Raw genomic sequence first — 144,179 nt, 5'->3', positions numbered from 1 at the left:
TCATTCCATTTTAAATCACTCCTAATGCGTACTCCCAGATAATTTATGGAATTAACTGCTTCCAGTTGCTGACCTGCTATATTGTAGCTAAATGATAAGGGATCTTTCTTTCTATGTATTCGCAGCACATTACACTTGTCTGTATTGAGATTCAATTGCCATTCCCTGCACCATGCGTCAATTTGCTGCAGATCCTCCTGCATTTCAGTAAAATTTTCCATTGTTACAACCTCTCGGTATACCACAGCATCATCCGCAAAAAGCCTCAGTGAACTTCCGATGTCATCCACAAGGTCATTTATGTATATTGTGAATAGCAACGGTCCTACGACACTCCCCTGTGGCACACCTGATATCACTCTTACTTCGGAAGACTTCTCTCCATTGAGAATGACATGCTGCGTTCTGTTATCTAGGAACTCTTCCATCCAATCATACAATTGGTCTGATAGTCCATATGCTCTTACTTTGTTCATTAAACGACTGTGGGGAACTGTATTGAATGCCTTGCGGAAGTCAAGAAACATGGCATGTACCTGGGAACCTGTGTCTATGGCCCTCTGAGTCTCGTGGATGAATAGCGCGAGCTGGGTTTCACACAATTGTCTTTTTCGCAACCCATGCTGATTCCTACAGAGTAGATTTCTAGTCTCCAGACAAGTCATTATACTCGAACATAATACGTGTTCCAAAATTCTACAACTGATAGACGTTAGAGATATAGGTCTATAGTTCTGCACATCTGTTCAATGTCCCTTCTTGAAAATGGGGATGACCTATGCCCTTTTCCAATCCTTTGGAATGCTACGCTATTCTAGGGACCTACGGTACACCACTGCAAGAAGGGGGACAAGTTTCTTCGCGTACTCTGTGTAAAATCAAACTGGTATCCCATCAGGTCCAGCGGCCTTTCCTCTTTAGAGCGATTTTGATTGTTTCTCTATCCCTCTGTCGTCTATTTCGATATCTACCATTTTGTTATCTGTGCGACAATCTAGAGAAGGAACTACAGTGCAGTCATCCTCTGTGAAACAGCTTTGGAAAAAGACGTTTAGTATTTCGGCCTTAAGTCTGTCATCCTCTGTTTCAGTACCATTTTGGTCACAGAGTGTCTGGACATTTTGTTTTGATCCACCTACCGCTTTGACATAAGACCAAAATTTCTTAGGACTTTCTGCCAAGTCAGTACATAGAACTTTACTTTCAAATTTATTGAACGCCTCTCGCATAGCCCTCCTCACACTACATTTCGCTTCGTGTAATGTTTGTTTGTCTTCAAGGCTTTGGCTATGTTTATGTTTGCTGTGAAGTTCCCTTTGCTTCCGCAGCAGTTTTCTAACTTGGTTGTTGTACCACAGTGGCCCTTTTCCATCTCTTACGATCTTGCTTGGCACATACTCATCTAACACATATTGTATGATGGTTTTGAACTTTGTCCACTGATCCTCAACACTATCTGTACTTGAGACAAAACTTTTGTGTTGAGCCATCAGGTACTCTGAAATCTGCTTTTTGTCACTTTTGCTAAACAGAAAAATCTTCCTACCTTTTTTAATATTTCTATTTACGGCTGAAATCATCGATGCAGTAACCGCTTTATGATCGCTGATTTCCTGTTCTGCGTTAACTGTTTCAAATGGTTTGGGTCTGTTTGTCACCAGAAGGTCTAATATGTTATCGCCATGAATCAGTTCTCTGTTTAACTGCTCAAGGTAGTTTTCGGATAAAGCACTTAAAAAAAATTACACTGGATTTTTTGTCCCTGCCACCCGTTATGAGCGTTTGAGTCTCACAGTCTACATCCAGCAAATTAAAATCTCCACCCAGAACTATAACATGGTGGGGAAATCTACTCGAAATATTTTCCAAATTATACTTCAGGTGCTCAGCCACAACAGCTGCTGAGTCAGGGGGCCTATAGAGTCATCCAATTACCATGTCTGAGCCTGCTTCAACCTTGACCTTCACCCAAATTATTTCACATTTCAGATCTCCGTCAATTTCCTTCGATACTATTGCACTTCTTATCGCTATAAACACGCCTCCCCATTCACTGTCCAGCCTGTCTCTGCGGTATACATTCCAATGTGAGTTTAGAATTTCATTACTGTTTACATCTGGTTTCAGCCAACTTTCTGTCCCTAGTACTATGTGGGCATTGTGACCATTTATTAATGAGAGCAGTTCTGGGACCTTTCTATAGACGCTCCTGCAGTTTACTATTAGCAGATTAACATTGTTATTCCCTGTTGAATTTTGCCTACTCCTACCTCGCCATGTCTCAGGAGGCATCTTGTCGGGCCTAGGGAGGGAATTCTCTAACCTAAAAAACCCACATGTGTACTCCACATGTACTTCGCTACCCTTGTAGCCGCTTCCTGCGTGTAGTGCATGCCTGACCTATTCAGGGGGCCCTACATTTCTCCACCCGATAGCGGAGGTCGAGAAATTTGCATCCCAGATCTCCGCAGAATCGTCTGAGCCTCCACTCGGCTCCAAACCAGAGGACCGCAATTGGTTCTGGGAACGATACTACAAATAGTTAGCTCAGATTCCACACCGTGAGCAAGGCTTTCCGCCTTCACCAACTCCACCAACCACCTGTACGAACTAAGGATGACCTCTGAAACCAGACGGTGGGAGTCATTGGTGCCGACATGAGCAACAATTTGCAGTCGGGTGCACCCAGTGCTCTCTATCGCTGCCGGCAGGGCCTCCTCCACATCTCGAATGAGATCCCCCGGCAAGCAGACAGAGTGAACACTTGCCTTCTTCCCTGGCCTTTCCGCTATTTCCCTAAGGGGCTCCATCACCCGCCTAACGCTGGAGCTCCCAATCACTAATAAACCCTTCCCGCCGTGTGCCTGCTCGGACCTTTCTGAAGGAGCGGCCACATGTCCACTCACAGGCAGAGCGGGCGATGCCACACGGCCAGCCTCCACATTTTGTATGGAGGCATGTATATCTACAGACATTGTTTCCTTATAGTTTCCCCATAGGGACACCGGATTTGCCAAGTTGCACATTGTAATAAGTATAGCGAATAAGGGTCTCATTTGCTGGGGCATGGCAACATCATTGGCATCACACAAATAATACGCCCAGTGCTGGTTACCCTCCAGTAATCCCCAAGTATAACACACAGCCCTGAACATGGCACATTCCACTCTATTGATAGTGCAGATGTCTCTGTAGTTAAGCATACTGTGAGCCAAATGCAATGTGTAGGAGTAAAATTCCAGTTGGTTAATGTGTTCTGGGTACACTTTCCCTAACACATCACTTCTCACTACATTAGTACCCAGAACATGCTGGTCAACCACCTATGGACAAAATATTTTCCTCTGAGCATCCCAGATGTGATGCGCGCAAATTGGTCTGTACGGCATAAGATGGAGAACGCCGTTAAAGTTGTGTGTGGTGGATTGGCAGCCACGGCCTGGGCTGTACCTCTGGAGAAGTAGACACGTTGACCATACTCTAAGTGGACTCTTAGATGTGTCAAGAGGGGTAATGCTCATGAATGGGAGATCCCAGTATTTGCCCTCCAGCTCCATTACTGTTTCCTTATATGCCAATCTTGTACTGCATGGTCTCATCTTACTGCTGCACATTCCCATACTGAAGATTGCTTTGTCTTTACCCTATTTATGCACTTACACAAAAACTATACAGCTTTGATGCTACTGCACAATTTCATATTGTGGTGTGGATGTGGAACATTGATAACAGTAAAGGTGAGTATGAAACGATCCATTGATTGTCTGTTCTGATGGTGCCAGACATGCATGTACAGCTTACAGTAGTGAAACCATCGTCTTCAGGCCTGCAACATATGTAAAGAGGATAACCATCATGTCCGGTAGTAATATCTGCGAGTAGTGGTCTTGGATATTTCTTAGCACATTGTCTCGCATGCAGGGTGAATTTATGTACCCACACAGTCCTTGAATCATATGTTATGTGACCAGTTTGTATGTATGGTCCGGTACTTCAGAGGAAATGATGTCACAAATACTGGACGGGTAGATTCTGTTTACTAACCATTGTAGGTTATGGGAGTGTGGTAGTCCATTAGTCCATGTTTTTGCCACTCAATGGTGTATACCCAACAGTGCACTGGGCCAAATATGTTATCCCTTATTATAATTTAATTCATGTTCAACTGCTTTTGATGGAATACCCATGCTACAACATCATGGCAATCACTGGAAATTTGGCTGTGTGTAAGCAACGGCATGATCCTGGGCCACTGGCAGTTGCAAGTAAATGTGATAAACAGCTCTTCATCAAGGCATCCTGTGTATGTTCATACATCTGGCACGGCTACCAGTGAACAAAGCTGGCAGAATTACTGTTGCACCAACATTGTCAGTATTTCCATCTTTTACAGTGTATCCTTAAGGTATACATAGTGTTCAACCATGCAAATGGCACTGATGCTGGCATACGCATCCACCAGAAATTGTTCCAATAATTGGTGTCAGTTTAATAATTAGTTGCAGACATCAGAGTGAAACATAACATGATATGAATAAAATTTCACTGCAGTCATCTTCTTTGGCCTGGTCTCACTAGACAGTAAGTCAACGGGCAAGGAGCCAGAATGGTATCAATCAACTCATCGGGGTAAAATGAGGGGGTTATGCAGACTGCCACAGAATCGGTGCAATTCGGATATTTGTGTAACCTCTGCACTATGTTGGTGCAGAACAATGTCCAAAATGTTAGTGTCATGTGCGAATATGATGACTGCAATATTGGGCAACTGGGATTGAAATGGCGTTTGTGCTCCCCTTGTGGTCAATTTTTGTATCATGTAACTAATCTGTACTCAACACTCGACATATGTTCTAAGGCAGTTTTAAATTGTGAAATTATTCTGTTATGTGTGTACAGCATTTTTTGTAATATAATGAAAATCTCTTGATGTATACAAGGGTTCCATCTGCACCGACTGTATGCCTCGAGGATCTCATTACCTGACAAATACAGTTGTAGGTGTTTGGGTGCATTGCCTACAGGCAGCAACATCTGCCCTATCTGGTGAGTTATCTGCCTCTGAATTTTGAAAGTGGTGCTCATTGTGGTGTGCATACACGGTGCTGCTGTACTGAATGACATCATCTGGAACACTGCAGTACATTTTAGCATCTGCCATAAGAAATGTCTCAACTGCAGCATGTCCCTTCAAGTCAATACATGTAATTCAGCTGGTGGTGGAATGAGATTTGACAATTTAACTTGGCCATTCCTACAGCAACTGAGAGATGTTTGGGCAGAAAACCATTTTGAGATGCAATGTGCATTTAATGCTGACCTATTACCCATACAAATAGCTGGTATCTCTGCATATGTCTCACAAGGTACATAATGATAGGCTGGCATAGAGTGGAGACATATGTATGCGATGGTGTCTTGTGTTTCTGAGGCATGTCTCATGCTATGTGGAGCCCCATTAGCTTGTTTGTGGGGAGTGTACTGTCTTAACCGCTGAAGCCTCACAGCACAATCATCAACAGGCTAGAACACTCTGCATGTTTCTGCAGATGTTCACTTCTGTGGATGACCTTGTTCCATGTCCTCAGGTCACTCCTGCACATGTCAAGGAGCACACTCTGGCTGTGTAACAGCAGTGGATGTAATGCACTTGCAGTGATGTACTGATGGTCATCACTTCAGAATCAACACATTCTAGTCTGTGAAGGACAGGAATGATGGGCATATGCTGGGGAGGGAGGCAATACCTCTGCATATGGCGTGATGCCTACCTGATTGCCCATAAAGGCCCTGATGTGTATGCTGTCCTGCAGAGCATGTGGATAACATTCCTACAACACACCTGTTAAAAGAGAGCAGCCTATATACCAGGGGCTTAAAGTATGCTGCATGTTTGTTTCTCTGTAAATATTAGAGCTAGAGCATTATAAGTCCTCTTACATTGGTTCTCTCAGGGAAAAGTGTTTGTGTGCCTAATTTGGTCCACTTAGGTCCAGGGTCCTGCAAGGAGTTCTCGAACATACATATATACATACATATTCTCAGCTTTATATGTATTAAGACTAACATTTCCCCCATCGCTTTGCACATGTGCAAGTTTGATACATATATTGCATATATCACATCCTCCCCCTCTCTTAGTCTATCTCCTCCGCACCTCTGCCCATCTCCTCTTTGCCTTCTTCCTGAATATCTCCTCCTTCCCCCCAACCCTTGTACTCACTGTCCATCTCCTTGCTCACATCTCTGCCAATATCCTCATCATCCCACTCTCTGCACTTGACCTCCCCTCCTCTCAGCCCATCTATCCTCTTATCCTCTCTTGCCCCTTCCCAGTCCATCTCGTCCTCCCCCTCTCTCTGTCCATCTCTTCTTCCCATCTCTCTCTCTTTGTCCATCTCCTCCTCTCATTTAGCTCAGACCATCTCTTCCTGTCTCTATCTCTCTACACACCCTCCTTTCCCACTTCACCCTATTCATCTCCTTCTACCCCTCTCCCTATCCATCTACTTCTGACTCCTCTCTCTGTCCCCTTCTCCTTCCCCCTCCCCCTCCCCCCCTGTCAATCCAGTCCTACCCTCTCTCTCTGTCTATACCCTGCTGCTCCCTCTCTTTGTCCATCCCTGCTGTTCCCCCCTCTGTGTCCATTCTTTCCTGCCCACTTCTGTCTGTTCATCCTCTTCTCTATTCATTTCAATCTTCCGCCAGTCATGATCATCTGCACGTGTAGCCCATGCACAACAGGCTGCTGAAACCAACTGATACTAATCCCACAAGATGTCTGCTATATTGGAAAGAATACACTTCAGGCACTTGAAAACTGTTTTTCGCTTCTGGTCTGTAGGCTGCCCTGCAAAGCAGGTCGAGAAAGCAACCTGGCGGTACTCCCACAACGCAACTCTTAAGAAGCACAACCTATACATTGGGGCTGGAAAAACATTTTTGCTCCCAACACATAGGCTGCCTGCAGAGCAGGTTGATAAGGTTGGTCGATTCTATTCCCACACAGTTGTGTGGGGCAGCCTTTACAGCAGGGGCTGCATAAACACGTTTCCTGTATATCCAAACCCCACTGTACTGACTGATAATTATATATATTGGAAAATCCAGGATGGAATGTAACAATATTGGAAAAGGATGGTTGCTACTCACCATACAGGGTTGCTACTCACCATACGGTGGAGATGTTGACTGGCTGATAGGCACAACAAAATAAGCTTTCGGCCAACCAGGCCTTTGACAAAAATAGGCAACAGGCACAAACACACACTCATGCAAATGTAACTCACACACACATGATCACAGTCTTTGGCATCTGAAGCCAGACTGGCTGCAGTTGCCAGAGACTGTGGTCATGTGTGTGTGTGTGTGTGTCTTGTCTATTTTTCAGAAAAGCTTCATTGGCGTGTGTGTGTGTGTGTGTCTTGTCTATTTTCCACAAAGGCTTCATTGGCCAAAAGCGTTTTGTGACAGTCTTTTCGTTGTGCCTATCTGTGACTCAGCATCTCCACTATATGGTGAGCAGCAACATCCTTTCTCTGTTCATCACCTCTCACCTCCTCTAGCCACTTCTTCACCTTACACATTTCCTTCTCCCCTCTCTCTTTCCACCCCTTTCTTCCACAGTCTCTCCTCCATTCCCTAATGCCCCTGTCTCTCCCTATCCATCCCATTCTACCCTCTCTCTCTCTCTCTGTCCATCCCCTCTTAGCCTTCCCCCAGCTTTAATGCCCCTCTCTCTCTCTGTCCATCCCCTCTTTTATCCCTCTCAGCCTTCCCCCAGCTTTGTCCATCCACATGTGTAGGACCTGCAAAGCTGGTCAATAATCACGGCCAATACTACTACAAGACAACATGCATATCGTGCAGGGGCTGAAAAAACATGTATTTGCCCATATCTCCATACCTATTGGAGCTATGAGGTTATAAATTCACACAATACTGTATTCGTCAAGTTTGGTGTTTGTATGCCAAATTTGGTTGATATCGATCCAGTGGTTTGAGAGGATATGTATGTATGAGATGGATGGATTATCAGTATGCCAGAAGAGTCACAAGGTTATTCATGCAAAGCCCAAGCAGGTTGCTAGTACCCTTTAAATGTCAGCCCCAAGTCATAGAAAAAATGTCCGTTCGAACTACTTTCAAAGAATTTCTGGCATTTATGGGAAAAACGAACTTTTATTCTCATTTCATACAAAATGTTCTACTCTTTTCAGGTTCATTAAACATGCTTTAATGGGAAGTTGTCCATGTACAAGTGGCCTGCAGATCGTTAACAGTTTTTAAATAAAAAATTGCGCTATTTTGTTCCATACAGTCCTGCCAAATCCTTGTATTAGCAACTCACACTTCAAAATAAAGCATCAAGGCACTTCTTGCTCTTGGGGAACCAGATAGAACGAAGCATACTGTATAATTTAGATGTCTAAAACATTAAATGTGGCTCAGCACAATTACTCACAGATTCAGTAAAAGGGATCAGCAAATATTTACGTGATTTCCAAATTCAAGTTACACATCTATGGAACGCATTTCCACCTGGTAAGTGACTATAAGTCTTTCTTCATCCTTCAGTCGACACAGTACTCTTCCATACAAAAAGGCAAACACCTGCATTGTTACACACTCTTTCCTTACAAAGACCAACATCAAATAGCCTCACTTATACACTGGCCTGCTTTATAGAAATCCAGAATTACGGGATTCACCTGTCTGAGCACCACATGTCTCTATTCTCCCTCCACCTAAACAATGTTTGGCATAAGACAGGTTTGGATGTGTTTTATGCAGAATCATTTTATCCACGGAGCTAGCTTGACTGATAGATTCTAACTATGTCATCCAAATGAAACACAACTGATACATTTGCATCAAACAAGAAAAGAAAATCATTATCTTTGTGATTTAAACTTAATGTTATCAAAGAATTCAATGCAAAAATTAAAATTTGTGAATTTACAAAGAAGTTTGATTTACTGGAATCAACAGTCAGAATAGTTATAAAAAGCTCAAGAAAAAATTCCTTAAGCTGTGAAAAACACTCAGCCTTTGGAGTCAAATATCATCCATAAACGTCATGATATCATTGCTCCGATGAAAACAACGGTAAATTATGGTGTGATAATCACATAAAAGTGAAAAATTGTTCAGTGTGTGTTCTGATGACGCTCGGCTGATTTTTCAGAGCCTGAAAGAAGAAGCTGGGGAGGTGACATAATATAAAATGTTTAAAGCCAGTAACAGTTCGTTTAACCAATTCAAAAGATGTTGAAATTAACATATGTTTGCAGAAAACAGAGAGGTGGCAAAGGCTGATAAAGAGACGGCGTCACTCTATTCAGAAAAGGTTCAAGGCAATGATAGAAGAAGGTGGTTATACCAGTCAAAACGTATTCAGTGCAGATGAAAATGTCTGCGCCGGAAGAAGGTGCCTCAAAAACCTTTCACAACGCGCGAAGAGGAAACCTTTCCAAGTGGAAAAGCCACTAAAGATCGATTGACAGTGATGGTTGGCGTGATGGCAGCTGGTTATTGTAAATTAAAACCTATTGGAAAATTTAAGGGCTATAAAAAATACGTCCAAAGCTAAGTTGCCTGTGATCTGGAAGTCGAATACTAAAGCTCGGGTGATAGCTTCCCTTTTTGAGGACTGGTTTGATCATAGTTGAAGTCGGATGCTGTTGCCAATTAAAGCACATCCCATATAAAGTGATGCTATTTATTCGTCAATGCAACAGGTCTTCCTCACGTAAATCTAATTAATTTTGACCTGCTTGTGAAAGTTATATTTTTGCCACCGAATCTGCCTGCCTCAACTGATAGACCAGAAAGTCACAGAAACACTTAACCCTGCGGCGGGTCTGTGGCGGTGTACAGTGTCGCCAATTCAGGTTTCTTTTCCTAATTAAGTTATTGTGCCAAGCACACAACAATGGTACTACATATGCTTCGTTGACACTGTCAGGCGACAAGTTTCGCTATTGTCGCATTATAAGACCCTTCATAATAGCCGGGACTGAACAGCAAATTGTACAACTACACCGAGACCCCACTGCGTACTAAACGCGCCCGGTGATGTAAGTAAATGTGACGTAATCTCTGCTGAATGTTTTGAAGATCAGAAGCTATATTTTACAAAAACACTTCGAGTGAATGATTGTTTAGTTACTGTAAATTAGTATTATACTTTTCCTATTGTTTTGAAGGTTCGCACAAAGAAAAGGATTGACATCAGATGAAATTGAGCACCTTCTTCTGCAAGAAGAATTATGCTGATTTCTTTGACAGCGATTATGAAGCAGATATAATCGAGGCTGCAGATTATTTCAGCGAATCTGAACAATCGTTGGATGGCGGGAATGAAGTGATTGAATTACCAAGTGATGAGTGCTATTTACATTGATAAGGAACAGGAAACTTTATGGATAAATAATCCGTTAGTGGTGCTGGGCAAAACAAAATGTAAGAATCAAGGTCTTACCTGGCCCGAAACACAATGCTACACAAACTTACATTGAAAGTTTTCTCAAATTTTTGGTGCCTTAGGTTACTGATTGTGTTGTTGCGAACACCAATAAACATAAAAATAACAAGAGATCATCTGTGAATTACGTGAGGGACACAGACTGCAGAAATATTTCGGCTTCTGAAATAATGGCTCTCTTAGGGGCACTGTTTCTCATTGTCGTACAAATAGGAGGACGCACAAGCATGTTAGAGCTGTGGACATCAAATGGCACAGGATTGATTACTCTCAAGGCAGCACCTAGACGCTTCAACGAGGAAAGAGCGACTTGCAATTGACGAAATTGCTGCCATCCGCAGTCCCCCCCCCGGCATTTCTGAACAACTGCAGAAAAACTAAAGCCCACCTAACCATAGACGAAATCCTTGTTCGTTTTCGTGGACGTTGCGGTTATGTGCAGTACATGCCCCATAAGTATGATTTGAAGTTGTATGCATCGTGCGATAGCATGACGTTTTACACTTGTAAATTTGAAATATAATACAGCAGACAGAATCCTGGACTGTATCCTGCATCTAACAAGCCTATGGACATTGTGAAGAGATTAGTTGAACCAATCAAGGGCACTCACAGGAATGTAACTACGGACAACTATTAAAAGTAGTAGAAAATGGGCTAACCTTCATAGGGACACTGAAAACGAACAAGAAGGAAATTCCTCTGGAATTTTTGCTAAACAGGTCGGGAGAAACTGGAAACTGTCTTTCCAGTTTTCGAGATGACTTCTGTCTTGTTTGATGCCAACGAAAAGAAACAAGGCTGTGCTTTTACTGTCGTCAGTGCATGAAACTGATGTAATAGACACTTCTATGGAAAGTCTGTGGTAAATCTGGACTAAAATGCAACCACAGGTAGCGTAGATACTGTTGATTACGTGTACATCTTACTCCAACTCGGAGGACAAGAAGAAGATGGCCCAAGGCTTGTTTTCTGGTATCTGGATATTGCTGGAATTAATTCCCAAGTACTGTTTTTTCGCAAATAATCCAGATAAAAGGTTCAGAAGAAGAATGTACCTCACAAACCTGGGCTTGGCTCTAACAGAGAGCCAGTTGAAAAAAAGGAGTAAACTCTTTACTTCACCAAGTGACATCCAAGGTTTTCCATCCCCCTATCGTTCAATACGCGTAAGTAGCGAAGATTATGTTATAAGGTGTGCAGCTGCTATCTTTGTTGTGGAGAAAAAAAAAAAACCCAACAACAACAACAACAATATTTTTTCTTAATTGGATGTCTTGTTCTTTATTATGACTCTACAGTATTTCAGTTTCTCTTCACTATACATTTTTGTAAGACTCGCTTTAATAAAGCCCTCCAGTAGCACTGAAATCTGTGGTTATAACAATAACTCAAAACCCCTTCCATAAATTCAAATAGAAAACTAAAAACAATGTCAATCAAATGGTATTTGATAATAGGCGCCACTGAGTGGCTCCGCTGGTGTAATTATACAGTGCGCATGCCGCAAGGTTAAAGCTTACTACATGCAATGATCATTTGCATGCATACATGAAGCTGTAAGACGAAACAACGACTTCTCTGTTTGAGACTTTTGGACGCAGTTCAGTGTTTTAGATGTCATGAAATTAATGGACAATCTTGGAATCAAATTTACAAAAAACTTTAAATGTAGTCAGTAAAGAAGTATGTCCAATTTTTTCACCTCTGAAACCCAGCGAGCATCAGCACTACATTGTGATCAAATTGATAATGTGATTTAACAAGTGGTCAGTCTTGCCGGACAAATAAATTTAGAGGTGAATGGTGGACGTTCAAAAACAACTGGATTAGAAGTCAGCAGCTGACAATAACTGAGCCTACAGAAATGCGCGAGCAAAAGTAAAACATTGAACAACCTGACTTTTAGACCAATTTCAATCAGAAGATCAAATGATGGTTGCAAACTTTACAGAAGGCCTTAGTTCAGCTGAAAAAGGGGTACAAATTTTGGAAAAAAAGGACTCCAACAAAATGTTCATTTCTGATACAAAATGGGGAATAAAAAATTTATTAGTGTGCCACAAGGAAATTTTATATGGGGAAACCGAATTTGACTCGTCAGATAACATTGCTAGATTTTATAAAGCCTTCTATGCCACACTAACATCAGTTTACACTGTTACAATGCATAATACTGTACTGTAATATTTGTTGCATTGTTGAACATTTTTTTCTAAATTACACGTTTGCTTTAGTCTCTGGTCCCAACTGAACATAATTTATATGTATTTATACGCAAAATTGGACACAAACTTATGCAAATTCCCACCTATCGTGTAAGTCTGTGGTGTTATTGCATATTACAAATTAAAGTCAAAGCTCTCTCTCTCTCTCTCTCTCTCTTGATTTCCTGTGGAGAATTTAAACCCGCCTTTGATCAGAAATTAGCAGTCTGTTTACACATAACATTTGTTCTGCTATCTACTCTTTCCCAGTAATTCCATCTGTTGTACCCTCTGAGATTGTCAAAGATCTGATATTGTGCAAAATGGCTCACTGAAAGAGGAAATACTGGTCTGAACGAATGTTACATTTTGCAAACATGCTGCTTAGATAATGATTTTCCCTATGTCACTGTCTCAATCAAGAGTTTCTTCCTCTTTGACTCCATCTCTCATCAAGTAGTAATCCCTCCTATGCTACTGCACCAAATCTTATTCCTCTTACACAATGGGCATTGGAGAAAATGTTAACACACTATCTTGTCTACTGATATGCCATGTAATGAGATCTCTAGCAACTGTTTTGGTCGTCGACCTCCAATTAGAAGGCATCTCTAACAGTTTTTTTTCCTCTCTTGGCCACTGCCCACTGCACTGTGGGAATGCATTCATTTAGACACTGTAGACCCCACACGAATCACATGTGGCTCATTATTATTCATGCTTAAGTCTCATTTTCTACACATATACAGGACAGTCACTACAGCCTCACACCCAGCTGCTCTTTCCCCAAGTTTTCGCCAATGAAAGCCTTCCCAAACTTGGGGTGATGAATAATGGTCCACAATTCACTTCAGAGACTTGCATAAAAAGTTCTACGTTTACTTGACACATCAAATGCGGATAAAATTCCAAGCTTTCGATGACTGCCTCCATAATCATTGTCACGGGTTACAACTGACTGTCGCAAATTGGTGAGGCTCCCATTTATATACCCATGGGATATCCCTGTGGGTATAAAAGTGGGAGCCTCGCCAGTTCACAAGTCAGTTTTAGCCCCTGATGAAGATGATGATGGAGGCAATCATCACAAGCTTGGAATTTTATCTGAATTTGAATTGGCAAGTAAACTGAGATCTTTTTATGTAAGGTCTCTGTCGCGAAAAACTTTGTACCCATCTCAGAGACTTTTCACACATTTTGCAAGCAGCAAGGGATCACAAACCTTTTTAACCTCAGAGTTCAACCGTGAAACTGAGCACATGATGTACATTTAAAACTAGTACGCAGAAGTACTGTTTGAGGCTTTCCTAATGTAATAACTTCTTGAAAGATTCTCAGGCATAGCATCAAACTGCACAGTATTTAGACGAGGCATATCATCTTAAAGTGCAGCTGTGGCTACCTGTTGTGGTTCACTAATTTATATTCTGGTTTGTTAGAACAGTGCAAGTGCCAAAAGGTGAGGCTATACGGTTATCCCAAGGGACATATCCAAAGCCCCCTATTGGAGAAGTAAGGTGTGGAACACGCATTTGTGGTGTGGAGACATTTGGCTACAAGCTGGGGATCCCAGCAAATGTGCATGGGCAAGATGTTGGTGCTTGGCTTTACTGTCCTGATTTTGACTCCCCACAGATTTTATCTGACTGAATGCATCTGTCTGAGGCCATCAATTCCTTAGTGCTGCCAGTCCTGGTCCCTATGTCTTGCCAAGTTGAAAACTGGTGTCCCTGTTAATTAAGTTTGCTATATGAATTACAATTGCTTTTTTAATGATGTAGATCCAATATGTAGAGGTAGACAAGAGGAATTTTTTTTTTCTTCAATTCATGCCGTGTTCCATATCAAGATAGTGTTTAGCAACAGCAGATTTTTCTTGCTGACCTAGTGTTGAGTGACATCTGTCTTTAACAGTGACATGCCTGGCTAATATATGGTTTCACACACAGACAGACTCCTGATCACCTTAGAACTATGTTGTCTTTTACAGAACTCAGCATCCTTTGCACTCCTCTAGAGGATGGGAGACATTTTATTCGGTGTTTCTTGAAAAGCCTGAAAGTCTTGATGGACACCTCACCAGCATAAGGGAGGAAAACCACCCTAGTTGAGTCCTCCTTTTCTTCTAGTTGCCCTCTACGTCTAATGTGTGCTGGCCGAAATACGACTAGCTAGCAACTTAATTAGCAGAGAAACAGCTTTTCAGCTTAGCACGGCATAGGAACCAAAACTGGTGGCCTCAGGCAACGAATTCAGCGAGATGTCAGCAATGGAAATCAAAGCCACACAGCTAAACCGAAGAATGACACCTTGTACATGCGCATTCGCTGTGATAGGTAGCTCACTTCTGCAACTGGTGTCTGTGGATGTCAGCAAACCTGTGATGGCTTACAGTCCCACTTATTGGCAACTGTATTTTACGAGACAGCCGGTAAATAAATTGGTGCGCCAGTGCCTACATGTATGAGCCACAGCTGCTAGAGACAGTTTCACTTTGAAGGGATGACTGGCACCTGCCTTATGGAAATATTGTGCAGTTTAGGCAATACAATATGATGCTTTGTCCGAGAACCAATCAAATAGGGTAAGAAGTTTTTGAGCTCTTGTATCACTTCCCCCAATGAAGTGTTCATCACATTTCTCAGTCTTGTGGTTGTGGGGCAAATATGGCAGAACTATTAGATGGATCTCAACTGCACACCCTGCTGCACCTTTTAGTGTCTACCTCATCAGCACCACTGGCTCCACAAACTGGGCACCCTGGTCGAGCTTTGCGACTATACTCAGTGAATGTCCAGACAGCCCACAGATGCCACCTAGACTTCCTTTCTGATGCAAAGCGAGCCTAGAGGTTGTACCAAAACCATCTCGAGACATAGTTCTAGCTCAGCAATGCTAGGTGCCAATAATGCAGTAAAACTTATGCCCCAGGCTGGAGGTTTTGATGGTTCCTGTGCCTTGCCACTGTTATCAGTCAGGTTGCTCATAGAGTGGGCACTCCAACCTTTTTCTCCTTCCTGTCAGTTAGAATATTTCAACCAATGATGTAGATTTTTTGGAGCTCTCAGCACTCTGGATGAGGTCATCCTTACCCTCTCCCACTAGGAACAATACAACAATTCTGCTTCCCTCACCATACACACGGTCACTCTGCCCATAAGCATTGATGTGGAAAACATTAATACTGTGAAACCCAACTCACACTTTTACTTTTGTCACATACTGAAAGCTTTGGATCAATACAATACGGTAGATGCAGTATTTCTTGAGATCCATAAAGCATTTGACTCAGTATGACACCTATGCTTATTGTCAAACATATAATCACATGGGGTGTCAACTGAAATTTGTGACTGGACTGAGCACTTTTTTGTAGTCAGGACACAACATGTTATCTTGGGTGGAGTCATTGTTAGACGTAGAAACAACTTCGGGTGTGCCCCAGGGAAGTGTGTTGGGACCCTTGCTGTTCATGTTGTATAGTAATGACCTTGCAGACAATATTAATAGTAAAATCAGGCTTTTTGCAGAGGATGCAGTTATCCTTAATGAAGCACTATCTGAAAGAAGCTGCATAAATTTTCAGTCAGATCTTTATAAGATTTCAAAATGGTGCAGAGATGGGCAACTTGCTTTAAATGTTGAGAAATGTAAAATATTGTACTTCACATAACAAAAAAACATAGTATCATGTATTATAATATTGATGACTCAGTGTTGGAATCCAATAACTCATACAAACTTCTGGGTATAACACTTTGTACTGATACGAAATGGAATGATCGCTAGGTTCAGCCGTGAGTAAAGCAGATGGTAGACTTTGGTTTATTGGTAGAATACTGGGGAAGGCAATCAATCTATAAAGGAGATTGCTTACAAATCACTTATGATACCAGTTCTAGAATATTGCTCAAGTGTGTTGGACCCACGCTAGATAAGACTAAAAGGGAGTATTGAATGTAAACAGAGAACAGCACAAATGGTCATTGTTTAATTTGTGGCAGAGTGTCACAGAGGTACTGAAGGAACTGAACTGGAAGACTCTTGAGAACAGATGTAAACTATGCTGAGAAAGTCTGTTAACAAAGTATCAATAACTGGCTTTAAATGATTACTCTAGGAATATATTATGAGAGGTCAGCACTAGTGAAACGAGTTGTTCAAGTGATATTCATTGGACTGTTGCCTGTGAACATGTGCCACATCAGTGCTCTTGGTAGAGAGCTGTGGTTGTGACGTGGCTTTGTTGTTTCTCCCGCATAGTGATTTGCGAAGATTGGAAAAATCGAGATCCGAGCACTGATTAAGTGCTTCGTAAAGAAGAAGGAACTAGACATTGATTCTAACTATACTTCTTCAGTATTGTTCAAATGTGTGTGAAATATTATGGGACTTAAACTGCTAAGGTCATCAGTCCCTAAGCTTACACACTATTTAACCTACATTTTCCTAAGGACAAACACACATACCCATGCCCAAGGGAGGACTCGAACCTTTGCTGGGACCAGCCATCTTCAGTATTATGTTGACACTTTCGTAATTCTACAGTTGGCAGTGTATATACACTTTTCATCAATGATTCAAGTGCTTTTTGCTGTGTTTAATAAATTGCATTATGCTTACACCACACCACTTCAACACATGGTGTGCTCCAAACTCTTTTCTCCCTTTTGAGCTACTAGCACACAGTACAAAGCATCTGTCATGCATTTATTTCTGTGGTTACAACCTTTTCGCAAATATTTAGTCGATGAGCCATCAAAATTAATTGGAGCTTCCTCCCTGCTTTTCATGTTTTCATTCAATTTTTTTATCTAGTCACTTCTCCATCTCCAACACTCCAGTGCATTTGTGTCTCATTAGTTTAAATTTAATGTCACATGAGTGATATGTTCTCTTATGAGCTATCTGTCTCAGTCTGAATTTCTTTCCTATGGCATGATAGAGAACAAATAGAGAAATAAATGAACCACCACCTTACTGCACTCTGTTTCTTTGTATACATGTTTTGTATTTGTATGAGGATAGATCATTACTCACAAAGTAGAAGAGATACTCAGCAGCAGATAGACACATATAAAAAGAAATATCATGTTAAGATTTAGGACAAAGTTTTTAGACCTAATGTACTTATTCAGAACTTAGCTTTGTTAAAAAAAAGTTAGTCTGAAACCTTACCAGTACATCTTTCTTGCTGGGTTCCTGTCTGTTGTTCATCACCTGTTTTATTTGGTGATTATTACTCTAATTTCATGTGCAAAGTTATTTTCAGTACTGAATTTTCTTCAATTTAATTTTTTTGGCTGAATATCGTTTTCACTATTTCACTGACAAAGTTAAGAAATCCCTTTTTAATTCTGAGAATACCAGATTGCTACAATGCTGAGTTTTTCTACATTCAGTCTTTAAAGCTCTATTGTTGTTGTTGTTGTGGTCTTCAGTCCTGAGACTGGTTTGATGCAGCTCTCCATGCTACTCTATCCTGTGCAAGCTTTTTCATCTCCCAGTACCTACTGCAACCTACATCCTTCTGAATCTGCTTAGTGTATTCATCTCTTGGTCTCTCTCTACGATTTTTACCCTCCACGCTCCCCTCCAATACTAAATTGGTGATCCCTTGATGCCTCAGAACATGTCCTACCAACCGATCCCTTCTTCTGGTCAAGTTGTGCCACAAACTTCTCTTCTCCCCAATCCTATTCAATACCTCCTCATTAGTTATGTGATCTACCCATCTAATCTTCAGCATTCTTCTGTAGCACCACATTTCGAAAGCTTCTATTCTCTTCTTGTCCAAACTATTTATCGTCCATGTTTCACTTCCATACACGGCTACACTCCATACAAATACTTTCAGAAATGACTTCCTGACACTTAAATCAATACTGGATGTTAACAAATTTCTCTTCTTCAGAAACGCTTTCCTTGCCATTGCCAGCCTACATTTTATATCCTCTCTACTTCGACCATCATCAGTTATTTTGCTCCCCAAATAGCAGAGCTCCTTTACTACTTTAAGTGCCTCATTTCCTAATCTAATTCCCTCAGCATCACCTGACTTAATTAGACTACAGTCCATTATCCTTGTTTTGCTTTTGTTGATGTTCATCTTATATCCTCCTTTCAAGACACTGTCCATTCCATTCAACTGCTCTTCCAAGTCCTTTGCTGTCTCTGACAGAATTACAATGTCATCGGCGAACCTCAAAGTTTTTATTTCTACTCCATGACTTTTAATACCTACTCCGAATTTTTCTTTTGTTTCCTTTACTGCTTGTTCAATATACAGATTGAACAACATCGGGGAGAGGCTACAACCCTGTCTTACTCCCTTCCCAACCACTGCTTCCCTTTCATGTCCCTCGACTCTTATAACTGCCATCTGGTTTCTGTACAAATTGTAAATAGCCTTTCGCTCCCTGTATTTTACCCCTGCCACCTTTAGAATTTGAAAGAGAGTATTCCAGTCAACATTGTCAAAAGCTTTCTCTAAGTCTACAAATGCTAGAAACGTAGGTTTGCCTTTCCTTAATCTTACTTCTAAGATAAGTCGTAAGGTCAGTATTGCCTCACGTGTTCCCGTGTTTCTACGGAATCCAAACTGATCTTCCCCGAGGTTGGCTTCTACTAGTTTTTCCATTCGTCTGTAAAGAATTCGTGTTAGTATTTTGCAGCTGTGACTTATTAAGCTGATAGTTCGGTAATTTTCACATCTGTCAACACCTGCTTTCTTTGGGATTGGAATTATTATATTCTTCTTGAAGTCTGTGGGTATTTCGCCTGTTTCATACATCTTGCTCACCAGATGGTAGAGTTTTGTCAGGACTGGCTCTCCCACGGCCGTCAGTAGCTCCAATGGAATATTGTCTACTCCGGGGGCCTTGTTTCGACTCAGGTCTTTCAGTGCTCTGTCAAACTCTTCACGCAGTATCATATCTCCCATTTCATCTTCATCTACATCCTCTTTCATTTCCATAATATTGTCCTCAAATACATCGCCCTTGTATAGACCCTCTATATACTCCTTCCACCTTTCTGCTTTCCCTTCTTTGCTTAGAACTGGATTTCCATCTGAGCTCTTGATATTCATACAAGTCGTTCTCTTATCTCCAAAGGTCTCTTTAATTTTCCTGTAGGCGGTATCTATCTTACCCCTAGTGAGATAGGCCTCTACATCCTTACATTTGTCCTCTAGCCATCCCTGCTTAGCCATTTTGCACTTCCTGTCGATCTCATTTTTGAGACATCTGTATTCCTTTTTGCCTGTTTCACTTACTGCATTTTTATATTTTCTCCTTTCATCAATTAAATTCAATATTTCTTCTGTTACCCAAGGATTTCTACTAGCCCTCGTCTTTTTACCTACTTGATCCACTGCTGCCTTCACTACTTCATCCCTCAAAGTTACCCATTCTTCTTCTACTGTATTTATTTCCCCCATTCCTGTCAATTGCTCCCTTATGCTCTCCCTGAATCTCTGTACAACCTCTGGTTCTTTTAGTTTATCCAGGTCCCATCTCCTTAAATTCCCACCTTTTTGCAGTTTCTTCAGTTTTAATCTACAGGTCATAACCAATAGATTGTGGTCAGAGTCCACATCTGCCCCTGGAAATGTCTTACAATTTAAAACCTGGTTCCTAAATCTCTGTCTTACCATTATATAATCTATCTGATACCTTTTAGTATCTCCAGGGTTCTTCCATGTATACAACCTTCTTTCATGATTCTTAAACCAAGTGTTAGTTATGATTATGTTGTGCTCTGTGCAAAATTCTACCAGGCGGCTTCCTCTTTCATTTCTGTCCCCCAATCCATATTCACCTACTATGTTTCCTTCTCTCCCTTTTCCTACACTCGAATTCCAGTCACCCATGACTATTAAATTTTCGTCTCCCTTCACAATCTGAATAATTTCTTTTATTTCATCATACATTTCTTCAATTTCTTCGTCATCTGCAGAGCTAGTTGGCATATAAACTTGTACTACTGTAGTAGGTGTGGGCTTCGTATCTATCTTGGCCACAATAATGCGTTCACTATGCTGTTTGTAGTAGCTTACCCGCATTCCTATTTTCCTATTCATTATTAAACCTACTCCTGCATTACCCCTATTTGATTTGGTGTTTACAACCCTGTAGTCACCTGACCAGAAGTCTTGTTCCTCCTGCCACCGAACTTCACTAATTCCCACTATATCTAACTTCAACCTATCAATTTCCCTTTTTAAATTTTCTAACCTACCTGCCCGATTAAGGGATCTGACATTCCACGCTCCGATCCGTAGAACGCCAGTTTTCTTTCTCCTGATAACGACATCCTCTTGAGTAGTCTCCGCCCGGAGATCCGAATGGGGGACTATTTTACCTCCGGAATATTTTACCCAAGAGGACGCCATCATCATGTAATCATACAGTAAAGCTGCATGCCCTCGGGAAAAATTACGGCTGTAGTTTCCCCTTGCTTTCAGCCGTTCGCAGTACCAGCACAGCAAGGCCGTTTTGGTTAATGTTACAAGGCCAGATCAGTCAATTATCCAGACTGTTGCCCTTGCAACTACTGAAAAGGCTGCTGCCCCTCTTCAGGAACCACACGTTTGTCTGGCCTCTCAACAGATACCCCTCCGTTGTGGTTGCACCTACGGTACGGCTATCTGTATCGCTGAGGCACGCAAGCCTCCCCACCAACGGCAAGGTCCATGGTTCATGGGGGCTCTATTAATATTATTAATAGACCGTTAGTTCTCTTGAGATTTCACAATCACTGCCCTGTCATTCATTCTTCTTCAATATTTATGGCTCTTGTTTTTCTTTTTTGTGACTTTATAATAAATATTTTACAACTACGCTATCGGTACCACAAGCCTACTGGATATATTTTCTTGACCTAAACTACAGTCATCTTAAGTTTCCTAAAAGTGTTTGCTCAGCCAACATTCAAAGAAAGTGTTACAGGCAGTGCAAGGGACCATGACAAATCTATACAGTTCTTGATCAATAGTGATGAAGTCCAATGATCTGCACCTGAAACACAGTTAATCACTTGGATAGCAAAGTAGCTTTGATGTAAATTTCAAATGCAAAGGGCAATATTTTCCCAGTTTTACTCTGAAATTGGTAGATGAAAGCATAACATTCCATTCATTTCACTTCATGGGGACATACAATAAAACAAATGAAGAATGACTCTTTTATTAGATTTGATAACATATTTTTGCAACACTCTGGAATTTAATATAAAATATCAGAAAATATTATAATTAAGTTTTCATTTCTATATGTTCTTTACATAGTAAACTGCAGTTAACAAATTATTTACACACACATACATATGCTGTATTTGTAAAATACATAGACAGACAATGCATAGCATTGATAATTTACATCTTTACTAATAAGAAAGATGGGAAAAAAAGATAACACATCTTGTATCAGATCGGTATGGAAAATAATCCTGATTCGTCAGGGTTTTTCTTTTTTACAGCTGCACAGACCAGTAATTCAAAATAAAGTTTATGCTATTGTGATTGACTGAAAAATAGGAAATAATATTACACACTAACACATAGTATTTTTCACAGAATCCACTTTCATTACAGATGACTTGCATACACAGTTTTAAGTGCAGCAATATATTATTTGTAAAAATATTCATGACATGAATGAGGTAAAGGTTATGTGAAAAAAGAAACTCCAAGAAGAGCCTGTAATTTATTTGTCTGTTAAAATCAAATAAACTTAATCTGTATAGGCTTCATATTTTGGAATACCTAATAAACAAGTACACCTTGGTGATATCAATTAGGGCAAAGGAACAATAAATCATCACTTCAGTGGAACTTTTATATCGAGTCGCGTTTACAATGAGTTTGTAACATGTTCTGCAACAATGTTTGCAACATGTTGCAAATGAAAAAAGTGTGTTATACTGGCCATGTCACTACAGATCAAAGGAAACACTATTTCTGGTCTGCTACCGCTAAATGCCACTATACAGTGCTAGTCTTTGTTTATGTTCTGTACTATTTTGTGTAGTGTTGCACGTTTCCTTGGACTGTGTAGCATGTCATGTCGCATTTTGAAAATGGAGAAGACAAGAAACAAGATACACAAACATGTCAAACACGATGAGGCAGCCACTGGAATGCATATAGGGCCCGTTATAAAAATACTAAAATGAAACGGGACATACTACAGAAAATCACAGTTTCACTTAGCAACAGCAGCAATGATGTGGAAAAAAACTGAAGTCTCTTGTAGCTCAGTACAGATACAAGGAAAGAAAAATTGAAGAGACCAAGAAATCTGACAGTGGTACAGAATCTTGGTATAAACTAAAGTGGTTTGTTTCCAATTATTTATGGTCCCTGGATGATATTCAGGAACCAAATGAAACAAGAGACACAACTGAAAAAAGAGTCCAGACAAACTGGCACGTATGAGCCTCCACAAAAATGGGTGAGAGAGTGGAGGTGTGGTAACAGGAATATTGCAGGATGTTCTGCAGCCACAGAACAGCGGGAGCGCTATACAGTCAGTCACTCTGGGAAGTCTGTTGCCAGAAATTTACATGGGCTACACCACCAACCACACACACACACACACACACACACACACACACACACACACACACACACACACAAAACAATAATTTAAAAAAGTATATGACATAGTAACCAAGGCACAAGTGAATTTGTGCAGAAGGGAGGAGTCAGTAGTGAACGTGGATAAGTTAGGGGACTCATCAACTACAGACTCCTGTCATATTTGTTGGGACAGCCAGTGACAACAGAATGGAAGAAATTCTGTTTGTTGAAAATGATAATGATTTGGAATAATTTTAATCTAAATGTTTAAAAATAAATCTATTATCAATGAAACATATGTTTCAGTGCTATTACATAACTGAATTATGTTTACATAATCCTTCAACCACAGCTTGACAAATTCCAGGAACTATTTAAGATATGACATTTTGGTCTGAATACTGGAGTTGACCAGCAAGTGTGTGTGAAGTGTGCCTGATTGTGTGAATGTGTGTCTTCTTTTGTGAAGACGGTTTTGGCCAAAAGCTAAATCTGTAACAGACTTCTTGTTGTGTTTGTCTGCAACTCAACGAGTCATCTTTACAGTGAGTAGCAATCTATCTTTTTCTTAATATTGTGATATTCCAGCCTTGAGAACCCATTGATTGAGGTATGGCAGGGTTTTAAATGGGAATAAATATGCAAGGTTTTGATAGGACTTTATTGCTGCCAAAAAGGAAGAGTAGCAGCAAATCTTTGTTTCACAGGAGTTGCTTTTCAGACATTGTGTCTTCCTTTGAAAGAAGTGGCCCTATAATATTCATTAGAATTTCAAAATCAGATGTCAACATCCTAGTTAAGTTATGAAAAGCAGATCTGTCCTCCAAATTCAGCTTGTGCATGCCATCCCTGTCCCCGCCTTCTACAATGCTTCTGCCCACCAATCATGTGTTTTTCCGTCATCCGCTTATTTTGCTGAGTGTTAGCTACACAACACCACATACGAGGGTTGGAACATTAATAGTGGAAACTATTTATTTATAGCTCATATGAAATCGATATGTTTTTCAAAGTTTTACTGACCTTCAAAGTAGTCACCAGCATTGTGTATAACCCGTTGCCAGCAATGTGGAAGTTGTACAATACTCTTAGCAGTGCCAGTTGTGTTGACAGTTCGAGCGGCACGGTCTATTGCCCGACGAATTTGTAGTAGTTCTGAAGCAAATGCCGTGAAGTGTTTCCTGCAGTTTAGAAATCGAGTTGAACTTACAAGGGCTTAAGTCAGGGGAGTGCAGTAGGTGGTATAGCACTTAGCAGCCTCATCAGTCAAACAAATCAGTAACAGTTTGCACTGTATGTGCTTGAGCACTGTCCTGCAAAATGATGGTCAGGTCTTGCAGAAAGTGTCATCACTTCTCTATGCTGTTCATTTTTGGAACACAACCTACAACCAGTTTAGAGACAGAAGTGATGACACTTTCTGCAGGACCTGACCATCATTTTGCAGGGCACTGCTAAGAGTATCCTACAACTTCCACATCGCTGGCAATGGGTTATACACAATGCTGGGGACTACTTTGAAGGTCAGTAAAACTTTGAAATACATATCTATTTTGTACGAGCTGTAAATAAATAGTTACTACTATTAAAGTTCCAACCCTTGTATCATTTATTCACTCTCTTCACTTTGCAACAGCATAGCTCTTGGTGTGAATACACGATGTGGAATGTTGCTGCCAGTTCAGAATAGCAGATGACATGAACACATATGTAAAAATGTTTGTCACTAGTGTAGATGGGGATACAAGCAACAAACATTGTTGCCAACATGTTGCAGACCTTGGTGAAACGATGTTGCACACAGAAACATATTTTTTTTTAATTTTTTTTTTTTTAATCTCAGAGTAAACGTGGCTGTAGAGGTTTAAGCAAAACTACATAATTTCCCCTTCGTTTTACCTAAATATGTATATTTATTTTTGTTAATAAGTTTCATTTCCTCTTGGTCCTAGAGAGAGAGAGAGAGAGAGAGAGAGAGAGAGAGAGAGAGAGGAGGGGGTAGGAGAAGGGATTAGAGAGAGATGAAACATTGCTGCCTAGTTTCCCAATGTTCTCCTGTTTCAGGGTAAACTTTATCAATTGATGAACACCACTCAGTGTCGCTGAAGCAAGTTACACGTATGGAGTTTTTCATCATTTTGAAAATATGCTGAAGTGCTTCCAATATTTATAGTTTTTCAATTTTTGAGTCAAGGTGCATATCTATTACAATTTCAACAAAGAATATTATGGCTGAATGCACTACTGACATCATTCTTTTGAATAAGCACTTCTCGTGAATGTCACAAAAGCTCAACATCCCAGGTACTGTTGTGTGATAACTGATCTCTTAAAACCGTTTATGCTTATTCTGAATTGGGACAGAAATACTACGTGGGAAAATGCACTTCCATTTAACGGTTCTTAGTTCTTATAACATCTCCACATGTAAATGTTAAAAGTTTATAACTTAGGCTACACAGCATAAGGAGAAAGATGCTCCCTTAATATATTTGTAAGATACAGTTAAAAACTGAAAGAGATACACAACAGAGGAAGAAAGAACAAAAACAATAAGTAGTAAAGACTCTTTAGTCTTTTTCTTAAATATACTATCAATTAAATATTTTTTCCTTAAAAAAAAAAAGAGAGAGGGTCAAGAGGACAAAAATACAGACAATGCTAAATGAAGGAAGTTCTAAAAGGTCAAGAAATAGGCATAACAACATTTTAATAATTGTAAGATAACAGGACAGTAGTGCGAGTGTTTTAATGGTGCAAAATAGCTTAGTTCTTGTTAATCAAATTCCTAAACCAGATTCTCCTTCATGTGCAATTAACCATCTATTTTGCTCATCTTCTGCTTGTTTTACACCTGTTATCCATTATTCATATCTGTCACATTTCTCAAGCAGTTTGCCTTTTTTTTCTTCTTTTTGGGGCGGGAGGGGGAGGGGGGGGGGGGGGGGGGGGAGGAATATCAAAAGCTCACAGTGTTCTGTAGTGCAAACAGTACATAACAATAGAAAATGATATTGCCGCACAAATCCAGTCCTCAATGCGGAGTGCCTTATCCAGTCTTTGATAATTTTCAGACTCAAAAATCTTCACATCATCACTTTACTTCAACCACTGTGGCTGACCTTTCCATGGTTAATCTTCTGTCGAGAAAAGTGTTTCATGCTTATGTAACGTACAATGATGATTGTACATAAACAGCCTTTTGCATCACCTGAAAAAATGAGAAAGAGGAAAGAAAATCACTTAGGTCACACATCTCAACCTCAAACTTTATTTTTGGTTGCTTTTACATTTCTGAGACAGCTTAATGCTAATGACTGTGTGCATCAATTAAAAAGCTCGTAAAACTTCCCATGGGATACAATTATATTTTTAATATATCGTGTGATGGATATTGGAGAACCTTGTGAACAAATATAAATCTGAATATCACTAAAACTAACTTTTTTTGATAAAGAGAACAGAAAAAGTGGGAAATGCATTCTGGTGTTCATGACAGAACTGTTTTCAGGGTGAATGCTGAAATATGAAGAGCTTGTACAGAATGGGTTAGAAATTATTCACATTACAAGGGTAAGCCATTCAAGAAAGAGACTGCTGGAGCTTGCATGTGTACCTGGTATACAATATAAATGGAAGCACATACATGCACATGGTTGAGTGTTCTAACAATCTGCCTTAACAAATGTTGCTGTACTGCACTTTAATGCGGACCTGGATGTAGTGCCAATAACCGCCAACTGGGTGCACAGTGCAGGTTGGGAATATCGGCGTGCACTCAATAGAGCTGCACGGTAAGGTTGGTGATGCTAATTCATAAGAGTACAGAGATGTGGATGGGGACACACCTTCCAATACCTGTGTTATATGAAAGAGAATGATCCGAGAATTAAGCCTTTTTTGTTTTGTTTTTAAAGGACAGATCATGACGATTGGTCCCCCTGCCTAAAAAGTGTCTTAGGCTTTTGTCGTCACTCGTCAAAGTACTGTCGGCCGGCATATGTCTCAGAATCTTTGGCTGATGTTTTTTTAGCAATTTTTCTGATGTTTTGACACCACAAGTGGCTGGTATTGTTGAAGGTTCACTCTCTGTTGTTGTGACAGACTGAAGTCTAGCCCACGGCCGGAGATTTTGCGTATCTGTTGCACCAACATTGATGTCTTGTCCCTTGTCATTACTGCTGTAGTTCTCCCCTCGCTATCTGCAACAAGTTTGCTGAAGCATGAAAATTCATCATCCATTTACCTTGAGAATTTCTTCTTTCTTCCTGAATCCATTGTTGTATTTGTGCATTACCACAGTTTCCCGAACAAACGGCCACAGTAGCTCTTCTCCACAGTGAGAACCTCTGTGTCAGTGTATTTTATTATGTGGTCAGTTTCACAAACGTGACAGTATCTTCTACAAGAAAGAAGAAAGCCTCAAGGTAAACAGATCCTGGATTCCCATACGCAAATCCCCATTAAAGGAAGCAATGGCAGAACCACAGCAATAATGAGCACCGAAAAGTCGTCAGATGTTAGTGCAACAGGTACATATAGTCTCTGGCTGTGGGCTCGACTCTGGTCCGCTAACAGCAATGGAGGGTGAACTTTGATCATGCCAGCCATCTGTGCTGGCAAAACATCAAGTAAATCGTTAAACAAATATTGGCTGAAGATCCCAAAACAGAAACCCATGGAATTACAGTCTTTGAGCAGTTTTCTGATAGGCATTGCAGAGCACTGGTGTAAACACACAGAAATGCAGCATCTAGTGGTCTCATTATATGAAAGGGTAAGGTGTTATTGGGGAACTGCCATAATGGGTGGGAGTCAGCATTTTTATCAGGAATGGGACACTGTCAAGTTTTTTAGATATGTCATAAAGATTTTGAAATGTCAGCCACTGAACTGACAAAGCTTCAACATCCATCAAACATTAATTATTTTATGTGCAAGGCACTCACCTTTTGGTAATAGGGTAATACGACCACATTTTACAGTTAATTAACTGCAGTCTTGGATGCAGCCTCAGCCCCCAAAATTAACATAATCTTTACTTGAGTGGGGACATGAGTATGAACACAAGTGTTAAGGATAAAATTACTCACAATGTTGTTAAATGTTTTGAGTTTCTTTGGCATGGCAAAATTAATAAGCAGTGCTATGAGGGTAAACCATGTCTTAAACAGTGAAATTACAGGTTTCAGCAGTGGAAGTTGCAGTACAAGGTAAAGCCTCTTTTTTACAAGTTTCTGGAGACCCAAATACATTTTCCTTAACTGTAAAATTTCTTTATATGGGGATTTAGTTCCAGTATATGATAAAGTGAACCATAATCAGAATTTGAGGTTTCTTGGCACTCTTTAAACACTATCTTAAACTTCGCTCTCAGAAACCCTAAATTACATACTGGTGTGCAAAACTTATGGACAAATGTAAATTTTCCACGACGAGTCACTGCACGTAATACAGGTCAGTGAAACTTAGACCACACACAAAAAGAACTGCTACAGTAAAGTATAAAAGGTAACATATGTAATGTAGCAAACATAAATGACAGTTCTGTTTGAAGACAGTAGTAACACTGAATTTTTCATGGTTTCCTGGACATTACAAAAGGTGGGTCACAGTTTTTAATATGGCATGTAATCATTGTGGGCAACATGCTCTGCAACATATTCCCATGGTGGCTGCAAGGTTGGTAAGGAGCTCTTGTGGTAGGGTGTTCCATTCCTCCACTAGCTCAATTGACAACTCCTGGTTGGCTGTTGGTACATATGAACATGCTCCAGTACGTCTCCTCAAAGCATTCCACATAATCTCAAAGGGAAAACAAACACGCCAGTCCATTCACTGAATCATGTACTCTCATGTGATGAAAGGTGTGAATATGTATGTGATTGAAAATGATCATTCTGGCAGCCCAGGTGTTATAGTGCAGAAAAGCACAATGCTGCATGGGCTTACTGACCTCCAAATCTTTGAACATGGAACACTTGCCAGTCAATGTTCTTGTGACACTATATTCCTTCTCCACCTGCATCTTTTCAGGGGTGCATTTGCTAGATTCCATTTTTACGGTCGACAATGTGAGAAAGCATTGAACGGCGCAGGAGCAGCAGCTCTTGGAACATGAAGATATTTGGCAAATGGACTGGCCTGCCCATTCCACCAACTTAAATCCTAATGAGCATGTATAGCAAGCATTGGAGAGGCATATTTCAGCACACCCACATGCACCAATGACCATCCAATAACCTTGCTGGTGGAGGAATAAAACTCCCTCCCACAGTAACTCCACACCAACCTTGAGGCCAGCATGGTAACATGTTGCAGAGCACACATTGCTGTCCACGGTGATCACACACCCTATTAAGAACCATGTCTCACCTTTTCTAATGTCCGGTGGACCATCATAAATTGCACTGTAGTTACTGTGTTTGAATAAAAGTGTTATCTCAGTTGATCTCATTGTCTATTTCTATCACTTACCTTCTGTACTATACTGTAGCAGTTGTTTCTATATAAGTCCAAGTTTCAGCAAGCTATATTACTGGGCAGTGACACATCACACAATTGTCCTAAAGTTTTGCATGCTAGAGTATGCAGTGAGGTGAAAAAAGTCATGGGATACCTCCTAACATTGTGTCAGACATTCTTCTGCCCAGCATAATGCAACAACTCAACATGGCATGGACTCAACAAATTGTTGGAAGTCCCCTGGAGAAACACTGAGTCATGCTGTCTCTATAGCCATCCATAATTGTGAAAGTGTTCCCAGTGCAGGATTTTGTGCACAAACTGGCCTCTCAGTTATGTCCCATACATGTTCGATGGGACTCTCGTCAGGTGATCTGGATACGCATACCATTTGCTCGAATTGTCCACAACGTTCTTGAAACCAAATGTGAACAACTGTGGCCTGGTGATATGGTGTATTGTCATCCATAAAAATGCCACTGTTGTTTGGGAATTCTAAGTCAAGAATGGTTACAAATGTGAGCGTAATCATGTGCCGTCATTGATTGATTCAACTGTACCAGAGGACCCAGTCCATTCCATGGAAACACAGCCCCCCATCGTTTTGGAGCCACCACCAGCTTGCTCAGTGCCTTGTTGACAACTTGGGTCCATGACTTCATGGGGTCTGCACTGCACTTGATCCCTACCATCAGCTCTCACCAGCTGAAATTGGTACCCATCTGACAAGGCCATAGTTTTCCATTTGTCTAGGGTCCAATCAGAAGAGGCACTGCAGAGGATGTCCTGCTGTTGGCAAAGGCATCAGTTGTGTTCTGCCACAGCTCATTAATGCCGAATTTTGCTGCACGGTCCTAACGGAAATTCATCATATGTTCCACAATGAATTCTGCAGTTATTTCATGCAATGCTGCTTGCCTATTAGTGCTGACATCTCTACACAAACACCATTGCTCATGGTCAGTAAGTGAAGACTGTTGGCCTCGGCATTGTCCACGGTGAGAGATAATGCCTGAAAGCTGGTATTCTCGGCGCACTCTTGACACTGTGGATCTCGGAATACTTAATTCCCCAACAATTTCTGTAATGGAATGTCCCAAGCATCTACCTCCAACGATCATTATGCGTTCAAAGTCTGTTAATAGCTGTCGTGCAGCCATAATTGTGTCAGAAATCCTTTGACATGAATGACCCGAGTACTATGACAGTTCTGCCAATGCACTGCTCTTTTATACCTTGTGTATGCAATACTAACCCCATCTGCATATGTGCATATCGTTACCCCATGACTTCTGTCACCTCAGTGTATTATTGCCACACACTTTTCATTAACTCAATAGGCATTATTTTAAAGTCCCATGTAAAATCATCAGTTGGTGCCTCAGTTTAAAGGCAGCATTCTGGAAGAAGAAGAAATTGTTTATTAACTAATGGAATAAACAATATGATTACATGGGATGGAAAAATCCTTAATTATTGTCCTTTATTTCCCTTTGAGGGAAACATTCCACGTGGGAAAAATATATCTAAAAACACAGATGATGTGACTTACCGAACGAAAGTGCTGGCAGGTCGATAGAAACACAAACATACACACGAAATTCAAGCTTTCGCAACAAATGGTTGCTTCATCAGGAAAGAGAGAAGGAGAGGGAAAGACGAAAGGATGTGGGTTTTAAGGGAGAGGATAAGGAGTCATTCCAATCTCGGGAGCGGAAAGACTTACCTTAGGGGGAAAAAAGGACAGGTATACACTTGCACACACACACATATCCATCTGCACATACGCAGACACAAGCAGACATTTGTAAAGGCAAAGAGTATGGGCAGAGATGTCAGTCGAGGCGGAAGTAAAGAAGCAAAGATGTTGTTGAAAGACAGGTGAGGTATGAGTGGCGGCAACTTGAAATTAGCGGAGGTTGAGGCCTGGCGGATAACGAGAAGAGAGGATATACTGAAGGGCAAGTTCCCATCTCCAGAGTTCTGACAGGTTGGTGTTAGTGGGAAGTACCCAGAGAACCCGGACGGTGTAACACTGTGCCAAGATGTGCTGGCCGTGCACCAAGGCATGTTTAGCCACAGGGTGATCCTCATTATCAACAAACACTGTCTGCCTGTGAACACTGTCTGCCTGTGTCCATTCATGCGAATGGACAGTTTGTTGCTGGTCATTCCCACACAGAAAGCTTCACAGTGTAGGCAGGTCAGTTGGTAAATCACATGGGTGCTTTCACACGTGGCTCTGCCTTTGATCGTGTACACCTTCCGGGTTACAGAACTGGAGTAGGTGGTGGTGGGAGGGTGCATGGGGCACGTTTTACACCGGGGGCGGTTAAAGGGTAGGAGCCAGAGGGTAGGGAAGGTGGTTTGGAGATTTCATAGGGATGAACTAAGAGGTTACGAAGGTTAGGTGGACGGCGGAAAGACACTCTTGATGAATGGATACAGGCAGACAGTGTTTGTTGGTAATGAGGATCACCCTGTGGCTAAACATGCCTTGGTGCACGGCCAGCACATCTTGGCACAGTGTTACACCATCCAGGTTATCTGGGTACTTCCCACTAACACCAACCTGTCAGAACTGCGGAGATGCGAACTTGCCCTTCAGTATATCCTCTCTTCTCGTTATCCGCCAGGCCTCAACCTCCGCTAATTTCAATTTGCCGCCACTCATACCTCACCTGTCTTTCAACATCTTTGCCTCTTTACTTCCGCCTCGACTGACATCTCTGCCCATACTCTTTGCCTTTACAAATGTCTGCTTGTGTCTGTGTATGTGCGGATGGATATGTGTGTGTGTGCGCGAGTGTATACCTGTCCTTTTTTCCCCCTAAGGTAAGTCTTTCCGCTCCCGCGATTGGAATGACTCCTTACCCTCTCCCTTCAAACCCACATCCTATCGTCTTTCCCTCTCCTTCCCTCTTTTCTGATGAAGCACCCATTTGTTGCGAAAGCTTGAATTTCGTGTGTATGTTTTGTGTTTGTTTGTGTGTGTCTGTCGACCTGCCAACACTTTCGTTCGGTGCTGGCAGGTCGATAGACACACAAACAAACACAAACATACACATGAAATTCAAGCTTTCGCAACAAACTGTTGCCTCATCAAAGTGGAATGTTTCCCTCTCTCTATATATATACATATATATATAGAGGGAAACATTCCATATACATTATATAAATATATAAACAAAGATGATGTGACTTACAAAATGAAAGTGCTGGCAGGTCAACAGACACACACAAACAAACACAAACATACACACAAAATTCAAGCTTTCGCAACAAACTGTTGCCTCATCAGGAAAGAGGGAAGGAGAGGGAAAGACGAAAGGATGTGGGTTTTAAGGGAGAGGATAAGGAGTCATTCCAATCCCGGGAGCGGAAAGACTTACCTTAGGGGAAAAGAGGACGGGTATACACTCGCACACACACACATATCCATCCACACATATACAGACACAAGCAGACATCTTTAAATATGTCTGCTTGTGTCTGTATATGTGTGGATGGATGTGTGTGTCATCTTCTTCTTCTTCTTCTTCTTCTTCTTCACAATTCTCATCCTTCTCATCCCCTAAACCTTCATCCAGTCCTGCTCGGTTCTTTACAAAAATTGTCACACAATCATGTACATCTATCTGATGGGCAAAAGTCAGGATGCCACAATCAAACAAAGCCCTGATATGCACACTTGCTGGAATATCAGTGATAGCACTCCATTCTTCTTGATGGAAATTACTATCTCCTTTTCCAGCAACTGATGCTAACCAAAAGCCAGCATCTGCTAAACAGTTCAACACAGTCCGTTGGGTTCCAGCATTTCAGGCAGGAACACACAAATTTACAGTTCGTAAAATGTTCACTCTCATTACATCCTTTATTTCAAGTAATGAAATTGTTCTTTCTACAGCTTCTACACTGTATTGAGGTTTCACAGGATGAAGTATGCCCAGATCTAGAGGTTTTAGACGACTTGTGCATTCAGCATAAACAAACCAAACATCAGTATTTCTCAGCAACACCATTAAATATGGGTGTGGGGAGCACCTATCAATAATAAGAATGGTCTTTCTTTCTGCAACACCCATCTTGGTATCAAAGCTCCTATGACTGGATTAGAATGACAAAGTGATTGACAGCGAAGCACAATTGAGCATGGAAGAGGCGATGTTGCCGGTTTGCAAGTGCATGCGCATGCATTATGTCTGTAGCAGCGACAGCTGTGTGGTTTCTTTCTAGATTACCTTCTCACGCCTTATTTTAATAAGCGGTATTGACTTCCTATCCTTGTGGCTTAACAAATGTGCTCCTTTGTATAAAATGATACCATGGTCCTATTATTGGCATATCTCAACAACAGCAACAGGAAGAGCACTGTTTTCAATATAATCAGAACGAATCATGTTCAGTTGTCATATTCATTACATAAGGGGTGTTAAAATGGATCTGAATCGTTTACATACATAAAATAACTAACAACATTAAAATAAAACAAACTGCTTGAGTACTTATCAAACACTGTAGTGTGCATGCAGAGTGTCATACTTGTGCAGATGTGCATGCAGAGTGTCATACTTGTGCAGAGGAGTATTCCTTAGTAATGAGAGGAGATTTGTTGTGCAACAGTAGTACACACCATTCAGTCAAAAATATGAAATGCAAACACAAAAATAAAAAAAGATTAACCCAAAGGGTAAATGCCACTTAGTTCAGAATCACTTTCTTCCTTGATACTGTCATTATCTGAGCTCTGGTCCGTAGACGAGCCACTGAAATTGCTCAAGGACGTAATTATATTTTCTACGTTATTCTGAGCACTCGCTTCACTTTTACAGGCTTCTTTAACAACCATTTCTGTGTGGCATACAATATTTCTTCACTTCTCTGGCATTATTCGTGCCACTACTCCCCGTCTAAGTCTTTGAATTTCTGCCACAGTTATTTGCTGCCACGTAATTTTTAATTTGTGATTAAATCAATTTGATGGCATTAAAGCGGCAGTAGTGCCCTGTAGCCACATTCTTTAGCTACTTGTCCACATCATACGGTTGAAACTATGACTTATTTTTCTTTACTATTTCCATGAGCCTCGCTTACATAAATCGTCCTGAATTTTCACGTTGTCGCATTTGACCACTCAACAGTGTCGGCTTTTTTTGTTGGCATCACTGGAGCTTTATCTTTAATAACTGAGTGGTATGAGACATTATCCATTACAATGACAGGTGGCCAATTTAAGTTTTCCAGTAGTTGCCCCTTGTACTAATCCAGAAAACTATCATGTTTCATCTTCTTGTGGCAGTCATTTGTTTTCCTTGATTTGTAAACGAGGAGACAGTTAGATATGAAACCAGATGCAGTTCCAGCAGCCAAGACAATAATTCTTGTGCCCTTTCCAACCAGAACAGCAGAACTTCCACATATACTATCATCTGTCCATCTGTCCAGTCTTCTCTAATAGAATGACCAGCATGGGGGTGGTCTCCTGGCAAGCAGCAAGCTTAACCAAACAAACCAATTCAAAAACATTTTTAGAATGACCAGCATGGGAGTGGTCTCCTGGCAAGCAGCAAGCTTAACCAAACAAACCAATTCAAAAACATTTTTAGAATGACCAGCATGGGACTGGTCTCGGCAAGCAGCAAGCTTAACCAAACAAACCAATTCAAAAACATTTTTAGAATGACCAGCATGGGGGTGGTATCCTGCCAAGCAGCAAGCTTAACCAAACAAACCAATTCAAAAACATTTTTAGAATGACCAGCATGGGAGTGGTCTCCTGGCAAGCAGCAAGCTTAACCAAACAAACCAATTCAAAAACATTTTTAGAATGACCAGCATGGGACTGGTCTCAGCAAGCAGCAAGCTTAACCAAACAAACCAATTCAAAAACATTTTTAGAATGACCAGCATGGGGGTGGTCTCCTGGCAAGCAGCAAGCTTAACCAAACAAACCAATTCAAAAACATTTTTAGAATGACCAGCATGGGAGTGGTCTCCTGGCAAGCAGCAAGCGTAACCAAACAAACCAATTCAAAAACATTTTTAGTAGATCCACATTCCATCGAGCCACACAATGCCTTCAAATGGCACTTTAATTGTAGTTCTTAAAAACCGACAACACGACAATATGATGTCGACTCTCTCCATTATAATTTTCCATCCATTAATTTTTTATAGCAAAAACCAAGGGCTCTGACAATTAACAAAGAGATTTTGCTACCACTGAATAACTTTGCCTCGCAACGAGTAACACAGTTTTTTAATAGTTGGATGTTCTTTTCTCTTGTAATACCCATATACATGGTGATGAACAGCATCTTGTTGAAAAGAATCCAAGTTTGTTACACGTGATTCTGTCCTCGTATTTCATGTGTCCGCAGTTTGGACGAACCAGGCTCTTACCTGTCTGCACAGTATTTCTCCTTACAAATTTTGACGACAGTATTTTCATGCATCTTCAAGGTGTCTGCATTTCTTTTGACTACCTACCTTCATTAGAGGCAATAGAGTTGCACCATTGTCTCTCTCTTACTCGAAATATTCTCGCACCAAACGCACAAACTCACCTTCCTGACCACGCAAAATACGAGTAGATCGCAGCCACACTTTCTAGCTCACTTCCACTACAAGCTTCAGACATTCTGGAGTGCAAAATAAACTCGCCGGCAGAGGAACAAAGCATGCAATGAAATGAACCACAGTTGTTTACGTTATCAGCCACAAGCTTTGTCTACAACTGGCCATAGTAGTCACTATGTGTAGTAGCAGAGAGATTTGACAATGGTGAACAGAACAGGAGGTGCGACCAACTGTGTCCAGTGATTGGCTGTTGCTATGGTAGCAGCCCTGTGAACAGCTGGACATCAATCACTTTATTATTCCGATCCGGGTGTAGAAAACTTCATACATATTTAATCAGTCATCCAGGTATTATTATTAAAATTAAAAGTGCACTGTAGTGATTTTAAAACACCTGGGAGTTTCAAATTTTCATGTATTTAAAGGTAGCAATTTTTCATTGCTGCAACTATTAACATACAACAAGGCTATCACTCTTTCTTTGCTTTTTTTACTTTCTCGACTTTTTTCCTCTCTAAACTGACTATGCTTTTTAGTGAAGTAAATTATAAAAGACATTAGTATCAACATAATTGAAAATGTTTCTAGCTCCACATCTCTTATAAGCTGTGGCAAAATAGTCTTCTTCCAATGTTCAATATGTCACTTTATCATCACAACCACTGCATGGAACATAAGAATTACAAAAATTGAGAAAGGAAAATTAAATGCAGCTTGCAAACCTTCAGTTCAAATAACTGTACATTGAACAGATAACTGCATGGTGAATCCAAATTTGTGTTAAACCTCTTTAATCAGTGAAGCACAAATGTTCTCCCTTTTTAATGCAGGACTGAGAGTTTCATCATAAGGAGGGTATCCTTATTTTTCAGTACTAGTACATACCATACAAAGAAGACTGCATAAAATTGTAAACACAGAGTTTAACATTATGTTTGTCTTCAACGTCACATATAATTGTCAGCTTCTGCTTCCCTACCATCTCACAACCCAGTGACGTTTCCCTTTGCACAGGATGGGAGGTATCAGGATGATGATTGGGCAGCATCCAGGGGGGATATGTTTTAAAGAAGAACACAGAAATCTATTAGATACAGTGTAAAATTTATTGCTTGTTTAGGAATACATAAGGTGCCCCCCCCCCCCCCAGAGTAGACACCAAATGTCTGAAGGAGCCTTTTCAACTAAAGTGTCAAGTGGAATGTAAGAGAGTAGGGAAAAGACATGTTGTCACGCTGGGAGCCAGCTATGGAGAGGGTGAGCTCATTTGGGCCCGGCACTCTGTTTCCAGCTACCGAGGCCTCACGTGATCAAATTCCTATTGCATTAGTCGAGGACGACATTTATGAGGGTTCTCTTGATCAGCAATCCATAACCATCAGAACGATGGCATGCAAACAACACAGGCTGGTACTATGAGAGAGTAGTGGGAGTGGTCTCCTGGCAAGCAGCAAGCTTAACCAAACAAACCAATTCAAAAACATTTTTAGTAGATCATCCCAATTCCCTCCAAATGGGTGCCCACCTGCACAACTTCTCCCAGGCCCTACAATGAAAACACGTTTTTGCCACTAAACATACCAATTATATTCAATTCAAAACCAATTTTGAACTCTGCCTGACTCAGTTTACTCCTACATCCAACTGTGATCCACCCCCTACCGCCCCAATATCAGCCCTGTTTAACATACCAGAATTTCCTAACCCCAAATCTTGCCTCACCACCATTGCCCAAATCCCTCAACATGCAAACTAACCTCACATCTGTAGAAAGAAAAGCAATCCACCACCTAAAAACTGATACCCACCTTATGATCCAAACTGTTGACAAAGGCTTCACCATTGTGGTTGTGATTCACAGGGATAACCTAGCTGAGAGACTCCACCAGCTGCCAGATATGTCCCTTACAAGTCCTGTCACAGTGACCCCTCTCAAGAAATCCATCAGGATCTCCAGACCCTCCTCAAATCCCTACATTCATCCCAGAACCTCTTCCTTGTCTGTCTGTCCGTCTACTCACCTTCACCACTCCCTCAGTCCTACCTTCTACAAGCTCCCGAAAATTCATAAGCCCAACCACCTACAACACCCTCTGTGTTACTATCCCAAATTCCCATGGCCTTGCTACTATAGAACTCTACCTTTTCCAATGTCTGACTGACTCCGAACCTACAACTCCTTCCCGATCACCATGACAAACTATATCCCTACCTGCAGTTACTTCTCCTTTGAAGGCTTCATCTACAAACAGTTTGTGGTACAGCAATGGGCACGTACATGGCACCATACTCTGTTAACCTATTACTGACCACCTAGAGCAGGAATGGCCAAGAACTCTGTAGGCATGGTGAGCTCTAGTTCATATGTGGATCTCTCTTGCATGAGTGCATGCCTCCGCCACAACCATGCCCAGCTGTCTGAGCAGGAATAGGGGGAAACTGTAAATGCATCACAGCCACAACCATGCCCAGCTGTCTGAGCAGGAATAGGGGGAAACTGTAAATGCATCACATTAGATGTCAATGAAGTCGCTCTTGAAGCATGGAACACCTTGTATGTGGCTTGGTTTCCAATTTCTCAACAACACAGATCACAAATAAAACCAGTTTCCGCTATTATTTAATTATTTTTGTTTGCTGAAGACATAATAAAATTTATGTCTGCAAAAATAAACAGCACAAGGACAGACAAAAACAGTTTAGAAGATTTTTGTCATTCAGGTTGGCACATAATTGCTTCTAATTTAGTTTCATTGTCGATAAAAGATATTACACATACATATGTTTATTGAACCGCTTATATCACTTTTGCAATCTCATTGTGTAGATGTGGAAACTCTTTCCCACAAAAACTTTGTAGAACACCTGGACAGTTTTAAAGTAAAAGAATTTTTCCTTTCAACTGGAATTACACTGCAGACTGATCAGTTTCATCAATACAAGCACAAAGGTACATTCAACTGATGACATCCCTGTACTCATCATTCAAATCTTTTTTTTTTTTTTTTTAAAAAAAAGGAAGATTTTGGTTTAACATCCTGTTGACATCCACGTCGGTGGAGCAAAACCTCAGATAGTTTCATGGGTTGGGAAGGATATCGGCTGTGCCCTTTGAAAGAAACCATCTTGGGATTTCCCTCGAGCAATTTAGGGAAATCATGGAAAACCTAAATTTAGATGGCCGGACACGGATTTGAACCACTGTCCTTTTGAATGCAAGTCCAGTATGCTAACTACTGTGCCACCTCATTCGATCTCTATCAGAAACTTTTGAAACTAATGGTGTAATAGTGCAAATGACTTCAGAAAATTTGCCATTTCTAGTGCCAATTTCATCACATGCCCCATGTGTGCAAATTTAGCATGAAGTTCACAAAACAATTTATTTCATACAAATCATCTGTTGATCATTATAATATTTTTGCCCTCTCATTGTCAACTAAATATTTAAATTCTTTGTGGATGGTGTTGTAATGGCATCCCATAGTAAACTTGTGGGCCCGTTAAATGTGCAATTTGGTGATAGATATTGAGAATTCTGAATCTTCTGTTCAAAAAAAATTCTGCGATTTCTATTCACTTTTAAAGGCTAGTGATGATAGATCACTAGACTGCCTCTTTTTGACCAGCAACCACTGAACCTTTGAACTTCTTTTATAGCATTAGTGAACAGCTAGGGATAAGCAACACTAATGCTAAGGTTCAGCCAAACTGAAGAAAGTCATGCCATGCGAAAAATGCGACACCAAGTGCTGGAACAAAAAGTGTCACATCACACAGCTAAATCAATTGTCACGCCGTACCTGGTAGTTCCAAGAAGACACAAAAACATAATGAAGCCGAGATGTATTGAATTCTATCAACATGTGTTGCATTCTGGACTGCACGCGTGTGACACAATATGCATGCATGAGGTTTTGTATGCTGTTGCTAACCCTGATCTATCCTTCATAACCATCAAAAATCCCAAACCCCTAACCTGGTTCAGATACACTTATGACATTATAATCTGGACTGAGGGTGAGGGCATCTTATCCACATCCCTCTATTGTGGAAACGATACTCATAACTCCAGAAAGTACCACACCACCATTGACAAGCCATGCTCGAAACACATGTAGCACAGCAGCTTCATGGATTAGTAGTACTAACTACACTGAGGTCTGCCAGGAGCCACAACTTCCTACCCATGGGAGTCATGTGTGTGGACAGTGATTGGTCAATGCCTTGTTAAATACCAGAACAATGAACTATGGAAGAGTTCTCTTCAGTGCACCTAGTCATGTACAGTCTCCAGTTACCATCGAGTCTACAAGATACAGAGTCTGTCCGTCGTCTCAGAAACTCTGGCTGTATAGGCATTGTAAGACAAGCTTTAGACTCTACGTAGGTATCACTCAGAGGCACTGTGAGAGGACAAGAAGAAGCAATACTTAAGTATTTCTTCATTTTTAATAAATTCATTTTATTATAGATTGTTGGGAATTTTTCTGACTGAAGATAACCTACACCATCCTCCTACATTCCCAACAAAGTGGTGCAGGTGGCAATTTTTGTTTGATACCTCATTTCCTCTACAGTGTCCAGCAGACTGGGGGAGAGGGGGGGGGGGGGTTGTAGTGCTTGTGTGAAATAATTTACTGTGCATGAGGGCAATTTTCTGCTTTGGAAAGGCAAACAGAACTTAATTTAACAGTATTTCTTATTTATCATATATATTTGTGTAATTCGTTAATTATCTCGATGCCTAACAAAAATTGGCTGCTCATCAAACACTGCTGCTTAGACAAGAGGGACAAGGCAATAAAATCACCATGCCACCCTTCATAGTTATGACTAGAAGGTAGAAGACTGGAAAATTTACCTTCAGCAACTACAGCAGCACTTTGCAGCCTACATTATCAAAGGTGAGGATTGTCGATCACTTTATCTAAGCTGGGTTGCAAGAAGACCTTCAGTCTCCTTGTCAAACTTTTTCCTGAGTCTGACCTGGAGAAGTGCACTTAAGAGCAGATTATTACATCTCTGACGGATTACTACGACAGCAAATTCATGTTGCTGTCACTCAATTCCAATTCTTTTGATCTATCAAACGACCACACCAAATATACAAGAATTGGCTTACTGAGCTATGAGGTCTTACTAGAAATTTCAAATTTGACTGTTCATGTGGAAAATCATTTGCTGATGAAATTCTCTGTGACATAATTACTCAGAACATTCCTAATGAAAGAATCCATTCTAAAATACTGCAGCAGCGGAATCTAATCCTGTCAGATGTTGTGCAAATTCTCGAATCATGGGCGACTTGTGATTCAGCAAATACTGACATCACAAATGTCAGTATTTGCTGAATGGCAATTTCCTGTAATTGCTGCTGTCGACAAAGTGCCACTGCAAACAAGGTGCCAGCAAGTGTGGCCAACCATGCTCCTGGGGGCTGGCACAGTAATGGTGTTTTTGTAAATAAGAGATGCGCTTACTCAAGCACGAACAGTCATTACATGCATGTGCAGGAAATAAATTAAAATCAGCCCCTCAATGCTTTGTCTGCCATGAATGTAAACTTTGTCCTCATACAGTCACTGTTAAGTTTTTTCTGTAACAAACCTGGTCATGTATAGCAAGTTTGTTCTCAAAAGCTAAGTTTGCAAAGGGCTTCAGCATGTAGACAGCAAGTTGAACGCATAGATATAATGTTATTTGTGCCACCAAAATGTAAAGTCAATGCAGACATCATAAATCAGCACCTGTATCTGCTACTGCTAATAAAGCAAAACCTGCTCAGACCCGATCAAAAGTTACTGGAAGTTCAAATAAGTTGTTCACTTCCCTGAAGATTGGTCAGCACAATGTGTAATTTCAACTGAACACAGGTGAATCTGTTACATTACTGAATCAAAATATTTACTAATTGCTTGGCAGTCCGCATTGCTTCCTTCAAATACCTGTGTGACGACTTACAATGGTGCTAAACTTGACATTTTAGGAACTTGTGTCTTAAATGCTATTTATAACACCATCAAACAATTGGTGCCATTTACTGTCCTTCGTGCGGCTTTGAGCCGGAACATTTTTTGGTTTGGAGCCTTTTGAACTCTTTGGACTGAAAATACACAGTAAAATGTGCCACACCTGGCTTCTCATACATCTTTTACTGGTGTTAACACCTTCTGTGATGAATTTCAAATTTGTTTGTTGGGGTGCGCAAAAGATTATGCTGTACATATTACTCTTCACCCAGACGCATGTCCAAAGTTTTGTAGGGCACGCCCTGTGCCTCATGCACTTCATTACAAAGTTGCAACAGAGCTACATTGCTTACAAAGCACTGGTGTGTTGCAGCCTATTACATGAAGTCAGTGGGCGTCATCTTTCATCATAATAACCAAATCTAATAGGGACATTAGAATTTTAGTGGATTTCAAATCCACTGGAAAGGCCCAGACCACACCTGACACTTTTCCTTTGCCTTTACCTGAAGATCTCATTGATAAAACTCAATCTGGCACATATTTATCCAATACTGATCTCTAAGATGCTTACCTCCAGATAGCACAGCCTCTTTCATTATCAACATTTACCGTTCAGCAGCTTTTCTGCTCCTGCATTATTTCAAAACTACTTAGAACAACTACTGTGTTATGTTCCATGTTGTGCCACATATCTGGATGCAATTTTAGTTACAGGAACATCATCTGAGGCTTACTTGAACAACCTCAGAAATGTTTTTACTGTTTTAGTTTTGTCAAGGCAGCAGGATGTTATTCTGGTTCACTCACCAAACAGACATACCCAAGTCCTAGTTCTTTGTGAGTGTCAAGCTTCTGTTTTATGCCAACTCCACATGGGACATTGGTGTTTGGTCAAGACCAAACAGTTTGCTCATCAACATTGTACTTGGTTTGGACCTGATAAGCAGATTGAATGCATCACTGCACACTGTTGCACGTATTCTGAGAATCATGCAGTGCCTCGGCAACAGTATTTCAGTTGGCCCCATCCTACTGTCCATGGGAACATATTCATATTGACTTTTGTGACCATTCTGGAATACAAGGTCGTTGATTGTAGTGGATGGATACAGTAGATTTCGATTCTGTGTCCTTAAGCCCCCAATAACATCGAGCACCATTCGGGTGTTGTGGACCACTTTCTGTTTAGAGGGATTCACAAATGTGATTGTTTCCAATGATGGACCTCAATTTGTTTCTGCGGAATTTCATCATTCTGTTCCCTCAATGGAATCAAGTATTTGACAATGGTGCCTTTTCACCATAAAACAATAGGGAAGCCAAACCCCTCATAAGAACGTTTCAGATGCAGATGATAACGCTCCGACAAGAGCATTGTTCTCAGTATTTATCACTCTCTGCCTTCTAGTGGAAAGCCTCCGGCAGAACTTCTACATGGACTTCCTCATGGTACTATTTTGAGCTTATGGCATCCTCAAACAGTGCCATCTCCTGAACTATTTCGCACAAAATTCACAGTGTCTCACAATGTATACTTCCGAAAATACACTCAACAACATGCCTGGAAGCCGGGGACTGTGGTCACCGTTCATGGTCGAGCATATTACAATGGCACGTCAGATTCTGGTCGCATCTGTTATCAGCACCAGAACCAATTAAGGTCCCGCTCTTATGATGATTATGGTGATTCTGCCATGAGATTTCCTTTCACTGTTTTCGGGCTACAGCATCTACATCTACTTCTACATACATACTCCGCAATCCACCATACGAAGCGTGGCGGAGGGTATCTCGTACCACAACTAGCATCTTCTTTCCCTGTTCCACTCCCAAACAGAACGAGGGAAAAACGACTGCCTATATGCCTCTGTACGAGCACTAATCTCTCTTATCTTATCTTTGTGGTCTTTCCGCAAAATGTAAGTTGGCGACAGTAAAGTTGTACTGCAGCCAGCCTCAAATGCTGGTTCTCTAAATTTCCTCAGTAGCGACTCATGAAAAAGAATGCCTTCTAGAGACTCCCACCCGAGTTCCTGAAGCATTTTCGTAAAACTTGCGTGATGATCAAACCTACCAGTAACAAATCTAGCAGCCTGCCTCTGAATTGCTTCTATGTCCTCCCTCAATCCGACCTGATAGGGATCCCAAACGCTCGACCAGTACTCAAGAATAGGTCGTATTAGGGTTTTATAAGCGGTCTCCTTTACAGATGAACCACATCTTCCCAAAATTCTACCAATGAACCGAAGACGACTATCTGCCTTCCCCACAACTGCCATTACACGCTTGTCCCAGTTCATATTGCTCTGCAAAGTTATCCCCAAATATTTAATCGATGTGATTGTGTCAAGCGCTACACAACTAATGGAGTATTCAAACATTACGGGATTCTTTTTCCTATTCATCTGCATTAATTTACATTTATCTGTATTTAGAGTTAGCTGCCACTCTTTACACCAATCACAAATCCTGTCCAAGTCATCTTGTATCCTCCTACAGTCACTCAACGATGACACCTTCCCATACACCACAGCATCATCAGCAAACAGCGGCACATTGCTATCCACCCTATCCAAAAGATCATTTATGTAGTTAGAAAACAACAGTGGATCTACCACACTTCCCTGGGGCACTCCAGATGATACCCTCACCTCCGATGAACACTCACCATCGAGGATAACGTACCACTCAGTCGGCCTTCTGACTTCATGGCATCTCCTCTGTTCTGCCCCATCTCTGCCTTTGCATGCCTTCAAGCAGCCTTTGTCAGCGGCACAATATTCCCCAATGCCAGCCCACATGGACGTGGACCCGATTTCACTGGACGACCCAACCCCCAAGGACCTGGATGCACTGATGTCATCTCCGTCGTCGACTACCTGCAAGAACCACCACGGACGCCTTAAGACTTGCCCTGGACATGTGCCCTGCCAAAAGTTTCCCAGCAGATGTTTCCTCATGCTCACAAGGTAAATGTCAGGGTGCAGGCTGGTGGGCACCATCCGCCATAGTTCTGCTGCCCAGTGGCAGTGCCCCCACCCCCTCCCTTCCACCGTTCTCCGTGCAGTTCTCCAACAACGGTGCATTGATTTGGGGAGTGTGGAATGTGGTGATGCTACTCACGACTCCAGAGAGTAGCACACCACAATCTATAAGTCACACTGAAAACACTCATAGCGCAGCAGCTGTATAGGTTGGTGGAACAAACTACACCGAGGTCTGCCAGGGGCCGCACACACAGCTGCCAAACCATGAACATCACATGTGTCTATAGTGATAGGTTGATGCCTCGTTAAATACTGGAGCACTGAGCTACGGTAGAGTTCTCTTCAATGCGTCGAGTCATGTACAGCCTCCAGTTACCGTCAAGTCTACAAGATGCAGTGTTTGTCCATCATATCTGAGACTTACGTTCTCTAGGCACCGTAGGCCAGCCCTCAACACTATGTAGCCATCACTCATGGCACAGTGACAGGACTCTAATATTTCAGAGGACTCGTAATACTTGTGCTGGGCATTTCACAAGAAGAAGAACAACTTAAGTTGAGTATTTTTTCATATTTAATAAATATCATTTTATTACTAATTGTTGGGATTCTCTATCACTGGAAATAACTTACGCTGTCCTCCTGGATTGCCAACATGCAGAACATCTACACCTTCTGCCACATTTGCTTCATCTATTCCTCCTCAGACCAACAAGCCGTCCTTCCCAATGTCGACATTCACTTCAATGATGGCTTCATCAGTACCTCCGTCTATATCAAACTTACCAACAACCAACAATACCTCCACTTCAACAGCTGCCACCCGTTCCACACCAAGTCCTTTCTTCTTCTTGTGAAATGCCCAGCACAAGTCCTTTCTATATAGCCTGGCCACTCCTCATCACGTCTTTAGTGGTGAGCTGTCTCTCTCCAAATATGCCAAATATCTCAGCAAGGCCTTCAAAGATCAGAATCACCCTGCCAACCTAGCCCAGAAACAGATCTCCAGTGTCTTGTCACACCAGCCACATACTCTCCCCCACATTCTCATTGCCCAGCTACAAAAGTGCATTTCTCTTGTGATTCAGTACAACCCAGGAGTGGAGCAAGTGAATCACTTTCTCCACCAGGGTTTCAACAACCTCTCATCATGTCCTAAAATAAGAAATATCTTCCTCCCTCCTCCTCCCACAGTAGTATTCAGCCACCTACCCAACCTATGCAATATCCTTGTCCACCCTTACTTCACCCCTACTCCCAAATCCTGCCTCATAGCTCATACCCCTACAATAGGCATATATGAAAGATCTGTTCCATACATCCAACCAAAACAAGATATAGTGATTAAAGTTTTATCTAAAATCGTCTGCTCAGTTAAGTAGTTCTGACATTTAACCATCACGGCATAGTAAAACAAAGAACCAATAGAGAGCACCATTAGTTTTTTTTTTAATACATCAGTCACAGAAGTATTTTCAGACATTCACATCAGTGACAGAATTAAGTGCTGCTATTTTATCTTTACAGATACAACCCAACGTTTAATTTACTTGGCTAGGATATACAGATTTCCTGATTTTGCTTTGTGTATTAAAGGCTTAAAGACACTGCTTTGCTTCTTCCAATATGTTTTATTTACAATCCTTGCTAGCAAAAATGAGTTTAGTAAGCTTGCTTTGTGATGTGGATGCATAATCATTTCATTTTAATTTTATTTTGTTTATGAATAAAAATGCCTAGAAAACAATAATAAGAATGGCTAAAAGACTGAGGACAGTGCAGTCTCAAGAAACTAATGAAGATCATGAGGTGAGACTTAATGTGGCTTGAGAACGTCAGGTTTTAACTCGGTCCTCAGAAATTCCTTTCAAGAGCGAGGTGCAATGCAACTGCAATTGAGAGCATCATGCATTACTGTGGTTCTAAGAACCTTTCACTTACAGAGGCTTAAAGTTTCTTCTCTCCTCTGTAATGTCACAGAAGTGGAAATTTTTATGGGAAGTGGTGCAGGTGAACGAGTTTGTAAACACTGAATCCCGCTTATACCTAACAATTTACCATATTGCTTTAAGCATGTATGATTCCCAGAGAGTTTATGTGGGGTGTGGCAAAAACGTGAGAGGAGTACAGGCAGCTGGATAATGCAGTGTACAGGCCAAGCAGGAGAGGGGAGGTGGGGGCAAGTGTGCAGGTTAAGGTTCAAATTACAGTATCTACAGAAAACTTATGCACAGTATAATTTTAGAATAATAAAGCACTGAACTATTTGGGAGGGAGGGTGGGGGGGGGGTTGGTTAACGTACCATGGATACTGACACACAGGAACTTGCAGTGTGCAGATCGAGTAGATACCACCAATCTACAAAGTATGTACAGAAACCACGCAGCATAGAATATTAAAGCACTGGGGTATAATTATTCGCAACAGAATGAATGTATTACATAGTGACACTGGTGAAACTAAAAAGAACTGCAATTCAACATGACAAGTATAAATCCACCTTTAGATGCTATCATGTTTTAAGAGACTAAATAACTAACTTTACAATCGGACAGGTAGAAATGAGCCAAAGAATATACTTTTCCATACATAAAATTAAATGTATGTTCTATTAGTTTTATATGGAACATGTTTTGAAAAATGCATAGAGGCATTACTAAATTAGATAACCATGCTTCACAATAACGTCTAAGGAAAGAACGCGGAACACCTAAGTGAGCAAACTCTACATTGTCCATCTGCTGAGTCACTCCACTGCAAGTAGGTTTTAAAATAAAAAAGTCTGGCTCTCAAATTAAAATGTCTCAGTTACACAGTATAAAACAAAAGAAAATTTGCTAAAACACGTCCGTAAAATAATTTTTGAGAGAACATTCATTGAATTCAATTTGGAATAGGGAATATATGCAAAAAATGTTTAGCACAGAAAAAGCATTTTAAGTCAATGAAAAATAATAAACTAGAGAAAATAAACACAACATTCAAAAATCTTTGGGACTTTTACAAAATCATGAGAGAAGAAATGATGCTGTACATAGCATTAATCTAACACTAACTGCTGACCCAACAGCAGTTTGAAGACTTTTAAATGGTGAGGAACTCCTACAATTTTGAGAACTTTACATGGATCATCTTCAAGATAAGTATGGACACATTTAAATACATTTTCACACTCCTTGGTAGCTGATAACGAATAAACCTTTACAAGTTTGCATAAATCTCTGTTGGAAAAAAATAATCTAAAACAAAATATTTTATGATGGGTAAAACCCACATAAACAAAATTATTCTGCAAATCATATTGACACTCAGTATTTATATTGTACAACATGAGGTAACAAAAGAAAACAAATATTCATTGAAATCTCTCTATCAAATCAAGAACTTGCCATTGTACTGATTACTGAAAAGTAATTAGAGAGTCTTCTTATAACCGTAATGCTTACTTGAAATACCAAATTAGAAAGAAATTTTATAGAAAGTGCACTCTTACCTTCAATGGCACAGTATAGCAGATATTCCATGACTGCCCCACTCAGTCCTCTTACCAAATCCACAAATGCATCACACTGCAAAGGAAATAGAAGACATAAGTTAAAGGTGCTTGCAAGAATCATCAAAATCAACAAGAATTGGGTGAGAAGAACAGGAAGAAAAAGATGGCAAGGGAGGGGTTAATAGAAGAGAGAGCACTGGACAGGAGAGTGAGGGGCAGTAAGATTATTGTCATTGTTACAGTTATTATTATTATTATTATTATTATTATTATTCGCGTGATTTAGATGATCATTTAACACGCATGTATAAACGAATAAATATACATAAAGCATACTTAGTATAAAAGCAAACACAACATGAAAAACAAACATTCGAAAATATACCAGTACTGTGAAAAGGAAACTTGGTACTCACCATACAGAAGAGATGGTGAGTCACAGATAGGCACAACAAAGAGACACAAAATGTCTGCTTATGTCTGTGTATGTGCGGATGGATATGTGCGCGTGTGCGAGTGTATACCTGTCCTTTTTTCCCCCTAAGGTAAGTCTTTCCGCTCCCGGGATTGGAATGACTCCTTACCCTCTCCCTTAAAACCCACATCCTTTCGTCTTTCCCTCGCCTTCCCTCTTTCCTGATGAAGCAACCGTTTGTTGCGAAAGCTTGAATTTTGTGTGTATGTTTGTGTTTGTTTGTGTGTCTATCGACCTGCCAGCGCTTTTGTTTGGTAAGTCTCATCATCTTTGTTTTTAGATATATTTTTCCCACGTGGAATGTTTCCCTCTATATATATATATATATATATATATATATATATATATATATATATGTGTGTGTGTGTGTGTGTGTGTGTGTGTGTAGAGAGAGAGAGAGAGAGAGAGAGAGAGAGAGAGAGAGAGAGAGAGAGAGAGAGAGAGAGATCTAATTCTGACGAAAGACTTACAGGCCGAAAGCTATATCTGTGACAGTCTTTTTGTTGCGCCTATCTGTGACTTAGCATCTCTATTGGTGAGTAGCAACTTTCCTTTTCACAATACTGTTACATTCCATCCTGGATTTTCCACTGTTTGATTCGAAAATATACTGAATATCTAGGCCTCTTAACAAGTACACAGATCTAGACATCACCAAATGCAGTTCACTGACTCCACCAGTAAATTTTCGTAATAAACACTGTTCAGTCACATGCTGCATAGTTTGAACAGCAACCCTACAGTCGCACGTCAGGGCACCTTTGAATCTCTAGTCAGACAAACAAGCAGCACACCTTCCATGCCCTGTACAGAATCGATTCAGAGCTGGCCACAGTTTCCTGGGAAGATCAAATCCATTTACATGTTCTGTAGGATCAACAATGAGGTATTTTCTGGAAGGAACTTCTACATCTACATCTACAAACATATTCCACAAGCCAACACATGATCTGTACTGCTACTAGTTATTTGCATTTCAGTTCCACTCACAAACAGAGCAAGAGAAAAATGACTATCTGTATGCCTCCATATGAAACCTAATCTCTCTAGTCTTTTCTTCATGGTCCTTACATGAAATGTATGTTGGTGGTAATAGAATAGTTCTGTAGTCAGCCTCAAATATCAGTTCTCTAAATTTTCTCAGTAGTGCTCCTTGACAAAAAGGTCTCCTTCCCTCCTGTGATTCTCACTTGAGTCCCCGAAGCATCTTCATAATATTTGCACGAATTTCGAACCTACCGGTAACAAATCTAGCAGCCCGCCCTGAATTGCTTCTATGTCTTCCATTAATCTGATCTGGTGCAAATCCCAAACACTAGGACAGTACTCGACAACGGGTCGCACTAGTGTCCTATATTTGGTCTCCTTTATAGGTGAACCACACTTTCCTAGAATCTCCCAATAAACTGAAGTCAATCATTCACATTCCTTACTACAGATCTTCTTACAATCTCATTTCCTTTTCTACCAAATCAATCCCCATTCTTGACACACATCATATACATGAGACGCATTTTGCATTGTCCAGGGTGGTTCTCTGGATTTAAATCTGATGGCAGGAATATTCTGTAGCCCTTTATACAAAAGTGAGTTCTCATAAGTAGCATCCTTTTGGAGCTTTCTTACAGCTGCTGCTTCTTGTCTAGTTGATGGTGGTGCAATATTATATAATACAGGCAGCCATGGAAGTGGTGTTGGTTTAGTAGTGTCACTTATTATTCTCGCCAAATGAATTAGCTTAACATCAACATTGTATGCATGTGCACTGCTTTTCTGTACTGGAGCACAGTACACGACTATAGAGTAAACCAATGCCAATGTTGCAGTACGAAGAGTGTCTGCATTTGTACCCCATCCTGATACAGGTAGTTTCCTAACGATATAAATTCTGGTATTCCCTTTTTTTTCCACAAGGTAATGGGATTGGAATATAGCACCAATGAAACAAGGAAATTGATACTGGTATATATTACGAGTTGTAGGGGTACAAATTTTCGCATATAAATTATATTGCAAATGCCACTATGTATGACATAAGTGTAATGCATAATCAAGTGTGGCTTGAAACAATTATTTTCAGAATTTCTATGAGTAATTAAATTTAGGTTGATTTTATGTCAGAACAGCTACAGCCTCTAGTTTGGATGATGCTTCAGAGGTCCCCTGAGCATTAGCAAAGCAATAGCAGACAGCCAAGGTAGTGGTGGCAGACAGACATACACATCTTGCAGCTCCCTGGTTTTGGGCTGCTGTGGAACCACAACCAGAAGGCCTCAAAATATGCATGCTATACTCACAGAAGATAAGTCGGGGTATATTATTCCATGTAATGACACATCCGGTAAAGCACCACTTCCAGGATGGCGAGATATGCCATTTCCAGATTGAATCTGCCCAACAGATTAATGATGATGATCGGCGTGCCAGCCAGACATGAGAAAACTTGGGTTTCATGGTCGAGTGGCTGTTGGCTGTTCATAAACCACACATCATGCCGGTAAAGGCCGAACAATGCCCACTTGGTGTAAGGAGCATAAACATTGGACCATTGAACAGTGGAAAAATGTTGTGTGGAGTGACAAATCATTGTACACAATGTGGCGATCTAGTGGCACATTGTGGGTATGGCGAATGCCCGGTGAACCTCATCTACCAGCGCGTGTAGTGCCATCAGTAAAATTCGTAGGTGGTGGTGTTATGGTGTGGTCGTGTTTTTCATGGAGGTGGCTTGCACCCCTTGTTGTTCACATGGCACTATCACAGCACAGGCCTACATTGATGTTTTAAGCACCTTCTTGCTTCCCACTGTTGAAGAGCAATTTGGGGATGGTGATTGCATCTTTCAACATGATCGAGCACCCGTCCTGTGGCGGAGAGGTTACATGACAATAACATCCCTGTAATAGACTGGCCTGCACACAGTCCTGACACGAATCCTATAGAACACCTTTGGGATGTTTTGGAATGCTGACCTCTTGCCAGGCCTCACCAACCGACATCGATACCTCTCCTCAGTGCAGCACTCTGTGAAGAATGGGCTGCCATTCCCCAAGAATCCTTCCAGCACCTGACTGAACGTATGCCTGCGAGAGTGGAAGCTGTCATCAAGGCTAAGGGTGGGCCAACACCATAATGAATTCCAACATTACTGATGAAGGTCGCCACGAACTTGTAAGTCATTTTCAACCAGGTGTACAGATACTTTTGATCACATAGTGTACATAGATACACTGCAAGCCACCATATAGTGCACAGCAGAGGGTATCCTGTACCACTACTCGTTACTTCCTTTCCTGTTCTGCTTGCAAATAGAGCAGGGGAAAAACGACTTTCTATATCCTTCCATATGAGACATAAGTTCTCAGCAGTAGAATTGTTCGGCAATCAGCTTCAAATGCCGGTTCTCTAAATTTTCTCAGTAGTGTTTCAAAAGAAAAGAACATTGCCTTCCTTCGAGTGATCCCCATTTGAGTTCTAGAAGCATCTCTGTAATGCTTATGTGTTGTTCGAACCTACTGGTAACAAGCATCTCTGTAATGCTTATGTGTTGTTCGAACCTACTGGTAACAAATCTTGTAACCAGCCTCTGAATTGCTTTGGTGTCTTCCTTTAATCTGATCTGGTATGGATCCCAAAACACTCAAGCAGTACTCAAGAATAGGTCGCAACAACGTCCTACGTGTGGTCTCCTTTACAGGTGAGCCATTCTTTTCTAAAATTCTCCCAATAAACAGAAGTCGGTCATTTGCCTTCCCTACCACAGTTCTCACATGCTCATTCCTCATATTGCCTTGCAACGTCACGCCCACATATTTTAAACAACTCGATTGTGTCAAGCAGGACACTAGCAATACGGTATCCGAATATTACAGGTTTGACCTTCCTACTCATCTACATTAACTTACATTTTTCCACATTTGGTGCTAGCTGCCATTCATCACACCAACTGGAAATTTTGTTTAAGTCATATATTTGGTCTCATATTATGTTTATTTGGAACTTCTATGAGATACTATAATAGCACTTCCTCTTACCTGTCACTAAGGCATTTATCTTTTTGATTCAGTATTAAAAATCGTAAAATTTGCCTCATTCTTCCATTACAAAAACAAGCTGTAGTGAGAAGGTAGTTTTGATTATACTGAGTTTATAATTTATAATACTGGCTTCATTAGAAAATATAGAGTGGGACATTGATCTCTTTTTTACCTTAAAAGGGAGTCTCAGCCCCACAGTAACTACACTTTTTATGGGTCAACAAACTGAAGTTATTAAGTGCAGTGATGGACACGACCATAACACCAGGACACGATATAACTACTTTCCACAAAGAAAAAAAAAATTAAAAATGAAAGATTAAAGCCTAAACATCAAAGGTTTGATTTGGTTTAACAAACTACCCAAATCTCTAAGAACATACAAAGGGAATCATTTTAACACAAAATTAAAATCTTTTATAATAGAAAAATGTTTATATTCCTTCAATGACTTTTAAGATACCTTTTGTAATATAAACCCGTAGCATACAGTTGTAAAACAATAACTGTATAAAATACGTAAGACATGAAGAAGGCAACTGCTCACCTATAGCAGGTTAATACATTGCGCACAATAAAATGTAACAGAAAACACCATTCACACTAGCTTTTGAGCACTGCTGTTTTCCCAGCAATAGTACACATGTTCAATTCACACACACAACCATACAAACACCCAAACACACCCTCCTCAGCCATAGCAAGACTAATTACTTAAAGCAGGTACCTGATCTGGGAAGGTGTGAGGGAAGGGATGCATGGATAAGGGTATAGGGAAGTGGCAGATCTTCGGACAGATGACTTCATGGCCACACAACACAACAAAAAGGCAGATCTTCGGACAGATGACTTCATGGCCACACAACAAGACAAAAAAAAAGAACTTCCTGGCAGATTAAAACTGTGTGCCAGGACCGAGACTCTAGAACTTGGGAACCTTTCCTTTTCACTGGGCCAAGTTTACGCACGGAGCTCCCAACTTCTGTGAAGTTTGGAAGGTAGGAGACAAGGCACTCAGTGCCTTGTCTCCTACCTTCCAAACTTCACAGAAGTTCTCCTGCGAAACTTGCCCATGAAAAGGAAAGGTCCCGATTTCAAGTCTCTGTCCGGCACAGAGTTTTAATCTGCCAGGAAGTTTCAAATCAGCGCACACTCCACTGCAGAGTGAAAATTTCATTCTGAAGACAAAAAAAAGTATGGAGGGTACAACAAAAAGAGATGTAGGAAGAGAGAGAGAGGGGGGGGGGGGGGGGGGGGAACTGTTGGAAGAAAAAGAGAAAGAGGTAAGGAGAGAAAGATGACAATGAAAGAGAAAGGAAGGCAAGAAAAAGGGAGAGGGGTTGAAACGGGGGGGGGGGGGGGAGGGAGGGAGAATACTCACCTGGGAAGGTGGGCAATGGGGGAGAAGAGTAGTGGGAGAAGGCAGTGTGTGATCTGAATGATGAAGGAGTGGTATGGACAGAGGACAAAAGTGAAAAGGCAAGGTGAGACGGTGGGAACAGGTTAGAGGAGGTTCAGGCAAGTGGTACTGCATGAGTGCTGGATGAGTTAGAGACAGAATTCCCATCTGCCTAGTTCTGAGAAACTTATGATAGAATGGAGTATCTAAACGGCCCCTGTAGTGAAGCAGCCGTTGAAGACGTTTACGTTGTGGTGTGCAGCTTGTTTGGCAACTGGATGGTCAAGTTTGGGGTTTGCCACAGCTTAGCAGTGGCCATTCATCCTGGTGAATGGCTGGTTGGAAGTCATACCAATATGACTACGACTACCAACCAGCTGTCCAACAGTATGAATGGCCACTACCAAACTGTGGTCAGGTGCAAAATAGACCATCCAGTGGCACAAAATGCAGCTGAACATAACATGCTTGATTGCAATGGCTGCTTCACAACCTGGCCCATCTGGATCCTCCCCTCCACCACCAGCCACCAACTTTTCTGTACTGCGCAGATGGGGACTTATAAGGATAAGATATTTTCCCCTCCTGAAATTATCCTGGCCTCAACCAATGGTAACCTAATGTCACATGCTCCACCCACCAGTTTATGCACCATCTGTCCTATCATCTCCTCCCTCTTCACATCCCCTTGCCCTCTTTGTGCCACCCCTCTGTCAATGCACCCACCACTCTTTCTCCTTCCCTGCTCATCTCCTTTTACACACCCCTCGCCCCCGCCTCCCTCCCTAATCAACAGCCTCCAGAAGCTGCGCATGTTGGCAGTCTTGCCATGCCTTTTTCTAGTCCCTACATGCTCTGAAAGACAGAGTTCTTTCCTCCCCCTACCCATTCCCTGCTATTCCTTGCCCTTCCCCGCCCCCTCTAGACTGCTGCCTCCGTTCAAGTGACAACTACATTCCAGTCCGAGCTGCTGGAGATGGCTGGTCACTTGAGTGTGAGATATGCTTGCTTGTGTGAATGAATCTATGCATTTCCTTTTCTGGAGAAGGCTTTGGCTGAAAGCTAAATGTGGACCAGTAATTTTGTTGTGCCTGTCTGCAACTCAGAGTGTCATCTTTAAGGTGAGTAGTGATCTATCTCTTCCCTTATACTATTGATATATATAACATGGCTGCTTTCACATGTGGCCCTGCCTTTTATTGGGAACAAAATGCCTGCTACTAAACTGTGGTAGGACCTGTAAGTTGGATGGGTGGCTGAACACTACTATGGGGGATGTGGGTAGGATATCCCTTATCTCAGGGCACAACATGAGGTAGTCAAAAACCTAGTGGAGTATGTGGTTGAGCTTTTCAAGCTCACGGTGAAAAGCTCAACCACATTCCCCACCAGGGGTTCGACTATCTCACGTTGTGCCCTGAGATGAGGTATATCCTATTCAAAATCCTAACCACATCCCCCAAAATAGTGTTCATCCAAAATACAAAATATTCTTGACCATTCATATTCCAATCCTACTCCCAATCTTGCAGCCCATGGGTCATTCATTCCCTTGTTGTCAGGCCACGTGCAAGACCTACCCCATACACTCACCCACCACTTCCTACTGCAGTCCAGTCACAGGAGTTTCCTACCCAATAAAAGGAAGGACCACATGTGAAAGCAGTCATATTATATATCAGCTATGCTGCTACCATTTTACAGTATTCTATGTGGGCACAACAAGTAACAAAATGTTTACTTGAACAAATGGCCACTGCGAAACTGTGGCAAACCGTAAACTTGACCATCCAGTTGCCAAACATGCTGCAGACCACAACACAAATGTCCTCACAGCTGCTTCACTACATGGGCCATTTGGATACTCCCTTCCACCACAAGTTTCTCAGAACTATGCAGATGGGAATTGTCTCTCTAACTCATCCTGCACTCTCGCAATCCCCCTGTGCTAAGCCACTTCTAAACTGCTCCCAATGCCTCACCTTGCCTTTTCCCCTTCTCTCTTCTGTCCAAACCACAGCTACTCTGCCCAGTTCATGCACTGCCTACTCCCACTACTTCCCACCCCCTCAAGCCCTGAATGCAGGGATTCTCCCCCCACCCCCATCCCCCCTTTCTCCCCCTCCCCCTTTCAACCTCTCTCCTTTCTCTCTCCCCTATCAGTTCCCCCACTCCCTCTTCCTACATCTTTTTATGTTGCACCATCTTTACTTTTTTCATCTTGTTGTGCAGCCATGAACTCATCAGTGCAAAGATCTGTCTCTTTCCCAGTACACCTCCTTGCATCCTTCCCTACCACTTTCTCACCTCATTTGCTCAGGTGAACTCTTTCAGAACTCGAGTATCAATTAATTAGTCTTGCTGTGGCCATGGGAGAGTGTGTTTGGGTGCCTGTGTGCATGAATGTGTGTATTATTGCTGAAAAAAAAAGCAGTGCTTGAAAGCTAGTGTGAATGCTGCTTTCATGTTATGTGTTACTGTGTTCCATGCATTGACTCGCTACAGGTGAGTTGTTGCCTTTACCTTATTTTACGTAATGCTCCATCCAGGAATTTCCATAAATTGTACAATAGATATTATTGTGTGACATTTGTTGTATAAAACATATTTTGAATGTATAATTATTGCAAAATTATTATTTCTGTGGTTTTCAAAAGCCATCATTTTGGTGGCTCCATGTAAAGAAAATATAAGTAAATAAATGTGTGGTTTTAAAGTTTCTGTACATTATTACAGAAATGGAAAGTGCACCCCTATCTTTAACTAGCATCTATCTTTTATTGAAATATGACGCCCACTTGTAGACCAACAGACAAATAAATAATGTTCATCACAGTGAATGAATCTTAAAGCTGCATTTAATTTCTCTACCCTGTCCCGTTTTATGTACGCAGTATAAAATATTACAATACGAATGATATAGCTCAAATTTCTGTTACTGCCTAAGACAGATCTTTACTTCCTTTGTGGCACTTTTCCTCCAGCTTCTGTCCACTCTTAGTACTTTCAAATATCAAGTCCTGCTTTTTAGATAGCAACACTCTGTATTTCTGATGTTAGTTTCTAGGCGCTATGATAAGTTGTAATTTTCCTCTATATAAGGTCAATTCTCGTTACTAAATACTATGTCTAGAAACAAATACTTCTTGCGATATGGGCCACTCTTTCCTATGAAAGACCTCTGTCCGCTGAGACTACAGGAGGTGTTCAATGTACTTGTTACTCACTCTCATACAGATAAAACAGAACATAAAACACAGGTAGCAAAGGTCGGAAAACTATGTACATACCCATATCGAAACATGGGATGAAGCATTGCGTCAATAGTAAAACATGGATGGCACAGGAAGAAAGTGGTAGAAGGAGCTAAAACAATATGGATGTGGCTGGACGACTGCAAGGAAAAAAGGGAGGAGCCAGCCACTCTGCAATACACTAAAACCTGCAGCCTAAAAGTTTAGGCCAGAGTCCAGACACATTGGAAAACTTTAAAACCCTAGTTACACTCGTCTCATCATCAGGTAAAATAGAGGGCACAGATACCCACCAATTTTTGCTTCTGCCCTTGCATCACAGTATAAAATGAACTCCATTAAAATGTGGGGGACAGAGATGTGCACACCACAAGCATCAAAAAACAGGGGATTCTCCCGCCATAATAGAAAGCTATGTGTGAGATGACAGTGCCCAATCCGAAGATGCGCGAGGGTCACCTCATCCCGCCTGAGCAACCAGCAGGAGGAACGCCACGGCTGAGTTGCTGACTTCACCAACCGCAGCTAATTGGCTGTCACCGCCATCCATTCTTCCTCCCACAACTGCTTGCACTTCCTGTGGAGTGCAGAAACGACAGCCTGCAAGGGAATACGACTCTGTGTCACATCCTCTTCTCTGCATGCCTCCTTGGCAGCCCGATCAGCCTGTTCATTGCCCAATATTCCGAAATGACCTGGCACCCAACAGAATGACACCTGCTCATCCCCCTCCCCCGTTGAACCAAGTACATTTGGTCATACATCAGATGTACCAACTCCTCAGCTGGGTACAGATTCTGCAATGGTTGTAAGGCACTAAGAGAATCAGAGCAGATGAGAAACTGATTACCCCGAATATGATATGTCTGCTCTAGTGCCTTCAAGATTGCATGGAGCTCCACTGCAAAAATGGCATATTCGTCAGGCAGGCGAATCCTGGTGACATGATCAGGAAACACTGCAGAACAGCTACGGGAATTCCCTTGTTTGGAGCTATCAGCGTAAATTACTGTGAAACTGTGATGCGTATCTAAAATGTTAAAAAACAGAGAGTGGAATGTAACGTGTAATATCTTTCTTAAAATTATTCAAATCTAAAATAAGTCTGGGTCTTTGGAGGGGCCAAGGTGGAAACCTGCTCCAACCACGACATAAAACATTAAGACCAACCATATCCATCTCGAAAAGGCAATCCAGTGCATGAATCCCCTATGGCCTCCTTGCTCGTTGCTGGTTATGAAAAAGCTGTGCCAGTGGAAGCTGAGCAACTGTATGGCATGCAGGTGTGTATGGTGTGGACATAGTTTTATACGCCTGGCGCACCATAAGTAGCTGTTGCCTCATATGATGTGGCGGTTCACCAGCCTCTGCACATAGGCTTGGTATGGGGCTTATTCTGAAAGCCCCAGTGGCCAGCCGAATACCTACATGGTGCATCAGTTCAACATCTTTAAAGACCCATACATCGTGCACCCATAAATGAGCCGAGATTGCATAAATACCCTGTAAAACTGGAGCAGACAAGTCCTGTCTGCTCCCCTTGTACTGTGGCTAAGACATTTTAAAATACTTAAAGCCTTAATTGATAGTTGGTTTGGTTTGGTTGTTTGGAGAAGGAGACCAGACAGCGTGGTCATCGGTCTCATCGGATTAGGGAAGGATGGGGAAGGATGGGGAAGGAAGTCGGCCGTGCCCTTTCAAAGGAACCATTCCGGCATTTACCTGGAGCGATTTAGGGAAATCACAGAAAACCTAAATCAGCATGGCAGGACGTGGGATTGAACCGTCGTCCTCCAGAATGCGAGTCCAGTGTCTAACCACTGCGCCACCTCGCTCGGTCTAATTGATAGTTGTTTCAGGTCTCTATGATATGGTAACTACACTACGTAAGCTTAAGAGTCAAAAATGAGCCCCGGAAATCTCACTGTGTCTTTAAAATTAAGGACAGTGTCCCTCATCCTCAACTCAGGGAAGATTAAAATTGAACGAGATTGCTGAAAAAGAACACACACGGACATCTCGGTGGAAAACTTAAAACCACTCCTCTGCGCCCATTAATTCAAACATCTAAGAGTGAGTTGCAACTGACGTGTGATGCTTGAAGAAGAGCAAAACACAGAGAAATCATCCATAAATAAAAAACGAAGGACAGGACTTTTCACAATGGACGTAATGCTATTAATAGCTATGGCAAAGTCAGCCACACTTAAAATGTTACCTTGAGGGACACCGTTCTCCTGCTCAAAGTGATCAGACAGGACATCACCGACTCGGTACTAAAATATCGTGGAGAGAGGAAGAACTTCATAAAAATGGGAAGACAACCATGAAAACCCCAGTTGTGAAGCTGCTCCAGGATGAGATGCCCCCAAGTAGGTAGGCCTTCTTGGTGTCAAAAAATACACCTAGAAGGCAATGCCTGCATAGGAAAGCTTGTTATATAGCTGCCTCAAGGAGAGCAAGGTTATCAAAGGTGGTGTTATATAGCTGCCTCCAGGAGAGCAAGGTTATCAAAGGTGGAACAAAACCTCCTGAACCCCCACTGAAAGCAACTAAGGAGTTGCCAGGATTCTAAGACCCAGACAAGGCAGTGGTTAACCATCTGCTCCAAGGTCTTTCCCATGCAATTAGTGAGGGCAACACTATGGTAACTACTTGGGCATGTGAGGTCTTTCCCAGGTTTTAAAAAAGGAATTAAAACAGCCTCACTCCACAAGTCAGGAAAGCGACCAGATGCCCAAATGGCATTAAAAAGTGCAAGGAGGATTTCTTTGTTGTGCATTGTGAGGTGCCGTAGCATACTGTAATGGATCCTGTCGTGACCACGGAATGTGTCACGAGCTGCAGACAATGCAGAATCCAGCTCTCACATGGAGAATGGGCAGTTGTAAACTTCATTAGAGGTGGACTGGAAGTCCCAACTACACCACTCAGCAACTGCTCCATGGCACTGGAAACCGGGATCCTGACTGCCTGTTGCAGTAACTGTGGCAAAATACACTGCCATAATCTTGGAAATGTCTTATAGATCCATGTGGAGAGTGCCGTTATTCATTACAGCAGCCATGGGGCACCTCCCTCCTCTCGCACAAATTCGCCCAATGGTCTCCCACACAATGGAACTTTTGGTGGACCAATTAATGGTGAATGGTGTCCAGGAACTGTTGCCATGACCTCTTCTTGCTCTCTTGAATAATTCGGCAACACTTTTCCCTCGCCATCTGAAAGGCTGCAAGATTCTTGGCAGTTTGCTGACACTGGAACCTACACAGAGCCGCACACCTGGTCCTGACTGCAAAGCAGCATTCGGCACTCCACCAAGGCACTGGTTGCCTCTTCTGTTGGCCCATGGACTGTGGAATGGATGCTGCAGCAGTGTGGTGGACCATTTTGGTAATATGATCCACCCACACCTCGACATTCACACAGTGTTCGAACTGGGCCAACTGGCTATAAAGTGTCCATCGGGAAGTGAACACTTCTGAGCAAGTCATTGACCACTTCCTACTGAGCACTGTGGGGAAGAGCTGGAGAGCAAAGCGAGAGATCAATGGCAGAGAACAACCCAGTTGCCGTGCAGGAGTGAGTGCTCTGTCCCGCATTTAGCAAGTATGCACGGGATGACAGGAGAAGCCTCTTAATTGCTCTACCCCTGGGATGGATAATTGCAGAGCCCCAAAGCACAATGTGTGCATTAAAATCACCACATATGATGAACAGGTGGGGGAGCTGTGTAATAAGGTCGATGAGGGCCTCTTCATCAAGTGCATCATGTGGGGGCAAGTAAAGGGAACACATTGTCAATGGATGACACACATGCACGGATACAGCAACAGCTTGTAAAGCCGTAAGTGAGAGAGGCGAGGAGTGGTAGTCCGTCCTGACAAAAATATCCATGCCCCCTCTAGCTCTCTCTCCACGCAGGTTGTCCTTTTTGCGGAGTGCACAGCCTCGTAGCTCAGGGGCATATGATGGATGGAAATAAGTCTCCTGGAGACACAGACTCAGTGGTCTACCCTGAGATAGTAGACGAAGTTCCTCCACATGTGTCCCGAATCCCTGCAAGCTCCAATGAAGTATTGGAGTCATCTATGACAGGTAGCACCTTCATCCTGTCTTTCCGACAGGGTGGGGAGACTGCAGCAGGTGGAGGGGTAGTCGTGGGGCGAGATGATTGCCCCACACATACCTCACACTCCATCAACTCTGGGGAAGAGTCAGACGAAGCATCAGATAAAATTACTTAAACACGGTCAGACTGTTTACCGTGTGATTTTACCTGCTGTTGCTGCTTTATAGGAGCTTTTTGCGGTTTGGTGGAGCCGATGTGGGAGTGGTAACGGCCGTGCTGGGTTTCTGAACAACCTCAGCTGTTGGAGGCACCAGGGGCAGGCTCAAGTTGGCCACTGTACCGTTGTCTGCCGTTCGAGTAGAGGCTACAGGCTCTGAAACCCTTGCTGACTTGCAAGTTCACTGGGATCTGCAGGTGTTAGTGCCAACACTCGCCACCTCCGTCTTGTAGAGGAATCTGCTTTTGGAGTAGGATTCTGAACCACTGACGCAAAAGATGTAGCAAATGTGGAAGGCTGCATGGACTTGATCTTTTTGGCCTCACCATAAGGGATATGCTTGGTTGTTTTTATTTCCTGGACTTTGCATTCCTCTAAAAGATACAGTAGTCCCTCCTCCAAACATGGTGGTTTCCAGAGAAATTGCTACATTTGGCTGGAGACGAGCAACCAACTCCTTCATGAGCAGCCTTACTGCAGTTGCCACAAGTTGCTTCGCCTTTACACCCTAAGGTGGTTGTATGCCCAAAATGCTGGCATTTAAAACAACACATTGGGGTTGGGAAATAAGGCCTCACAATAACGCGAAGGAAGCCAGCCTTAACATGCTCAGGAATTTTCATGCTACTGAAGGTCAGGATAAAGGAGTCAAATTTGATAAGATTGCCATGGACCCTCTTCATGATATGTTGCATGTCAACCACACCTTCTGGAGCCCACTCACGTTGAAATTCCTCCTTGGGAACATCAACTTGATCCCAGCATGTCACAACACCTTTGCTATAATTCAAGGTGCTGTGCAGTTCAGTGTCTATGGCATATTCCCCAAGGCATTTAGCAGTTTGGAGGTTAGCTGCTTGCTGGGAATTGGAAGTTTCCACTAGCAGAATTGGAAGTTTCCACTAGCATGGTCCCACAGCACAAGCACTTCACTTCACCGGTTTTAAGGAGCCACAGATCCCCTCCAGACCCTTTTGTATATAAAAGAGCGAAACCTTCTTAAAATTACCCCCTTCTGTTTCTGCTTCACTATGAGAAACATATTCTGAGGACCAACATGCATTCTGTTACTAGAGACCGCACTTGTCAGAGAAGCTCCAGAATCAGGGGGACTGACTACACTAGCCCTCTTGATAGACTGGGTGTTAGAACCTTCCAGCGGCCCACCCTTTCCGCTGGGAGGAGGAAAGGAAGATTTCGGAGGATCCATTTCGATCCCATGAGCAGCTAGGGAAGTAAGGGTCTACTCAAACAGAGCCCCATGTGCCTGAGGTGCGGCAGGCTCTCCAGAGGTCACCTGTTAATAACTGTTCCATCTCAATGGCAACGCATCTCCTCAGCATGCAGCACACCTTGAGAGTGAGAGTTTTTTTTATATAGGTTTATCGTGTCCTCATGGTCCCCCATTCTCTGAGACACACAACATTCCAGCATCTTGCCACACAGTGGTTGCTGAAGCGTGCCCAGAGCTTACAGTGATTGGAGACTGGCGGTGCTTACCAGTCCCCAGCTCAGGAACCCCGGGGTCGCCAAGCCTGTATTCAGCAAACAAATGCTGAGCCCCTGAGGGCCACAGCAAGAAGTCTAAGAGATCAAGCTCAAATGAAAAGGTAGTTAACATTACTGGATCTCCTTCAGCAATCCATTGTTCATGAAACATCTGTGTTAGGTACTGTCATTTGAGACATATAAAATGAGGTGGATCCCTACCATACTTAAATCATGTTCACTGTCTGTCTGCAAGGATAACCTTCTACTTAGTGTGAGTAATGTCTCGCTTAGAAATCTGTGATAAACAGCCCCTGCTCATTTGTCTGAAAAACATATAGCCCTATGTGTCTCTCACCCTTACTTCCACAACCATTTGAGGATTCGCATCTGCTCACTCACAGTTACTGTGGTAATTTATTACCCCACTTTGTGTGAATCCCACCACAAATGGCACCTAAAATCCAAGTTATGAACTGTTTTAGAAACAACTGGAAGGACTATAATCTAGCAAGATGGTCTTGTGTTCCGAGAGCTCGCACACAGGTAAGTAATGTGAATAAACTAAATGCTCAGGCAGAACTGAACATTCAAGAGTATGGTTTATGCCTTCATCAGCTTCAATTCTTTGCACATTTTTTTTAACGACCATCACTTATTACACCCTTCACACCGCATACCCGCATGCCCTCATATGGCAACTGTGGAATGCCTTGATGAAAAGAACAGTTTTTCACCAACTGAATAAATTGGAGACACTCAGTGAAATGTGTTGATTCCTTTGTCTGCATCCATGTCATCATCACATTCTGAACATTCTGGTTCCTGATTTCCTTGGAACCATGGCTTTGGCTACATCTAGATTTTCTGTGAACTAATATTAGAGAATGAAAGTTGCTACTCACCATGTAGCGGAGATGCTGAGTCGCATGCTGAGTCTCAGATAGGCTCAACAAAAAGATTCTCACAATTATAGCTTTTGGCCATTAAGGTCTTAGTCAACAATAGACACACACACACACACACACACACACACACACACACACACACACACACACACACACACACATGCAACCCACAACTCGCACACACGACTGCAGTCTCAGGCAGCTGAAACCAGTGTGGTTTACCAAGTGAGCGAGGTGGCGCAGTGGTTATCACACTGGACTCGCATTCGGGAGGACAACGGTTCAATCCTGCGTCCGGCCATCCTGATTTAGGTTTTCTGTGATTTCCCTAAATCGCTCCAGGCAAATGCCGGGATGGTTCCTCTGAAAGGGCACAGCCGACTTACTTCCCTGTCCTTCCCTAATCCGATGAGACCGATGACCTCGCTGTTTGGTCTCTTCCCCCAAACAACCCAACCCAGTGTGGTTTCAGTTTTCTGAGACTGCAGTTGTGTGTGTGTGTGTGTGTGTGTGTGTGTGTTTTGTTGACAAAGGCCTTAACAGTCGAAAGCTATAATTGTGAGAATCTTTTTGTTGTGCCTATCTGCAACTCAGCATCTCCTTATATGGTGAGTAGCAACTTTCCTTCTCTAATACTGTTACATTCCGTCCTGGATTTTCCATTGTTTGATTCTCAGTGTACTAGTCTCAGTTCGGGTTACATGTTCTTTAGTTCATTTATAGCTTGGTTCGAAAATTCTTTCTTGTTATCTGACTGATACGCACTTGGAGAACCTACAGCGGTGAAGATCTCGAGTGGCTGGTACACAGCTTCTTCTGTTATTTTCCTTTCAGGGACTGCAATAATATAAACATGGTTCACTGATACTGGTAACTGAATATAAATTTGTACTCACTGTCAGGGTTACTTTGCAGGTCTATCACATCTGCCTGCCTTGAACTTGATTGTTTAAATATCAGAGTTTTGGAAACTAAGCTTTTCTGGAAATTAGACAACTTAGTCTGACAAGCCTTGCATAAGCAGAGACACAGTGTAAAGACTTCTTTGGTGACATTTTTGCTTTTTATTGAAGCAGAGTATTCAAAAGTGACAGACCTTGCTTTTCACATCAAATGTTGGTTTTGCATTTACATGTATAGCAAATTCACCCTGCTGATTACTTCCATCTGAAGTAGCCATAGGACAGCCAATGGAAGAATAATACAAATAACTGCAATCGATGTACTGTTTCATGGGATACGCCTACAGGCCAAATAATTATGATCAGTTGCTGATTTACCACATTTAGAGGAAAATATCAGAAAGCATGTAAATGTCACAAATACAAACACAGATGGATCCCGGTCACCCGACCTTCCATTTAAGAAGAAATGGTCAGCAGAGAAAAAGGAAGCAGTAAAAAATGGTAAAATTAATTTATTTTATCACTTTCCATGTCACTTGTCTTTCCTGCCTATCTGACCAGGCAATGGCCAGTCCAGGTTGGATAAACAGGGCTCTACTGTGTAGTGTAGTTTAGTATAATAGAATATAAATACCAGGAGTCACCACAGTATTCACAATGAAATTTATCTGTCGCAGTCTCAAAGGCAGGGTGTTCTCCGAGAAGCAGCAGCTACCATGTGCACAGCACACTTAATACTGAAAACCACACACTCAATACTGAAAGCCAAAGACGGTCTGCCTAGCGCACATTGTTGCACCATCACATTGAACTTTGGCTAGAGATTTCCTGCCATTGTGTGAAATGACCAGCCAAAGTAGCATATACGCTGTTACGTTGCGAGTAATCTGATCTTGGCCACATCTCCCGGCCAAAGCGCGAAACGGTCGGACAATTCGGGAACTGGCCACACTCGGGACTTAGGACCTGTGTGTGTGTGTGTGTGTGTGTGTGTGTGTGTGTGTGTGTGTGTGTGTGTGTGTGTGTGTAAATGAGCAGAAGCTAAATGTGTTTTACTTCCTAATTCCTCCACATGATAATTCCATTTACAGAACGCAAACAAAAAAAATTTGTTCTATTGTATATTCAAAGAAACAAATCTGAATAAAGTCAAAGCACTTACACTTAAAAGTCTTCAGTCCTTGCGAAAACTTCCTGTAAGCCACTTACCTGCTCACAAGCAGCAATTCAGATCACACAGCTTATTCCTCAGACCCGCAGTCTTTAGGGAACATGAGATTAAGGCCATTGCATTCGACATATTTGAGCAGGTGACATCAAAACATTGCCAAATGTTGATGGCGGATGTGGAAATTCTCGTTGCTGAGTGTCAGGCACCATAGTCGTAGACTTTGGGTATCCTGCTGCTGACTGCTGCTGTTGCTGCTGCTGTAATCCATAAAATTCATGAAGCAACAGCATGAATCTCAATGAAATCTGCAAAGATGGTATGGTCATTTACTTAGTAGAAACAAAATAAAATAGTACTGGACAGAATGTAAAATAACTGCAAGCAAAGTAAATCAGTCCTTTTAATCAAAAATTATATTTGTAATTGTTTATAGCGTCAAAAATTAAAAATTGTATATTAAGACTGCAAATCCAAATTATGAATGTCCACTCACATTGTTAAATTGTTTTCAGTTGATGAGGCCATCATGCAACAACAACTGACTGCTGCTGTCCAAGATGGCAGTATGAAACATATAAAGTAGAAAATAAAGATATTACGCTCAAAAGCTAGTGGAGAAACTTGCAAATTAAAACTTCTCTTCAGCAACACAGCAGTAATCTCTATGCAAACTGTATGTCGAACTGCAGATGCTTGAGTGTGTTTGCCAAAAATTCTTGTACTTCATTTCTTGCTTAATCACAATGTGGTAGCCACAAATATCACTAGCACTCACAACAAAATATGCAGACGCACTTGCAGCGATGAGAAGTCCCTCGCCCAGTTTGTTAAAGGCCTCACAAAGGAATTCGCAGACAGTCAACACCCCCCCCCCCCCCCCAACCTAATACACAAACAGATCTCCCATGACATATCCTCACGCACAACTGATCCTCACATTCATCCCAAGAAGTGCCCCCTAATCACCCAATACACACAGGACTGTGACGACTGAACCACGTCCTTCATCAGGGCTTTGATTATCTATCATCATGCCCTGAGATGAGGGACATCCTATCCAGATACTTCCATCCCCTCCCAAAGTGTGTTCCGTCACCCAGCCAAACTCCACAACATTCTAGTCCATCCCTATGCCACTCCCACCTCCAATCCCCTGCCACAGGGATCATAACCTTGCGGAAGACCCAGATGTAAGACCTGTCCTATCCATCCACCCAGCACCTCCTACTTCAGTACTGTCTCAGGCTCATCCCACCCCATCAGAGGCCAGGCCACCTGTCAAATTAACTATGTTACATACCAGCTCTGCTGCAACCATCGCACAGCATTTTACATTGGTATGACAACCAACCAGCTGTCAACCAGAATGAATGGCCACCACCGAACTGTTGCCAAAAACAAGATGGCCCAGGCAGTGGCACAACATGCAGCAGAGCACAACATGCGAGATTTAAATGGCTGCTTCACAACCCATGCCATCTGGATCCTCCCAACAACCATTAGCTTTTCGGAGCTGCGCTACTGGGAGTTATCCTTACAGCACATCCTTCACTCCTGTAACCTCCCTGGCCTAAACCTAAGGTAACTCGCTGTCCCCTCCACCCCCCTGTGTGTGTGTGTGTGTGTGTGTGTGTGTGTGTGTGTGTGTGTGTACCATTCCCTGTCCCAGTACCCCTGCCCAATTTCTATCAGCTAGTTGAGTGCTTAGTCTGTGAAATCGCAAGCCGTCGTGTGCCACCTGCCTCCTCTACCTGCATCCCTGGCTAGCTCACAGATGGCTCCCCACTTTCCCATAGCTGCTAGACACTCCCCCCCCCCCCCCCAACCCCCACCTCCCGCTCCATATCTTCTCCCTCAGCATAGTCCATATCAATCCAGGCTGGCTAGGAAAAAATCTTATCTTCATAGTCTTGGATGTTATTGAATTTAGCATATGTTAAAATGCAGGACTTAGTAAGGAACACATATTTTTTTGTTTTCTCCAAAAACATTTCTGCTCCAAGATACAGCCCTACAAAGATGACACTGCACATACCATTTTAAAGATGCGACTTTGGGAAAAAAATTTAAAATGCTATATCTCTGGAACAGTTTTAATTATTTTGTTGGCTTTTTTAAATTGAAAGATAATTGCTTTTTGATTACAAAGAAATCCTCGATTTGGACTTATCTGTCGAAGTTCTTTGAGTTTAATGTTCTGAACTTTTTTTATACTTTATGGAAATTTTTTTTTCTTCAAAAATGCCAGTCCACAAAATTTTGATTTTTTTCTGTTGATTAGTACTATATAGCTCTACATTCCCTGAAAAGGAGAGCTTCCACTTGTAGGCTCAACAGGTTTTATAAATAATTGAAATTTCTGCCATACATAAAACCTGTTTTATTACATTATCACATAACAGGCGATTAAAAATAAAAAATAAAATAAAAAAAAATCATAAAAATCAAAACCTAGCCTTATTTAACATAATTTTAGTTTTAAATGGTTCCAATTTAAACAACTTCTGTGCACTCGGTTTTGTACTGAAATTAGTCAGTCAATGAACTAAAAATGTGTCCCACTGCTTCAGTATCTTCCTTTAATACAGAGTGATGCCTTCTTGTTGAACCAATAGATATTGGAGCACTTACAATCTTCAAAACATTGTGAACAGGAAGTAAGCACTGACGGCATTGTTGCTGACCTTCAGCTGGAAATCTATATCCAGCAGCTGGTCCATGTGGTAGCATAAAGTTCACTACAATTTCATTTAACTCATAAATGGTGCCTATAATCTCTGCAATCCACCAGTCACAGTCATACACACATGCCACAAACATCCCGCTTCTCAGGGTCTGAATCTGAATATTATCCTGCTGTTTCTGAGGTGTTGGCCGAACAAACAGAATGTCTTCTTTCTTGCTCTTTAAAGTATGTGAAATGTAAGTTTACACATCACTTTGAGTCCAAAAATGTGTCTTCTGAATTCCTTTCACATGAGTAGTTTGTTTAGACCATTCTTCTTTTTTCTGCTCACGGAATTCTTCGATTAACTCTGTGGACAAAAGAATGAGGGCTGTGGATGTGTAAGATTTCACGACTCTCATAAAATCCTCAGCATTCTGAATTGCAGCTGTATTTGGTCTGGATAGATTATGTTTTGTAGCATGGTGCTTCAGCAAGCCTCCTACACCATCACAAGGCCCCTTCCTGTGACCAGTAGCACTGTATACCCAGTCAGTTGGCACAAGCAACTTACTCAATTCAAACAGCTGGTAATTGTGGTGTCACCGCCAGACACCACACTTGCTAGGTGGTAGCCTTTAAATTGGCCACGGTCCATTAGTATACGTCGGACCTGCGTGTCGCCACTGTCGGTGATTGCAGACCGAGCGCCACCACACGGCAGGTCTAGAGAGACGTCCTAGCACTCGGCCCAGTTGTACAGCAGACTTTGCCAGAGATGGATCACTGACAAATACGCTCTCATTTGCCGAGACGATAGTTAGCATAGCCTTCAGCTACGTCATTTGCTACGACCTAGCAAGGCGCCATTACCAGTTTATATTGAGATTGTAATTATGTATCATCAAGAGCGATGTTCTCCAATTATGGATTAAAGTTAAGTATTCAAGCAACTACGTACTTTAATTACTTTACCTTGTTCCAGACCTCACGCCAGTCTGCATGAGATTAAACACGTGCATTTCGGCCTCCTCTAGCAACACGGTGTTGGCTCTTCTGCCAACACATCAGTAATGTTTTTTAAAATGACTAGGTGCATCATCAGAAATAATGATGATCATCTTTGCCACTGTTTGCAGTTGAAGAATTTTGTGCATTGCTAGCAAAGCATGTGCTGAGCCATATCCTGTGTCATCACTTATAACTGCAACACTTGTGGTTTTGTCTTGAAAATATGTCGCTCCTGTAAAAATTGAAACCTGGTCATTACTCCAATGATACCCTTGTACTTCTTGTGGGAGAATTACAGACCAGTTCTCTGCGAAATCACATTGCAGCACTAAACATAGTTATTCAGTCTGTACACACACTTTCACTTCTCGAAAATGTTGTTGCTGCAATTTCTTCAGATGCTGGTGTATTGCTGCTTTCACTGAGCATTTACCAAGTTCATCAATGAAACTGTAAAGGTAACAGTTTTCTTAATTAGTTTATTTTCTTCCCATGTCACACACATCATTTCTGCAGAGTTATCTGCTACGTCTTCAAGGCCAGGCGTCTGTAAAGACAGTCCTCCTTTTCCAGGGCAATGTCCACATTCTCAAAACAAACAAGTCTCTCGTTTTATGTCACAGACTACTAATGACTTCACATGCACAACCAAAGTGTCAAATGTCATGTGCTCTAGTAAGTTCTTCGAAGTTACCACAAAAAGTTCAAAATTCGCACAGTACACACATAAACAGTCATCTCTAGGTGGTGTGTGGAACTACCCACTTAGGTCGTAGTGCATAAAATTTTGATCTTCCAACATGTGAAGTTGTGTAGTTGCTCTTATAAATTTCAAAGTTTCTTTAATACTGCGAGTCATGTAACTCTTCACTTTCACAGCTTTTTGACTTTCAACTGTTACAGTTAGAGTGTCTTTTTTACTGTCACTCTGGCAAGGACCGTCCCATTTTTCTTCCAGATAAAATGAAGGCACTATTTGAACTTGAGCTGCTTCTACAGGATGACCGTAATAGGGATCTGGTCTTCCAAAGACTCTTTTTACAGACCTCACATTTCTTGATTTGTCTACCATGTACTTTGATATTGATGGAACATAGTACAAAATTGTTTTCTTTGAAAATTTCTCTGGAATAATAGTTAAAACTTGCACTTTTACACTGTAGGATGCACAATATTTAACAGTTGAATTGATATTTGTGAAAAATTCCTGCCAAGAGGTGCAACAGTGCTTTGGTTCATATTGTTCTGAAGATGGAATTTCTACTTTGAAGAGTATGGTCAGTTTTGCTGTAGTGTATTCATCCCTAGCTTTAGTAATTTCTTTGCGCTTTCTTGATGCATAAAGCTTATGACTCGACTTCACTGACCACCGCTTCTTGACACGACTAACTCGTACCTTTGTATTTGACTGATTCAGGGTATTTAATTCTTCCTCTATTGATGCAAAATCTGCATCATCTATACCAGTGGAGGCTTCACCTAGTTCAGATACTATCATTGTTGTTATTCTGTCAAAACATTTAGAACACAAAAAGTCGTCACTGGGAACAGCTTCACTTTGAATCAGACTTCAAATGATAACACTTATTCCCAGCCTGAACAAAGTCTGTTTTTTTGTTGTCTTACATATCACTCTTTTAGGGACATGCAAATAGCCAGCACACTTCACTCTCCTGTGGCCCCAGTCACAAACATTTCAAACAGTCCTTTTCACAAAACACACTGCAACTGTGTCAACTGGCAAACTCCTCACGAAAACACAGAACTCAATGGATGTCTCAGTAAACAAATTAGCACTGAAAAACTACAATACAGAAACCTGCAATGAACAACCACGACAAAGAAACTGAGAAGAAACCACGACAAAGTGTAAGAAATATTTGCAACAATGAAAGGGAAAAGAAATAATTGCAATAAAGAAAGTGATAATTAATAACTGCAACAAAGACAATAGAAATAAACATTGTAACAAAGGATTTAGTAAGAAATAACTTCAGTGAAGACATACATTACCCTTGAAAGAAAAAAAAAAGATTTTTTAAAATAAAACCAGTCCAACTTAAAAATGAAAGCTCTCATTTACAGAGAATATAATACTACATACTATTAATCACCAGAAAAAAATCAAACTTTTCTGGATCGGCATTTAAAAAAAAAAAAAAAAAAAAATCTGTCAATTATAAAAAAATTTAAAAAGCGACAGTAAAAGAATTATGACAGATATGTCCAAATGGAGGGTACCATTGTAATCATAAAGCAATTATTTTTAATAAAAAAACTCTAACAAAATATCTAGCACTGTTGCGGAGATACATCATTTTAAAATTTTTTCCGAAACTAGCATCTTCAAAATGCTGTTCGCAGTGTCATCTTTGAAGGCCTGTATCCTGGGGCAGGAATATTTTTGGAGAAAACAAAAAAATACGTTTTTCTTACTTATTCCTGAATTTTAACATATGCTAAATTCAGTAACATCCGAGACTATGAAGATAACACCCCCCGCCTGAAGTGATATGGATTATGCCCCTCTCTTTATCCCTCAACCTACCACACCCTGCAGCCCCACCCCAGTACACTCACCGTGGGCCAGGAAAGAGGTGGCAGTCAACTGAGCACAATGTAGGGAGAGAGGCATGTGTGTGTGTGTGTGTGTGTGCATGCATGCATGTTTCTCCTACAGCTTGAGAAAGGAATTTCACTCCAAAAGTAGCAAATCAAAGCTCTATCTTTTGTTTGTATACCTGTCGATGACACAGCATTTCTGCCTTTCAGTAGGTCAACTTCTTTATTCGTAAATAATTCCAACTCCTTTATTCCTAAATAATTCATTATTCTCAAACAGAATTTTCCATACATTACCATCAGATTGGGTAGTTTCTGATGCTCAGTGGAGTGCTTCTACATTTGGACAACTTCATACAAACCCACACTTTTGGACAACAACAAAGTGGACTTTTCCACTGGATCAATGATGCGCCTTACGTGACAGTGCAGCAAGAATAGGCGCATGTAGTTCTCCCATCTTCCTGTAGGCTCATTCAAACTGGCAAAAAGTAGTGGGCCCAGGGAAGAAAACTGCACAACAGGCACCTGTCCCATCACTGGCAGGGAATGGGCGCAAAGCAAATCCACATTCTAACTCATCAGCCCCTGCATCCATTCCTGATGTTCCTTTCAGAGCCACAACTGTTACAGCCATCATCAGAAATGCTGGGCCCATGGTGGTTCATTGGGAAACAAAAAACAAACATCCCGTCCTTGTCATCACTTTAGTATCTGCACGAAACAAAACTTGGCTGTGTGAGTCAATCTACACGAAAACAGAAGTCCAAGACCATGTGGAGATATGCACAGGGATGAACTACGCACAGACTGGCATGGATGGCTAATGACTGAATACTCTGCAACAACTCTCAGCACAAGGCGTCTGGCGAGGTCCACATTGGTTGAACTCAGCATAAGCACTGGCCCATTCGGCCGCCATTGGGGACAAAATGGTTCAAATGGCTCTGAGCACTATGGGACTTAACATCTGTGGTCATCAGTCCCCTAGAACTTAGAACTACTTAAACCTAACTAACCTAAGGACATCACACACAACCATGCCCGAGGCAGGATTCAAACCTGCGACCGTAGCGGTCACGTGGTTCCAGACTGAAGCGCATAGAACTGCACGGCCATACCGGCCGGCCATTGGGGGGACATTTCTGTAAATGGGTGTGCCCATACTACAGGTCACGTACACCCTGCATGACTGGTTTCTGCACTATTTCGCTGCGCTACTCACATCAGCTCCTCTGCCTTCATCGTGATGTTTACTGGTGGAGATACTTAAAAAAACAACAGGCACACACAGAAGATCATATACATGAGAGAAAATGGAGATGGATGTGGCACACATTCAAAAAGCCAGCAGAGCTATTGTGAAGAATGGATTGGAATGTAAATGCTATGGAATAAGGAAGAGACGGCCCTATTATGTGCAAAATGTGACATAACTTGACAATGAATAAAGCTGTAGTCAAAAGAAAGGTACCATTGTTTCTCTCTTGTAATTCTCTATATGATCTGTCACATGACCCATTCCATGTGAAAATTACGAGTTGTATCCAAGATGGTGGCTTACAGAATGGCTATCATGTTGGTACCACAGACTTACAGGATATTCCTTTTCCCAGCTCATACTACTTGACTATTTATCTGTCTATTTTCATTTTAGATGGTCCATCTCGTACCTTTTTTTAGTTGATGATATCTTTGCAAATGATGAAAAATAGACAAATTTGTAATTTTTCCTACATTCAATAGTGTATGTGTTCGCAGTTAGTAAAATACTGTCAAGGGGTAAGATTCAACTCTTACAGTAAAGTTGGCTAATCACTCTAGCGTACAGTCGTGACTATGAATGGGAGCAAACATCATATTATGGTACTACTGGGAAACCACCTCAACACCTACAGCGGACCTGGAAGCTCAAAACAAATACCAAGTGAGAAAAGGACCAATCATGAAGCTATCTCAGGTACAGTAAAAATGAGTCTTCTGTATGGATAACAAAAAAGAAAGACAAACCACAGTTTGTGATTAAAATTATAACAATGTATGTCATGTACTTTCCAGCACAGTTCGAGCCTTTCGTGTCATGCCAGTTCAGCCCTCTGGGTATAAATTTAGCATATTATTTAACTTTTGCTTATGTAGCTTATTCTGCAATACATAAGTTCTGTGGATTTCTAACATACTCACGAATAAATTGTGAATTGACACCATACAGTTGCGCAGAAAATTGATCCAATTATTTCTAGAAAGACATCATAAACTTCATCTTTATAGTTAAAAATGACATCATGTCTTTACCACGGTAAAGCAAATGTGGCACAGTGCTTCTTTCTGAACATCAACTGTCTTAGATTACAAAACTAGAATCAGTCACCACATGTATCCGAGCTACAATACCATTAGATCTAGTTTGAGTTTTCTTAGTGCAAATATTATTTCAAAGTATATACAGGATGTTCCACAGAGAATATATGTGTTTCAAGCACATACATTTATTAAACTGTAAGACATACAACTAAGCAATTTGGGGCACACATCTATGAATCTGTCAAATTTAGATTACAGATGTTCAATATACTCCACCAGTGACACACATAATATCACATCAATACTCGAAACTCCTCCCGTACTTGTGTAAGCATGTCCGTCATCACTGATGTTATGGCAGTAGAAATCTTGTTCTTCAACTCTTTTAGATTCTGTTGTATTCTTGGTGCATAACAATCGTCCTTAATGAAACCCCACAGCTAGATGTCACAAAGTGTCCAATCTGGTGCCCGCAGAGGCCAGCTGATACATGCTACTAAGTCACTGGCTGTTTGATGACTAATCCAAGGCTCAGCAGGGTTTCATTAAGATATTCATGCACTTGGCGACCCCAGTGATGGGATGCCTTGCCTTGTTGAAAAATCAATTGTCCTCATTTATCCTCAGAAAGAACCAATTTTGTAACATAGTAGACTGCTGGAGTTTAACCAAGTTTCCATCAAAGAAAGAAGGCCATAAAAAAGAGATTGGGATTTCATACAAAACATTCTGACTTTGGGTGAATTTCGTACATGTGGATTTTGTGGGCCCCAAATTTGAACATTGTATTTGTTTACTTTCCCACTACGGTGAAAAGTAGCTTCAATCACTGAACACAATGCACAAAGCAAAACTGTTGTTATTGTCAATAGCACTCTGAAGCTCATCAGAAAGTGTCTCATGTTTGCATTGCCATCATGATTTAGTGCCTGTAACAGCTGTAACTTCTACAGGTTCATAACCAACTGACATCTCAAAACACTCAACTTGATGTGGTAGGCTGTTGTAACTCCCAATCACGTTGATTTTAACTGAAACAGTTAACAGAAACAACAAGTTTGCTGTAACCAGTGACTGTTTATTTATCTCCACGATGCGTTTCAAAGGTTTAAATGTCCATCATCAGGTGGCTTTACATTTGTTAATATAAAATTGTAAGTAGTAATAAATTGTAAGTAGTAATAAATTGTAAGACATTTCCAGGGGCAGATGTGGATTCTGACCACAATCTATTGGTTATGAACTGCAGATTGAAAATGAAGAAACTGCAAAAAGGTGGGAATTTAAGGAGATGGGACCTGGATAAACTGAAAGAACCAGAGGTTGTAGAGAGTTTCAGGGAGAGCATAAGAGAACAATTGACAGGAATGGGGGAAAGAAATACAGTAGAAGAAGAATGGGTAGCTCTGAGGGATGAAGTAGTGAAGGCAGCAGACGATCAAGTAGGTAAAAAGACAAGGGATAATAGAAATCCTTGGGTAACAGAAGAAATATTGAATTTAATTGATGAATGGAGAAAATATAAAAATGCAGTAAATGAAGCAGGCAAAAAGGAATACAAACGTCTCAAAAATGAGATCGACAGGAAGTGCAAAATGGCTAAGAAGGGATGGCTAGAGGACAAATGTAAGGATGTAGAGGTTTGTCTCACTAGGGGTAAGATAGATACTGCCTACAGGAAAATTAAAGAGACCTTTGGAGAGAAGAGAACCACTTGTATGAATATCAAGAGCTCAGATGGAAACCCAGTTCTAAGCAAAGAAGGGAAGGCAGAAAGGTGGAAGGAGTATATAGAGGGTTTATACAAGGGCAATGTACTTGAGGACAATATTATGGAAATGGAAGAGGATGTAGATGAAGACGAAATGGGAGATATGATACTGCGTGAAGAGTTTGACAGAGCACTGAAAGACCTAAGTTGAAACAAGGCCCCGGGAGTAGACAACATTCCATTGGAACTACTGACGGCCTTGGGAGAGCCAGTCCTGACAAAACTCTACAATCTGGTGATCAAGATGTACGAGACAGGCGAAATACCCTCAGACTTCAAAAAGAATATAATAATTCCAATCCCAAAGAAAGCAGGTGTTGACAGATGTGAAAATTACCGAACTATCAGTTTAATAAGTCACAGCTGCAAAATACTAATGCGAATTCTTTACAGACGAATGGAAAAACTGGTAGAAGCGGACCTCGGGGAAGATCAGTTTGAATTCCGTAGAAATGTTGGAACACGTGAGGCAATACTAACCTTACGACTTATCTTAGAAGAAAGATTAAGAAAAGGCAAACCTATGTTTCTAGCATTTGTAGACTTAGAGAAAGCTTTTGACAATGTTAACTGGAATACTCTCTTTCAAATTCTGAAGGTGGCAGGGGTAAAATACAGGGAGCGAAAGGCTATTTACAATTTGTACAGGAACCAGATGGCAGTTATAAGAGTCGAGGGGCATGAAAGGGAAGCAGTGGTTGGGAAAGGAGTGAGACAGGGTTGTAGCCTCTCCCCGATGTTATTCAATCTGTATATTGAGCAAGCAGTAAAGGAAATAAAAGAAAAATTCGGAGTAGGTATTAAAATTCATGGAGAAGAAAGTAAAAACTTTGAGGTTCGCCGATGACATTGTAATTCTGTCAGAGACAGCAAAGGACTTGGAAGAGCAGTTGAACGGAATGGACAGTGTCTTGAAAGGAGGATATAAGATGAACATCAACAAAAGCAAAACGAGGATAATGGAATGTAGTCAAATTAAATCGGGTGATGCTGAGGGAATTAGATTAGGAAATGAGACACTTAAAGTAGTAAAGGAGTTTTGCTATTTAGGGAGTAAAATAACTGATGATGGTCGAAGTAGAGAGGATATAAAATGTAGACTGGCAATGGCAAGGAAATCGTTTCTGAAGAAGAAAAATTTGTTAACATCGAGTATAGATTTAAGTGTCAAGAAGTCGTTTCTGAAATTATTTGTATGGAGTGTAGCCATGTATGGAAGTGAAACATGGACGACAAATAGTTCGGACAGGAGGAGAATAGAAGCTTTCGAAATGCGGTGCTACAGAAGAATGCTGAAGATAAGATGGGTAGATCACATAACTAATGAGGAGGTATTGAATAGAATTGGGGAGAAGAGGAGTTTGTGGCACAACTTGACGAGAAGAAGGGACCGGTTGGTAGGACATGTTCTGAGGCATCAAGGGATCACAAATTTAGCATTGGAGGGCAGCGTGGAGGGTAAAAATCGTAGAAGGAGACCAAGGGATGAATACACTAAGCAGATTCAGAAGGATGTAGGTTGCAGTAGGTACTGGGAGATGAAGAAGCTTGCACAGGATAGAGTAGCATGGAGAGCTGCATCAAACCAGTCTCAGGACTGAAGACCATAACAACAACAACAGCATAAAATTTGTGTGTGTTGTGTTACAATTTTTTGGAGGAACTTGTGGCACTGTCTCCAGTGGTCACAGGTTCCTTTCACGGTCGTAACACATCACGTGTATATTGTCATATTCTGTAAACAAATATGGCTTCTGGAAACTATTGGGTGCAAGGATCGTATAGCAGAAGAGAAAACATTATCAAATAGTACAAAGAATATACATCGTAACAACATTATTACAGAATAAATTTTAAAGGAGTTGGAGGTGTAATACATGTGTCGGAATAAATACTTCAGGTCATATAAAAGTCTGATTTTGACAAGTTAAAATAGCTTAAACTTCAATCAGGTGAAACGTTACAAACTTTGAGTACAATAATAATATTGGCTACAGTGGTAAAATTAAACACAAATAACAATTTTTGGTTGGGATTCATGATACATATGAAAGACTGGAGGCAGAAGGAGAGGGAGAGAAAGTGAGAGGGAGAGAGAGGATGGAAAGAGCAATTGTATGAGAGCAAACTTTACAAAGCAAGGGGTCTGAAGATTAAATCTGTTACATGTAATAACTGCCCAAAGGTTGGGGTAATACATTGGTTAAAGCTTTAAAATATGTAGATGGATGTACAATTTGTGCCAGTAGTTGATGTACATTGTTTCAAGCTGACAAGGGGTACAAGCTGTTGGTGGGATGATATATCTGTAAATGAGGCCAATCTCTTGTACACTAGGCAGTTTTCATGGTAATATAACTAAATATTTATGATAAATATTAAGGGGTGTTTGTGTGTGTGTGTGTGTGTGTGTGTGTGTGTGCCTTGCAATTTTAATGACGTACACAGTTGCTGAAAACAGTGATGATACTATCATAAATAATGTCATTTTTGTCTTCTAAGATGGGTTCAGGTTGTTTTGTTTGGTGTTTGTATATTTGGAGTGTTTCAAGGACGTCTAGTTTTCTTTCTTGTAGTTGGATGTGTAGGACGCTGATACCTGTGTTGTTAACATAGTGTTTTGTTTCATGCAGGTGGGTAGCTATTGCTGATGTGTGGTATTTTTTCTTTTTTAGTGCTGCCATGTGTCCTTTGAATCTAATCTCAAATGATCTGCCTGTCTGGCCTATGAAGAAGCAGTCTCAGTCCAAACATTCAATTTAGTAGACACCTGTGTGATGAAGTGGGTTTCATGTGCTGATGTTGTGGGGTTACTTCCGTCCAATCTTGTTGTCTGTGGTGCCTTTTTGTTTGAAGACATTGGCAATCTGATACGAAATGTTACCTAGAAAGGGGATTGTATGGAAGATGTTATTTTACTTTTGTTTTTTGTGTTGTGATTGCTTTGCCATTACTGAGTGTTTTAGGGTGTCCACTATGGAGCTTTATAACCATTTGCAATAGCTGTTTGTTTTATTATTTCAATTTCTTGATCACATTGTCTTCAGAGTGGTAGTTGGACAGTTGATATTGCAGGACCACATTGGAAAGCGGTATAAACTCATGCAACATTTCCACTAGAAACACGAGGGTAGTCAGGACTTCTTCCTTCCTTTATGCACACGTCCTGTGTCCACAAACTGTTGATACCATCTGAGAATGTTCCATCCAATCAGAGGATCAGTTTGGTATCTCAAGTGAAAAATCTTTGCACTGTATTCACAGAATTACATATTGCAAACTTGAGAACAAACAATTATTTCTGCTGCACAGTAGCCATTTTTGCAATATGTGATAGTAACCAAGCAAAGAGAAGACAACCAAAAATTTGGTGGCAATGAATATAAACTAGACAATGTATTCATTCCTTCAATAAATGAGCTGTGGTGCACCAATCGATAGTTCTGACAATGTAATACTTTGTAATACATATATTCATTTTAAAACATTCTGCATTTAAAATTTTCTACATAAATGTGGCGCAAAGTTGTTTAAATGAATCTTATTTCTCAATCAAATTAAAAGTATACAGAATTGTTTATATCTTCCTTTTAATCTTAATCACCTTCAATCACCAATAAATGATGGGAAACTTCCTGGTATAAGCACTAGCAAAGCAAAACCTCTTGCATATAAAAAAAATTTCAACCAGGAAAAACTTGAAATCTTCCTGAAATCTTCCCATCAACAAATTCGCCACTCCACCAGTGAAAAAAGAGGTATAACTAAAAAGTAATATAACTAACAGGAAATGAAACAAGAGAAAGTGAGACACACGTACCACGGATTAAGTCAGTAGTTTAAAAAAAAAAAGAAGAAGAAGAAGAAACAACTTACCTTGTCTATCTCAGGAAATATTGTACTGAGGTTAAAATTTGTCAGAGAGTTGACAGATGTCGGCGGTGAGGAAGGGCGCTGACTGGTCGGCGGCTGATCTTCAGCGAGCAACGGCGAACCCAAGAGGCCACCCAGGTCCACAAGCTCTGATGATGTAGAAGGAATGACTCGTGGCCTGGGCTGGCGCCCACATAATTGCTGTACTGTTTTGTTACTTGATGGCTGAGCCAGTGACTGCTGGGAGTGTGAAACATTCTGATACAAGTTCCCCGGGGCAGACGAGCCAGACACCCAGGGTGGCGGAGGTCGACGAGAGCGGCGCCTTGAGTTCCGAGTTGCCCCAATTTTTCCACTACCACTTCCTTCCACCAACTGGCTGACAGACAGAAAGCAAGGTCTTGGAGGTGTGGCAGCAGATGAGCTGGCACCACCAGATTCTTGTAGACTGGGAAAAGTCGGACCGGATGGACGGCAGTAGCTGTGCTGAGTTGGTGGCAGTGGTGGCCCAGGGAATAGGTTTAAGTCTCGTTGCCTATTGCCTGATGAAGTGTGAGTTGACAGCAATGTTGAGGGTACAGAAGAGGGCAGACAACTGTTATTCTGACCTGCAAGAGTGGAAAAGAAGTTTCATGTTCTCTCAGTAAATACACAGATAACGGAAGGCGTAATGGTAAACACACACACACACACACACACACACACACAGACACACACACACACACACCTCTACTGTCCCGGTGTTGCTGCCTGATCCAACACACAATTTCATTTTTATTGAGTCAATATTCTTATTTTTTTATGTCTTGGGGTGTTAAGGTTTCTTTTTTTTTATTTGTAGTCTGTCTTCTCAAAAAATGCATAAAAAAACTTAAAACAAGAAAACTAGAGGAAGACTGCTTCGTAGTTAACAATGATACACTTCTCCAAGTTACAAATCCTAGAAGAAAAAATACAATTAAACAGTAAACACGATAAAAGAGTATGTGAGCATGTGAGCCTAATGAAATATCTTATATTTTTATCGACTTGAAAAACAGGCTCACATCGACTTGAAATACAGGCTCACTGTTTCCCAAATTTGTTGCACAGTCACAAGCACCAAACCACGGTTGAAACCACAGAAATTGTGTACTTCTTGGAAAAACCACACCTCACTGTTACCGTAATAATACTGTGATAGTATTTTCTGTTCGGAAACAACTGGTACAAAGGTGATTCTTGATGTTCCCCTGGAGAAATAAGTATTTCATGAGGTTTTGCACTCACAACCTGATGACATCAACATCTTGTCACAATATTTTGCCTGACATCTGCTCGGCCACTTTAAGGTGAGTCCTACACTGTAGATTGCCGGAGCACATCATGTGGTGCACATGCATAGGTTTCCACTGCATGACCGCCTTCTGTCAAGGTTAATGCCCTCTGTCGAATATTGCTCCTCTAAGGTGTGCAGGCACATATGTAATGGTGACACAATATCACTACTGCCCTGGAACCAATGACGTCACTGTTTGATACCCTCCCTCAAATCAACCAAGCAACTGTTGCACTGCGTATGTGCGCTTCAGACTTTTAACAACATCTAAGCAATTATCACTATATCATTTAGTTAATAGAAAATAATTTTGTGTTGATGATCAAAATGGTTCGTGAACTTTTAAATACACCAGGTACGTTGGATAGTATTCATTTTCATGTGTTTTTAATGCTCAGATACATTGGATTAGGCCACGGTATGAAGACAGTCTTTACTTTGAGCAAGAAAGGCTTCAATTAAAGAGATATTCTATTTCAATCTCTCAAAACCTCACTATCCACTTCACAAATAAACAGTAACAGATACAATTAAACACAGTAGTGGATCTGATTGGCAGGATCTTCACACTGTGTCACAGAAGCACAACCTCAAGTTTGAACCAGTATGTGGCAGCATTTTGTATCTTTTCATCATTACAAAAATGTTTTTCAGCAAAGAACTTCCTCAGGCTTGGAAAAAATGGAAATTTATGGGAGTAAAATCAGGGTTATGAGTTGGATAGTCTCAGGTCCCAACACAACTTTAGCAGGAATCATGTTGTGTGGTGAGCTACACACATGACCAATGTAACAAATGAATATACTGTGACTAATGGCCATTTATACCAGACAGAAACTTGAAGCCCAATTTCCTGCTATTTGTGAGCAGGGGCATTAACCATCAGGCTATATCAGCATATCTCTAGGCATGACTACTCAGACCTTACTGTCACTGATGCTTCCATCTACGATTGTCAACCCCTACAACCAGTGGTTCTTCCATGGTCTACATGTGAACAGCACCACTGAAGGAGTGGATTTGTTCGATGACTGTGACGTACTCGGCCACAAGGAATATATATTGACTCAATTAGATAACTGAATGAAATTGGAAGATGCAATGACATGAAATGATATCAGTAAACACAAACAACAAACGCTGAACCTGTAATACAATAAACAAGTTGTGAATTCAGAAATATCAGAGACAACAATGGTCTGAGCCAGGCCTGGAGGCATGCTCAAACAGCCTATTGATTAAGATGATTGATAGTGAAAAACAAGAATTACAGATTTGAGACCCAGCCTAAAAAAATTTTTCATCAGTCACGACCTACTGATTGCATTTCAGCATTATTATTACTAAGTAGTTTCACTGATATCACTCTGTGTGTGTGTGTGTGTGTGTGTGTGTGTGTGTGCGCGCGCGTGTGTGCATCATCCCTTTGGAGGAGGGGGGGGGGAGTCTATAAAATTTTCTTTCAGGGAAGTCATTTTCATTTGAAAGCTAGCAAAGTTCTCAGTACTGTTACATGACTTTCAACAACTCAGTGCCTCTACTATTCAGTGAGTTTTTACCTTTGATCCTAAAATTATTTACATTCAACCTGGACTTTAAATTACCATATTCCTGCTACAGCTGTGTTATTAAATCAACCTGAAATACAGATAGGTTGCAGACAGGCACAGTGAAAAGATAGTTACACATTAACTTTCAGCCAAAGCCTTTGTCAGAAATGAAAAAAAAACATAACACATTCATTCACATAAGCAAGCACATCTCACACACAGATGACCACCATCTCTGGCAGCTCGGACCAGAATGCAAATGTCACGTAGAACAGAAGCAGCAGTCTGGAAGGGGTGGGAAAGGGGAAAGGATAGCAGGGTATAGCTGGGGAAGAGAAAAGTAGTGTCTGGTGGGCACATGAAGAGGATGGGAGACAAAAATAGGGAGGAGGTGATAGGACTGAAGGGGTGGAAACTGTTGGGTGGAGGATATGGGGACAGTAGATTACTGAAGGTTGAGGCCGGGCTAGCTTGAGGAGTGGAGAATATGTTGTAAAGATAAATCTGATCTGCATAGTTCAGGAAAGGTGATGGTCGAGGGAAGGATCCACATGGCTCAGGCAGTGAAAATGTCATTGAAAACAAGAATGTTACGTTTAGCTGCATGTTGTGCCACGGAGTGTTCTTGGCCACAATTTGGCGGTGGACAGTCATACTCGTGGACAGATGGCTGGTAGTCACACCAATATAAGAAGCTGTGCAATAACTACAGCAGAGCCAATATATGACATGTATGCTTTCATATGTGGCCTGGCCTCTGATGGGGTAGGGTAAGCCTGCAACAGGACTGGAATAGGAAGTCCTGGGTGGGTTGATTGGGCAGGTCTTCCACCTAGGTCTTCCCCAGGGATATGATCCCTGTGGTAAGAGGTTGGGATTGGGAGTGGCATAGGAATGGATTAGGATGTGTGAAAGTTTGGTGGGCAATGGAACACAACTTTAGGAGGGCACCTGGAGGAGCATTCCAAACACCACCTCCATAAGTTATCCAACTTGCTGACATCCTTTACCACCAGGGCACCACAATACAACTCCTATCTAACACACAGTTCTCCTCCTTGGCAACCCCTCAAAGCACCTAGAAACTGGCACACTGACCTTCTGAACTTGCCACGTCCCCAAAACCCACTACCAACACCCACCAAATCATAGAGCCAAAACATTCCAGTAACACTGTTGTTAACCTTTCTGCCAAAACCCTCAGCCCCACAGAAGTTTCAGTCCTATCCAAAGGCCTCACCTTTAGCCCTACACCCAAATTTAATCAGGTTGGACTTATGATGACCTACCCTCCTTCTCCTGATCCCTGCAATGGAAACACTTCTTTGTCACAAATCCGTCCAACTAAATCCAACCTAATCCCAATCTTGACCCCTGCTTCTATAAGTTCATACCACCATCCAACCACGATCCTTCACCCCTCCCACCTAATCATCCACTGTTCACCTTCCAGGAATTCCTAACACCCAACTTGGCCTCACCATCCTTGCCCCTTGAACACTAACCTTTCAGTAGAAGAAAGGACAGCCATGCACACAATCAAAACAAATCCTGACCTAATCATCCTACCTGCACACAAAGGCTCCACCATTGTTGTTATGAATTGCAGTGACTACCTGGCAGAAGGCCTCTGCCAATATTCTGACTCCTCCACCTACAAACCCTGAGGAGTCATCCCATCCCAGAAGTCCAACATAACCTCCAATCCATGCTTAAAGCCTTAGGGTCTTCCAAGAACCTCTCTCCTGAATCCATTTCCCTCCTCACCCCTATGACACCACGCACCCCCACTTTCTACATGCTCCACAAAATCCACAAATCCAACAATCCTGAACACCCCACAATAGCTGGTTATTGTGCCCCTGAGAGAAAACCAGGGTGTCCAGTTATGGATCATTTTTAAATTCAAGGTTTTTTCCAGGTTTTTCAAAACAAATTTTTTCCATGTAAAAGCCTAAAACATCCTTTTCTTCAAAACTTTACATTCATAATTATTAGAATATGCATAATTAATTATGAGTTATTTCTTAAGTAGTATAAATCAAAGATTCAAATTAAAATATTTTTAAAATATTTAGAAGCTGTATTTTAATTTAGAAGAAATGATAAAAACAAAACAAAAAATTACAAATTCTTTTTTTACAAATATATATTCATTGTAACTTGCTGTTTAAAGGGAAGAAACAACAGAAATTTGTTGTGATAAAAATGAATAAATCATTTCTCCAAATTTTCTATCTCTAACAAAATCTTTGAGGTGTCATGCAACATATGAGCTCTTTATGTTTCTAATCCTTTGATTTCAGCTCAATTTCATTTGTTCAATAATCGTCCCTCCTTTTCTTTTTCCTTCCTTCACCTAACATTTGATATTGTCTTTGCACAAAAATTTGTGCATTGCAGAAACAGAGTATAAGACTTTTGTTGATGTTGAAATTGTCAACTCCATTTTTGTCCTAAACTGCATCACATATGTAACTTTGACCAATAAGGCTTTTTTCTGTTTGATTTTCAACTATGATTTCGGAGTTTACAGAAAAACCTCACTCAACAGACGCATTTCCATGTGAGATTATTAAAATAATTTGCACAAATTCTCGGAAATTTGGGCATTGCTTTGAATATAATTTGATTATATTAATCCAGAATTTATCAAGATGATCTTCACTTCTCTTGCAACATTTCACTTCTTCTTCAATTCTTTTTTCTCTGTAGATCTTCACAAATTCAAGTTTGACACAGTCTGCCTTTGAATCAGACATTCTTCTGTTTGATATAAAAATTTCAAGACATACTGTCAATCTTCTATGAACTACTTCCTGGTTTAATCGTTAAAGATGAGTTTTTGCTTTTTGACATCTATTTCCACAACTCGCTGCATATGTTCATAAGATCATGTGTTACATACTACAGAAATGGAGCCATTGGGACATCGCTCTGAAAGTGGAGTAAAAATAGTTCCAACAAGTGTGCTGTTGAACTGCTAAACGTCAGTTTTGAAATTAGCAATTTGTCATTGACAGCTTCAGAAGCAACTCTGAAATTTGATGACTGAGGAATAGTTTTTGATCTCTTTATCTCAGTAACATAAATTTGAATATGTTCAAGAATTTCCACAGCTTTTTCAGCTGCATTGGTGTTTTCAAGCTATCTTATTACACAGAATGACAAAGGAAAAGATGAAGATCTGATATCTCTGTGTATTATGACCTCCGTGCAGGTAAATTATGAAATAAATAGTAAAGTACTCTCAAAAATGACACAATTTCCCAATTAATTTTGGACACACCTGTTTTTAAAGCACGATGTAATACACGTAAATTGTTTGTTTGTCTCAGTTGTAGACAATCGAAGGATTCTTTTAGTTACTTGTTAAAGTCATTCAAATCCATGTTTGGTCCGTTCACTGATTGTTGCAATTTTGTTTTTAGGTTTCCCAAACCCAACGATCTTCTTACGTCTTCAAGCTAATTATTTGCTCCTGTACGTTTCAGAAAAACAAATTCAAAGTAATGTATTGTTATTGATGATTTAACACGGTCCCAAAATCATACATGTAAATCCATCTAGGTATTTCGAGAAACAGTATTCATACTTTCATCAAATACGAGTACAATAATTTGACGTTTGTCAATTAGGTCAGCAAGTTTATGTCTCACATATTATGTCAGTCCATATACAATACTGTAACAAAGTTTTGAATTTTGTAATTTCATTTTCTTTGCAATTTGACTGTCCAGAAATAATAAAGGAAATAATGTCACACAGTCCATTGAGCCCCGAACAGACAAAGGACTCCTGATGGTTCGCAAAATTTCAGGTCGGTAATGTCATCTGATGGCAAATATGACCGCACTGTAGACTGTTTCCCTGGATCATTCTGTGCCTTTGAATATACTGCTTTTTATTTTATACTGGGCCTCCTATTAAAAACAACACAATCTATTTTAGCTAGTAAATAATACACATTTGCAAATTAATAAATGTACTTCATACTATGAATAGTTCATAATATTTCTTGAAATTGGGTTGAAATTTCCACCTCCTTCCTTTGTTTAAAAAATAAAAATAACACGCTCATACACACACAAAACGCTGTGCAAGCAGTTAGTGTCTCTCTGTCGCCATTTTCTTCTGTAGCCTAGCTCTAACTTTTTTCACTGCATATATTAAGAAAGCAACTGAGGTTTTTTTGTATCTACTATTGAGAAGAATCTTGCGTATGTAACAGGGCAAATATGATTCTACAGTCTCAACCCGTGTGATAATCAAACTTGCTTTTGGGTTGTACAGATAACATCACACTTACTAAACAGCCAACAGTCAAAACAGGTTCCAGTTGCAAGTTGCCTAACAGCTTCCACGGGCAACAAAAATTTTATTTTCTGTATTTCACATAATTAATGACCAAATTTAGAAATTTAAAATGCTGTTATAATCTACTCATTAAGAGATATAATCTTACGTTAAATGTTTTACAAAATAAATCAAGTATTACAGTGAGAAATTATGCACAAATGTTGACAGGGCTGCTCACAGCGTGCAAATTACCCAGAGTATATTTATCCAGTATTTGAGAATGAGAGCGCTTAGCAACTTACAATGAACTTTATACCTTATTTAATACCATTTCTAAACTTTTTCTCGCTTATAGCACCATGTAATAACGAGAGAAACAGTTCATGGCTTAGTAAATGTTTGCCGTTTTAGCTTCAAGCATGAAGTTTTAATTTGTTACCTCTTTACTACCAGTATATTTCTTTCAGACGTTTGAAGCCATTTTACACATGGGATTTCAATTATTTAAGGAATTGGGGGTGTGGGGTGTTACTGGTTCGTCCCTAAACCAAACCATTGAAGACTATTGTCCCTCTCCAGAAGAATGAGTAAAGAACAAAGATAAATTCTCATCTGTTTTATAAAATGGTATGCTCTTAAACATTCTATTTTTACAGATTTTATATCTGATAACAAATTAATTTGTGATATTTCAAACAATCTTACACATACCGGCACTAAAAGTAGATGATTTAAAAAATTGTGAGTTGTGTAAAAGTTATTTGTAAAAATACCTTACAGTGATGTACAATTGACTGTGTCGAAGTTTGTTTTTGAAGGGTTAGAACATTGCATGAATGCATCTAGTGGCAGCGACTTCTGTAAATCTGCCTTGAAACTCTGGTGCTTTAAGCTCTTGGAATGACTTACCGAAGCACAACCGTGCTGGAAATGTTGATCACTTTCTTGCACCAAGTACAAATAGCATTTGTACTGTTTTTGGAATCAGGAACAACCCATGGAAAAAGAAGTTCAAAAGACTTATGATACTGCAGTGCACTTGTGAGCGAGTTCAACATTTTTGAGATCTCAACATCCCCAAGGCGAAAACACTATTTTAAATAAACTGCTGGTGGAGACTTGTTATAAGTCATACTACAATATTGTCCTGATAGTTCTCTTTCCAATTATTTTTGGTTATACAATGTTAGAACTGTGGTTACCAGGCATGCGTCCTTTTATTTGACGGTCTACACAGATTTTCTTTATTTATGTCGTTAATGGGTTTTCTTTCTACCTTTATTCAACTACTTAAAAATGAAAGTACTACTAAATACATGAATGCATTTGAAGGAAAGTTTTTTTAACTTTATCTGTGTGGGTGCATGAGTGGAAAAGAAGAATCTACTTCTGGCCTATCCATATCTCCGACACTGTCAACACAGGGGGAAGCAAGGAAAATTATTATAACATCTTGCAGTGTTGCGAACAGAAGATAACACAAACAGGAGATTACATGAAAAAAAGGGTGAATAATTACTTAATACCAACAACTGTATAAACGCCACAAAATGAGACGCAATCACAAATGTCTAACACATCATTTGCCTCCTCCTGTTCGTATACTTAGTGTTACAACAACCCTTATTTAATGTCATTACTACTCGAAGTTATTGCCAGTCTGCTCCATGAAATGGCCAAGCAAGCATTCACAAGCTACAGATTTATTGACATAAGATTGCAGATTACCCCATGGTAAAACCAAAGGGTAACTGTAACTTCTACATTCATAATATTATGTCAGTCTGCTGCCCTCAAGCAGTCATTCAGCCCCAAAGATCTGTTCGATTCATATCAGTACAAGTCATTATTCTACGTGACTATGACATCTTGTTTTCAATCACTGCAAACTACAACACTCTAACAGCTGCTACAGTAAGTGTTACAACAGGCTTAATGTAATTTTGGAAATTATATATGTATATGAACGTCTCTATAAAACATTTTTACAAAACTTATTACTCTCGTGTATTTCTAAGATAGTAGCTGATCTGTACTTTATGCCCAGACTCTGAAGCAACGAATTCTCCTCTATCTCCCCACCTTTCGCACAGTAGTATCAATCAGCTTCCTTAGATCCCTGCCTCATGGGATAGCTCGATGAATATAAAAAGTTACGAGTCATTGTGTAAATATTGGATCACCAAGGTGTATTATGTGTGTAACACGCAGAGTCCCCTTTGAAAACTCAAATGCTATTTGAAATATCACAGACAGTTTAAAATGATAATATATCTGTATGGGTACGGTAGCGGAAAAACTTTAAAAAATCAAGGTTTTTAAATAAACTTTAAAGTTTTTTCCTGTTTTTTCACAATTTTGAAAATTCCCGTCTTTTTCCAAGGGGTTTCAAGATTTCAAGGATTGGTGGACACCCTGAACTTTGGCCCTCACTGACCAACACCTCCAACCAAATGCCAGTAATCTAGCCTCCTATGTCAAAGATATCAAGAACTTCCTTCATCAGTTCTCCACTATCCCCACCACGTTACCTCCTGGGTTCCTACTCATCACTGTTGATGCCACCTCCCTAAATACCACCATCCCTCATGTCCATGGTCTTCCTGCTACTGAACACAAGCTTCCCAATGTCCTTCAGACTCCAATCCCATTATCTAATTCCCACACACCTTATTAACTTTTTCCTCCTTTGAAGGGAAGGTATACAAACAAACCTGCGGCCCAACCATGGGCACCCGCATTGCAACCTCCTATGCCAAACTGTTTGTGGGCATCTGGAGGAGACCTTCCTAGCCTCCCAAAATGCCAATCATGGTGTGATTCAGGTTCATTGATGATGTCTTCATGATCTGGACACAGGGACAAGGCACACCACTTTCATTCATTCACAACTCCAGTGTCTTCTCAGCCATCCGCTTCACCTGGTCTTCCTCAACCAAGTGTGCTATCATTCTGCATGTTAACCCCTGCCTCTCTGATGACTCCATCCACACCTCTATCCACATTAAACCTACCAACTACCAATAGTACCTGCATTTCAACAGCTGTCATCTCTTCCACGCCAAAAAAATCCCTCCCATACAACCTGGCCACCTGGGGACAGCATACCTGCAGTGACAAGAACTCCCTTGCCCAGTATCCTGAGGGTCTCATCAAGACCTTCACAGACAAACACTATCCCGAGACCTAGTCCACATACAATATCCCATGTTATTTCCTCTCGCATCCCCAATCTTCCCAGACCCCTAAGAACCTGCTACAAAGAAGTACCCCTTTCATCACCCTATACCACCCTGGACTGGAATAACTGGATCACATCCTCCACCAGAGCTTTAATTACCTATCATCATACTCTCAAATGAGGGGCAGCCTACCCAAGATCCTTCCCACCCCTCCTAAAGTGACATTCTGTCACCCACCCAACCCCCACAGCATCCTAGTTCATCCCTATGCCACTTGTGACCCCAACCCTTTCCACAGAGATCATATCTCTGTGGAAGAGCCAGGTGCAAGACCTGCCCAATTCACCCACCCATAATTTCCTATTACAGAACTGTCACAGGATTATCCCACCTCATCAGATGCCGGGCCACCAATGAAAGCAGCCACGTCACATACCAGCTCTGCTATAATCATTGCAGAGCTTTTAATATTGGTATGACTACCAACTTTCTGTCCACCAGGATGAACGGCCATCACCAAATTGTGGCCAGGGGTAAAGTTGACCACCCTGTGGCACAACATGCAGCTGAACATAATGTACTTCATTTCAATGGCTGCTTCACTACCTGAGCCATCTGAATCCTTCCCTCCACCACTCGCTTCTCTGAACTGCACAGATTGCAGGTATATTACAACACATTCTCCGCTCCCAAAATTATCCCAACCTCAACCTCTGGTAACATACTTCCCTCACATCCCCCACCCAACAGTTTCCATTCCCTCTGTCCCAACGCCTCCTCCCTAGTCTTGTCTCCCACCCTCTTCGTGTGCCACCCTCTGTCAATGACCCGCCAATCTTTCTCCCTCCCCACTCCCAACCTTTTCCATTCCCCATTCCCCCACCCCACCCCTCCCCCGTCCTCTCCCCACTTCCTCTTGACATTGTGCCTGTTGGCAATCTAGTCCCTGCATGCTCCGCCAGGTAGCACTTTTCTATCCGCCCCACCTGCACCCTGCTATCCCTTACCCTGCCCCTCCCCCTCCAGACTGATGCTTCTGTTCTACGTGAACAAGAGTTGTTGAAGATCGCAGTCTCATGCAGGTGAGGTGTGCTTGCTTGTGTGAATGAATGTGTGTGTGTTTCCTTCTCTGACAAAGGCTTTGGCTGAAAACTAATATGTAGTTGTCTTTTCATTGTACCAATCTGCAACTGAACATGTCATCTTTAAAGTATATAGCAATCTATCTTTTTCTTATATTGTTGATATTCAAACCTGAAGTTTCCATTGTTTAAAATACAGACAGACTAGGAAGAATAATCAAACAATGGCTGTAAGCTGCAGGTCACCATGATAGAAATGCATAGGCCAACCAGCCTGAAAACAAATTCAAATCTTTAAACTTGTACTTTGTTCCTCTTGTTATTTACTGAAACAGAGGGTATACGTTAAAAATGTAGCATACATAGGTGAGCCAACTACCAAAGGACAAACAAAGAACACCTTAGTACAGTACCTTGTCAAAGCTATATTAAAATTAGTTATTCTGGATCAGTAGCTATGCCACAGCCAGATCTCTTGCTTGTTGCTCTTCAACACTAGCTGCTCTTGCTCCCACTGATACACAATCCTTTACCTCAGAGAAAGGTTACAGCATATATATATGTGTGTGTGTGTGGGGGGGGGGGGGGGGGGGGGACAAGACTAGGGAGGAGGCGTTAGGATAGAGGGAATGGAAACTGTTGGGTGGGGGGGTGTGAGGATAGTATGTTACTGTGCCACAGTATAACCCATGCACGCATTCTCAGCAGTTTCTCATTTCTGTAAATTCGTATGTGGCCTGGTACCCAGCAGAATAATTCCATGCCTTGTGTTTGTAAGTGGAAAATGGCATGCTGTGTGATCTAGATTTCTTTCTCTGCAACATAAATACACTCGAGACCTTGAAGGGAAATGGAATTTCAAGGCTTATTACGTTTCGCCTACTTATGTGCCCTTGATTACATATTATTCTGTATTGAATACATCAAATTCATTAGGTACATGAATCCCAATAGCATAAGCAGGAAGGAAGATTTTAATTTAACATTCTGCCAATGACGAGGTCTTGGAGATTGAGAACTAACTTGAATTGGGAATGAAGCCTTTTTATGGGAAGTAGCATGGCTTTTGCCTTGGGAAATTTGGAGAAAATAAGGAAAACTTCAGAAAACCTAAATATGTATGGCAGAAGATATCTTTGAGTAGTTGATGGAGTCCCAGCTTATACACCGATCAGCCAAAACATTAAGACCGCTGCCCACTGTGACATTCGATGCCGCCTGGTGGTGGTGTGGGCACATGACACAGTAACAAAAGTATGTAAGTAGAGCAGACATGGACTGTGAATCACCCTAGCAAAGATACACGCTGCGAATGAGGAACTCCATTCAGATAAGCGAATTTGATGAAAACATAAAATGCAGGTGCACATGTTAAGTTTTCAGAGCACACTATTCATCGTACATTGTCGAATATGGAGCTCTGCAGCAGACCACCCCCATGTGTTCACATGCTGACTCAATGACACTGTCATTTACAATTGCAGTGGGCACAGGACCATTGGGATTCAGCCGTTGATCAATGGAAACATGTCAGTTCTATGGGTGAATCACACTTTTACTGCATTGGCTCAATGGTCATCGACACAAATGCACACAAATGCTGTCACTGACGAGAACAGCAGCTTCAAATGTGCAGCACGTCAGGAACCTGTGGTAGCAATTGAAGACAAGCTGACAGCTGCAAACCACCTGCATCCCTTCACGCATGATGTCTTCCCCGATGGTGATGTTATCTTTTAGCAGTACAATCGTCCATGTCTCAGAGACAGAACTGTGTTCCAGTGGTTTGAGGAGCATTACAGTGAACCCATGTTAATGTCTTGGTGACCAAGTTCATGACCAAATTCACCTGATGCAAATCCTATGGAACCCATCTGTGTCGCTATTGGGCACTATTGTCTCATACACAAATCAGCGGCTCATTATTTGTGCAAATTACATAACCTTTGTGTAGACATCTAATGTCACATACCTCCACAAATCTACCAACAAACTGTCGGATCCCTGATACTGCGTATTAGGGAGTAACTAAGTATGAAACAGGGAAAAATTCTTACAACATACCACAACAAGATACAATAAAGTTGTCCATGGCTGAGCCAACATTAAACTGTCTGTAGCTCCTCATATAACTGGCTGTTTAAGTTTATTCACGAGTTAGAGGAAGGCAAGGGCCCAACTTAAACAGGACCCTGTGTGATGAAGCCCAGTCATGTTGAATCCAGTCTCCAGATTGAGGGTAGCTTTAGTTAGTAACCACTTAAAGTAAGTTATAATTTTTTTAAAAATGTATATACACTGTGACAAAAGTCATGGGATAGTGATACGTACATATACACACAGTGGTCGTATTGGGTACACAAAGTACAAAAGAGCAGTGCATTGGGAGAGCTGTCATTAATACTCAGGTCATTCATGTTAAAAGGTTTCCGACACGATTACAGCTGCACAACAGGAACTAACAGACTTTGAACATGGAATGGTAGCTGGAACTAGGCACATGGGACATTCCATTTCAGAAATTGTTAGAGAATTCAGTATTCTAAGATCGACAGTGTGTCGAGAAATTTCAGGCATTACCTCTCATCACAGACAATGTACTGGCCAACAGCCTTCACTTAATGACCAAGAGTGGCAGTGTTTACACAGTTGTCAGTACTAAGAGACAAACGACAATGTGTGAAATCAATGCAGAACCCAATTATGGACAGGCGACAAACATATCTGTTGGGTCAATGGAGCAAAATCTGGCATTAATGATCTATGGCAGCAGACAACTGACGCAAATGACTTTGCTAACAGCATGACATTATCTGCAGCGCCGCTCCTGGGCTTGTGACCATATCAATTAGATTCTAGATGACTGGAAAATGGTGGCTTGGTCAGATGAATCCTGATTTCAATTGGTAAGAGCTGATGGTAGGGTTTGAGGGTGACACAGACCCCATGAAGTCATGGCCCCAAGTTGTCAACATTGCACTGTGCAAGCTGGTGGTGACTCCGTAATGGTGTGGACTCTGTTTACATGGTATGGACTGGGTCCTCTGGTCCAACTGAACTGATCGCTGACTGGAAATGATTGTGTCTGGCAATTTGGGAGACCATTTGCAGTCATTCGTGGGCTTCACATTCCCAAACAACGATGGAATTTTTATGGATGACAACATGCCATGTCAGCAGAACAAATTGTTCACGGTTGATTTGGAGAACATTCTGCACAATTTGAGTGAATGATATGCCCACCCAGACTGCTCGGCACGAATTCCATCTAACATTTATGGGACATATCACAAGAGGTCAGTTCGTGCACAAAATCCTCCACGGGCAATACTTTTGCAATTATGGATGGCTATAGAGGCAGCATGGCTCAACGTTTCTGATAGGTACTTCCAATGGCTTGTTGAGTCCATGCCTCCTCAGGCTTCTGCATTATGCCAGGCAAAAGGAGGTCCAACATGATATTAGGAGGCATTACATATTTCTGTCACCTCATTGCACATATATCAAAAATGTCATTTGCAATTACAGACAGAACTTTCTAAGCATTTTACTATAAACACAGTAAAAAGCAACACAAAGCAAAGGCTGAATGAAACTAGTTAGGTGGATAGACTATTATTATTATTATTATTATATCATCATCATCATTATCATTAAATAAGTAAATTTGATCCACAAACCTGGTATGCTGGCCACTGATGACGCAGTAGGAATTAGTGATGACGAGAAGAATGGTGCTGAGCCTGATGAGAAATCACTGCTGGTTGCTGTCACATGGGGCGGACAGAAGAGTGATGATGAAGCTGCATCTCCCATGACGTTGGAACCAGACATCAATAAAACTGATGGTGAACTGTCATGGACAGTAGGTCCTGATGATGGAAATGATTGAAATATTGTTCCAGAGCAAAAGCTGTTACCGGCATCACGTGAAAATAAATGTGAAGCAGTGTTCGGAGGCAAGGTACCTAAATGCGTGCCTCCCGAGACCGGTTTTACTGTTGACGGTAATGGTGGCTGCAAGCTAAGAGATTTACCACAGGTATCAGAAGATGTCGGGAGTAGTGCTGGTGGAATGCCGGTAAGTGGCCGATCAGTGGAATTCTGGTGAGTTACGGACATTGTATTAATGGATGGTACGCCAACAGAAGACTGGTTTGAACCACGGGCAGCGACGGACGTAAGAAGAGGTGCCAAGCTACTTCCACTCTGGCCTACATGACTGGCAGAAGTTGTCAAGAGCATTGGTGGTATACTGACATTATCCTGTCCCAACAGATTGCTTGTGGTGGATTGAAACAACAAAGATGATTGGTTGCCTGTAGTAATAGTGGTGGCAGGAAAAAGAGAAGATTGCACCTGAGGGAAACTGCTAGCACGACTCGAAGCTGGAGTGAAAATGTTTGATGTCATAGAATTTCCATTGGTATTGTAAGTGCCACTGGACACAGGAGGAGGGAATAAACTGTGTGTGCTACTAGCAGTTTCTCTGTGATTACAAGTTACTGGAGGGAATAGGGATGAAGTTACAGGTGGTAATATAACAGGCTGACTCGTCTGACTAGGAACGGACGTAAATAATGTTGTTGCTGTAGCTGTTTGGCCATTCACATGGCCACACTGAGATGGGAAAAGTGCTGATGATGGAAGAGGCGTATTATTCTGTGTTTGCATTTGACTGGATGTAGCAGGTGGGAAGAATAATGAAGATATCTGCTGCGTACTGCAACGTGTATCAGGTGTAGTCATCCAATTTACAGGAGCCCTTGAGTGAGTGTTTGTTGAGAGGGTGCCTTCTCCAGGCATACTTGATGCTGGTTTGCAGCTGTTGTACTGAACAGAACTTGGGGTAGACTTGTGGGTTTCACAGGCCACTGATGTCGGTCCTCTCTTGTAGATCTCTGGCTGATAAGAATGTTGAACTTTTCTGTAATTCTCAACCTTGTTTGATCTCAGAGCTGACTTGTAATTGTCAAGACTGAGACAAGCTGGTCCAGGCTTAGAAGCCTGCTCACAATGAGAGGAAGCAGCTAAGAATCTGTAACTATCTTGCTTGAATGACGGAGCCACATTTGCATTATAGCTATTGACTCCATCTGATGTAATTAAATGTTTGCCATTGCTAGGTTTTTCTGTGACTATATTTTGTTTGAATTGTTCCTTTTGATTTGCATGAAAGTCTGGCTTAAAATGGCCACACTGATCCAAAGGTGGAATATCAGCCGCATGACTCTCCTGGCTCGTCCTGTAGACATCACTTTGTACAATTCCTGGTGCCGAGTGATACAAATCAAACTGCGATGACGACTGAGGCTTGAATTTATCATGCAATAATGGTGTTCGACTAAATGCTTCACCACACACAGATGATGATGCTACACTGTAACTGTTCTGAGGCACAGGGCTTGATGTTTGTTTGTAATTTTGACTTTCACTGGTGCGTGATACTACCTCTGCATGTGACGTCATTAACTTGTAAGTATTACTTTGAGGTAGAGGAAATTTTTTATACGATTCAGAGCCAACTGACACTGCTGCTCTGTAATTACCATAATCACCTTTCGATGTATCACTGCCCAACTCATTCTGATTGTTTGGCAACGACATCTTGTATGAGCTCTGTTGCAAAGTGTTGTTCTGAACAGATGAAGGCATTAAAGAATTAATTACACCTCGAGATGACACTGTTTCTTGGCCTGTTTCATTTGTAATAGGAAATGAATAACCTGGACCAATCCCTTGAGAATGTCTCAATACTTCAGATGCACAGTCCTTTAGTTGTTGCTGCCCTGTTTTGCATACAGATGAACTTCGCCCACAATTCTTGGCATTGTTGATGTCAATGCCAATCTTTGTTGTAGGAGGAGAGATATTTGGCAAAAATACATCTGAGGAGTTTCGCAAACTTGTAAAATTCTCATTGTGGGAAATATTTGATGCAGCAGCCACTGGTGGGATTGTACTCCATGACAGAATTCCAAAGTTTGAGGAGCTGTTGGCCATCGAGAAGGATGACATGGTTGTAGATTTTACGTCTTCTGCAAATGACGATATCTGAGGAACTGTCAATGCAGTGAAATCTGTACAACTGAAGCTGTTCACTGGTAAATTCTGCATACTTGCTACTGACTGATTATTGCCACTGAATCTTCCTGCACTGGTGGTCACAGAAACCTGACTAACACTGCTGGTACTCTGCAAATTTTGAGAAATGCTTTGAACAGAAAGTGCAGGCAGTGGTGTTTTGAATAAGTCACTGCCACAATTGTTCACCTTATGAATTCCTGAGCCCAGAGTATCTGACTGCATCAAATTTACAGTAATATTATTTGACTGATGTGATGAACAAATACCTGATGGAATACTGACAGGCAAATGGCACGTCTCTCTGCTTGTAATGGGATGTTTTGAGAGATTTGTGTATTGGAAACTTTTGTTGTGATCGAACGTTTTATCAAATGGCAAAGATGCTAAACAAGGCTCAGGAAGGGTGAAATTTGTATGAAAACTGTCAGATGTGCCATATGGCATTTTGATGGGACTCGTTTCAACAGCTCTCTTATTTACAGGTCCACACGATTCATATGTAAAAGAGAAACGGTTATTAGTGGGTGTCTTAAACAAAGGCAAATGGTGCTGATCATTTCCAATAGTTGGAAGAGAACCACTTGTTATTTTTGAATAACTGCTGCTATTTGATGTCATAAAGATATTGTTGTTGTTATTATTATTATTATTATTATTATTATTATTATTATTATTATTATTATTATTGCTAGACATGCTTTGCTCAGAATTAACAAGTATTTTACTGTTTGGACCGGAATTTGTATCAGATGAACAAACTTGAGTTCCAACACTCCTGCTTTGCTCAGACACCCCAATCTGCAGTAATGATGGTGCACCCTGTCCAACACCACTGTCATCTGGGACATTATCGACTGCTCTTGATCCCCCTGACACAAGAGGAAATGACAATAAAAACTGAGCTGTTGGTGAAATTGATTCAGAGCAATGACCAGTAGGAACATTCAAAGATGCAAAAAGATCACCTGCAAATTCAGAGCCACTACAGTGACAGCTTCCAAAGAGATTATGACAGTCTCCCTTAGCAGTTTCTAAAACTCCATCATTTTCCTTTTCATTTACTTGTGAACTTGTGGTCTTTACATCATCAGTGCTTTCATTTTTTTCAGGCTGCCTTTGTGCCTGGTTTGACTTTGCCTGTTGCTCAGAAACTAATTCTTCACTTCTTTTACTTGCACACATATCAATAGTCTTTTCCAGTTTTTGTTCCACATCATGGGACAAATCGGGCATCATTTTACCAGTGACAGTGTATTGTAGAGAATGGCTAGTATTATTCACTTCCTGGGTTAAATGAGTAGACTTTGTTAACTTTTGTTCTACATTCAGGCACTTGGATACCCCTATAACAGTCTTGAAGTCACAGGGTGAGTTATAATTATTATCACCCATGGAATTTTCAGATTGGATTGTACAAACTCTGGAATTAGCCTCAGAAACTTGCTGTATATTATAAGACACTGAGTCTTCCACTGGCTTTGTGCTTTTACGACCTGTAACTGAAACACTTTCAGATGATGCTGACACACAGTCTGTAACTGATGATACAACAGTACAAATGTCCTTAAGCTGCTTGTAGAGTGCTGTTCCTGCAAGTAAGGGTGCACCACTACTTTTGGAGCTGTTTATATTTTCTATGGCTGATGGTGAAGTTCTTTTTGAGGTAATACCATGTGGAGATACAGGGGGGATTTCAGCACTACTGCTGTAACTAATAGCCTGTTTACTGCTAGCTGAAGGTTGTTCCTTACTTAATGTTTCCTCAGAATGAAGCTGAGACGCAAACAGGATGGTTGCATCAGAGAAGGAATTACCACTAGTTGAATTAGTAGCACAATCCAATGACACCTTTGGTAACTCTTCCGATATCAATGTAACTTTTTCTGCTGGAGGTGGTGTCTTACTCTGACAATTCTCAGTTACAAGTGTATTATCCTGGCCATTAGTACTTTTTGCTAGTGACTCAGTGGGGCTTCTGACATTATCTGCAAGTTTTGTTAAATTTTCAGGAACACCTTCATTTAATACTGTTTTGGAAGTGATACCACTAAAGCAGTTGAGATCTGTATCTGAAATTGGTGCTGGAAAACCCTTTTCTTGTGACACCTTCTGATAGTCACTTCTTGTTTTCATTTCTGACTCACAACTATTCCGATCAGTTGCATTTTTTTCATTTTCTGGTGTAGCCTCAGTGTTCAAACTCAATCCTCCTTCCTGTGGAGTTCCTTGTGCCTTTGATTCATAAACTGTTAATTGTGAACCATCACTTATTTCTTTTGCAGTTTTGTCAACTTTCTGTTCATCCTGTGATGTGGGACACATATTATTTAACAGTGTAAAATCAGACTTCTCATTTATAGTTGGTTCCTTTACTGTTCTTGTTCCCTGAGAATTTGTATGTTCCCGAGTGCTTCGTAATTCTCTACTCCCATCTGGTTCATTAAAAATCTGCCGAACACTCTGGTCTAACCAAGTACTCTGAACCAAGTTACACTTATCGGAATATTTTTCTTGCAATAAGGAGCTACACAAAACATTATTAAAATTGTCACTATCTACACTACTTTTAGCAGCTGAGGTAATATGGTTCATAACATCAAGAAGTTCTTCAGGGACAGATGCATTCTGATCTTCCACACTGTGTTCTGAGGTAGCTGATGAACAGGATCCAGCATTTTGAGTGCTTTCTGATGTTGCATTTGTCACTGAGGTCTTTAATAAAGGTTTTGTTTTACACAATGAATCTACACTATAGCTCACATGACTAGGCAATGTAGATACAACAGTACTTTTAGTATTAGATTTTATCACTGAATCTGAGGTAGAGCATGACTGTTTTGAGGTAGATTCTTGATCAGACAAATTTGTAAACAAATTCACTTCAGTCTTTCCATTAACTTCTTTGCCTTTCTTCCTAGTTAGCTGGTAAGATTCTGGTATATCATCATCACCCCTTTTTCTTTTGTTTCCACCATCTGCGTTATTGGATGTTATTTCTGATGTTTCCACTGTGATTTTGTTTTCATCTAATGGGATTGGTTTATCAACATTATCAACCTTTTCACAGTCAACAACATTTCCCATATCCCCACTGGTTGTAGTACTCAGTTCACATGAGGTACCTGAGCAAATGTCAACATTGCTATGGGAAGACACACTCATTTCTCTATCGTATTGCCCATTGCCAATTTGCATTTCAAATGGAGGTCCACTTGTAGCATTAATTTCGAATGTTGGAATTATATTTTCTGTAGATTTATGATGACTGTCATTAACATTTATGCCTCCACAATCTTCGATTAATTTTTTTATGTTGGAAGATCTTGGACATTTCTCCTGCTGCATTTTTGCAAAAACATCTGCTGCTTCTGCCATATCCACATTATCACCAGTGGCTTTACTTTTAGGATGATCTTCTGTCATCTTCTGACAAGCTTGCTGGCTTTTATCACAACTGATGCTGTTAACAGATTGATCAAACTTTGTTGTTATAATGTGGCTAGTACGTACTTTGTCAAAAATATCATCATGAGCTTCACTTTTGTTCTTTTCCTGTCCCAGCATGGTTGTATTTGCTTCTGTTTCAACAGCAGGTGCTACTCCAACATTTTCGTGTGCAGTTGCTTGCTCACGTGCATCTGATAATGTAAATTTATTATCATGCACAATAATGTCCAACCCGTTTTTTTCCGTAGAAAGTGACTCAGTTGGTCTAGCATTTCCTCCTACATTGACTTTTCTTGCACTGATTGGCTTTTGCACAAGATGCACATTTTTCTTGATTTTATGATTTTTGCTTGTGTCACGAGTAGCTTTAACTGTTCCCAGTCTGTTGGTAGAACTACTTTTGCTCTTCGTACCTGGGACATCTTTGCTTGGACATGCAGACCGAGGCACAACAGGATGATTAACACGTGTTTTATGCGCTGCCACTGGCCTGCAAGAAAACAGAAATGAATGAAAAGTGCTCCTACATAACTTCAACACACATAAACACTATGAGTGTGTGAAACAGTACAAAATCTTCCTGACTGGATGGAAAGACCAATTTCAAGGTTGCTATGATTTAGCAATTTGTTACAAGCCACAAACATTATTACGCAAAATAACAAAGGTTACAATAAACAATATTCAAGTTCATAATGCAGTACTGAAACCCAGTCACATTCTTAAGTTCTTTAGTTAAAATATTACAAAGCAAACTACAATCTTAATATAATAAGACGTCTTAAGTAATTGTAAATTATTACATATTACAAACAAAGAGAAAAAAGACAACAGGAATATACACCTTTCTGCATAACTGATTTAATTATGTGATACTTAAAGTTTTATGGATCGTAAAGCAATCACATATTATGAGGGACATTTCATAAATAATGCACAGATTGGTATTACTGTGGATTGTTTGAAGCAACAACAATGAAAATTACATCAGATGTAGTTAGGAGCTTAATGAAGAAGCACATTTTCGTTTTTTTTGCAGTGTACTCTAAAATAAAATTGGTGAGAGGTAAAATGGATCCTTTAGGGGCCTCGGATACTGTATCTGTTGAATACCATAAGTTGTACATTAAGATTGAATTTTACGCAGCAATAACCCGACAGAAATCCACAGTGCATTAAGTGAAGTTTGTGGTGAGTTTTCGGTAGACCGTAATACAGTTTCAGATTGGTTTAATCATTTTCTCGGTGGTTGTATGAGCATAGATGATAATCCAAGACCCAGAAGACCAAAAACGTCAACAGATGAACTAAGTGTGAAAGTTGTGGCAGGTGCTCTTGAAGAATACTGCAGCACTACTAGTGAGGAACTCTCTGAAGCTACAGGAATTCCCCCAACATCAGCATTCTGTATTCTGACAAACGATTTGAAGAAGAGAAAAATTTCTGCCAGATGGTTCTCACATTCTTGACTGCTGAAGAGATGCAGAAATGCCTGGACATTTCTACCTTGCTCAAATAATGATTCAACCATGGAGGTCAAGGAGTCTCGTGTCAAATTGTTGCTACTGATGAAATATGGATTAGAGACTTTGAACCAGAGTTGAAATCGCAGTCCAAAGAATGGAGAGAATCAGAGTCTCAACACCCAAAAAAATTTTGATGTGCTCAATCAAAGCTCAACAAATGACGACTTTTGCTTACAATCACCAAGGAATAATCAAGACAGGTGGAGTTCCATGTGGAACAAGTGTCAGAGCAGTCTATTATCATACTTTCATGTAACACTTGTGCAGGACAAGTCTTGCATCTAGGTCTACTAAGGCTCATATCCCTGTAATAGAGCTAGATGCAAGACCTGACCCATACAACCTCCCACTAACACCTGCTCCAGCCTGATCACAAACATCACCTATCCCACCAAAGACAGGGCTACCTGTGAGACCAGGCATGGGATCTACTAGTTAAGCAGCAACCACTGTGGTGCATTCTATTGGGGCATAACAACCAACAAGGTGTCTGTACGCACGAATGGCCACCGACAAACTGTGGTCAAGAAACAGCTGGACCACCCTGTGACTGAGCACACCTCACAACATGATGTTCTTCATTTCAATGACTGCTTCACAGCCTGTGCCATCTGGATCCTTCCCACCAACACCAGCTGTTCTGAATTGCGCAGGCGGGAACCCTCCCTGCAATATATCAGACTTTCCCATAACCCTGCTGGCCTCAACCTTTGTTAGTCATTGTCCTTAACCACATAGCCTCTTCCCTGTTTACATTCTGTCACTACACAGCCCTCTATTCCACCAACACGCCCAGGCTTTTTACTTCTCTCCTTTTCCGCTACCTCCCTTCTCTCCCACACCCTCCAACTAACCTCCCAACAGCATCTGGCTGCCCTACCCCAGCTTGCACCGACAAAGCTGCACTTTACCATCCCCCACCCCTACCCTGCCATCCCTCTCCCTCCCTGCTCCAGCCTCCTCTTTACTCCCACCACCCAGTTGCTTCTCCCATTATGCGCTGCTGCTCGCAGTCTGGCTTCAGCTGCCAAAGACTGTAGTCATGTGTATGTGAGCTGCATTTGTGTGTGTGTGTGTGTGTGTGTGTGTGTGTTGTTTATTTTAGACAAAGGCCTTGTTGGCTGAAAGCTCACTTTCTAACAGTCTTTTTGTTGTGCAACTCAGCATCTCCACTATATGGTGGGTAGTAACTATCCTTTTTGTAATATTTTTACATTCCAACCTGAATTTTCCATTGTTTGAAATATGAAATGCATCACTAGCTCGGGGCATTTTTCCAGAGGGACTGAAATACGCCATTGTTAAGCCCCTCTTTAAGAAAGGTAATAAGAGAGATGTCGATAACTACTGACCTGTTTTACTACTGACATCATATTCCAAAATCTATGAGCAGGTGATGTATTCTCGAATAGTATCTCACCTTAGTAACAACATATCCTCACTAGTCACAGTTTGTGTTTCAGAAGAGTTGCTCTATTGAGAATGCCATTTACATTCACACTCACCTAATATCACAGGCATTAAATAATAAAATACAGCTGGTTGGTATTTCCTGTGACCATCTGTGGCATTTGACTGAATGAATCATAGTATTCTCCTAGATAAATTGAAGTTTTATGGGATTGGTGGTACAGCCAACCAGTGGATAATCTCATATCTAACCAAAAGAATGCAGAAAGTTTTACTTAGCAATTCAAAAAATATTGTCCAGGGACATAATTCTGACTGGGGAGGAATCACATATGGAATTCCCCAAGGTTCAATGCTAGGGTCACTGCAAACATTAGTGTAACCAATCCAAGCATACATACAGAAACAGAAGAAATGCTAAACAATGTTCTTAGAAGTACCACTCAGTGCTTTTCTGCGAATGGTCTCAACCTCAGTTTTAAAAAAACACAACACATTCAGTTCTGCACATCTAGGTGTACTACACCAATGATAACTGTAACACATGGAGGAAAAAATAAAATAGGGTGGAAACTTCAAAATTCTTGTGTGTCCATATTGATCAGAATTTAAACTGGAATAACACATTTTGGGACTCCTAAAAACTTAGCTCAAGCACATTTGCACTTCGCATCATTGCAGATTTTGGGGAGAGGCAAATCAATAAGTTGACATATTTCGCACCTTTCCATTCAATAACGTCATATGGAATAATGTTCTAGGGTAACTCATCTTTAACCCACTAGCGCCATGCGTTGCCATATGGCAATGTTTGTAACACTTTTTTAAAATCATTGATTCCACAACATCAACGAAGCGAGAGTGTTGACAGCACTGGATTTCATTCCGCAAGACTGTAAAGATCACTACAATGCAACAGTTTTAACAATACATTTAAATTCTGCGGCATAAGCAGTGTTGGAAGTCGTCGTTTGCTGAATGACAAAGAAATATGGAGTATAAGTTTGAGTAAGTATGTTTTACACAGTAACTTACAATATATAATTTGGTTTTGTAGTATGGTTGTGCTTTAAATACTCACATATATATTCTTTGGAGGTTACTGCTTGCTGTGAAATAAATTACGTTCATTTAGGCCATTTGAACGTTGGTGATGCCATATGGCAACGCTAGGTGCTTGTACTCAGTAAAAGGACGAATTTACTCTTTTTTGTTTTAGAAGATGTTTATCGCTTGCTGAGGTGCTGGAGATTCTTTATAATGCCAAGAAAGATCGGGAATATTTTGAGACAGCAATAGAGAAGAATGATGGATTATTGTACGTGCGGTCACTGGACAACTCAGTTGTCACAATGATCTCTTCTTCATGTGGCACACAAGAAGCTGGCCAAGTCAAGAGATTCTCGCAACTAAGAAAACGAAATATAATGATTCCCAGACCAAAACTTGTAGCCAAATATAATACATATATGGGAGGTACTGATCAGATGGATCAGAATCTAGCATGCTATCGCATTGCAATAAGAAGCAAGAAATGGTACTGGTGTCTCTTTACATGGTTGTTAGATGTTGCCATACAAAACAGTTGGATTTTGTATAATAAAGCAAGAAAACAAACTATTTCTCGGCTTGATTTCATGACAGAAGTAGCAACAGTGTACTCGCAAAGACACCAAGCTTTACCAAAAGGAGTCGGGAGACCATCTGCATCAAGGGCATGTTCCGACAGCCATATATCAGATTCAAAGATTCAATTAGGTTTGATAAGACTGACCACCTCGTCCAGCACAAAGAAGGAAAGAAGAAGAAAAGGTGTGCACACAAGGACCGTAAATCTATTGTGAGAACAATGTGTTCAAAGTGTAATGTGGGATTGTGTATTGACTGTTTTATTCCATTTCATGTAAAATAATGCTGAGTTCAAGGTTTGATTTTTGATTATTAATTGTACTGTGTTATAAAGTATCAATAGTATGATGAAGACTGAATAATAAATCTGAACAAAACTTATATATGTAATAAGAAATTTCAAGAACCTACTTATTTTAATTGAAGTTGTAATCCATATAAATTTAGGTAGTGAAAGCCCCTAGCGTTGCCATATGGCAACATCAAACATCTCGCTAATGGTGGTAATGACTTTCATCGAAACAACTCTGTTGTGCAATTTATGCCTTTTACAGAATTAATAACGCAATTTTTTTTCAAAAAATCACGAAAAAATTAATTCCAGCGCTAAGGGGTTGTGAAAGAAAGTCTTCATTCCTAAAAAACATGCTGTAAGAATAATATGTAGTGCTCACCCACAATCATTTTGTAGAGTTAAATGAGTAGGGCATTTTGACTACTGCTTCAGAGTATATTTATTCCCTCATGAACTTTGTTGCAAATAATCCACTACAGTTCAAAAGGAACAACAGTGCAAATAGTCACAATACAAGGAGGAAAAATGCCATTCATTACTCCGCATTTAAGTGGCTTTTAGTGCAAAAAGGGCTGAACAATGCTGCAACAAAAATTTTTGATCACTTACCTAGTGATATAAAATATTGAATAGACAGCAAAGGAAAATTTGAAAGCAAACTGAAAATGTTTATCCTTGAAAATTCGTTCTGTTCTGTAGAAGAATTTCTATTATTGTAATGTGTAAAAAGTTGTGGGAAGGAATTACTCACTCACATCTGTTTATTAATAAATAAATAAAATTAAAAAACTTATAATGTTCATCATGTAGTCATATTTACAAATTGATTTGAAAGATAATGTAAAATGACTTGTTCCACATCATTACAATTTATTGTGCAAAATGAACATGAAACATGAAACTAATTAGTTAACTAGGCTTTCTGCAAAGTGCTGCATTCACTTAAGTCATTCTCACTGATGTCGTGTTTTTGCTTTACCTAGTTGCTTAGTGTCTGTCCAATGTGGTACCGGATCAAATAGACCCACAGATCATTTGGTATTTGGTCATTAATGACACCATCTATTGAACTCGTTACAAGACGAAAACTGTAGAACCTTTCCTCTTGCCACGTTCTTACTCAGCAAGCCACTGTGAAGTGCACGGAAGATGGTACCTCTCATTGTACCAGTTATTAGGGCTGCTTCTTGTTCCATACAAGTATGGAGTGTGGGAAGAACGATTGCCTAAAACAACTCTGTGCATGCTGTAATAGTCAGTCTTGTCCTCACGATCCATTGATACTCACTTAAAGGTGGATCTTGAAATTTTGGAAGTAAACATAGATGGGAGAGCTTGCGTCTATCTTCAAGCATCTGTCAGTCCAGTTTCTCCAGCATTTCTGTAAGGCTCTTGCTCCGATCAAAGAAACCAGTGACTATATATGCTGTCCTATTTTCATACAGTATCCCACTGTTAGCCCTGTTTCCTGCGGGTCCCACACACTTCAGAAATATTCTACGATCAGTTGCACAAGGGTTTTTTAAGCAATTTGTTCTGTAGACTGATTGCATTTTCCTAGCAACCTATCAATGGACTGAAGTGTACCATCTGCTTTTCCTACGATGGAATCTACGTAATCATTCCATTTTAAATCCCTGAAAATTGTTACACCTAGGAATTTGTAAGAAATGTCTAATTAATCATTTATTTTCATTTAGTGATGCACATAGTTTTACTTTTCTGAACATTTACAAAAATTTGCTAAATTTCTACAACTTGGAAATCTTATCAAGAAAGGACTAAAAATTTGGGCAACTTTTTCCCGACAATAATTCATTATAGATAACAGTCCCAATTGTAAAAAGTCAGATTACAATAAATATTGTCTGCAATGTCATTAATCTACAACATATACAACAAGGAACTCATCACACTGAAATTACTTCCATGCCTGCTCAGGACTTTCTATCCAAAATAACTTGCTGTGTCCTCCCTATCAAGAAATCTTCAATCCAGTCGCAAACTTCACTCAATGTCCCACACAACTGCACTTTCAGTAGTAAGTGTAGAAGTGGCACCGAAGTCAATAAATACTGCATCCACCTCCCTGGCTACATTCATGGCTTTCAGAATGTCTTGTGAGAAGCGTGCAAGTTGGGCTGTCTGTGATCAATGTTCTCAGAATTGATGCTGGTTGGCATAGAGGCTGTCATTCCGTTGGGGGTACCTCACTACATTTGAATTAACAAGTTTAAGGATTCTACAACAAACAGATGTCAAGGATATTGGACAGTAGTTTTATCGGCCACATGTGCTACCCTTTCAGTAGACAAGTATGACCCATGCTTTTCCAAATACTGAGCAAGGCTTTCTGTTCAAGAACTGTACAGTACACGAAAGGGTTCACGGTATAACGCTGTACATCAGATTTTGACAAAAATGAGTTTAGTCCTATGTTAACAATATGGGAAGAGAGAGAATGATACTACTGCAAAGAAGACACTTCAAGCTGTAGACAGGCACGATTAAAAGACACTTTCAGCCACAGCATTCGTCAGTACACACACACACACACACACACACACACACACACACACACACACACACACACACAAAGCAAGAACACCTCACGCACACACGACTGCTATCTCCACCATCTCGTGCTGGAATGCAACATCATGTGGGATGCAAGCAACAATCTGGAGGGGGTGGGGAAATGGAGAGGGATAGTAGTGTATGGGTGGGTAGAGAGACGAATGCTGTCTGGTGGAGTGTGCAGGGACTAAGACTCCAAGTCTCAGGGGGTTGTGGGCAGCGAGGTGGGGAAAAAAAAGGGAACAAAAATGAGAGGAGTGGGGAAAGATAGGTGGATTCATTGGCAGAGGGCTGCAAATAAATAAGGTGCGAGACGAGAATGGGGAGGAGATGATAGGACTTAGGGGTGAAAACTGTTGGGTGGAGGGTGTGGAGACAGTATGTTACCATAGGCTGAGGCCAAAATAATTACGAGAATGGAGAATGTGATGTAAGGAGTGATGTAAGGATAATTCCCATCTGTGTAGTTCAGAAAAGCTGGTGGTGGAGGGAAGTATTCAGATGGCTCGGATAGTGAAGCAGCTACTGAAGTCAAGTGTGTTATGTTCAGCTGCATGTTGTTCCCCAGGGTGGTCTACTTTGCTCTTGGCCACAGTTTGGCGGTGGCCATTCATCGTGGTGGACAACTGGTCAGTTGTCATTTTAAATCCCTAAAAATAGGGAGTGCTTGGTTGAAGAATTGGCCACGATTTACACCCGGGTCTTCCACAAGGATACAATCCTTGTGGGCTGGAGTTGGGATTGAGAATGGCGTAGTGATGGACTAGGCTGTTGTGGAAGTTGGGTGGGCAATGGAAGACCACTTTAGGAGGGGTGGGAAGTATCTCAGATAGGATGTACCTCAGGTAATCAAAGCCCTGGCGAATGATGTGGTTCAGTTGTTCCAATCGGGGCTGGAAATGAGTGATGAAGACACTCCTTTCAAGTGTGGTGGAGGATTGGGGTTGTGAGGGGAAATTGCACTGGAGATCTGTTTGCCAACTAGGTCTAGGAGATAGTATCTGTCTCTGGAGGTCTTGCCCAGAGCCTCAGCATATTGCGCAAGGGAGTTTTTGTCACTGCAGATACACCGTCCCCTCGTAGGCAGGCTATAAGGAAGGGATTTTTTGGTGTGAAAGGGATGACAGCTGTCAAAATACAGGTACTGTTGGTGGGTTTAATGTGGACAGCGGTGAGGATGGAGCCATCATAGAGTAGGGGGTTAACATCTAGGAAGGTGCCAAGCCAGTTTGAGGAGGACCACGTAAAGCAGATGGGAGAGAATGTGATAATGTTGTGAAGAAACAAAGCTAGGTTGTCTTGGCTGTGGGTCCAGATCAAGAAGATACAATCAATTAACCTGAACCACGCTAGGAGTTTGGTGTTTTGGGAGGTTAGGAAGGTCACCTCTAGATGACCCGTAAAAAGGTTGTCATAGAAGGGTGTCATGTGGGTGCCTAAGACTATGCCGCAGATTGATTTACATACCTTCCCTTCAAATGAGAGGTAGTTGTGGGTTAGGATATTGCTAGTAAGGTATATGAGGAATGAGGTAGTGGGTTTGGAGTCTGAAGGACGTTGGAAAATGTAGTGTTCAATAGTGGTAAGAGCAGAAAAGGTAGTGATCAATAGTGGTAAGACCATGGGCATGAGGGATGTTGGTGTGTAGGGAGATGGCGTCAACAGTGACGAGTAAAGGGGTGGGGATGATGGAGAGTCAGTGAAAGAAGTGGTTGGTGTCTTTGATGTGAGAGACTAGATTACGGACAATTGCTTGGAGATGTTGGCCAATGAGTGCCGAAATTCTTTCAGTGGGCACACAATAACCAGCCACAATGGGATGCACGGAATTGTTGGGTTTGTGGATTTTGGGGAGCATGTAGAAGGTGGATGTGCAGGGTGTGAAACGTAACAACCCATTAACACCCACTTAAAACGAACATTTTCCAGTCTAATTCAGGATCGCACATGTAAACAAAATATGTAACTTGGCTAGAAAAAATTATAACTGAAAATTAACTGTTTAATCTCATTCACTTCAAAGTGTAGAAGCTCTGTAAATGAAGGGAACAATTCCCATGAAGGGAATCTCTAGTAATTAATAAAAAACTGTAAATGTATTATTGTAATTTCTTATTCGAGAAGTTATTCTCGAATAAAACAACAGACATGTACTAATATCGTAGTGTACTAGCTGTTCTAAAATATACCCACATTTATATATGTATTTTCAATTTTTCTACGTCAATTTTGATTGTTAATTAATCAAAAAATGATTCTAAACAATGCCGAGGATTGTTCGGGATTGTTAAGAAAGTATTAATAGTTACAGCCATGTTGGCAAATGAAGTCAGTACTTCATGAGATGTTGGACAGAAAGCATGTAGCTAGTTGTGCATAATTTATTTCATTATTGTAAGTACATTACAACTTATTTCAGATTAGTCTAGATGCCTTTATTTACTTTGAGATTGCAATAAATATTCAGCAGAAACATAATACGGGATTAATTATTTAAAAAATAACTTAATAGTTTTTTTTTAACATAGCTGATATCTAGGATTTCTGCTGCAACAGATTGCCGGCTACGATGATTAAAACCAACGCATAAGAATGTTATAGGTGTCACAGGGATGAAGAGGCAAATGAATACAGGGTAGTGGTTCTAGGAAGGACCTAAAGCCTTAAGCAGGTTGGATAATTTATGGAGATGGTGTCTGGAATGCTCCTCCAGCCTAGTCCCACATCCCGTTTCGCAAATTCTGCCTAAACCATGTAATCCCTCCAAACGGCCTAACTGTAAAGATTCCTTTCTCTGTATCTAACCCCTCCTTTCAAAATGCCCTACACCTTTTCAGATTCCGCCAATCCTTGGCCCTCACAAACCTGGTACTGCAAAAACTCATCTCCACGGCACAAGCATCCCAGAACCATCTCTTCTCCCTCTACAAGACACTACTATTGCATAATCCCTACTCCAAACATCACATCTCCAAAATTGTATTCCTTGCTCTCCAGAATCTGGAGGAGCAATCCAGACACCACTTCCTTGAACTATCATACCTGCTGACATCCTACTGCCACCTTGGGGCACTACTAACCAGCCCCTATCATACCCACAGTGTTCCTCCTCATCCACCCCTCATAGCAGCTAAACCCTGCCTAGCTTACCTTTGCCACATTCCCCAAAACTCCCTACCAACCCTCCACCAAATCCAGGGTCTAAACGTTCCCATAACACAGTTGTTAATCTTTCTACCTGAACCCTGCGCTCCACAGAAGTTTCAGTCCTATCCAAAGGCCTCACTTTTAGCCCTACACCCAAATTTAACCTTTCTGGACTTGTCAAAGCCCTCCTCTCCTCCTCCAGATATCTGCAATGGCAGCACTTCTTTGCCACCAATCCCTCCAACCAAAACCACCCTAATCCCAATATTGAGCCCTGCCTCTTCCACTTTGTACCACAATCCAACCGTGATCCTCCCTCCCCTCCCACCTAACTAACTGATGGCCACCTTCCAGGAATTCCTCACCATCGTTCCCCAGATCCCTTACTCAGAACACCAACCTTTCAGTAGAAGAAAGAACAGCCACACACAACCTTAAAACAAATCCTGGCCTAAAAAAAAAAGACACTTCAATCCCTGCTTAAGGCCTTAAGCTCTTGCTAGAACATCTCCCCTGAATTCATTTCCTTCCTCACCCCTGTGACACCATGCACATCTACCTTCTACATGCTCCCAAAAATCCACAAACCCAACAATCCTGGCTAATTATTGTGTGCCCACTGAAAGAATTTCAGCACTCATTGGCCAACATCTCCAAGCAATTGCCCATAATCTAGCCTCCCACATCAAAGACACCAACCACTTCTTTCACCGACTCTCCATCATCCCCACTCCATTACTTCCTGGATCCCTGCTCATCACTGTTGACACCACCTCCCTACACACCAACATCCCTCATGCACATGGTCTTACCACTATTGAACACTACCTTTTCCAACATTCTTCAGATTCCAAACCAACTACCTCATTCCTCATACACCTTACTAGCTCTATCCTAACCCACAACTACTTCTCGTTTAAAGGGAAAGTACGTAAACAAATCCACGGCACAGCCTTGGGCAACCACTTGGCACCCTACTATGCCACCCTTTTACAGGCCATCTAGAGCCGACCTTCCTAGCCTCCCAAAACACCAACCTCCTAGTCTGGCTCAGGTTAATTGATGATATCTTCTTGATCTGGACCCACGGCCAAGACGACCTATCTTCGTTCCTTCACAACATCAACATGTTCTCTCCCATCTGCTTCAAGTGGTCCTCCTCAAACCAGCATGGCACCTTCCTAGATATTAATGTCCTCCTCACTGATGGCTCCATCTGCACCTCTGTCCACATTAAACCCACCAACCACCAACAGTACCTGCATTTTGACAGCTGCCATCCCTTTCACATCAAAAAATCCCTCCCATGTAGCCTGGCTACGAGGGGATGGCATATCTGCAGTGACAAAAACATCCTTACTCAGTATGCTGAGCGTCTCAGCAAGACCTCCAGATACAGGCATTATCTCCCAGACACGGTCAGCAAACAGATCTCCAGTGCAATTTCCCCTCACAACCACAATCTTCCACCACCGTTAAAAACCAGCCACAAAGGAGTGTCCCCTTCATCACCCAATACCACCCTTGACTGGAACAACTGAACCACATCGTTCATCAGGGCTCTGATTCCCTACCATCGTGCCCCGAAATGAGGTACATCCTATCCGAGACACTTCTCACCCCTCCTAAAGTGGTCTTCTGTTGCCCACCCAACCTCCGCAACATCCTAATCAATCACTATGCTGCTCCCAATCCCAACCCCTTCCTACAAGGATCATATCCTTGTGGAAGGCCCAGGTGCAAAACCTGCCCAATTCACCCACCAAGCCCTCCTATTCCAGTCCAGTCACAGATTTATCCTACCCCATCAAGGGCCAAGCCACCTGTAGAAGCAGCCATGTCATTTACCAGCTCTGCTGTAACCATTGCACAGCTTTTTATATTGGTATGACTATCGACCAGCTGTTCACCAGGATGACTGGCCACTGACAAACTGTGGCCAAGAGCAAAGTAGACCACCCTGTAACACAATATGCAGCTGAACATAACACCCTTGATTTCAGTAGCTGCTTCACTACCCAAGCCATCTGGATCCTTCCATCACCAGCTTTTCTGAACTGTGCAGATGGGAGTTTCTCTTACAGCACAATCTCCACTCTCGTAATTATCCCAGCCTCAAACCATGGTAACATACTGTCCCCACACGCTCCACCCAACAGTTTCCACCCTTTATGTCCTATCATCTCCTCCCCATTTTCTTCTCCCATCCTGTTTATTTGCAGCCCTCTTCCAATGCATCCATCCATCTTTCGCTGCGCCTCTCATTCTTTGTTCCTTCTTTCCCCACCTCACCTCCCTGCCCCACAACCTCCTGGCTGCACCTGTTGGAGTCTAGTCCCTGCACACTCCACCAGACAGCATTCATCTCTCTCCCCACCCGTACACTGCTATCCCTATTCTTAACCCTTCCCCTTTACCTTCCCCACCCCCTCCAGATTGCTGCTTTCATCCCCACATTATGTTGCATTCCAGCTCGAGATGTTGGGAGTTGGTAGTCAAGTGTGCATGAGGTCTGCTTGCTTTTTTTTGTGTGTGTGTGTGTGTGTGTGTGTGTGTGTGTGTGTGTGTGTGTGTTTACTGACAAAGGTTGTGGCCAAAAACCTTTTAATCATGCCTGCCTGCAGCTTGATGTGTCTTGTCTACGGTAGGTAGCAGTCATCTTTATCTACGTTGTTGATATTCCTATCTGGTGTTTCCATGTATATAAACTGCTCTCTTTTAGCTGGCATAGTGATTTATGTGCTTGTATGCACAACAGCATCACAGATGGCACCACAAGTTCTACTGTGAAATGTTTTGAGTGATACATGTTATGGCAAAGTAAAGAAGTGAAGTAAGTCTAATTTGCACCCCAGTGCCATTAAACAAAATCAGATTTTCTGTTCCACCAATGAGAAGATTTCCTTGTTTTATTATTATTATTATTATTATTATTATTATTTTATAGACAAGTTTGTTTTATTTTAACATTGACAAAACTGGTTTCGGGTAATTTTTGTATTATAACAATGTCTAACTTGAATTCAGAGAAATTTTGTGGTGGCGGTGGTTAGTGTTTAACGTCCCGTCGACAACGAGGTCATTAGAGACGGAGCGCAAGCTCGGGTTAGGGAAGGATGGGGAAGGAAATCGGCCGTGCCCTTTCAAAGGAACCATCTCGGCATTCGCCTGAAACGATTTAGGGAAATCACGAAAAACCTAAATCAGGATGGCCGGAGACGGGATTGAACCGTCGTCCTCCCGAATGCGAGTCCAGTATGCTAACCACTGCGCCACCTCGCTCGGTAGAGAAATTTTGTCTCATAATATTGTCTAAATTGTTTTCATATAAATTTTGTACGATAATATTGTCTAGACCAGTGTCTCTCAAAGCAGGGCCCAAGGACCTCTGGGGGTCTGTGGGACCTAGCCAGGGGGTACATGACATCTAAAAATTGAAATGCATTGTAATAACATAGTACTCACAGCTGTTATGCAAGAAGTATTTTTCACTTACTAAAAAGAAAGAAATTAGAAATTATACCAACATTTGTAAATTTAAATGTTTTCCTACTTTCTGCCCTGAAGCCAGTTGACCACTGCATAGAACTATTTCAATTGAGAGAAATTCTTTCTTTATTAGAGCACTTTTTCAAAAGCAGTTGTACATTTAACTGCACAATGCCTCAGATTTCAAGTGGCAGGATATTCCCACTACCACCTCCTAAATTATTTCATAGATCTGCCGTTACGAGTAACTCTTGACTTAAATTCTGTGTGGTTAATGTAAAATTGTCTTCGAAGATAGATCCCACCATAGAAACATGAAAATTGCTTTGATTCAATCAATTTGTGTAAAGATTACAAATATCAAAACAACATACATAAACGACATTGCTTTCTCACCGCTTCTGTTCCAGCAAGAATAAGAACAACTCTGAAACTATAATACTGCACTGTGGTCTTATTATTGTTGGAGCAAAAATTTAGGCTTCTTTATTTTCCACAAGTGATCAATTAAAAAATAAAACTTAGGACTTCCTGTATTGCTAAGCAGCAAAGAGAAAATACATTCAACAGTGTTCTTTTTTCTTCAGTAGCAAGATCATGTGATAAGACAGGAAAAACATGTTTTAAGTGCCCCTCACCTTTTCAAGTTTGTATTGCCACTTTACAAATCCCTGATGTTTTCGAAGCTAGATAAAATAATAAGCTTGATCGCGCTCATTTTCTTTGTCAACTTAACTCGAGTGGAATTTAAGTATGATGTCACCGCACACACCTCTGGCCTCAACAAATGGCATATGTCATGTTTTTCCCCTTCAACATCCTATCGAACAACAGACAAGGAAAAAAGTTTTACTGGAAAAAACCGGTATTAGAGACAGTCATAGATGTCTCGTGTTCACGGTATAACACATCCCACATGAGTGGAGAGGGATAAACTGCAGATGTATACACACTGATCAGTCATCAGCCACTCATTTCCTGAAGTGGCCAACATTTTCTAGTGTGGCATTAATTGTTAGGTTTGTAATGGATTGATGGTTGGAATAATCTGCAGTGAAATGAAAGACTATTGGTGATGATTAAGTCAGACAATGCTTCTGCAAGCAGTCTTTCATGTTTGCTAACTACTACAAGTGAATGTGAAGAAAAGAAGAGAAAACTATGCAGGTAATGTGATGACTATCTTTGTTATGGAAATACATACATATGCAGTGATGACAGCCAACAGCTGCGAAAGTTATGTGTAAAAATAATGCAAGTGATGCAGCTGCTAAGGAAATAAAACTAAATTCCCCATTCCAACAATACAGCAAAAGAAGAACTGACAATATGTCTTTCAATGTAAAAGAACAATTAATTTCAAATCCCCAGGCAGAAAAGCTTAGAGAAACCAAGAATGAAGAGTGATAAATTTCAGATTCTGGTTCAGAATACCATTCATTCAAAAGTGAGTCTAATGAATTTTATTTTATTCCTTACAACTTGGTGAATGTACAGACATAGATAGAGAAGCAAATCTGTTGGTTTTCACCCACTTTGAGTGTAATGAGACAATCTGTGAGGCACTTTTGCTCTGTACGGAGATTCTTCGAACAATGATAGGAGATATGTTTTGTGCACTTAATGAGTTCACGATATTACGTGGAATAAATGTTAGCTACCACTCTGGATGGCCCACATACTTTTACTGGTTTGAAGACATGCCTAATGGCTTGGGTGAAACCTTTAGCACCAGAAGTAAAGTGTACTCACTGTTTCATACACAGAGAAGCTTTAGTAGCAAGAAAAATGCCTGAGGATTTGAAATGTGTTTTGGATGAAGTTACAAAACTTTTTAATTTAATTAAATCACAGTTTTATGTGAAGAATTTGGCAATGAACATACTGAAATGCACTGGTTGTCAAGAGGGAAAGCTTCATGTCATTTTTTTCAGCTGCGTGATGAAGTGTGCTTGTTTCCTTTAGACAAACAACATTCTTTTTCAAGCAACAAATTGTGGGATTTTGATTGGTTGTGTAAAGTGGCCTATTTAATGGATATTTTCTACTTTCTCAACGAACTTCATATAGACCTACAAGGAAGAAATGTTAATAACTACCAGGTTCAAGAGTAAAGTTGAAGCTACAATTAAGAAACTGTAGCTGTGAGCAGTACAAGTACAAAACAATAATCATGTACTCAAGTATTTCACTGATTCTTCAGGTGAACAACTTTCTGCTGAAGTTCACAAAACACCTGTAGGACACTTTAGCTGCAAGTTTTTCGGGAATATTTCCCTGTTCCACAACCTGGTTATTGTTGGATTGAAAAAGTTCACAAAACACCTGTAGGACACTTTGGCTGCAATTTTTCGGGAATATTTCCCTGTTCCACAACCTGGTTATTGTTGGATTGAAAATCCTTCTTCTAATGTAGAAATCCATGACATACAAGGAATGACTCTATCTGACACAGAACAAGAACAGCCATTAGAACTACCATGCGATACTTCATGGAAGCACATTTTCAAAGAAAATGAACTAAGTAGTTTTTGGTTGTGTGTGCACTGTGAGTGTGAAGAATTGTCTAAAAAGCTTTGCAACACTTGAGGCCTTTCCCTATTAGTTATTTATGTGACCAGACCTTTTCCGTTCTCTGCAGTATTAATACCTTAAAGTGAATTTTCTTAATGTGGAATCGGACCTAGAACTGATGGTGACAAACCCTATTCCAGATTTCACTGGAATTATGGAAAAAAAAACCACACACACACACACACACACACACACAAATTTTTGATTACCATACTTATTGTACTCTGCTGTACTGTATTACTACATTACTGTACTGTTACCGTACTGTAATTTATAATATTCTGAATTGAAATTTTGTTCACCAGGCAACGATAGAGTATCTTAAGGATAAATTACTTATTGAATCATTTTTCTCGATCTTTTTCTTGTCATTGGTAACTCTAATTAGTATATTTTTTTAAATACCATGTGAAATTTTAGATAGCTTGTCCACAGATCACTTTCCACATAAAAAGGGGGTCTGTGTTATCAGAAAGTTTGAGAACCACTGGTCTAGACTGTTTTCAGCCAAGTTCTATATTGATTGGCGGCTCCATGGAGTGCTGTGAGCACAATGACCATATATGTTAAATTAAAAGGAGGTCAGCATTGGCCGTAATATTGATGTTTTATTGATGGCAGAATTGATTTTCGATCACATAGTTATCACCTTCAGTGAGGATATGTACAAGAAGCGATCACAACATTGTGATCACTTCTCAGTTTTGGTTATTGGTAACTTGATACCAGTGTCTGAGTTTAATTTGTACATATCAGCACTGAAGATGATAACTATGTGATCAAAAATAGATTCTGCCATCAATACGGCCAACGCTGACCCTCCTTTTAATTTTTAAGTTCTATATTGTTACACTGTTGTCTAAACCATTTGATTGTTACTGGTGTTTGCATGAGCTTATGATTTTGGTCAAATGAGTAATTCAGAAAAGCTTAGAGAAACCAAGAATGAAGAGCGAGAAATTTCAGATTCTGGTTCAGAATATCATTCATCCAAAAGCGAGTCTAATAAAGAATATGAGCAACAGCAATCACATGGCAGAAAATCACAGAGAGAAGATAGAAGACAGTAGGGAATGGCAATTGAGTCTCAATGTAGACAAGTGTAATGTGCCGTGGATACATAGAAATAAGGATCCTTTATCATTCAACTACAATACAGCTGGTCAGCAACTAGAAACAGTTAATTCCATAAATTATCTGGGCGTAGGCATTAGGAGTGATTTAAAATGGAATGATCATATAAAGTTGATCGTCAGTAAAGCAGATGCCAGACTGAGATTCATTGGAAGAATCCTAAGGAAATGCAATCTGAAAACAAAGGAAGTAGGTTACAGCACACTTGTTCGCTCACTGCTTGAATATTACTCACCAGTGTGGGATTCGTACCAGATACAGTTGATAGAAGAGATAGAGAAGATCCAACGGAGAGCAGGACGCTTTGTTACAGGATCATTTAGTAATCGCGAAAGTGTTACGGAGATGATAGTTAAACTCCAGTGGAAGACTCTGCATGAGAGACGCTCAGTAGCTCGGTACTGGCTTTTGTTGAAGTTTTGAGAACATACCTTCACCGAGGAGTCAAGCAGTATATTACTCCTCCTACGTATATCTCGCGAAGAGACCATGAGGATAAAATCTGAGAGATTAGAGCCCACACAGAAGCATACCGACAATCTTTCTTTCCACGAGCAATACGAGACTGAAATAGAAGGGAGAACCGACAGAGGTACTCTAAGTACCCTCCGCTACACACCATCAGGTGGCTTGCGGAGTATGGATGTAGAGGTAGATGTAGATGAAAGTGAAAAGGAATTGAGATAAAGCATACTATACCTAGAAAACGTAAATCACTTTCTGCTAAGGTCTTTTGTAATGATGATTGCCACTGTACACTACAATGTGCTTCAAAAAAAATTGAAGAAGAAATTAAATTAATTTTTGATTGTTGGAGGAAAATGTATCTTTTATCTCTCAAAATGTCTAGATAGGCACTGATCAAATCAGAATCTCCTGCAGCAAGAAGACCACAAATAGTAACTTGACCTCAAAAGGCTATGTTAATAAATACACGGTGTCTCACAAAAGACGCCCGGAAGGTGTCCACGGGTTGCGCAGCATAGCCATAGGCCGCCGCCGCCACCACGGCGTGCACCACTCACTACCATGCCTGACTCTCGAACACTAATCTGCTCGTAGTCAGTTGTGCACGTGTTTCCCCAGAGTTAAAGCATAAACAACACTGCCAACTGATTAATTTAAGTTTACATTTATTTACAGTAGGTGCCAAAAATGATGTCCCTCTGTGGTATGAGCAGTATGACATCTGTACATGTTAGCAAACACGTGATGAATTTCGGTAGTCGAAATCTGGGAAATGACTAGCCAAACTCTGCCTTCCAACTCCCTGAGCATAAGGGGATTTGTTGTGCAGACCCTGTCCTTTACCATTTCCAAAAAATAAAAGTCACATGGATTTAGATCTGGAGAACAAGAATACCAGTCAACTACCCAATCATCAAAAACACTTTGTATTGCTGTCATAGAAGCACTGGTGATGTGTGGTCTACATCTACATCTACATTTATGCTCTGCAAGCCACCCAACGGTGTGTGGCGGAGGGCTCCCTGGTCTTGTGGTCTTGCATTGTCCCGTATGAAATAACCATACATCTTTATGTTAGGTCTTAGCTCTAAAAAAAAGTGCAGTATATTGTTCACATAGCTGTCAGATCATATTGTTTTGTGGAAAAAGTTTGATCCAATAATTTTTCATGCACTAACCACACACCGCACTCCTGTTTTACATCATGCAGAGGTTGTTGATGTAATTCATGAGGATTTTCGGGGCTTTGATGTCAGTTGTTCTGAGAATTTACGTACCCTGACAAATACAGCTATGCTTCATCAGAGAGAAAAGCATCTCAGGATAAACTTCCCCATCATGCACAGACTGTAACAGCCAGTTGCAATAATGACATCGAGCAACGGTATCTCAGTCCTTCAGTTGACGCATTACTGTTACGAGGTTTGACCGGAAAATACGTATAAAAGTTGAATATTAACTTTATTTTATAATTATTCAGGTATTACAATATGGTCTCCTTCAAAGTACTCGTCCTGAGACGCGATACACTTCTGCCAACACCGTTTCCACTGTGGATAACATTGCTGAAAGTCTTCAGCTGTGATGTTGTTCAGTTGCCGTGTCGTTTCCGCCTTGATGGCTTCCACATCTCCCAAGTGCCAACCCCGAAGCACCATTTTGCATTTCGAGAACATGAAGAAGCCACACGGGGCTAAATCGGGTGAATAAGGCGGGTGGTCTGTCACAGTGATTGACCTTCGGGCCAAAAACTCACGCACAATGAGCGAAGTGTGAGCACGCGCATTGTCGTGATGAACGATCCACCTGCCCCCTTTTGCCAACTCCGGTCGAACTTGGGCCACATGAGCTCTGAGACGTGTCAGAACTTCAACGTAAAAATTTCCGTTCACTCCATGGCCGGGAGGGACAAATTCCTTGTCAACATGCCCCTAGAATCAAAGAAAACAATCAACATTGTCTTCACATTGGACCTTTATTTTCGCGACTTTTTTGTTCTAGGTCCTCCTGCTAGTTTCCATTCCTTGCTTTGAGATTTGAGCTCCACATCAAATTCGTAAAACCAGGAATCGTCTCCAGTGATGACTCAGTTGAGAAAGTCCCCTCGTTCCTCTGCTTCCAACCAATCCTCACAGCACTCAACCCTCTTTGCTTTCTGTTCTGGCATCAAGAGCTTCGGTACGATTTTCGCACACAATTTCTTCATTTCAAGTTTTTGTGTCAGGATTTCGTGAATGACTGTTTTGGGGATTGACAGCTCGTCAGCAATCATTCTGACTGTCAATCTACGGTCTTTAAGAACACAAGCCCAAATTCGTTCAACATTTGCATCGGAACTCGATGTCGACGGGCGTCCTGGGCGAGGGTCATCGTTCACTACTTCTCGCCTATCCCGGAACCTTTTTAACCACTTGTTCACGGTTGGTTCCTTCAGAGAATTGTCCCCGTAAACCTGTTTCAAACACTCAAAAATCTCACGACCATTCTTGCCTAGCTTTGCATGAAACTTGATGTTGACACGCTGTTCCTCAATCAGAGAGAGCTCCATGCCGACGGCAGGTGAAAAAGGGTAATTGTCAACAAGCTGCCACACACTCCCACCTTCACGCAGAGTGCTCTGACTCGAACTGAACATTGATGGGACTGATTACAGCAGTAGTCCCACCTGGCGGTGACTGCAACTTGTAACATAAAGACATTATTGAACTTTTATACGTATTTTCCGGACAAGCCTCGTATTTTGTTCGGTTTCAATTTGAGTTTGTGCACAACTTTGTGAGTGGATGCTCTTGACACACAAGTCTGAAGAGGCAAAGGGCACAGAGATTTTCTTGGATTTCTTTCCAAGTCCTCCCCTATCTTGTCTAATTTATTTTCGGTTAAAATACTATGTTCTCTAGGCCTTTGTTTGTGTAACACAGATCCAGTCTCTTGAAATTTCTTCACTAATCTGCATATTGCTGAATCACTGGGAATGTGCACACGGAGAAGTTTTCATATGAATTCATGCTGACACTCCATACACAATTCTGTTTTTGCATATTTCAACACCAGAAACACTCATTGATTCTTTGTGTATACCATACCAAATGGAAACTCGACAGAAAACTCAAAACAAAACACCCAAACACTCAGTCGCACAGCATAGAAGACAAGCGCACGGTGTTTCAGTCTGAGGACCAGGCCCAGCGACATAAGGGCAGGGAAAGCCCCAGACTTGGCACAGTTGCAATAATGACGTCTAACAACAATATCTGAAGTGATTAAATTTGACATAAAACTCAAAAGAAAACACCAGTTCACTCAGTCACACAGTGTAGGGGAAAAGCGCCAAGTACTGGTGTCTGATAACTACACACAGTGAAAACCGCCCGACATAGCAGCAAAAGCCGGCAAACACGCTGCATGACATACAGAGCCCTCCCAAGCATCTTTCGTGAGACATCCTGTACTATTTATATGTACAGAATTATTCAGTTAGAAGTCTGTAAAAAGTATTTTTTGCCAACTTTTCAAATTTTTGATGGCTGGATGATTGATGTACACAAAAAGTAAAGAAAGGAGAGGACTCTGATAGTGTTTTAAGAGGTCATTATAAACTTCCCAATAAAGCTCCAAAAAGTACAGTTAGTTGGTTGGTTGGTTCATTTGTTTGGGGAAGTGGACCAAACAGCAATATCATTGGTCCCATCAGATTAGGGAAGGATGGGGAACGAAGTCGGCTGTGCCCTTTCAAAGGCACCATCCTGACACTTGCCTGAAGCGATTTAGGGAAATCACGGAAAATCTTAATCAGGATGGGAGGACGCAGGATTGAACCGTCGTCCTCCTGAATGCGAGTCCAGTGCGCTAACCACTGGGACACATCACTCGATATAGTACAGTTAGTCTTATTCATTTCCACATAACAGTTTCCCATGTCATCAGTCACATTATTCTCAGTTCATTTGAGTCATAAATTGAGCATCAGAGTTATGTACAATTCATACAAAGAAAAATGTGTTGAAGACAACATTAAACCTTTGTCAGAGGCTTTTTATGGAAAGATTTTTAATCACAATTTCAATCCAAGTTTTCATCCATTAAAAAGAGATAAATGTGCATATTTTTCAGGTGTAGATATCAGTTGCTGTAGGAGGGGGAAAAAAAAAAAAAAAAAAAAAAAAAAAAAAAAAAAAAAAAAAAAAAAAAAAGAAGAAGAAGAAGAAGAAAAAAAAAACGCAGTTAGAAGTGCAACACAAACTACATTTACAGAGCGCCAAATCTGCACAACATTCAATAAAAATGCATAAGGAATTATCAAAACCTAACTCCGAAAATGTTTATGCTTTTACATGTGATCTGGAAAAAGCCTTGGCAATTTCAAAGTAACATGTTCAGTAGCATATTACAAACACAATTTATGTTGTTACCACCTAGGCTGCCATAACCTCAGAATTAACTCTGCTTTCACACTTGGATGGAGCAAAATTATAGCTTTGCGAGGATCAAACGAAATATCATCTTGCTTAATGAAACACTTAAAAGAAGTGGCTAGTACAAGAAAACACATAGTAATGTACAGTCATGCTAGCACACGACAAAATAGAAATTTTACAATGGCACATTCGTGATTGAAACTTGTGACAGATCCACTACTTCAAATGGTTGTTCTTGACCATATTTTGATGACAAGTGGACACTCTTATCTGCCGAACAATGCTGATTTAGACTCTGTGGGAGCCCAGACAATGGGAAAACTATCTACACACCATCAGACTGGTATAAAATCATTGCTCACTCACAAAGAAAAACTCCATTTACAGTAGTGCAGATGAAGCAAGAATTTGTATCATAGGTAACTTTGGAGAAGGCAGTAGATACTTGCAAAACTAATGAATTAAAGTGTCCAGTAACTTAGCTATAAATTCAGTGGTTGGAGTACAGAAGATACGAACCTAAGAAGATACATTACAATACAACTTTGAATACCAATATGAAGTTTTTCGCCTTTTGCACACAGTCACAGTTAAAACACTACAAGTCTCTCTTCTCAAGTTGAGTTGTCACACTGCCATTGCCAACTTGATATTAAAAATAAAATGGCAAAAGGAAAGGCCACATAAAGACATGAAGTTCTGGGAAGCCCTGTTCATAGAGTGGTCCACAGCTATTATTCCTCTATGTACCACTGTAAGCCTCTTCAGTCACAAAACAACATAACAGGTAACGCTGCATGTGTAAGAAAGCTTTTGGTATAGGCAATTTGAGCAGTCAGGATCATTATGGTGGATCGATATCTCCCAAACCCAAAATGAAAGCGACTGAGATGCTGCCTGAATTCTGTGATCCAGACAGGGTAGCAGTTGATCATCTGTTCCAGTGTCATACCCATGCAACCGATGAGGGCAACACTATGATAGCTACTAATGCATATCATGTTGTCCCCAAGGTTAATGACAGGAACTGAACTAGCTTCCTTTCATTAGTCAGGAAATTGTCCTGGCACAGAGATAGACTTTGAAAAAAGTGCACTGAGAATTTCTTTACTTCTTCTGTCAAGATGCTGCACTATACTATAATGGATCCTATCATGACCTGGTGAGGTTTCACAGGCTAAAGACAATCAGCTCCAACAAAGAGTGGGGTCACTGTATGCACCATCAACAGTACACTTGAATTCCCAACTGTCCCATTATGGGGCACTACAAAGATGGCTGCTGTGTGGCAGTGATAACTCTGACAAAATGTTCTGTACTGTTTGAGCTAGTTTGTCTGGAGATTCCCATTTCACATTACAACAGCAGCAATTAGGCACCATCCTTCTCTCCCAGAAAAACTCCTGTGGATCTTCCACCCAACTTGATGGAATGTTTATGGTGTTTGGAAACTGTTCACATGATCTCTTTCTGCTCTCCTTAATAATATGACGATATTTCATCCATACTTTTTAAAAGACTGCAAGGTTTTGCACAAATGGTCAGCTCTTGATGCTAGGTGGAGTCATCCGTAAGCTCGATTGTGAAGCAGGCCTTGTCACTCTTATAATCTCAAATCATAACTTCCCCTTAGTGGTCACAGTTGTTATGATGTTTTGAACTCAAGGAATATGCAGCAGTTAATTCAGAAAGCTTGCAGTGAAAAATGTGATCGCTTGATACTTTGCCTTCAGTGGACTTTCAGTCATATGTTACTGTACGCAAAATGCACTCATCATACTGAAATTATTTTTAAGGGTGGAAGGAGAGCCCTGTCTCATTACAATGTGGTGTAAATACAATTTTTTAGTCGTGGCACACAGCAGTACACCACAGTCTAAGTTGTCTCCATAGGCTCAGCCTAATTCATTTGTGTGTTCCGTGTTTCTGTTTCTGTTTCATATCCAATTTATCAGGTTAATCACAACCACAATCTATGCAGGCATTACACTTGCAGTGTACTGTAACAACATTAAATGAAAGTGTCTGCTGTGTGACACAGTAGTGCAAAAGTAAAGCACTGGACTCGTAATGGATAGGTTTCGAGTTAAAACAATAATTAAACTTTTTTGACTTTATTTTTATTTTTCTCTAAGAAAATTACATTCTGGCAGTAATGCAGTCATAAAATTAACAGCTCTCATTTTAGTTACTGTAATCATTGCATCTGTGCAATAAACTAATTGCATGGACACAAAATTCTGAGAATTTATATAAATCATGGTCCATGTTGTTGAACAATGTACTAAAATGTTATGGAGATCTGTCTTAGCTAAATGCATAAAGAATTGGTATGTATGGATCATTCTCTAGCTCTTGTTGACATCAAAGAGCCGTCTCAAACTTGAACAAATCTTCAGTAGTAGTCAAGAACAATCCGTTGTATCTTTCAAATATACTCGACAAGGTGCCTACAGACATTATAGACTTGGTAAAAAAAAAACCCTCCCATGCCAGAAAACTGTAGAAAGGGTGAATGTGTACTGGATCTCATGGATCAGAATAAATCACTTTTACATCTATATATCGTAGATCAGGGTTTCCCAAACTGTGTTCGGAGGAACAAGGTGTACCGCAGGAAGTGAGTATGAGCTCCATGAAAAACTATTAAAAATACAACATTTTTTTTCCTTTTTCATCATTCTGATGATATTATTATTTTTTAAACTTTATTATGATATCTGTGTTACTAGCTACGATTTTAAATTGAAGTACTCGCAGAGTAAAAGATTTTTTCTTCATTTTCTAAAATTTTATTAATCTTCATACTATACAAAGTGGTCTATCAAAGTACCAGGATTCTCAAAGTATTCCGTCCGAGGGAAAGTTTGGGAAGCCCTGTTGTAGACTAACAAGCAAAAACGTATTGCAACAAGGTTCTCAGACTGCCATCAAATCACTGCCATTTCAATTCCATTAAATTCATATATGATCAATTTAAGGGTTATGGGGCAAGGAACAACAAAAAATGTGTCCTGGGAGAAATGAAACGACTGACAAAGGATGCTGTAAATAGAAACTTTGTCATCATATTGGTATAATGTTGTATGACACACAAAGGAAGTAATAATGAAAGAAAGGGAGAATTAATGTGTAGTGGAAAATAACATTGAACAATTTACTATTCCTCTAAATTCTGAAAGCAGTTCTAGCGACCATACAAACAACAGTTAATGTGATTCAGATATTACTGGCATGTACCCATTAGTGGTATAGTGTGTTACCAACGATTCAGTTGTGTTCTCTCCTTACAATTTTCAGTGCTTATTTAGATCATTTGTTAGTTTGCAACATGTGTAAGTGAACACTCATCTTGTTGGCATTATTTTTCTCTGAATGTAGCTACGCATTTGTTTTTTGTTTTTGGTGCATGTGCAACTATCGATTGAATGATCACTTTGGGAAGTTGTATACAAGTTGGGCAACTCCACATCCCACCGCTGTAATCTGACAGTCAAAAAGTAATTTTAATCAGTGTATGTATAATTTACAGTTACAAATTACAAATGCTGCCACTTCATGAATCCTGTTCTGCCAAAACTACATATAGCCAAAACTGACTCAGGTCCCCAAGGTGCCCGTTAAATAGCACAACTCGCTCAGTATGCATGTACAGCTTATCAAGTGTTATCCTTCCTGTTCCTCATAGTTATGGCCCTGACCATTAGTATTGTTTGATAGTAAAAGGAAGGCAAACATAAATGAAAACAATTTAGATAATATCGTGCTTTCCACACTGTAACACGAATTTGGTATTGGACCACTTTTGCATCAACATGATTATGTTGTTCTAAACAAAGCAAGACCCATTATATCATGGTTCATTGGATTAGATGAACTGGTTTCCTCAAAAGCACCAATACTTACTGCACTGAACATCCCTGTGATGAACTTGAACATGACCTGCATGTAAAAAATCAGGGCCGTATCTATTTACTAGAGTTCACAAAGAATGTCTATTTATTCACCTTCACTGTATTGTAGTGCCTCAAGAATTTCCGGGTAAATTCTAGAAACACTCGGCCTTCCACTGTCTCAGACACCCACTATCTTAGGTACGAGTGCAAGAGAGTGAGAACGTTTCTACCGATACACCTGATTCTACGTGCAGGTCGGAAGTTTGTTATTAGAAAACTGTAAGAGGGGCAAGTCACTGACAAAGACAAGCGTTTGCCATCAGCGCCACAGAAGACATGAGGAGAACTCAACAAATAATTATGTCGTATTCTTTGATGGGTTAGTGTCTGTGGTGATTGTAAAAAAGACCACTGAACAGTTGAATATAGATTGCTATGCACATTCAGGTATTGGACTCGCTTGAGACTAGAGACTTTTGAATTACTTCATGTCTTGGCTATGAACGAAGCAAGACACATGTACGGTACTTAAATATGTGTAAATGAGTCTAACATGTAAGGAATAAGTTAGCTTGCAGAAGTTACTATCTGTGAAAGTTGAAAATATAAAGTTATTGAACTTAAAACTATTATACGAGTACCACAATTATTTCAAAGGTAGAGAAGTATTTTAATAAATTCCCTTAACTATAGATTTCGGAGAAGCAGTTTGTGGGAGATCGACGTAGCTGATTACCCAGAGAAGAGGATCGGCTACACACAACGTGCAAGTTAACTGAATTGAGAGATGTGTGTGCCTTGCAACCCAATACCTCACTGTCTCTTATCGTCCAAAAAAATGTTAGAACATGGCGACCTAAGTGACAAGACCTGAAGAAAACGGGAACTGAAAGACAGAAACGGCAAGAAGAAATTAGGCGTTGCCACAGCAATCAAGCATAACAACATACGAGAACTGTTTCCAGTAACCGTACTGAGTCCAATAAACAAATGGAATAAAGTTGCGAGTGCAATGTTGTAAAAGACGTGAGAAAGTAATAGCAGAGAAAACTGGAGAGAAGACCTCAACTTTTCGACTAAGAAGATCGGGTGTCAAGAGTAAGCAGGCTTCACACACGTACATCATGCCGATGCAGTAACCAGCCACCGACACCGACTGCACCAGCTGGTGCTCACCGGTGCTGAATCTGCAGCCACTCGCCGACAACAACGCTGAAACCAACGTCCGACACTGCCGACGCCATTGCTGTCCACCAGCGCTGATTACACATCTGCTCACCAATGCAGCTAGAACTCTAAACCAGGTGAGCAAAAACCACTAATTATTTGATAAAAGTTGAGGGGACAGATGAATGATAAACTGGTATTATAGTTATGTACTCAGTGGTGAATTTTCTTTAGATGATTGCTAGGTCTAAGATCAATAAAATTATGGATCAAGAACAGCAACAAACTTCAGAGCCAGCCATGGCAATGACTGTAACAAAGGAAATGCCAGACTGGACTGAGGTAGGAAATTTAATTAAAGCACTAAGTCTTAAATTAAATAACCAAAGAACAGAGGCAAATTGCAACTTTAAATGAAAAATTAAATGCACAGAGTGCAAATTCCAACACTTTAAGACAAGAACTAAATTCTAGATCGGATGACCAGATGGCTGATTCAGCCACTCTAAGTGAAAAACTAGAAGCACAAATTGTAACTTTAAGTGAAAAATTGAATGCTCAGAACGAAGCTCTAAGGAGAGAAATAGGTTTAGTACATTCTAGTTTAAATGCTCAGAGTGAAACCTTGAACAGTCAAGCAGCAATTATACTTCTATTAAAGATTGAATTTGACTCTTTAAATGATAAGGTAGAAAATCTGAAGTTAGATATAAAGAGTAACTCACTAGTTCTTTGAATACTCTTGTAAATCAACTGTTCACTGACTTTAATCAGAGACAGAATGAAACTTTAAATATTCAAACAACAAATATAGGTTTGTTGCCCATCAAACTAGACGCTCAAAGCAAAGAATATAGTAATCGATGCGAAGGCATAGTAACTTTGGAGGCTGAATGCGACATCAAATATAATAATAATAATGTAGGATCTGAATTTCGTAAAAAATTGAAATTTAGTAAAAATGTATGTAATATTAAATTTAATTCTGTAACACAGGAAATGAATACGTTGGAAGAGAGCACAGATCAGCCTAAGGAATTAATATCGATTATTCAGTCGAAAATTCCAGGTGTTAGTATACAAGCTGTTACTACATGAGCTGTCAGTTTGCGAGTAAATAATGTAGAACAAAATTTCAGAGAAAAAATTGTCAACTTTGACATTATAAACGTAGTAGTCTGGCAAAACCACTTGCGCTAATTATAGATCGAGAAATGGCCGAGAGTATAATCTCCAGAAAAGGTTGCGACTGTTGCTTTTTCCAAACCTAATGATACTAACGAGGTTATAGACGACTCGTGGAAAGAATACAAACTTGTCCAGTACAGATTAGAACATAAAATAATTTTACCTAATGTTGTTTTACCTAGTAAAGTGGTGATTGTTTTGTTGTGGGGAGACTTTCACACAAAATTTAACAAGAAATATTGGTCCGTGAGTAATCAAGTGAGGTTAATACCAGATTCATGAGATCCGGGCGGAGTCACATCTGTCTCCCAGGGATATTAACATTCTGTGTTAACGGACGGAGTGACGACTGTCGGATCCCTAGTTGTTTTCAGTGTTTCTTCTGTACTATTTTTTCCTGTGCCGAATTCCCTTCAAATCTTAAACTATTCTGTAATCTATTCTTGAATTCTTATACTATCCTGTTATCCTATTGCTTCTGCATCCTTGCCTTTACTTGGCTGACAAGCAACAGCTGCTGAAAGTCATTGATATCAAGGCCATACTGCTTCTTGTAGTAATAGCAATAAGTGATTGTATCACTATTCGTGGTCTCAAATGAGTTACATGAGCTGGTCCAGGCTATGTAATCAATGTGATAAATTTTGTTGTTATATCAAGTCAGGACAGAAGCATCTATTAATGTTTTCATAATATGCTACTTAGAAGCAGTCAGATTACATCCAGAACAGTCTGTGTTCTCAGTACTTGGTTGTTAGTACCAAATAAGTATTTAAGTCACCTGCGCGCTCCGCTCCAGTCAGCGGTGGTCTCGAATCCCAGCATCATCATATAGTTAGGTCTTAATTTGGCCTGAGCTATTCTTGGAGGGGAATCAAGGAATATTAGATTAATAGAAAATGGAATTTTATATGAATCATTACATAATTGTGATAACATGATACATAATTTTTACGCTTTGTGAGATACAATGTAAATGTGAGGGTTTGTAACACTTTTGGAAGGGATGGGTAGTGCAAGTACAAGCATGACTAACACTAATCACACACCTCACCTATCAGACAACCCTCACACACAAGTGTAACTGATTCTTCACCATTTGCAGTTCCATAGGTGTCGCTAAGATTTTTCTTCAGGGGCTTCAAAGGTGAATGTGAGAATGTCCGTTCTGTAGGAGACATTTAACATCATACCTCCTCCGGCTTCTCACTCAAGTACCGGCAAGGTAGGGATCCTGGGGAAAGGGGGTGGGAAGGGTTTTCCTGTCTTTGGGGCTATTTTCTTTCTCTTCTTCAATCTTAGCAACCAGTTCTACTTTTTTCTTTCTTACTTCTCATTTGAGTAATGGTCTATCTTTCCCTCTTTCCATATGCATATACTTCTATTGCTGAAGTCCTTATTTTCCGTGGTTTCCAATAACCTTCAACTTATTTCATACAAGTAAGCCGAAGAATAAGGATACACAAGCACACATCTACATACACACAAAGATATACTTAAGCACAGACAGAAGAATTACGAATTAGGAACCTGAAGCATGTCAAAACCACCAAGAGATTTGGGGAATAAAAATATATGTACATCTGAGTCGATGCACTTATTACATTGTTGACATGTGACGCTGTGAAGAATGCTGCCACACAAGCGACAGCAAGATCTAGAAAACAGTAACTGATACAACTTTACTGCTCATATATCTATCACAAATTGTTTCATTTCACATTCTCCTGATATATAACTTCAAGGATATGAGCAACAGGTCACAAAAGTAAAGGACACACAATGAAACTGGGAACTAATCACTCTAATGTATTAAAAATGTCATTTTGTTGATAGTAAAGACAAAAAGATAAAAATGGTTTAACAGGAGCTCAAAGGCTCCATGCAACTAGAACAGATAGCAATAAAAGTGACAGATAAGTGAGGAGAAAGAGTTCCGCTATTACCACAAGTTATTTATAATTTCTTAAATACACAAGTTATTTATAATCAAACTAGACTATAAATCCAATCAACTACCACCAAAAAGAGAACAAACTCAGAAAAATCAGAACATCCCCTCATACATTCTACTAATCATGGTGCAGGCAGTTACACCTAACAACACAGACATTTGTATAATCTACAGCTAACTACATGCACAGAATATACCATATATTCTTTATGCTCACCTTGTAAGAGCTGCTATTGGCAACTTTGCAGCACGGGAGACCAGTAATGGAAGAGGCACAACCCTAGTTGACAACACTGGCATGACTGTGCCATTGGTAAAAATAAGTGTGCCAGGTCCCACAGTAGAACTGTTAGCAGGGGCAATAACTGAATGTGCTACAGGTGCACTCACTGTTACCACAGTATTTGGTACTTTCTTTAATTTTTTCTTGATCTTGACACTGGATTTAATTCTGCTCTTTGTAGAGGCCTGTACAATGTCACTCCTTACATTTCCTTCAGTATTAGTTGATGGCTGTGGAATGGGCTCTACATTTATTACATTTTCCTTGGTCTTCTGTCCACTCGTCCTACTGTTGTTCTTCTTCTTCTTCACATTGGTACCAAATTTTTCTGAAAAAGATCATTAGTTAAGAAACCTGAAACAAGTTTAATCCAAAACATGAAGAAATATGACCTCAACTGCTCTCTCTCTCTCTCTCTCTCTCTCTCTCTCTCTCTCTCTCTCTCTGTGTGTGTGTGTGTGTGTGTGTGTGTGTGTGTGTGTGTGTGTGTGCACGCGTGCGCGTGTGTGACTAAAGGGAATGGGCACCAGCAGTCTATGACACATGTCCACACAAGAACAAATCATTCATAGTTCATTTATGTGGCAATAACCTCATACTGACTGCAAAACGAGCCATATGATTGACCTATGCCATGCCCAGAAAAGAGGCACACATTTCCGACTCCAACAACAACTCCTTCACTGCCGATGCCTCTGCAGCAATAAATTTACTTACCCAAGGTCTTTTGACAATAGGATGGCGTTTTCCTAATAAACTTCATGTGCCACATGATTAACTATAAAATCACTCCACTATTTGTACTGCAACTTCAAAAATGTAAGAGTGTTATGTATGACATCAGTAACACAGTGACTTTTATTGTTTATAGTTTCTTTGACTTTAGAGCATATATGAGTATTTTTGTCTGTTCTTAATAAATGTGATTCGGAAAAGCAGGTCTTGTTTTTTGTGTGTGCTATGCATATCTTGGATTCCTTTGAATTTTTTTAAAAAATCTGTCTTACACCCATACCACAGACATTTTTTCCCTCCCCACTACTCACTCTCTCCTCTTCCACTTCCAATTCCCCCCCCCCCCCCCCCCCGCCACACACACACACAATTGAAAGTAGTAAAGTTAGAGTTTAACATTACATCAACACTGAAAGCATTAAAGGTGGAGTAATAATACTACATACTCTAAATAACGGCGCAGACTCTTAACCACATTGCCATTTACTTATCTTCTGAAGGAGAATTAGTTGACCAATTTTGAAATCCCACTATTTCAATGTCCCTTGCTGGCTACACTTGAACATTGTTTTGCTAAGCACTGTTAAATATTTTACAATTTTATCCATGTATTCTTGGCGTCATATTGTTGTCTATGCCGACTACGGCTCGTTGTCTTGTGTCATTAAGCATGAGACCAACAAGCCAAATGTTTGAAATCTAATCATGGCTGGCTCATATACTCCTTTTTTAAATGCAAGAGCAAGCCAATGGGGTGTTCCCTGCTCCACAGAGCCAGATGTGCCTTGGCATTTTACAGCACTCAGTATAACTTTTTATCTCTGTCGAAATTATGTGTATGTGAAAAATACCAAGTTGCATCTTCGATCATGCTGTGACAGCTATCACCGGCCACTCTGGTATGTGTGTGGGATGCAAGGGGAGATGTGCCTGTTGAATGTGTGTGCATTTTTCTTTTCTGAGATCTCTGGTAAGAAAGCTAGACAAAGAGCAGAAATTGACAAATTGGATAGCAAAAAAACATACAAAAGGTGGTCAGGACTTCATGTCTTCTAATTTATACATCTTTTAATTCACACGAAAATGAAGTAAATCTGACACAGCATACAGCCACAACCTTTGAATGTTCACTTTTAAAATAATATACTTCATTATGTATGACTTATAATAAAGTGAATAAATCTAAGTTTAAAACTGTGTATCATGAAAATTGATTTCCAGATTCTGAGTGTTCTTGAACCTATTATGAGTTGGCAACAGAAGTTTGTATGATGTTACTTTTCTAAGTGAGAAACAGACAACTGTAATGAGACTTGCATATTGCTGTCATGGAATGGTTGTAAGGAATGAAAATAATTAATTACTCTTAAGTTTTAGACAATTAGGTTGCAGTTTTATTTGTAATTAGCTTTGCTGTGGTCCATTATGCTTAAATGGAAAAGAAACAAAAGAGAAGGCACACATTTCTAATATGTACGTGAATTGAATATATGTCCCAATCTCCTTCTCTACCCTTTCTTCGTCCATCTGCTCCTCCTTCCCACTCTCTCTGTCCATCACCTCCTTCCCCCTCTCTTTGTCCACCTTCTCTCACCCCCTTTCCATCTCCTCCTAATCCTCTCCCCCCTTTGAGTCCACCACCTCCAGGCCTCTTTCTCTGACCATCTTCTTCCCCCCCCCCTCCCTCCCCCTCCTCTATCTACTCCTGCCCCATCTCTCTGTCCAGCCCCTACTTCCCGATTTCAATTTCCATTTCTTCCTACCTGTCTGTCCAACTCCTCTCTGCCCCCTCCCCCTCTGACCTTGACCCTTGTTTACTGTTACTGCAAATTCATATTCTGTAGTAGTATTCTAATCTTAAACAAATAAGCCATAAATGCAACTTTCCTGTTTGTTAACAATGTTTCACAATTGTATATTTTACATATTAAAAAATATATGGTCTGTATATGTCTAAATATTTGTTACAGTAATATGTACAAAGAATTAGGTATCTAAAATCATGTCCATATTAGATGCAACGTTGTGTCAAAATTTCAAAGTAATCGGTCAAGATCTTTTGGCAATTAATAATTTTGAACAAAGCAGCATTTACATTTTAATATCATTTCCCCTTTTATTACATATATACCACATGGCATTCCAGAAAGTATATAAACACAAGTGTTCGAATGCTACGTTGTGGTAAAATTTCTAAGCAATCCATGAAGAACTTTCAGAGATTGGAGATTTAGGAGCAAGGAACATCTACATTTGTACTTACATGGGAAATGTAAATGTTCCTACTCCCAAATCTCCGAAAGTTATTGACCGACTGCATCGAAATTTTGACGCAACATTCCACTGGTATACACATGTGCTTTTATTTACCTATTTTTTAAATCATGTAACACATAAATTTATATAAATTTAATAAGAGGGGAACACTTACAAAAAGATCTCAAAAAGTTACATACACATAAGTTATAAATCATATATTAAAGAATTACATAACTAAAATCGTGTCCATATTACAATTCAATGTTGTGTCAAAATTTCAAAGCAATGTGTCATAAACATTGGAGATAAATGATTATGAGCAAACGAACCTCTACATTTTCATTTACATAGATTTAAAGTCAACTGACTAACAAATATGTTCCTTTAAGAATTTACATTCAGATTCCATTTAACTTGTTTTAAAACTGAGTAAAATATTAATGTATGATATACCATATGGTGGGAAAAAAATCTTGGAAGTGGCTAGCAGAAATGAAGGAGGAAGTAACTGCTGATATATGTTAAGAAATTGATGCCAGTGATGAAGTTGAAAGGTTCTGGTCCCTCCAGCATGTGTATGTGTATGTGTGTGTGGAAGGGTGGCAGTTGGAGGGGGGGGGGGGGGAGGAAGACATCAGAGGGACTCGTGTGTGGGAGGGGGTGGGGGGGGGGGGTGAGGGGAAGGACTTCAGAGGGACTCAATGATGAGGTTATCAGCATCCTTACAAAAACTAGCAGAAACGAATGTGGTTAAAATGTTGAAAACGTGGTAAAGGAAGCACAAAACAATCTGATATAAAACAGCACTCACTCTCTCCCATGGCCAACTACATTATGAGTCTAGCTCACAATCTATTAAAAATTGTTAGGTGTTCTAAAACAGCCAATTAAAACACATGTATGACGAGAGAGAAACTAAAATGGATAAAAACTAATATCTACATCTACAGTCATACTCCGCAAGCCACCTGACAGCATGTGGTGGAGGAAATATGTGACTGGCTGATCACTGACAAAAAATGTGGATGAGCCAGCCACCCTTACAACACATTAAAAATTTCTCCCTAAAATTTCAGGGAACAAATCTGACAGTCCAAAAAACTGTAAAAGTAGTACCACATTTATTCGATTGCCAGTTAAGATAAAGGGCAAATCTGTATGGAAATGAGCTGCTGCCCTCTTGTCTGAATATAAAACACAGTCTACTAAAACATGGTACATTGTGATCTGTTCGCCACAAATGCCACTCACTGGAGGGTCCTCTCCTCTGAGGAATAACCCATGTGTTATAGGGCTGTGTCCTATGCGAAATCGAATTAGAAGGACCTCACAATGTAGGTGGGGTTGGAAGGGATACAACATGGTTGCGTTGTTGACTTCTCCAGACACAACTTACTGTCTTTCACCTCCAGTCAATCTTCTTCCATAGACACATTACTCCGTACATTGACAGTGAAGTAACAACATGTAAAGTGATGGGACACTGAACTATCTGAGGACTTTAACACACATCCTTGGCTGCTACACCCGCGATTTCATTTCCCTTAATAGCCACATGCCCTAGCACCAGCAGAATGACACCTCCATCCCCAGCCTTTGTAGGCTGGGGTGATATGATGGATTACTTTGTTTGTGTTACCTCCAGCAGACAGGCAAGGTAGTGACAAGGATCAGCTAACAGTGACAAAAACAAAGCAATAGATTTCATAAAGCTAAGTAAGCAAATGCTATCTTAGAAAGCCACAGTCTGGACAATTAAACATTCTGCTGCTCGACATAATGACGAACAAAAATCCTGGACATTTGTGATGGCAGTGTAGATCATGTGAACGAAAAACAAATACTATTCATGGTCCAATACCAAGTCCTTCAAAGCAGACATTATTTACTCATGGAAATTTGAGAGTTAAAAGTAAAACATTTATGGATGAAATCACTTGGTAGGAGCAGCATGTGCAGAAAACTAATTCAGTGATAATCTCTGAATTATATAGGACCACTATCCAAAGTTGTGCAAAAATTACAGGAAAACAGTATCACACATACTGATTTATTCAAGCTAGTTTTTGGCAATGATGGAAAGACTCACATTTGCAAGGAAAGTGTCAAGTATCCTGCGATGAATGGCTATACAAATTATGTACTTACTTTGGCATCCTCCTACTGTCTGGGTATGTTAAGATCACAAATTCAAAAGCTTTATTGGGAAACTAAAGAGGATACTTATAACTGTGTTGTCACTACTGTTGTAACAAGAAATAAATTTAATGCTATATATGGATTTCTACATCTCAATGATAATTCACAAATTGACTTATCTGCTGAAGTGCATAAAGACTGACAGTTAAAATATGACATTCAAAGAATTTTCTGAGCATCTGGGTTCCACTTCTCCTTGGACGAGGCCAGGGAACCATACTATGGGCAGATTTTGATGAAACAGTTAAAATTTATGGAAACCAATCAGATTTACTTTTAAAGTTTGGTAGCTTGTAAAGTCCAATAGGTATCTAGACAAGTACTCACACTATACAGAAAAGGTGATATATATGACTTGAGTCACCGAAAAGCTTTGAATAAATTTTGTTCCACCAAGAAGCTACATTTTCTTGACAATTACTTCAGTTCTTTGCCTCTGTTGTGTTCTATGACTGAGCTCAACTTTCTTGTTATTGGTACAATGAGGCCGAATGGGTTAGGAACCTTGCAAACTCAAAGAGATGCCCTTTATGCAATACAAACTTCACAGACAAAAAGAAAAAACACTTGTGTCCTATTAGTTATTTTGTGGTGGTATGCCTGAATAAAATCTTCTCAGTTTGCAAGCCATGTCACTTTAAATAGAAAAACTTGAGCTTTCAATGGCTGCTCTCATCATATGAAGCGCAGACGCAGCCTGTAGTCCAGCGCGAGCTGTTGTAGATGGTAGCAATGCATGTGTGTGTTTTCTTCTGCTTCTGAAGATGGATTTTTTTTGGCCAGAAGCTACAAGTTTCGCAGCCTTTTCATTGTGTCTGGCTGCAAGTCAACACCTCCTCTATATCGTGAGTAGCAATCTACCCTTGTCATATTGTTGTTAGATTTGAATATCTATATCATCTGTGTTGGGATCATCATCATTCTACCAATTTTTTCTGAATGTTTAGGGTCTGTGTTTTAGGTCTGCATCTTCCTCCATCTGTGGAGTGTACATGCGGGTGCAAGTATCTGCAGACTATTTTTCACATTTATTGACCTTTTCACAGGAGCATTTACAAGTTTTTTCTTTTTTTCTTGTTTTGTGTCTAAGGCTGAAAGATCTTCAGATGTTAAAAGTGCAGTGATATATACAGTTTCTTAACTTCAAAGTCAACTATCTGCAGCATTCTGTTCTACTTCCTCAAAAACAAAAAACAAAAAAAAACACAATGAAGCTCTGTTCTGTACAGAGTGTGTTTCTGAATAGTTCATTTAGGCTTGAGGAAATAAGTATAATGTAGACAGCCCAGCAAGATACGGTTATTTTTCTGCCAAAAAAAGGTCTCATCTTAAGCTAGGTGACCTCAGCTTCATCATACTAAGGAAATACTAGAGAGGTGAAAGTTAATACAAAAAGAGTTTCCTCTCTAATTTTTTGTGTTATACTCTCCCGCGGCTTCCTCTTTCATGTAAACTCACAATTGTTATTCTATTTTTGTTCTATGCACAAATCAAAACCCACACTGTAGTTAAGGGTACTGTGCATTTATTTTTATCAAATATTCTTCCCAATTTGTATATGTCACTGTCAATTTCTCCAGATGAAGCCAGCTCAATCAGTAGGATCCATTACAGAGACACTGTACACTCCTGAGAGATCTCTAGCCTTAGTCTAAGGCATATTTCTGTGCCTAGTGTTTTGCCACCTAATGCTAGAGACATTATCAGAGGCTATAAAAACTTCATTAGGTGATTTTTTTGAAGTCAAACAAACTCAGCAAGTGTAACTGTTTGAATTCAAAAACAAACAAATGTAGTCTTGATAAAATCTGAGGATGTCTCCAGCATTAGGAGACAAAGTGGCAGGTATTGTATACCTTCGACCATGGCCTAATGCTCATATAACTAAAATCATCAAACATTAAAGTTTGCTTCAAATGATCTGAGAAAACATGGAAAATAAAAAAAAGGGTAGCCTAAGTGGAGGGGTTTTGAACTACACTCCCTGTATACACAAATCCAGTACCTTGACCATTGCACCAACTTTCTCGCTTGTGTCATTAGTTTCTGGGTAACAGTATGAGTAACTAGTCTCAACTTGTCTTTGAAGATATATCAAAGAAAGGCAAACCTACGTTTATAGAATTGCAGATCTAGAGAAAGAATTAGACAATAACTGGAATACATTCCTCGAAATACTGAAAGTAACAGGGACAGAATAAAGAGAGCAAAGGGTTATCTGCCACTTGAACTGTAACCAGACAGCAGTTATAAGACTCGAAGGATACGTAAGGGAAGCAGTAGTTAAGAAAGGAGTCAGAGTTGTGGCTATCTCCCCCATTAAACAACATGAGTAGGGTCGACAGAAGCGTCCGATCCCACGTGTCGGCTTTGACCCGTGACGTAAGGGTGCTGTCGTGTGTGACGTCATGACGGCGCAGAGTTTGGTTTGAGTGTGGCTGTCTCCAGTTCTGTTTTATCTTATTTTATTTACTTTTCTGATCTGTTCGTTCTATCTCGTGAGATTTTTTTTTTTTTTTTTTTTTTTTAATTTAAAAACACTTATTACTTATTTTAATTATCTGTTTCCTCCAATTTCTGTTTTAGTTTATTATATTTATCTTTCTGATCTGTTCGTTATATCCCGTGAGATTTTTTTTAAAAAAAGACAAAAAACACTAATCAGCTACTGAAGCATCTTTATCTTCTACGGGTTGCAGGGGTTACGACCCCTGGGGAGGTGGGTGGGTATTCATGCATGGCTGTCTTCACTTACACGTTGTAGCTACGCAAGGCGTCTAAATTTGTTTATATTTAGTTTGCCCCCCACCCAAAAAACCCCATTTCCCGCGCTTGTCCCGTTAGTGTCATTAGGCTTCTTGTGGAAAGTGTGTGTGTTTGTTTTTGTTTCTGCCATATTTGTGACGTCATGGGTCAAAGCAGACGGGCGGGATCGGACGCTTCCATATTTCCCATGAGTACAATGAGCATGCAATAAAGAAGAAATTTGGGAATAAAGTTACAAGTTCAGGAAGAAGAAACACAAACATTAAAATTCACTAATGACATGGTAACTCTGCCAGAGACTCAAGGGACTTTGAAGAGCAGCTAAACAGAATGAATTAAATCACAACGCAAAGGGAATTACACTAGGAAATAGGACACTAAAAGTAGTTGATGAATACTGTAACTATTTGAGCAGAAAAATAACTGATGTCACCAGGAGTAAAGAGAATAGCAAAGGCAGAAAGGCAACAGCAAGAGAAACACTTTTGAAACAGAGAAATTTGCTAACATCTAACATAAATTTGAACATTTCAAAGTCTTTTCTGGAAATATTTGTTTGGAATGTAGCCTTGTATAAAAGTGAAATGTGGACAATAAATAATTCAGACAAGGAGACAGTAGAAGCTTTTGAAATGTGACACTATATAAGAACACTGAAGATTAACATATCCTGAGACATCATGGAATTGACGATTTGGTAAAGAATGGAAGCATGGCAGGTAAAAATTGTAGAGGAATACCGAGGTGTGAATATGGTAAACAGATTGAAATGGCTGCAGCTCGCAACAGTTATGCCATGATGAAGAAGCTTGCACAGGATGGATTAGCGTGGAGAGCTGCATCAAACAGTTTTTGGACTAAAGACAACAACATCATGAGCAGGAAATCATTTTTGTCAGTCACTTGAATTGCAGATTTTACACTAAAATTTTGCTACTCACTCTGGCGTGCCTCAGCAAGCTGCTGCAAGGTCTGGTCAAGAGACAGCTTGCCAGACCATTTTAATGGTCTCTTTAATAGCACTTCCAAATCCGGCCCAGGTCCTGGTGGCACAGATATGCCAGCGGCTTTCAACAAGCTTGCCAGAAGCTGTGAGTAATCCACTAGCTCTTTTACACGACGTTCCAACAATTTTACTTGCTCCACTGTAAAACAAAATATAATAATAATAGAACTGCAACATCCACAAGTTGATTATAACATAAGGGGTGTCCAATAAGTAATGCAACACTTTTTTTCTGAAAGCAGGTTGGTTTTACCCAGGATTCCAATACACCATATTATTCACCACTCTTTTGGCTGCAAAACCCTATTTTTCAACATAATCTCCTTTCAATGCGATGGCCTTATGCCACTTTACTGAAAGGGACTGAAAAGGTCTTTATGCCAGCAAGGTACCACTGTACTGGTCATTGTCAGAGCCGTTCAAAGTGATGAGCCCATGTTTCATCACCTGTGAAGGTGTTCAACAAAAAACTGTCATGATCTGACTTATAATGCACAAGCAATTCTGCACGGTCTTCTGTCATGCGGTACAGAACCCAGCGGGCACACATCACTGAGTAGCCCAACTGGTGGATGAGCGTGTCAACACTACCAACAAAGACATCCAGTTGTGCAGTGATATGTTTTTCTGTGATCCGTCGATCACCTCGAATGAGTGTGTCTGCATGTTCCAACATTGCAAGTCAATGCCACATGCAACCAGCTGTCATGCAGGAGATCAGACAGGTTTGCATGACTTTGCGTGACAAACACTTCGCCCAATGATTCACTACGCTTTTGTTTACTGTCAGGTTTCTGTAGACATTCTGCAAGCATCTATGAATGTCTGCAGGGTTCTGGTTTTTCACCAAAACAATCTCAGTGACAGCTTTCTGCTTGGAATGCCCTCTGTTCAAGATGCCATTCTGAAGGCTACACACAGCACCCTTCCAATCAAAACATCACTCTCAATCGAAATTGGCCGATAAATAAATGTGTTACATTACCCCTTACTGAACGCCCCTTGTAGTAATGTGAGAGTATCATTTCAGTGACAGCAATTACAAAATAGGCAAATAACATTCAAATAATTTGATCGAGGAACATGCTTTGGAGCAAATAAACATACACGGTCCAATCACATTAATGTGTCACTGCATATATCCACACTAATGTGCAATAGCCACTCACAGAGAGCAGGTGGAAGTGGAGGGTGTATGAAGCATTGTCATAATGCAGAAACAGAGCAATTTATCTGACATCCAAAAGGGAATGATCATTGGCTTTCAGGCCAACAGTTGAAGCATTTCCGAAACGGTTAAGTCTGTCTGCAAACTGTTCACGAGCCACTGCAGTTACAATTTATCATGCATGGAAAAATGATGCTACCCAAAACCAATGCCAAGTCAACTGTGGCGCACCATAGGCCATAGAAGACACAAGTGAACGATGGCTGGGGAGATGTGTACGGATGAACAGATATGCTATTGTCGAGCAACTGATAACCCAAATGAACCAAGGGGCTACCACCAGGGTCTCCTGAACAACGCTTCAGTGAACGTTGCTGTGTAGAGACCTTTGCAGCGAGTGTCTGGTTCATAAACAAATGTTGTTCATCAGCAATGATGGCTGGAAAGTGCATGCCAATAATGCAACTGGAGATCCACTGAGTGGTGACAGGCGGCCTTATAGATGAATCACGTCTTATGCTCCATCGGACAGATGGCTGTTGGCGTTATAGTGTGAAACGTCTGAAACCAAAACTCCTGCAACCAGGAGGGAACATTATGGTCTGGGGAATGTTTTTGTGGCATTCCCTGGGTGATCTCATCAATTCTGGAATGGATCAACACAAGTGTGCCTCTATCCTTACGGACCATAAGAATCCCTACATGAAGTTTATTTTTCCTTCACACGATGGCTCCTACCAGCAAGACAATGCGACGTGTTACAAAGCTCACAGTTTACACATGTAGTTCAAAGAGCACCAGGATGAGTTTACCATATGCCTTTTGCCACCAAACTCACTGTATCGGGCTGTTCATGCCATGGACCCTCAACCAAGAAACCTAATGTAGCTGGCCATGGCACTGGAGGCATCATGGCTCCACATCCCCGTCGGTACAATACTTTCCAGAACCTCATTGACCCTCTTCCTGCAAGTCTCATGCTGCAAAAGGTAGCTGTTCAGGCCTTTGACAGTTGGTCACATTAATGTGTCAG

General features: G+C 40.7%; 1 protein-coding gene across 2 annotated transcripts; it reads right to left on the bottom strand.

Moving 5' to 3' along the window:
• Positions 1-26,231: 26,231 nt before the first annotated feature.
• Positions 26,232-98,918, bottom strand: LOC126473514 (mucin-5AC-like). 2 transcript variants are annotated; one of them, XM_050100615.1, is made up of 5 exons: positions 96,005-98,918; positions 80,897-81,501; positions 66,746-66,964; positions 48,779-48,854; positions 26,232-26,486 (listed from the first exon to the last, which is right to left on the bottom strand). In XM_050100615.1, exons 1-3 carry the CDS (start codon positions 98,853-98,855, stop codon positions 66,815-66,817), a joined length of 3,606 nt encoding a protein of 1,201 aa, XP_049956572.1. In that variant the 5' UTR covers positions 98,856-98,918; the 3' UTR covers positions 26,232-26,486; positions 48,779-48,854; positions 66,746-66,814. The 2 variants fall into 2 exon arrangements, with proteins under 2 accessions (XP_049956572.1, XP_049956573.1); XM_050100616.1 differs by having other exon boundaries at positions 66,746-66,961.
• Positions 98,919-144,179: the final 45,261 nt, after the last annotated feature.

The sequence above is a fragment of the Schistocerca serialis genome, chromosome 4, assembly GCF_023864345.2.
Source record: "Schistocerca serialis cubense isolate TAMUIC-IGC-003099 chromosome 4, iqSchSeri2.2, whole genome shotgun sequence".
Taxonomy (NCBI): Eukaryota; Metazoa; Arthropoda; class Insecta; order Orthoptera; family Acrididae; genus Schistocerca; species Schistocerca serialis.
Note: the sequence above shows the minus strand (reverse complement) of the source record. Positions and strands in the feature narration are given on the sequence as shown.

What these genes read in the sequence shown, in the direction of transcription:
- LOC126473514 (XM_050100615.1), bottom strand. Translation starts at nt 98,855, where the DNA reads ATGCCATATGGCACATCTGACAGTTTTCATACAAATTTCACCCTTCCT. An exon ending in ATCAGTGGCCAGCATACCAG is followed by an intron (nt 81,502 to 96,004) that starts GTTTGTGGATCA and finishes CCACTCTTGCAG; the next exon opens with GTCAGAATAACAGTTGTCTG. An exon ending in TATTTCCTGAGATAGACAAG is followed by an intron (nt 66,965 to 80,896) that starts GTAAGTTGTTTC and finishes TATGGATTACAG; the next exon opens with CAGCAGCAACAGCAGCAGTC.